Source organism: Sylvia atricapilla, chromosome 13, assembly GCF_009819655.1.
Source record: "Sylvia atricapilla isolate bSylAtr1 chromosome 13, bSylAtr1.pri, whole genome shotgun sequence".
Classification (NCBI taxonomy): Eukaryota; Metazoa; Chordata; class Aves; order Passeriformes; family Sylviidae; genus Sylvia; species Sylvia atricapilla.
In genome coordinates, this window is record NC_089152.1 from 11,587,038 (window position 1) to 11,731,216 (window position 144,179).

The following is a 144,179-nucleotide window of genomic DNA, read 5'->3' on the forward strand; positions in this document are numbered from 1 at the left end:
CCAAGGAATGCAGGAGAGGGCAGATCCGTGGTTTTCCTGGGGGTAGGGTATTGGTTTTTTAATGTTGGCACAGTCTTAATTTCTTTCACCATTGTTATTTCAGACTTGTGATCCATCCAAACACAGTCCATAGAGATGAAAAGATAAATCTTAGCAAAAAGGGAAAGCATTGATTTTCAGGCAGCAAATGAATCTCTAATGTCCATACTACCTTCGCTGTGATCTCTAGCAGATAAATTATTAATGCAAGTGTATGAACATCATTTTGTTGTGATTAGATTTCACTTAAATTTTAATTTAAAAAAAGTCACAGGGGATTGAAGAAGCAGTCACATAAGATAAGCGAGTCAGTCAAAGTTTTATTTTTCATGTTTGTGTGCTGGGATTATCTGGAATCTTATCATTCATGCAGCAAATTACCAAGAACTACATTAAAAATGTGTATAGCCATTTTCATTTTTAAAATATTCAAGACTATAAATAATTAAATGGGTGAGACATCTGTTATTTATGAGCTGAAATGACAGTTTTAATTTAGTTCTTCGTTTAGCTGAGCCTGACGTATTGAGACTAAGTAAGAGAAAACAGGAAATATTTTTAAATGACATCTCTCAGAGTTTAGAACTTCCAAGAGTGCAAATCACACACTTGGGTTTTTTGTTTGTTATGTTCTCCTTCCAGACCCATCAGAAAACACTCTTCATTTTTGACCTAACACTGCATGTCCATGAGGATTTCTGATGACAATACAGAGCAACCACAGTGGCTTCACAAAATAAATCAGCCACGTTACTTCTCTGTAAACATGCAGGAGACAAATGGTTTATTTAACACATGGATACCAGTCAGTTGCTCAAACTACAACACTTACAAAGTGGATATTTTCCATACTTTTCTCCTCAGTTTGTCTCTACTACCACACTAGTAGAACATTTATTGTTGTGAAATAAAATATTCCCTGTGAGGAAACAGAGGGCTTCAGAAAACTGTAGCAAGGTTTGCACAGAGATGTTTGTGTCAGATAAAAATAAGGCCTGCCCATGTCCCCCTTGCCAACTTTGGCTGGCTTGTTCTAAAACTATTGCTTTTCTCATCTCTCTCTTTTTTTGCTTGTTTTTGATTTTGTTTTTGTTTTAATAAAAAGTTTACATACCATGAAATTATTCTTTAGGAACAGACCTTTAATGATTCTCCTTCATCATTGATTGTTGAAACTACTATCTCTGCTAACTTTGAAAGACAAGGGAATGGGCACAAATTATAGATTTACTATTCAAAGATTTTTGCAGGCTTCAGTGGAAAAAAAAAGCCAAATGATTGGAATGTAAAAGCATTTCTTTTTAGTAAAAAAGAATTATTTTTTTGTGGTTGCAGCTATTTTTGCATACTCCAGCTTCAAACAAACCACACAGCCCCCAAAGCCAAAGGACCTAGAAATCAGAACTCTGAAAGTAAATAAACTGAAACTAGATGCAATTATTTGTATACATCTAGTATTCCAATTAACTTCAGCTCTAGTTTACCTGGGAAATGACTGTCCCCATTCTCTATCTAGGAAAAGCAGATGCACAGCTTGAGGGTGTCACAGGGGGTGGGGAGGTGAGGTGGTGTGTGAAATTCCACTGAGACAGAAGCTTTCCAATAGAGATAAATGTCATAATTCTTCTCAAACTGAGGACAATGAGCTCTGGGCTTCCAAGTGATCAGCCAGGGACAGAAGGGACAGAACTGCTTTTCAGAGGTGTTGGACATGAACAGTTTTCACTGAAATCCATGGGAGTCATCACTGCTCTCAGAGAAAGGGTTCATGACATGTGTTAAATAACGGAGGCTGATGGAAAAAAAAACCTGAAAAAAGGCCTAAGTCTAGAGACTTGTAATAACAAGCTATCTTTTATTAGATCAGTCATGAGAGGCTGGAAAGGAGAATATTCTAGCTGATCTCATAAAAGACTTTATCTGTCCCTCTGAACATTGCAATTCTAAAATCCTAGGCCATCACTGACACAACATTACCACCCTGTCTAGAACCTGCAGTAACTTTCATTTGATATCTTCTTGTTTCACAGAGGAAAAACTATATATTCAGAATCTCAGGGTAGTATAACCCTCCCAGTGTTACACAAGTGTATTGTTTATTTTTGGAGAAGCAGATAGAAAGCCTCAAGATTTTGTTTCTTCACCTGCTGCAATGCAAGGAAAAAGGCATTTCAAAAGCATGTATATTCTACATCTTATCTCTTAAACAAGAAAAGGCAAAACAAATTCTGACATTTCATTTCTGCAGAAGAAAGTAAAAGAGTCTTTCTCAGCATCTTATCTTATTTCTCATTGGTCATTTCCCATTTTACTAGGATAAAATTGAAAAGTGTGGGTTTTTTTTTTTTTTCACATACAGACAGGAGAGAAAAAGGAAAAAAACACCCAGCAAAAATGAGGTGGAGAAGGAATACATTCTTTTTCCACTGGAAGATTAGCTTGTCTATTAAAAAAGTATCACAACAAATTTTCACATAACATAAAAACAATTACCTTACTCTCTCCCCACCCATATGCAGCAGTTGAGATAGGTATTAAAAGGGAATCAGCGAGAAGGTAGCAGGTGTTGAGGAGCATTCAGGCCAAAGACACCTGCTGTAGATGTCAAGAAAATCGAGAGAAATCAGGGACATCTAAGAGGACAAACACAGGTGAAAGCTTGAAAAGTAAAAGGGTGCCAGGTGAAAAGATAAACAGTGTTAATCAGACAGGTGAAATTAAAGGCTTGCAGATAAGCACTGCTGAGATGTCTACCCCGTGAGTATAATCATTTGTAGCCACAGAAATAAACTTCAGAAGTTGCAGCCTGATGTAAGTATCATATACATCCTGTAGCATCCTAAAAAGCTGTACAAGCTCATTTCAAATCCAACTTTTTTCTTTATTTTTTGTAAGAGGAAACTAATATATGTCCTGAAAACAGTGAATAAAAGATAAGAACATAGGCAGGCCTGCACAAAGTAGCCTGTTACAAGGTACCATTTAAGAGCATCTGAAAGTCAGATGTCAAGTGGGTGGCTTTGAGTGATGAGAGACACATCTGCTCCAATGCCAGCAAGGGGCACCTATTGCAGCTGTAGAGCTGTGGACTCTGATCTGCAGGAATATACTGCACCTGGAAAACACTTTCTCTTTAGGTGTACTTGAAATAGTGATTTTTTTTTTAAGGTAATAGATTAATAAACTACAATTTTCCTTTTTACAAATTACAAAACCGTAAAAGATAGGAAAAGCAGGAATCACATATGGAACTGCAATAGCATTGCTCCTCATAGCTCTGAAGCAAAAGAAGAAACACATGCAAACTGAACCAAGAGAATTATTATTTACAGAAGCTGAAGCTCAAAGTCTGCAGTGCTGAGGGACTGGCTCTCTTTTAAACAAGGGGACCACCACCACGCTTGTTTTATGTGGGCAGGGCCCAGTGTTTGTACCATTGGGAAGGTGGAGGCACTGAGAAGATGAGCCTTGCCAGTCAGGCACCCAGTGGCCTTTGTGTCACCCAGGGCTGCAGCAGCACGGAGGGAGGAAAAGTCCTGCTCCCTCAGGAGTCTCCCAGCTGAGGCTTGGCACAGCCAGCACCAACTGCCTGGGCCACTGGCATATTCCCCCAGCTGCCTGGGAAAACACACTGCTGGCACTCGGGAAAGGACACAGAGGGAATATTTGCTGTCGTTTACCAAGCCCAAGGACAGCAACTCAGTAAAAGAGTTTTGAGAGTTTAGGGCACTGAAAATCAAATGCAGGACCATGCTCAGATTAATAAGAAAAACTGCCATCACAGAAGATACCGACTGACCATGACATAAAAGAAAGAAAGAGGCAGACAGGTGATGAGAAGGGGAAAGATCTGCTTTGCAAACAGGTCCAACATTCAGCACCTGAAGGAGGCAATCTCAGGTTATCGCTATGCAGAACAAGGTACATGGCATATGTTGCAGAGATTGACACAGGTTCCTGCACTCTCTTGAATTCCAGGCCATTTCTGCAGAAAAACTTTTGGGCACCATAGAAAACATTGCCAGATTTAAAAGTAGGTGTATTTGGTATACAGGTATACATTGTATATTAAAGCATCAAAAATGTTCAAGATGAACTAAAGGTTTTAAAGTTTACAGCAAGCTCGCTTTCTTAAAAACCTTGATACCTACAATAATGTAAAGAGCATTAATTTTAAAGCAGATAAATGGAATACCCCTCTATCATCATCAACACTGATCTCATACTATAAATGAAGCAAACGCATGTTAAAGAATCATAAAGTTAATCAACCTTTCGCTTGTTGTCTTCCTAATGTACCACTGAAAGAACTTAAATACTAGTGTGACCTTTGTAAAGTTCAAAGATTCTGTAGTTGTATTATGGGTAAAGTAATTAAAACAACCTACAGAGTACCTATTATCTACAGATTAGTGCTACAAAAAGAGTTCATCAAAACTTGCCAATTTTGCTTCCCCACCAAAAGAAGATAGAACTGAATAATTTCCCAAACTGAAGTCTGGAAAAAAATGCTACTTCCAAAATAAACTCAAAGCTTAATATGAATAATAGTCTTTTCAGGAAAATTAAGAAACCCATCAAGTTTCAAAAAAATAGACTATTATGAGCTAACACAAAGGTTTTGAAGACAGCTGTGCCTCTAGTTCAGTTTCTATTTTTTCATCAAATGTCAAAGTATCAGATTTTGTCATTACAAATACAAATGTGAGATCTTGATTTTAATTACAGAATTTTGCAGTAAGTGCTAAGATGAGGATATCAGAAAAAAAGTAAATAAAATTTTAAAATAGCTTTTCTTTTTCTTTGTCAGGAAATGTCAGCAAAAGGACATAATGTATCCCAGTGCAATATCCCACATGTATCCTCTCCCATACCAATACTACTGACATGTCAGGAAATCATAGAAAACATAACAAGATATATGATCTGTCCCAATAATACTAACTTAGTAGGATACCTTGAAAAAATACATTTATATGCACCAGACTGCCTTTCTAATCCACTCATACAATACAAAGAACACATTTCCCATTCCATAACACTGTTTCTAAAATGGAGAAAAGTAACTTGATAGGATTTTAGGTTAGTTTAGCTTTTAGTTATTGTGATAAGAAGAAAGAAAATCCAGCTATAAGCTTTGACAGGATGAACAGCTCTGCATGTGTAAATCCTACTTCACCACAGTTTAAGTACATAAGTAACTATTTCCAAGTGATTGTGCACAAAACAAAAGTAATAGAAATTTTCCATTCTCCTCCCACTTGCATAATAGCTGACTGCATTTAATTGAAACCTTCTTTAAAACTTTTGAGCTGAGACTAATGGTGGCAGTTTTGAGACAGCAGATTTTTTTTTTTAAATCTAGTTGATGGGATAAAAAGAGGGCTTTAATAAAAGACTGTTTGCAACATTAACTAGAGTGTTTACTGGTGCAGAAATACCAGAAATTATTAACATACATCTTTGCTCAGGTAGGCTGCAGATAAAACTTATGTGGCAAAAAAAAGGAAATTCTTCACTGGATTTCCACAAGTACAAAATATATTATCCCAAAATATGAGTGTGAAAGGAAAAAAAAAAACCCTTTTGTTTTTTAAAAGTCACTTGCTTCAGTTTCCTGAAGCAGAGAAAAATGCCTATGCAACAAAAAGTCAAGGGCAAATCTCAAACAAGTTAGTACTGTGTTAGCATTTCTCATGTGAGTTGTCCCAGGCATTGTTCAGGCATGAAATAAAGGGTTTGTTGAGCACAGTAACAAGAAGTGATGCTTCATTATAGGGTACCAGAAACAAAAATTTCTATATCACTTAGATATTTACAGACATATCTGGTGAAAAAAAAAAAAAAAAAAGCGCCAGATATTTGATGGAGAGGCAACTTATCTTTGAAATAATTCAGTAGTCTCTAAGTTAAGGTAAAAGGTACTGAAAATTAAGAAATTGTAACATGTCCCAATGAATATAATATACTGTTCACAGGAGATGGAGGGCAAGATGCAGTAAAGAACTTAAGCTCAGAAGCCAGATTGTAACTTAGTACATAACCCTGTAAATAGTCTTTCTGTTTTACTTAATGTTTTCAGCCCCAGTATCAGGGCACGTGGGACATGCAGCTGCTGCACCTGCTACCTGCCTGTCTGGAAGCCTTCTGAAACAGAAACTGGGCATCCCTTTGTCTTAGGAAGACAGCAAGTGAGCAGACTGAGGAAGTCAGAGCTCTTTTTCTGGAAAGTTCCATGGCACTTATCACCAGAAGCATGATCTCATTGTTCATGTTCCTCATGCACAGCACAGGCTGACACTGGCAAAACTGAGTGTGGCATCCTTGGCTGGGCACCCAAAAGGGCCCAGCGGAGTCTGAGCATGAGCTCTGCTGCCTGGTGGAAAACACAGAGAGACAAGAGGAATTTTAACACACTGGCTGGCACACTGCAGGGAATGATGTGGGTCTCAGAAACATCAAAAATGGCACCAAACAAAATATTGTCATTTTCCCCAGTTTTCCTACACCCAGCTTCTTACACTGATCCTGTTCCATTTTATATTACAGTCTTCTTGACTTTAATATATAAAGCATAAATAATTGTATAAGAAATTAATAAAAATATCCAGGCTTTCGTTATTTTTAGAAAATACTTAATAAAAATTTTAAAAGCAAAAAAAAAGAACCAAAACAAACCAACAACCCCATAAATAAAAAAGGACCCAAAACCTACAGTTGCTTCATTGTCTACAAATAAACCACACAGAGAAAATACCTGTCATTGTCAAGCTCCTTCCTTTGGATTTCTAGCACTGAGAATCCACTTTAGAGGTATATTTCTGTAGTGCAATGATGCTTATTCACCTATTAAGTTAATCAGTGGTATTTGTTCCCTCTGGATATGGTTTTGAAAAATTCTTTTAATTCAAGCTTTCTTTGCAGGATTGCAGTCAAGACTGGAGGCAAAACAAAATTAACTCTAATTGTACTTGATCTACCAAGTTGCAGGACTCAGCACTTCAGATACTAAAAATTCATCTGTAGAAGAACACAAAGTGCTCCCAAATGCCTGACAAGACCTGCTTTTCCTACTTGACAAGCTGAATCTGAAAAAACTCTTAATGGATTCGGAGCAGTGCGGACAGGGAGTTAAGGATACATTATTATGGGAGCTGGTCCAAGCAGCACTTCTACACAGTCCAACACAGTCCCAGCCTGCATGAGAACATCAGTGCAGTGCTGCACTCGGGGTAACAGGTCCTGACAGGCTCTGCAAGATACACCACCTGCCCCACTGCCCCCTGCAAGAGAAACCTGCTTCACACAGTCCAGAGACATTTATCTAGCTTGGCTAAAAAGTATACAAAAAACCATCCAGAAGTCTTGTGTCCCAGGTCCCATGGGATATGGTAAACTACTGCACCCTCTGGAATTTCGATCATGATGCCCTTTTAATTTCGGCACACATGACCACAGAAAGATCAGCTTGGTTCCTCAGGTGATGGATACTCAGAACAATGCAGGGAAAACTACCTGCAATTATCCACTACAGCTATTGATTATATAGCACTCATTATATGCAGCTGGCAACAGACTGGTTGGTGGCACTTCAGGGATGGCCCCTACAATGTCAGCCCTTCACTCTACCCAGATAATAAACTCTTTAATGCTAATCAGCTGCGGTTTGCTTTGTATTTATGCATAATTTTGCACATTTGATCCCTGACTTCATTTAAACTTTCAGTTTACTACTGCATATTATAAGGGCCAGTAATAACAAATAAAGACAGTAACTTTGAATAAAGTTTTTTTTAAAAGTATCTTGAAGACATTTAACCTTTCCTGCTTATGAAGAAAAATGAAGAAAAAACCCCCAACATAAGACTGCTGATTTCATATCTTATGACTAACCAGGGAAAGGGAGTGGAAAGGATGTGTATGCTATGATTCTTTAAAACACATGATCCAGGTCGTAAACCTGCCTAGCCACATATGGGAACATACTGCACTCCATTACTCCAGGGAGCAGCTGCCCACATTTAAAATCTTCAAGTAACAACTGAACTTCTGGAGCAAAATGCCCCCCTATGTCTGAGTGCCCATGATATGTGAAAAGAAACAGCAAAGCATTTCCACAGAGAGGTTGAACTCCAGACTGCAGAGAGCAGCCTGCTCCAGTCCGAGTTATGTGACCTTACACAGTGGCTGTGGTATGGATGACTGCAAATCATTACAGCTTAATAGAGCTCTAACGGAAGGACCAGCTCCCTGCTTTGCTCCAAGCATCTCTGCAGAGAGTGAACTGACACCCGATAGAATGGTAATCAATACACACCTGACACAAGCAATGTACATAAATTATAGATGAGGGATCATTTAAATACATTCAAACAGCACAGCCCTTCAGATGCACTTGAAATGCAGATCTTGTTATATGAAAATTGGTTTGTGATACATAATTGTACAGGGAACCTTTTTTCAACAGAGCCAGGTCACATTACAGGCTCTGGGATGAGCAAAAGACCAGCTGCTTCAGAGACACAATACCATCAGACTAAGAACCCTGCCAGGTATTTCCTGCAGTTCCAGCTCCTTTACATTAAATGCAATTTACCTTAAGGTATTGACAGCCTTTACCAAAGTGTTTCTTTCTTAGTGATTCTACCCCATTCGTTGCCTACTTCTATTTCCCCATTTCTGCTCTTTTGATCACTTGCACCCTGCTGAAAGCACAACTGAGAACATTATTCATCTGTTGTCCATCCCTTTGTTCAAGGACCCGATCTAAATAAAGGCACACATCATTTTCATCTTACTTACGCCACATATGCACCAGAATAATTCCTCCCAGAGCAGTTCCTCAGCCACATCTCTCATCTTCAGCAGCATTATGCTGATTTACACTAGTTAAGCATCCCGTCTATCAACTCTATATAAGGCCAAGAGAAAAATCAAGGCCCCAGGAGATCTGTGAGAAATGAACTGAATCAGTCCATTTGTCATAAGCAAACTTTGTTTTTCATCTTTATTCACCTCTATCACACATTTTTCCTTCACTCATCACTTGTTTCTCTTCTCTTTAGGTGCTCACACAGATGTTCCTACATGTGAAAGAGCAATCCAGTTTGATTCAGAGGTATTCTCTCCCAGATAAACAAGGAGTGGGCACTCAAAAAAATAGGAAACTACACAAGCTCATTTTGCAACAACTACCAAGGAGTAAGTTATTGCTCCAGAGACAGTTCAAGCTAAATCCCAATAGCTGCTATTTCAAACATATTAGTTTATCTTTATTTTGTCATATGCAAGGTGTGGAGAACTTTACATGGTAACTAGTGAGCTACAAAACTGATTAGCACTAATTTGGTCACTAACCAAAAGTGTTAGGTCAGTGAGGGAAATATCAAAAAAGCAGTTTCTCATATCTTTAAACTTATCTGAAATATTTTTGCTTCTATGCCATGTATATAATATAGTCACAGCTTGTACAAAGAAACTGCAGAAAGCAGCTGTTGCAGAGGTACTCCAGCACTCTAAGGAGAGAAAACTTGTAAGGGTAACTGATACAGAAAGTTTTGCACCAGCAAAGACATTTTTATCACTGAGATCACGCCTAGATTTTCTCACAAAGTTAATCCTTTTCCTGAGGAATGCAATTTGTTAGCCTGCCTCAAACATAGCTCTCGCAGTCAAAATTACTTCATTCATACTTTAGTACCTCCCAGTTTTTAATACCTATTCAGCCATACGCAAGAGTTAAAAAGATGATCAAGCAATTCTACTGAAAAAACTTATGTCGCCCTTGCTGTAAAAATCTCATCTAGCTTGAATTTAAGCTAAGAAATATTGCTCTGCTTTCAACAATGTAACAATGAGAGCCCATGAGAACAAGACTCAACTGGTTCCAAGAGTTTTACCCTGCACAAAAATGCAAAAAGCAGATAGAAATGTGCTCAACCCTGAGCATTCCTGGAGCACAGAGGGAAACCCTGGCAGGCATAGAGCTCATTCTACAACCAGCAGATGTGGTACATTGGGAGATACCTGGAGTGCAGTTTCCGCAGCTGCCAAGAGCATCAGTGCAAGGGCAGAATTAGTGCAAGAAAATGGGCTGTTTAACTGGTTACAGAGGGTGTAGCCTGCCTAGAGCTCTGTGCTGCCACAGAGTTGTAACTGAGAATTAAGATAAATGAATACACATCGCACTCACCACAGCCACACATACACAAACTGGATCTTTTTGATCCCAAGTACACACAAATGCATCAAATCAGGAGCTGTTTAATTGTTCAGAAGTCAATCTAGACTATCATACGGCATGAGCCCTTTCCAGTTCATATGCAGTCCTGTCAAGAATCACTCAGCACACAAGAGCAGAGGATGGGGTCTAAATAAAATATCAGGGACTTCATGTGGTCTTCCAGCCCAGCAAGACCTTACAGCCTTTATCCTTCATCTTTCCCAGAAGGAACAGGAGAGCATTTGTTCTAGCCAAGAACAGTCCACAAAATGCCTTTTCTCACTCCCAGCTGCCTTGGGTGGTGGTGTGGCAGCCCCTTCTGTACATCTATGTTGGCCACAACATAAATAAATAACCATTTCCCCATTCTGCAGCCCTACCCTTCACTTCCCCTCTGGGAGAGCAATGGAGACTAATAGAGGGGAAAACTGTTCCTGGGATTATTTACAGAATTACTATATAACACGTATTTTTAAAAGAAGGTGCCTGTGGGTGCGTTTTCTTTGTGCAGGATGGAAGAAGTCAGTTACGTAACAGAAACTCACGGAGCAGGGAAGGCACAAAAGCATTAATGAAGCACATTGAAGTTCACTCGAATTGAGGTGATGGGTTTGCACTGCCAGCTGGCAGTCAGACAGTCTGGCAATGTCAAAGGTCTTCATGTCTCCTGATGACAGAGACAGCAAGGGCTACATGTAACCTCTCTGGAGCAGTATTTGATGTGACTGGTGGACATTTGGCTAAATGTTCATTATGCCTTTTTAGCGAAGACTTCAAAATGCAAATGCTAGGTACTGTATCTCACAGCAGATCAAGCTGGAAATTGTATCTCTCCATGTATTAAACAGCCAAAATACAGAAAAAAATTCTAGATTAGGCTACAGTGCAGATTTTTATGTACAGATGAAGTACACAAAGCATGAAAACACATGCAGATGCTAACTAGAACAAAACTGCCAGAGTTTAATTGGTTGGCAGTCAGTATGACTCTAGGTGGATATAGCTGCAGATTGTTCTATATTGTGTAAGAAATGAAAGCAGCAAAACCAAATATGTAAAAGCAGACTTACAAAATGAAAGCACAGCAACATTCCCAGCCCAGTGTAAATCTGGATAGAGTAATTTATTACTAAGAGTAAAGAAATTAACTGGTAGATAGGAATTTTAATACCAATAATTACAATGTATTGAAAACTTAGAAGAAAGCAGACAATGCCTTACAAAGGACAACAAAACCTTACCCTGACCTCAGTATTTTTCCCTCTCACCCTAATGTGCTATTACATAGCACACTAAGGTAGGAGAGTGACAATGCAGTCACACCTTTGCACACAACTTCCTGCCATGCATGCCAACGTTTGTAGAGCAGCCAGGATTTTATTCTAGGTTTAGTGGAGCTGTGTTTAAGGAAAGGGATAGATCGTGAGATCAAATGATGAGCTCAACAAGCCCTGGCATGAGTTCCTGGGCTTAAATAAAAGCTCAGAGGTCGGAGAAGAAAAGAGACTGAGTTCAGAGAGGCAGGGCTATCCATCTTCTTCAAGTACTACCAAGGCATTCAGACCACTTCTGCTTTCTGGCAAAGCCTATCAAATATTTAAGGAAGCACTAAACATGCTAAAAAGTACATTTCCTCTTTATTTCCTTCCCTTGAATGATTGCTATTTCACTCTTTTCACCTTTTGTTTTACTTTCCCTTTAAATTTACAGTAGTGCAGACTGGTTCTAAAGGGAACTGCCTTGCCAAAGAGCATTTGGGCTAAGCCTGACTCGGCATGAGTCTATCCTCCTGATAAGAAGGCTGAGTAAAATTAGAAAAAACATCCATTGCATAAAGAAAGAGAATCACTGGTGAAGCCGGTTTCAAGTCAATTAAAACTATACATAAACAAAGCAAACATTTTTCAAATATTTTTGGCCAAAAAAAGAAAAAGATTCTGCATGGACTAAGAAAGAAAATACTATGTCAAATACTTAAATTTACTTGGTATTTTAAACAAGGTTCCAAAGTTTAATTAAATGAAACAAAACATTGTTGTCGACTAAAGCAATTTTAAATCTTTCAGTTTTATACTTGTCCAATAACAAAAACCTCCACTTCCCACAAGTGAATATTTCAGGTCACAGGAATGTAGAACGTAGAACCCAAAATGCTATCTTTAATCAATCATATGAGCTGCCCACACACTGAGGGCAATGCTTCCATTAGAATTCAATCAGCTGTTTCATTACATAAAACAATACAGGGTTTTTTCTGAAATAAACTGGCAAATACTAGCAAGAATTCAAAGAGAAAGGGATTTTGGTACTGTACACATCCTCCAGTTGAACTTTAGATATTGCTGGTCTGGTGCTACAAGTGTAATAAACTCCTGTGTTTCCCTACCTTTTCCTCATCTTATTACAAGTTTGATTTTCCTATCATTTCTACCTAGAGTTTCTTTGAGATTAATAACCAGTATTTCCTACAATTACACCTCAATATCATCTACATGGACATTTTGTTTTAATTTTGAAGATCATAGTCTGGCCAAGAGAATCCTCAAGCTAGTACCTAACAACTTCAAGTGGAAACAAATGTAACCCAAAGAATTAAAATCCTCTACTTATACCTACATTTACTCTGAGTATTTCTCCCATTTGCCAAAGGGTGTCAAAGCAGCTTTCCTGCACAAGTAGTTACAACAGTAACATATGGATGACAGGACAACGTAAAGAGGCCTTGAGAGCACAGCAAGCTCAGTGGAACCTTCTGAAAATCAAGACTGTTGTTGAAGCGTTGCACTATAGTTTCTTTCCAGTTTGGGGGGTGTGTGTAGCAAATGTTTACTCACCAGGGAAATTACTATCCAGGAAAATATTTCTGAAACACTGAGAAGCATGATGTGTTAGGTCTAATCTGAGAATGTATCTTGAAATAAGCCTCAAAGGGCCCAAATGATGGCATGCCACTAGAAGTAGGCAACAGACTGTTCTGCTTTATCAAGAACACTGAACTAAAACATGACTAAGGATGCCTGAAAAACATTACTGACAAAAATGGGTTTTGTCTGGGATTCAAGCAGACTGTTATGAGCTTGGGAAGCAAATGAGTTTTATTTTGTTTTGGTTTTTTGTTTTTTTTTTAAGGATTACAGTTTAGGACTGGACTCCTAAATCTTTTTATGTACCCAGATTTTTATTTTATTCTGCTCAATCCCAACACTCAATAAGATTTTAAGAAAGTTTTCAGTGTCCTCTAACAGACATCCAATACCTGCTCAGTGCTACTATACTCAGTATCTGTCAAAGCAGGCTATATCCCTGCAAAGGTTTGGAATTACCTAAACAGTTGTCACATGCAAATTCCCTGTAGAAGGGAGCCAGTGGGATAAATTGCCATTTTGTATGAACAGGCAGGTTCATCTTACATAAACAAGAGCCTTACTACAGAGCTACAGTCCCGCCCAGACTCGAAAAGCAAAATATCTGCCATATTCATAAATCCCAGATAGCCTATGAATCCCAAGAGCTACTCTGAAATGAGTTTCCACCTTCACAGGAGCTACATTATTCAAAGGACCTTGCACTTCTAATTTGTCATTGTAATGTGTTCTTCAATACCTTGCACTGACATTGTGTAATTTGACAGTGCTACATGAATTGCTCTCTGAGGACAAGTTATCCAGTAATATTCCCAGAGCCTTTAGTTTCACTGCTGAACATGGCCACTTGCACAAGAAGGACAGAGCATGTAGCTATTGCAGAATAATTATTTCCATATTGGTTAATTTTGTTATAGAGAGTAAAAGTGGCCTCACTGAAGCTTGAATAGCCTCCATCAGCCCCTCTCTCTCTGACAGTCTCTTAAAACAAAGCTAAAACTGCTGAGCCAGCAGTGATCAAAATTTATTGTGTTCTGCAACAGAATGTTCTATTGCTGAAAAGTCTTTGGGGATGACACTACTCTTTCTCATAAAATAGCACCTGAAATGCTTCATCCAGTTGCTCCACAGACTAAAACACGTCCTTTACATCACACACTGCCAACAAATCACCAACCACCAGTAACAGCACATGGCTCAAGTGCTTCACCGAGCAAGGAGCACGGAAAAGAACAGATCTGAGGCCACTAAAGGAAGCAGTGATGACAAAACATTTACACCAACTCTGGCACATCCAGAGCCTTGCTCTTCATCTGGAACATGCTGTACTCTTCAACCACATTTCTCTTCCAATAACACACTGTCCTAACACAGCTCTAAGTTTTGGTGGTTTGGGGTTTTTACAACTGTTATCCATAGATTACTCTGATAATGACGAGACAAACAATGTTAGCACACATATGTCCCTTAATGCATATTTTAACATAGTTTAATTAAGAATTAAGAAACAGCTATCACTGCAATCAGTGAGAAGTACAATTCATTAGACCAGACTATTATGGATGAGAAAAAAACCCTTATAAAACAGGCATGTAGCTATTCAATTATGTTTTTAAAAATACGAAAACTATGATTATAGAAAAAATACTATAACAAATTTGGCAGAAAGATATATTGAAATTTCACAATAACAGCAGTCAGAACAAATAAGTATGTCTTCTAAGCAAAGTATTAGGAATTTTCTTTTAGCTAGAGGTTTCAAAATTATACCTCAGTTCCCGATAATACAGTATACTTCTCCCTCTGCTGGAAAATCCATCCTACTACACAATACAAAACCATATAAAGATGAAGTATTATTATAACGTACTTCTCTGACTCCTCCTGCTGGAAGAAATAAAGACTTTAATATAAACACAGCTTAGTGTTTTTATAATGAATGCTGCATTGCCTCAATAATTTATTTATTTGGGTAAGTGCTTCACAAGTGAATGACTTGCAAGGGATTGTAGCTGTTACTACTCAAACTCTTACTTGATGACAACTTTAAAAATTATCATGCTCGAATTTTCATGGTTAATTGTCTCCTTCCAGACAGATTTTTTTTCAGAAAGAAGGGATGGAATATTGTATTTCAGCAAAATTCTATAAGCCCATATTTTTACTCTTAGTGGTAAAAAAATGAGTTGGTATGCAATTACTTTCTAAAAACTTCCACACAGACACATACTAGAAAAACTCATAATTTTACTTTCTATAGATGCTGAAACTAATGCTTAGGTGCCAGCTGATGTTTGGAGCAAATAACAAGTGCAGCAAGTAATGAAACTAATTCAGAGAAAACTGTTTATTAAGATGAAGGACAGGTGGAATTAGTTGCCCTGTGAAAATATTTCACAACTAGCATAACTCATGCCACTATTTATCAATGCAAAGAGGCTTCCTTAACTTATTAAGGTGTGGGTAAGCATGTGTAAGCAAACCTCTTAACAGAGGAAATGTATATGCATACATTAATTTTTTAAGATGCATCTATGCTGCTGGAAGTGTCTCCTGCCAAAATCCAGATATTGATGAATTTGAGTTCATCAGATTTCCAACCACTCCAATGCTTCCAAAAAACAACCACAATATTTCACTCAACTCATCAGAACAATCAGAGAAGGAAAAAACAACGCATCAAAAAGCAATTCCTTAAATGTGCACTTATTTTGTTTAATAGCTACATAACACACTTTCAGATGACAGTCTTCAACTTAGTTATCTAAATTGCATCATGATTGAACCCATTTTCTGAAAAGAACAAACTGCAATGAGCTTCACAAAAGAGTAGCCTACTTGCAAGTCAAAAAGATAAGATCTTATTAAATGGAAGAGTAGTCCCCCATGAAATTCTGAGAATTGCTTTCAATTAGCAAGGCTCGATTCAGACACCCTCCTGTTTTATGCCTTTGGGGGGGGTACAAAAAAAAAATAAAAAACAAAACACATAAGAGGAGAAAAAATTATCATCATTCCAGCCTCTCCAGTCTTTAAAATCCTTCAGTTATCAGCCATGGGTCACTGGTATGCAGCCAGCTGAGATAAAGCCCCCTTCTACCAGGTCACTTGTTGAGAGGTTAAAAGGGCAGGAGGACTCCATTCCTAAGACAAACATTTTCAAATATTTTCATTTTTCCCTAATCTCAGTATTGTCTGCTGTTCACAAAAAAAAAAAAAAAAAAAAAAAAAAAAAAAAAAAAAAAAAAAAAAAAAAAAGCCAGACACAAATTCAATCTGGAACAACACAAGCCTTGTGACAATCCCAAGACTCTGGTCTGGGGATTCTGGGGATAAACCTGAAAACCATTTATAAGACAAAACTGTCATACTTCAGGGGCCCAAATCTCTTTGTGTCCCCAAGCATTGCTCAGTCTGTGAAGCATCCAGCATGACGAGCATCACCTCAGATCTGCTCAAGATATGAGACCAGGAATCAAAACTCACTAAACAATGAAAGTGCTTTGGCAAAACTGCCACACGTCTTTGACCAAATAAACCCAAGAAAACAGTACCTGGAGAACAGGACTGGTCTAGCCATTGCCTACATTTCCCTGTAAGCCACCAGGCAAGGTCTGTCAGCTACACTGACCTAACAGCTGGCACAAGAAAAATCAATAAGCTACTTCTTCAAATGAACTACACTGATGATTTTCATTTCTTTGTCATTCCTCAGCTTGTTCCCCTATATTGCTTCCAAGTTTTGTCATTTTTAAAAATAAAATCAATTTTCCTTTAAACCAATCTTTTTCAGATTGATTAAACAGAACAGATGTCCACCCAGGTAATCTGAACATTTCCTGTAGACAAACCTTTTTTAAAGGGTTTTACCTTAAAGCATGGCCAGGTGACTTCCAAATTAAAAAGGGACAGTCACTTCAACCTGGGCTCTGTTTTCCAAGGATTCTTTTTTGGAGGACATAAAATAGCCATCAGTTATTAGAAGTTTAATCCATTTAACAAATCTGTATAAGCACTCTATTGCAAGTATGATTCTTCCCAAGGGAAAGTTATAGTAGCCACCCTGCAATTCAAAGAAGTAATAATTCAAATGTGCATTTCAGTTACAGCTTTTGGGAAAAAAATATTTTTAGACCTTTTAAAGATTTCTGGGGTAATGCCAAAAATTAAAGTATAAAAGAGGCCTATCAAATGCCTAATCAAGCTTTTTTATTTAAATAGTCTTTGGATCAAGGTCCAATATAAAAAAAGCTGTTGAGCTTTTTCCTAATATCATTTCAAGATGTGACAGATTATGCCATAAAAATATGTCACATTAATAGATATTGTCCTAACAATAAGTACTTTTCAATAGTTTCAGTAAATATTTTAAAATACAATACAAGACAAATTATTTGCTGAGTCTCTGATACTTAATAGCAGAATATTTATGAAAGTTACCTTAATTTTAAGTCTCATAATTTTGGTTTCTCTGTTACATTTTCAAATATGGAAATATTTTTCTCCATAAAAGTACCTGTGCATTCAGCTCCTACTCCTGGGCTGGGTAATTCTGTGACTATGCACTTGTCTAAATCTCATATATTTTCTTTTCATAATGTTCACAGAAGAAATTCAGAACAAGCAGTAGGGCTTATTGCATAATTATTAGCTCCAGTAGGAGATTGTGTTTGCATGAACAGCTTTGGAATTCTTTTTTTTAAGGACTACTTCACATCTAGGTTGATTTTTACTTTTAATTTCATCACTGCATATTTAGTTTGAAATGACTGCTGTGTTTTATAAATGCTAATATTTATTTAAAAATATTTAAACCTGTAATTTTGTAACTTAGCATGCTGATTCACTTTGAGAAATATGTATTGAATGCAAATAAATACTTCAGAAATCTCTAGCAGTGACTAATGTTGTGAAACAGTTTCTATACATCAGAAATCATGGATACTATAATTTGTAAAAAAGAAATACTTTGCTAAGTTTAAACTATTTTTTCCTGAATTGTTCCCATTAAATATTATTTGAGCAACTATTAATTGTCAGTAATGAATGAATATTTGTATGAATATATGTGAGCCTAAAGATTGATCAAGAATTGTGTACTTTTCATTCTTTTCCCTTTAATATTGTGTAATTGTTACCTAACTTGCCCCTTGACAGTATCATTTAGTCTTCTCAGTTCAGAACAATAATAAGAAAAATAGTTTCAAATAAAGGTAACCAATCCACGTACATGCACGTGTGTGTTTCTTCTTCACACAATAAAGACTAGAATCTGGTGTATTTGAAGGCAGAAATAACAAATAGAAATGTCCCATGCAAGACCAAGCAGCTATTTAGAATTCATACTGAAAAGATTCTCTTGCATTACTTCCAAACTAGCAGAACAACTCCACCCATTTGATTTACATACCACATTTCTTATGTGCATAAGTTTTTTAAGCATGGGGCTGAAATTTTTCAGACATTCTCTACATCCAAAAAATACCCCACCTCACAGCCTCAGACATTTTATCTGTCTGCTAGTGCCAAGAAATGTAAACACTTCCCTACAAAAAGATACCACTGTTTGAAAATTGGATCCTGGGTACCAACTTCATCATCTCTGACTGGCACCTATGTCTGATTTGGACTCCATAAAAAGTAACAACACTTAAAAATGATGATCTGAGTGCTCATTAATTAAGACAAAATACTGGTAGAGCCTAAAAAATTCTTGAAATTACCCACAAGTTCCTTATAAAAAGTTATTGAGACCACACCACTCAGATGTGTTTCTGTTTTAAATAGAAAGTGGTTGCTGCAGTGGTGCTGTTGAAGATGCCTGCTCCTCCTCACAGTTGCGCCTCTTCACACCCATGTTCCTGTAATTCTTACCATTGGCTTCTCTGAGTGTGGATTCAGTAGCCAAAAGTCACTTACCCACATGTCATTCTTCCAAATAGCTGAAATTAGCCAAGAATTTTAAATACATCTCCTTGGCTAGAAGGTTTTTCATGCAAACGGAGAAGAAATTCCTTTGTCAGTTTATTTAAATTTTCCTTATCAGTCATGATTTGAGAAGGAAAAGGCTCTTATTTAAAGGTATTAAAATCCAATTTAAACTTAGAAAGTGCACACACAATCAGCCAGAGCAAACATGTTACGTCATTAATGGCAATAAATCTGTGCTGCCTGAACTGAGACCTGTGTCCCTGTCCAAGCTCTGCCTTGCAGCTGATCTCTCTCAGCACAAACCTGCACTCAGCCATCAGATAAGGCAAAAACATTTAATCCCACAAAACCGGTGGGCCTCCACACATCTATACACTCTTCTGGTGACGCCAAGTGATCAACAGCAGGCAGATATTTCATTTCTATTTCATAGAAAGACCTCCCTTGAAAGATCTGGCAACCAGAGTACTGACTGTCTTTGTAACACCGGGAAACGTCACACAGAGCGACCAAGTCCTGTCGCTGTCACTGCAAAGCAGTGCCTCATCCTGCTGAGCAGCACAGCCATGTTGTTGCACTTGATCTTCCATTCCCTCATCTCTTGTCTTTAAGCCATCTCCCACACAGCACCATCCTTTTCACTTAAGTTCCTGTCGTGTGTAGGAGTCCTCACATTTGTAAGCTCCATGCTGATAGCCTAAGGCTGTGTCTATGTGAAAGAAAGACTCCATCACACCTGTGTGAATGCTGCCACCCTGGAACACAGACACATGTCACACCTTCACAAGTGCAGCTGATGCCAGCTGGATTTTGCATGATAGCAAAACAAAACACATTGTGCAAGAACTGCTAAAATACAGGCTTAAGATTGAGAAGTTTTAGAGGTTTGGAGCTGACTGACTGTGACTGTCTATCAGCTTTCATAGCCTAACTGAAGATTTGCTGTTTCAAAGTGAAAGAGGATTAAATAACTCAGTCACCTTCAGAGTATTCTTAATTCCAGTCTCCCTGACAAGGCTGGATACCACTATTGATAATATAATGCATCAGATACCACAAATAAGTTAAAATATTAATTTCATATTTCTAAATTTAATTAATAAGAACAGATGGTGTTGCTTCACTCTATTCATATCTCTGTGTTGTTTGGAAAGTATGGGCTATGTTTACTGCTTTGTAAGTAACTATGACTCTGACACCTTGTTTCCCAGCATAATTTTTCTTATTCCATGTTGACTGGCACTGTCAGAGCATTGCAATCTGCAGAGCAATCTTCATGCTCATGATTAAATAGCTCTTCATGGTATTATTCATTTCTCTGGGAAACATGATAAATATATTCTGTACTTAAGGGTATGAATCTGAAAAAGCATGATATTTGAATATTTCAGCTCAAGTCTTGATAAAGCTAGACAGATATAAGAAAAAAATCAATCCCCCACTGGTCTCATTTCAGTTTCATGGATTCTCCTCTGCAATCATAAAGCAGAGTAGTAGCCTGCCTGAATGGAAATATTACTTGTTCTAAATTGATCACTATTATACAGAAATAGACAGTAAAGGCTATAGATACAATATGCTTGAGAGACAATGTGCTTGAGAGACAAACTTTGAGATCTGAATTGCCTTCTGGTTTGTGGTCAGTGCATTTTGCTGCCCATTCCAAGACTGAAAATCAGTCCCTTCATAACAACATCACCTCTTGTGAAACACTTGCTGAAAAATACAGCCATGGTCTGTGAGATTGCCCTATGCATCTCCCAAAAAGGGACTAGCAGACTGCTAGGCAAGTCTTCCCTAACAACAGTAGGATTTTATCCCGATGAAAATCAATGAAAACATTCTCTCTCTTCCATAAAGCCACTCCTTATCCCCCATCAGTAAAAGATTTATTTTCCTTTCTCAGTGAGAGAGAAGGCACAGTTTAGGTCCACCAAATCATGCATGTGCAGACTGCACTAGCCTGGCTCCATACTGTCTCTAAGATTTAATATATTTATTCTCAAAGCCTGGGAAACACTGCTATCACCATTTTACATGTCATGACCAGATGTATTTAGAACTACACAGGTTGCATTTAAAAGTAAGAAACTGAACCCAAATTTCCCTTATAAAGCCTAAAGTTTACATAATCCCCTAGCTGTACACAGCTAGGCTCAGAAGCTAAATATCAATATTAATTAGGTTACCTTCCACCTCACACCCTCACCCCAAATCATCCTTTCCTTTCTTCTTTCAACTTTCCAAAGCCCAGAAGGGTACTAGTAAGAATGTGTCATCTTTGTGTCACTGGGGTACAAAGTCCTGCTGTCTGGCTTTTCCATATCCTCTGCTGGAGTAACTGTCCTTGTGATCATTGATCCTTGTATTTGGGAGAGTAATTTTAAGGTTTTCAGCTACAGGCTGAACAAAACAATTAATCCTAAGGAACATTGTAGGACTGGCTTCAGGAACATGTTTGCTTGTGAATAAGGCAAGAGTTGACAGAAGAAGACAAGTAATTAATGAACTGTAATTTTAAAACACCTTGCAAACATAAATCAGTTGCTAAATGTATTTGCAAAACAACTAATTAAGTCCTAGCAAACCAGTTAGGTAGGGGAATGAAAAAGGGGAATGAAAACAGACTAAAACAGTAAATGAGTATTCTGTAAAGAGCTACCTAAGCCACAGCAGACAAGAAGAATAATCATACATTAATACAGTGTACTATTTTAAAATAATGTCAGATAAACAGTAGAGGTAGCAAAGAGAAAGAAAGAAGAAGGAAAAGGAGTGTGTTCCTCACAGCACCAAATTTTTACTTTCTCAATTGTCATTAAGACCTTGATAAAATGAGAACCATTTCATGAGTTTGAAGTGCATTTTCCCCTCTTCATTCCATTATTTCAGCTTACTTAAACTTTGAAGGCTGAAGTACAGGCAGCATATATACCAGACAAAGACCCACAGACAAACAATTTTTTCATGGGTTCTTTGATCTCCAGTTTTATAAGATTTTATAAGTTTACAATGAACTTTTTCATGTCTATTAGTCCATGACCGAATATAACCACTGGGTGTCACTAATGCTCTACAAAAACCGCAGCGTGTTATGCCATTTCCCACGTATTTTCTGGTGGAATTACTGCCACATGCTTTGGCAATCCCCTATAAAATACCCACATATTTAGGACTAGCATTAAATTTAAACAGATGACTAAGTAGGAGTGCAGACTCTCAGGAGGTCTGTGTTTTCCTGAGAATCAATACTATCTCTGCCTCAACTCTGACTGAATAGGATCCAATTTAGCGAGTGACAAAATCCTGCCACGGAACAATACATGAAAGCAACTGTTTCTATGCAGTCATTCTGAGAACAGAACAACCTAATTAATTGGTGTCAAATAGAACAACAAAGCCAATGTGCTCCTAGGGTAAAAATCAAGAGATCCTTTGTTATCATTTTTTATCAACTGATACTAAAATCCAGCACTGACAAGAACTATTCACTGAGCTTTGTATGTCTGTGGGGTTGATCTGTAAGCGAGGTTTAGAGGTGAGGTTCTATAAAAGGTTCTATAAACTGCCTCTTTTTTTTTTTTTTCTGACAGTAAATTAACTTTCTACTAGCAAAGCTCTATTTTAGCCTGAATAAAGCAAATTCATTAAAAGGATTTCCTTTCATCAGATTTAGAAAAGGGCTTTTTCAAGTGTCAGGTTGTCAGCTTTCTAATCACTTAACAAACGAGAAATCACTCAGGACAAAAATCAACCTTTTAAAAGTGTTTTTACTATAAAAAAGGGTACAGTTTCTGCCAGAGGAGAACTGTATTTACATTCAGTTTTCCAAGTGCAATACTAAATGGTTCCTTTGACTCTGTATCGAAAGGATCAGCTGTAAAAACATCACTTCAAATATAAAACTACTGAGATCAAGTTTATCATTGCAGTTTAAGCATTTCCTTTTCTCATTACTAATTCTGATTTTTATTCTCTTTGATCTTTTCAGTCTGTAAAAAAGGAGAGCATCACCCATTCCCTTGGTTCTTAAAAATTGATTATTATTTAAAATGAATTGATTTTTTACTTCTTTTTCACAATCATTCTAGAGTACATTAAGCACAGGAAATAAAAAAAAGGTTATGCTCACAACAATACACCTCAGTGTAGTTTTATGCCATCACCAGCAGCTCCATTTGCTTCACACATCACTCCAAAATAATCCCATCCACCTGGAAGCTACATGCTGACTGACAGAAGACAGAATGTTTCTTTCCTTTTCTTCTCCTATTCTGTGATTTCATTTTAACAGCAGATGGCTGACATGCAACACGATTGTGTCAGAGCAACACAAATGTAAAGGATGCATACATCAACCCCTTCTGTATGTTACTGCTTCCCTGCCACACTGCCACGCCACTGAACACTCAGCACATGTCCCTCATGCCAAGAAACCTTGCAAGATGACATGAACAGAAACAGTCTGGTCAAAATAAAGCACAGATAAGCTAACCGAGTTATCCTGCAATTTCGTCCATACTTGCGTTTTTCATTAGCTATTAAAGTATGTTTGGTTATGTTTCTATCAAAAAGGAAGAGATGCATATGTATAAAGAAAATAGAGAGACATATTTGAATGGCATTTCTATGAGATGGGGAATGACCCAAAATGCTGCAAGGAGCTAGAGGTCAATCAAATACAACAAAGTGGTACTGCTGCACATCAACTAAAGTCCTAAGAATCTCTTTGGTACAGGTTCTTCCTAAATACCGTTTTCTTCATCTGTGTATGAAGAAAGATCTTCTGGGATCAGAAAAAAAGACTACATAACTGAAGGTTCTCTGGCATCAGTCCATTCCAAAAGAGCAAAAAGCACATACTTCTGGAAAGAAAGAGGGCTAAAAGTCTGACTGGTACTAATAGAGACAGCTGAAGGTCTCGTTTCTCTCTTGAGAGTAACCAGTTTTCAACATAGGAAGCTCCATTCCTAAACAGTGATTCTGGCTATTTAAGTTGCAAGACTCTTGTGTATTCTATGGGTTTTGTACTCTTTAACTTTTATGGTTGGGAGGGGAGAGAGTTTGCAGCCATCTCTGTCCCTCGATATTTCCTTCAACTTAAAAAAGCTTGTAAAATGTCTCAAAGGTTTCTGCTGTGTCTCTAGACATTCACTCTGTCAGTGTAAGACACGCATGTTTCCTTCCTGAAACATAACACATTATATGAAGCTGCCTTTGAGGATGCTTAGTCATTTTTCCAAGGCAGCTACCAAAGCATTCCTTGAGAAATTATTCTGATCTATTTTGTAAGATTGCTACTTACTAATTACTAGCAAGTAGGGACAGATAAGAATTTTGGGACACTAACCTAGAAACTGAAGAATAAATGTTTGAGAACAGAATAAGTGAAAACTAAGCATACAAAAAGGCTGCTTTGTGGGGTTTTTGGCTAGCATAGATTGTCAAAACACCGCCTTGCACATCTTGTCCCCTAAGAGCTGGTAGAGGAAAAGAATCCAGCATTTTTCCATAGCCCCTCATTTGGATTGTTCTACTAAATATTCCATTCCTGGGCTAACCTTCCTACTGTGTGTTCAAATATGAGGAGAAGAGGATTTTATGAAAGTTAAATTCTCCTTTGATCAGTTACTGTAATCACAAGATAAAGAAAACTTTAGTGAATGTTTTGATATTTTTTAGCAGACATGTTAGGTTTTTGAAATAGAAATTGTAAGGTCTGCTGAACCCTGAGATGAAAATATAAGTGAAAAGAATTTTCAATTTCATCTCACTGGGCAAAGTAACTGGTCTGAAAAGCATCATGAGACATTTCTCATGTCCAGCCTCACATCTGGTGGTTTCTACCACTGACTGGACCAATGAGTCAGAGGCTCCTCAGTTGCCATGACAAATATTTTACCAAATGAAACACAGAACTTACTCACAGCTAACACCATCTGGCAGAGCTCTGAAACTCTGGTGGTTGTACTACCCTGTGGATACAACCCTTGCTAAATACAGTAGCAAGGACTATTTCCCTTCTCTATACATCCAGGTAGCAAATGAATAGATTTCTGAAGCATGGAAAAACAATGCTCCAAACACACCTGCATATTTTTGCTCCCTCCTTGCAGTAAATGCACTGTCCTGGCAAATTAAAAAAATAAAAAAAAAAAAAAAAAAAAATCAAAAATGCCAAAACCCAACAAATTATTCACACTGTCTGCACTGGCTCGTCATATTTTCTCCCACTCCCATCTGTTCAGTTTCACTCAGCTGGAAACAAGAGAAAAAGCCAGCAACATTCAGCCACTCTGTTCCTTGGGAGTTGAAGCAGTCAAGAGACTAGAGTTTTAAAATGGACTCATATTGCACATATGTTTTCTTAAATGCATTGACAAACCACACATACGTTGGAAATACGTCTTTTATCACCAAAATAATTACATATTGTATTGCCAGGTAAACAGGACTGTAAAAGAGCTGAACAAAAATGCAGATAACATTAGGCCTTTGGGCTCTATAATGCAAAACATATAAACCTATAAACATCTTCCATAAATTAAAAAAATATTAGAGTTAATTTAGTCTCTGCAGTCAGAAATGGAAAGGATTCCTGGTGCTTTTCCAGCATCAGCTCCCAGGTTTCTTAAGTTACTCTCCTTTTTGGGTGGAAGGAAACTAACTTTCAAACAGTTCAATGTCTAGTACTCAAAATAATAAAAATAATAATTATTTCACATTTCTTTGACTTTTTGAATTCCTGTTCAATAGTTGTTCTGGTTTATTTTTCAATAAAATCTTTCAATTTTCTTCAGAACAGAGATTCTGCTCAACAGCCAGGTCTGTAAATTTGTCTGGGTTCTTTACATTAGTACAAGTGCACAGATGGAGAATTTACACTGCTGCTAGAGGTCTAAGCACCCAAGCATCAAATTAAGCTGTACAAATAGACTGCAAAGTAGATGATTTATATCTACTGCATTTCTTGGGGATGGCAAAACAATCCAGTCATTTGCAGTGCTGATCCAACTCTCCTAAGAATCTCTCCCTTCCAACATTGTATGCATTTATTTAATCAACCTTTGTGCTGGAACTGGGCCCAGTACAAGAACCAAATGAAAACCACCTTGCTGCTTTTGAGCTTGTGAGCATTTCTTTGGCTCTTCAATACAAAGCAGGCCAAATTCAAGGTTTACCTAATCCACTGCTTTCAGGAGCAGTCGAGTTGTACCCTGGTGTTGCCAGTAAAAAGCTGTTGGAACAGACAGAAGTTCATCCTGGATGTCTCCTGCTCCATGGATCCCCAAAAAGAACAGGCAGAAGGTAAGACATGCCAACTGTTCTTCTCATCACCGGCAAAATACTGACAGATTCTTTAGCTAAGTGAAAGCTGATGACGCCAAAACAATTAATGAGGCACAAAGAAGTGTTAGGAGAGAGAGAAAGCAGAGAGCATTTGAATATCAGAATATAATTCCTACAGATATAATATGCTGTGCATGAGTTCTTTTAGCACAGTTCAGTAGCCCAGCACAGCTGGTGCCCTAACAGCTCTTCACAATAGAGTGTCTGACACTCAGTAGTCTGAGACCCTCTACAAACAGACCACTCCACAGACTTACTCGGGTTGCACAGCCAGGACCCAAATAAAAATGTTTTTAAATAGGTCATTTGGCCAAGAATAATGGCAAACACCCATCACTAACAAATATGACAGTAATTATTCTATGTGATCTGCTTAACAGTAAGATCAAGATATAACTGTCTGGTAACAATGACTACAAGGTCATTCTGAAATGGTCCCTTGTGGTTATTTCATCAATAAATATAAAAATACTCTACAGTCCATACAGCAAACTACTTTGTCCTGCTGCCTTAATTACGGCAATTATGTTTGCTGGAACTGAGGAAAAAAAACATGTTGATGAGATATAGAAAAAAACCTATTATTTACTTGGCTGAGACCCCTTTACCTAAATTTGCAATATCCATAGAATTTCGAAGTATTGTGAATAAAGACACTTGACCTGAATTAAGAGATAATAAACATCCAGAGAAAAACAAAAAGAAAGTTTTTACACAAGTCTTAACATGAACAAAATGATACTATTTTCTACTTCTCTTAATGTAGCAAACCTTTGTGAACAGATGGCAGCAGATCTGTGTGATGCAGTGGGCAGCATTTCCATATCATGCTGCTGGCAAATATCAGCACTATTTAACTCATTTATTCCTGTGCACACCCTCACAACACACGGATACGTTGCTACCTGTCAGAGGTGCTCAGCACCTGCCACTCGAGAGTAATTAGTGCCCAGGTCTGGCTTCTTCCTGTATTGTACCCAATGAACACCCAGTGTTTTCATCACTCCTGCAACAACTACAAAATTAACATTGTCCTCTGCTCCTCAGGCAAAAGCAGATAACCCAAATTCAGCCATTCTAATTTAGACAAAAAAACCTGAGGTCAAAACAGCCAGCTAGTCTGTGCTTTAGGCTGGTAAAACAAGGGGAGCCCCTCCTGTGAGATGAGGTGTTACATGAGGAGTACAGTGAATAAGGCCTGCCCATGGCTGCCACCTCCTCAGTCCCCTTCTTACTGCCCTGCCACGGCCCTTGTGACATCAACCTTCTCTTTAACGGCATCACTCCCACTGACTGAACATGACATCCAGTTCTCTCCTGGGCCAGACTTTCACCACAATTTTTCCAGCAGTGGGGGCCTGATTAAAGTCTCTTCTCTATGCTGTCCAGAATTTCCACAATATGTACAAGGGACTTCAGCAGTTGTTTAAACTGACTTAGGGAATTCAGGAATTTAGGGAGATGGAGAAGGGAAAAGGGAAATCGATGGGAGGGTGAGACATAAACTAAGGAAGCACAACAAAATCTCAAGGAAATATACAGAAATTAAAGAAAACCTGCACTCTTCCCCAACAACCAATTCACTGGCATAATTATTTGCTTATTTAGGCCCAGATTTCACCCTTTATCTTGCCCTAAGGTATATGACTGGATAGCCAGAGTGCACTTTCAGTGTATTTGTTGCAGAACATAATTAACCATGGCCAGCATTACATTCATTTCTCATATCCTGTGTGCAGCTGTAGGATGAAGAGGACATCTTTATTACAATCTCAGCATTATCTGCCAGATCAGAACACACAGTTCACATCTCAAAATAACCCTAGAGATTTTCAGTACTATATGAGCACATATGCTATGAGGAGTCAAGAAAATTTCACTTTTACATGTACTGCAGCATCCTGCAAATCAGTTTGAAGACCAGAGGAAACCCCCATGTTCCTCACCAATGTTGACACAGGAACCAGCAATCCTCAATTGTCTCTGCATGGAGAAGCTCCAGTTAGAAAACTCTACAGGCCTCTCAGATTTCCTGGAGAGAAGGTACAAAGAACTGAGTTGTCGCATATATAATCCTCTTCAGAAAATATTTATTGTCAACAGTTACTTGCTTTTCATTATTTATTACAAGTAATACAAATCCCAAATAATTCGGTCCCCAGTTTGAAACCATGAAGTCCATAGAGCTTTGCATATCCCGTCAAACTTAATACTACCTCTTAGAAATCTTACAGGATTCATTATTTATTTTTGTAACTGAATACATAGATAGTCCTTTGTTCTCGAGATACCCTCTACAGATGCCTCTTTTAGAATACTGCATATACTTTAAATATTAATGTTCTTTATGTATTATTGCAAGAAACTTTCAAAGGCTTTTCTATGAAACAAATTATGAGCAGGCATTAAACCAAGATCTGCTGCAAGGCAGCCAAATTGAAGTGGGGGGGTGTATGGAATTTTAAAAAGTTTTTTTTATTTTAATTTTGCATTTACCAGATTTTTTATTTTCAACTTTTTACTCTGATTGGGAGGCAGAGGATGTGGAGGAGAATATCAGACTTTCATACGGTCCCAGTTATTATTAACTATGTGGTCTGGTTTATATCCTCAGCTTTATAAAAGTCAATCAGACATAAGAAACTCCTTCAACATCTCAAAATAAATTTCCACACTAAGCAGAGTTGAGGAGATGCCTCAGAGTTATGATAGTGAGATGGAATATTGATAACTACTTCACTTCAAGTGATTCATATCTGTCCTGACAGGCTGCCTGGAAATGCATAAAGCAAATAAAATACTTGGGGTCTCCAAACTACCCACAGCAAGCACATTCATACTGCCCAAGCCACAGCCCATAGAGATAAATTGTACTGTTGACCTCAGCACAAGAAAATACCATTGGGTTAATTAGCAATGGTTCAGCTTGAGTACTTAGGCAAGACACAGGAGTATTTAAGAGTTAATGATTAGAACCTCAAACAACCAAACTAAACTCCAGAAACCAGCACACAGTGCTTCAGTTACACCTGTGACATTGCACAGAGGGCAAATTCTTATTTTGCACACTTTTCATAACGCATTCCCCGCACAGACAGAAAACAGTGAGATATTCCAGGGGGCACTTTGGAAGGCCTCGCTAAGGACTCTGCATGAGGGGCTCCTTTCCAAAGCCTCTGCTGAGCATCTAAAGAACAAAACAACTAAACAGTGTGGATACTCTCTCCACTCTTCTTCCTCACCAAATGCAAACATACTTCTAGATTAAAAGACAGCATTTATTGGGTTTTAATATGGCAAACAGAATATAATTAGAGGTTTACAGTGACTTTCAGCAGCTAAATGCACACGATTGCACACATTACTTGCATCAGCAGTTCAAAGGAAGCAAAACTGACAGCTATAATGTTACAAGCTTAGTTGGTTTTACCTCCAACTTAAATACCCATACCACAATCTTTGGAAGCATGGATAATATTACAAGAGCCTTAAGGTAGCTAAGGTCTTACCAAAAGCAAGTCAATATTGAAAACGCTGGATTAGGATGCAGTCAGGTACCTGCAGAAAATATTAGGGAAAAGCCCACAACATGTAACATGCAGATCTGCATGTCATTTCAAAAACAGCCTACATAGGTGCCAGGAAAATTCAAGAATGGTACCATATGGAGAGCTAAAAGAAAATAGCACAAGAGAAAAATTTCTCCCTTACAGATTCTTAATAACTCATAAAGTGAGGATGTATTAGCAACAGGGCACCTTGAAGTTGAAGAAATACCCCCAGTATGAGAGCCACCAAGAAAGAAGCACAAACCTGAACTCATAAAAAGCTTTTCAAATGTCAGTCCAAAATATTTTGGCTAAAGTTTCTCAGAAGGGGTTTTAAATTCAAGCTTTTCTCAGCCTTCACTGCAGCACTGCTCCTACGGTGCTTGTAAAACTGTTGGTGCTGAAGACCTGCCTGTGCTTGAAAACAGTCAGGAAAAGTTTATAACTGGAATCTTCTTCTGAGGTCCTCCAGCTCCTGGATAGGAATTTGTTCTGTAAATTCATGCAACACCTTTCATTACCTCCTTAAGGACAGAAACACCTGCCTCTGAAATGAAGAACTGAAATCCTGAGTAGAATATGAGTCAGAATGCATCTGGGATTTGTTTTGTTTTGTTGGTTTTTTCTTTTTTTTCCCAATGAAAGGACCAGGGAAAATTCCCCAAACATCCTTTATATACACCTAGTGCCATCAGAAGACTCAGTCTGAATGCTTGTTTATGTATCAGGAAATTTATTAGTGCGTAATTGCCAATAGAATTTGTCAGTCTATTAAGTCATCTTTTAGAGTGGAGGCTAAAGAAGATGGTGCATGAACTAATGCACTTGAATGAATTGCATGTGGTCATTTGTGACTTCATTGGAGGGATTCTGTTTTCTAGTTGTTTGGAAGAGATAGAAAGACAGGATACACAAACGATCAGAACAGAAAGGGTACAGAGCACTAATTATTCTACCTGAAGAAAAACATTTTCACTAATAGTGCCTCCTACTATATATTAGGATCCTAATGCTTTAAAAATTATTCTGAGCACATCTGTTCAGTAAAAGGTCCATTAAATATCTCTACAGGATAAGTATTTAGCAGAGAGCACACTGTTAATAAGTTCAGCCAATCAAACTAGTTAACACTTACTCCTGTCATTAAAGTCCATTGTCATGCCACATATCAGAATTAAAAGTAATTTATGTTTACTCTGTTTTCTAAACATCTAAGTTGTAACAACTGAACAACTGCCAGACAACACAATCCCATTTTTTTCTTCTTTAAAATTGGATTTGGGGGTGGTTGGGGGAATTGTGGACAAGAAGGGTTCAGACAAATATTTAGACACCTATGCACTACCAAAAGTGTTCAGCATTTAGATACAAATGCGAAGTATCTTTACCTAGGGATGCAAAGCTATCAGTTACCATGAACTTTTAAAAACAGAACAAGCAAAAGCTGTGTTGTAGCAAGGTCTTTTCAGTACAGTGGAAGTGACCATCCCTCAGAGGTGAATGAATGCCTTTAAGGCCCTCTAGAGAAACACACAGAGAATGACCAACAGAAAGAAACAACAGTTTACAAATTAGGATCATTCTGGACACAATCTTGTTCAGACAGTAACAACAAAGGAAGAGGAAAAAAACCCACACATTATAGGTCAAAAATTAATAGCAGAGAACAGATGTTGCATCTTATGGATTGAAGAACGTGATTTTCTCCAGGTTAAAACCTGAATCTGAGTCCTAGAGAAAAATGGACAAGTAGCTTTTCCAGAGGGAAAAACACACTTTGTTCAAGCACATCCAGTGAAGATTTGAGACAACCATTAAGAATCATGAGGAAAATATTCACACAATCTTAAAAACATGTTGCTCAAAAGCTCTCTTTCTTGTGGAATGGTAAACGCCTTCACAGGTACAAACCCAACTAAGTGGCTGAAACAGGGGATGTTCTTCAAGTTTCAAGAAACCAAGGCAGCATTTCCCTTTTGAAGTAAAAGGCAGTCCAGCATACATATTTTCTTGGCATAATGCCTCTTATGAGTGCTTCTTTCCCTAGGCTGATCTCACTGTACAACCTTTCGAATTTTCTTCCTTCCCAATAAACACTTTTGCCAAAAGCTCTCTGGGATATGACCAAACGAGAGGATCTTTAACGGAAACAAACCAATCCGCCCTCAGAAGCACTATATATATACACAGACATATTTATATGGATGTATGTATGTCTAACTACCTGGAGGCAGAGGAGCGAGCCGGGCGGCAGAGCGCCCGCAGCCGCCGGCCTGAGGAGGACACGGCTCCCCTCAGCGGCCCGCCCGCCGCGGCCCCGGGACACGCCTCCCGGCGGCCCAACCCCGCGGCCGCGCTGCCGTCCGTCCGTCCGTCCGTGCGGCCCGAGGGGCGGCTCCCGCCCGCTCACCTCCCTGCCGGCCGCCGCCTCCATCCCCGCTCCCGGCCGGCCCTCCCTCCGCACGGAACCGACCCTCCCTCCGCACGGCCCCGGCCCTCCCTCCGCACGGCGCCGGCCCTCCCTCCTCACGGCGCCGGCCCTCCCTCCTCACGGCGCCGGCCCTCCCTCCGCACGGCGCCGGCCCTCCCTCCGCACGGCCCCGGCCCTCCCTCCGCACGGCCCCGGCCCTCCCTCCTCACGGAACCAACCCTCCCTCCTCACGGCGCCGGCCCCTGCTCCCCCCGGCCTCGGCCCCGCCCGCGGGCGCGCGCACGACCGTGCCCGCCCCCCGCACGCGCAGAGGGCGGTGCCCGCGCGCGCGCGCCTCACCTGATCCGGGCGCTGCCCCGGCGCGTGCGCCGCCGCGCGCGCCCCCTCCGCCCGCCCCTCGCGCGCGCCCGCGGAGCCATCCGGGTCCCGGCGGCGCGGCGGGGCCGGGGCCGCCATGCATCTGCACCAGGTGCTGACCGGCGCCGTGAACCCCGGCGACAACGGGTACTCCGTGGGCAGCGTGCAGGACACCCCCTTCACGGTAACGGGGGCCGCGGCCGCGGGCGGCCTGGGCACGGCGGGCGTAGGCCCGGCCACAGCGCAGGGGAGGAGGGAGGGGGAGCGTGCCGGGCCGGGGGCGCTGCGGGCGGAGCGCGGCCGGCGGGGCCGGGGCCATCCGGGCTTCGCCTGTCACCCCTGGCCAGCCCTCCGTCCTCTGGATCGGCCGGGGAAAGCCCCGCGCGTGTCCTCGGGCTTCGCCGAGCGCTTCATTTTTAATTTTTTGTTATGTATGTGTGTGTGTGTGTTTGTATCTCATCTGCAAAGCGCACACGGTCAGTTGCACTGGGGTTCTGACGAAGCCTGCCCGCTGCTGATGAGCGTCTGCCTTCCATTGCTGAGGGTGATAACACACATTTGTGAAATGCTCCTCTCAAACTGGAAAAGAAACAGAAAAAGATGATAAAGAGATACACTAAGTCAATTTCAAGAGCCCCGTAGTTTATAAAACAATCTGTTTCTCATTCACAGGCTATTTTTGTTTATTGTCAATTTCTAATGACAGTTAGAATTTCACTGTCATTCACTTAAGTTATGTATGCTTGGTATGCTTTGATTTTAGTGAGTGATCACCTTTTGCAGTGTTTTCCTGCTGCCATCTGATCAGTATCTTACTCTTTGGGAATCAATTGTCTCACTCCATTTAATATTAACAAGATTATATCCCAGGCACAAACCAGTTCCTAGCAAAATGATGCAGAGCATCTTTTTTGGTGTAAGATAAATGTCAGCAGACTCGCGAAACATTTAAAGCTTACAATGGATTATCACAGATGTCTTATTTCAGTAATGAATGCTGGAGAGCCTTAAGAAATAAAAGGTGCCATGTTTGTCTTTATTTTCCTGATTCTGCTGCTATGCAGCCATACTGCTATTAAAGGGACCTCTGTTACTTTTGATATTTATATAAGAAGTAATTTACTCATATTCACATTCTAATGTGTTTCTTTTTACTATGACAATTTGAAAAGTCAGTCAAATGGTATTATGCAACCCAACTTTATGCTAATTCTTGTCATAGTTTTGATAACATCAGTAATGAATCATAATGTATATTGTGGTTTATACAAGAATTTTCCAAGAGCAGAAGTAGCATCTTCCAAAAGGATGCAGGATTGCTTGGTAGGATATTAATTATGGAACCACATATAGCAGACCACATTGTCTTCTCTAGCTTTTATGCAATTTTTCATCATACAGTAAACAAGGAACTAAAGAGATAAGTATTTAATAAACGTATCTTCTGAACTGCCATAGCTGTAACTTTCTTCTTTGCTTTTTCTTCATTCTCTGTATTCATGTTTTTATTTCCTGCCCTTTTCAGCCTTGATCCTAGAGTAAACTGTATGGTTAAAAACTGCCTGCAAACAGTTTGAGGTCTTATATCCAGATTCTAAGGAAATTAGTTACCTGTGTGACTTAATAGAATTATAATCTACCATTGACTGCAGGTGGTTCATTAGTGCCTCACCTCAAATTCTGTCGACATCACCTGTAAGGACTTTGTGGCCCCAAACCACTGAGCTGTTTGAGCCCTAGCTGCAGCTCAGCTCCTGAGGCAGTTTTGCAGTTCAGGTGACAGAGCCTGACTCTGCAGACCTGCTCTGAAGCCTCAGCCCCTGTTGTGCCCTGGCAGACAGCACCAGCAGAGCAGGGAGAGGGCAAGGGAGATGTGCACAGCCCCCTGTGACTCCATGGGTGTCTGTGGGGATCCATGGGGCTGTGGCACAGCAGCTGCTGTTTGTGTGCACGTGTGCCCACTCACGTTTTGGTTGATGTTTGGGCGTTGAAAATGCGTGAGAATGGTTCAAAATTGCTACAACTGATTCATCACAGGCACTTGAAAATACAGCTTTTTTGTGTGCAGAAATGAATCACTCCTGTTAAAAATACTCCACTTAACAGAAGAATAATGGCTTGGGTACATATATATATGTACCCACTAGTTAATAGTTTGGAACTATTTCCCTTTTTCTTGAGGAGGAGTAGGAGAAGAAACTTCCTCTTAAGATGAATGTGCTTTAGACGCCCAAGTCCAGCAATTTTAGGATTCTGAGAGAAGAAACACATTTTCTTCTAACCTGTTTAGGGACATTGCAATTCTCAGGTTCTTCCTTCTTCCATTCCTCTGTGGCTTGTCCTTGGCTTGTTTACATGACTCCTTGCTGGGGATAAAGGTAAGCTTTTAATTTCCAAGTCGATGTAGCTGGAGGTGGGGTGATAACACAATCTGCCTCAGCTTTTTTAAAGCTCTGGTAAAAGTCATCTAATTATTCTGAGAATAAGACAGGGAAATTTTTTTTTTCTCTGCGTGCTAAAACCAGTATCAGCAACTCCATAAAACTATAGAGATCCAAAGAAATGGAGACAGGTGTCTAGGTTGGCTACAAAAGTTTTCATTATTCTGAAATGTGCAGGGTCCTTTCCTCTCTCTGCTCCCACATCTGCCTGCAGCTATCCTGACATATATCCAGCCTTTCCCCAGGAAGGGGTGAGGCACAGACATGTGTGATTTGCCAGCTGTAGCTGTGTTGTGGCCAGTCTGGTAGAGGGGTGATACACAGGAAGAAGTGTTGGAAGGGTGATTAGAAGCAAAATAGCTCCATAATGCTGTCCTGTAGCAGACAGTCTCCTCAGCCACCTTTGTCTGAGCTCTGGAAAAGACACTGCTTATGCAAAGGGTTGAAGTACTGAATGACAGAAGTTCTGGGAATAACTCTGTGCACTTTTCAGCTTGCTGTTAGTTCGTGTTCTCATTTCAGCAAACATTGTTAATTGTGTTCCACAAGTGAGTTTACAGGAGGTTGAGGGTTGAGCTTTAAGCAGAAGGGCCTTACAGCACACACCCTGCCTTGACAGAAGAGGTATTTGTACCTCACAGTCTAACTGGCAGCTAATAAGCTTTTAAAGGTAGTAAAATGCATTTTTCAAACCACAGCTGATTTCACTTGGCTTTTGTTCTGAAAGAGCTGGTTAAGCAGCTACAACAGAATGTAACTGTTTCTAAGGTTAGTCTGGGTTTAAAAATAAATAGATAAAAATAGCTATGTCATTTACCTAGAGGCTGGATTCTGTAAGTATAAAAATTTGAAGTGTCAGACAAAGAGGAACTAATATTTACTTCTGCACAAAATATAAAACTATAAACATTCTTAATGAAAAATCAGGTCAGATTTTTGAGGTATCTAAGAACTTTACTGATAAAAGTGAGAAAAAATTAATTTTTTATTTTATTTTTTAAAGGGCAAGCTTCTTAACATATTTCCTGCCAGTACTGACACTTGGCCTGGAGCTGCATGTGGTGAATTTCAGGAGCTGTTGCAGATGTGTCTCCCACACCTCTGTAAATTTTTTACCTCATTGAAATAAGCAAAATCTTCATTCACACAGATGTCCACAAGACACAGCAACTGAGAATAGGTTTTCTCTGCTGTGTAGGGTTCTCCTGCTTTTTCACTACTTCATCCTTCTTCAAACACTTATTTGCAAATCCCTCTCAGTAATTTTAAACTATTTATATATATCTATATGTTCTGCACTGTTTTTATGTAAACTGGAATAGAGATGCTAAATATCTGAATCCTTACTTTAATCTCTGTCTGTTTAAGCATGTTGTAAATTATTTAATAATGAATTTGTCTGCAGTGTCCATTTAGGAAAGCCTGTTTTCCAGCCCATGGGCTAGCAGTAGGTTAGGAGTTGTCTCTCAGTCATTTTCAAATTTGCATTAAGTGTATGCAATTCTAGTAGTACTTGGAAGGAGGACGGGGAGGAAGTGGAAGTGTTGTGTCCATTGATGCAAGTTTGGAAGTGCTTCAGAATTCAGGTGTCTTCATTGCTAAGCGGAAGGTGGAGGAATTTCTGCATCTTATGTTTACTATCCATAGCCAGAAACTTATCGATGAGTGTCATTTTACTAGAGGAGTCCTTTAAGCCCAATACAGACTTTCAGGCTTCAATAGATGTTTTAGTTTATGTAATTTTAGATGTTTCTGAATTTATTTTTTTAATACCACTCTGGGCTGATACTGTTTCTTCCACGTGATTTACCATCTTGATATGTCTCTGCATCCCTAATAGTACACACAGGAGCTTGAGGACTTGTGTTTTATTACACTTATGCCAAATTTGTAAAGAGTTGCCAGTTACAGAAAGAATTTGGTAGGCTTTTTATTACAAAGAAAAATATTTGTATCAGGAAAAACCAAGATGAGAATATGAAGGAATAATTGTTTCCTTGTCTCCTAGTTCCAGAAGCAAACTGGAAAACATGAGCAGCTGAAAAAGACAGAAACATGTGCTGCTTTCATACTACCTGAAAACTGAGGATATAGCATAAACTCTTACACTAGGACACAGTGTCCTACTTTTGTGTGGTGCTCCTGCATTCAATTAAAGCTTTGTAATTGTTCATTTCAGTGGTCCCAGATCTTGACAGATAGAGCAGACATTGGCAAACTACAGCTTATTTGTTGCTTATGGATCCTGCAAGTCATCCTTGTGTTCTGGCAGTTTTGCAACTCCATTTAATTTTCTCCTTGAAGTTATCAGTGACATTAGAAATGGAGGTTGGCAGATACTCCATGTGGGTGGTTCTTGCTGCACTTGTTTTGTTCAGTCACTGCTCATAATTCTGTTTATTTAAGAGCTCTGTGCTGCTCTCATCCATTACAGTGTCTCAGGGCCTTATTTTTCATCTTTCCTGGCTGGATGGCTTACCAATTTTCCATTCCTTTTATCAGGCTAGGCAGATTGTCAGTCAGCTACCACCAATATTGTGGCCACTGTTTCACTGGCAGGAGAGACCTGTGGTGGTACTAATGACCTCAGGAAGATGTTGTCAGCTGAATCCTTATGAAGGAACTAGTGATGTTGAATATTATGACACTTCCCTGTTCTTTGTCACTGTGGGGTGTTTCTGCTGCATTACCAGCTTAAGGACAAAAGAAAAGAGGATTTAACAGAAAAGTGCTCTCTTCAAGTATAAACATGTTAATATAATGAAGACATCAGAAAAACTGCATAAAAGAAATCAAATTAAAAACTTGTATTTGGGCATATAGCATGAAATATAAAAGTATCTTTCAGTGCATAAAATTATATGGACCTTTTTCAAAGGTGTGTTCTCATGACTTTACTTCATAAAATAATTTTAAGCTTTAATATACTTTCAAGAAATAAAGCACATTCTCAGCATAAATACCCGTACTCAGAAAATGACCCCAGAGCCAAGAGATAGCAGCACTTGCTCTAACAACCTAGAGCTGAAGGCTGGTATCCTGCTGCTGGGAATGGTTCTGCCTCCCCCCTAACCGAGGGATCTCCTCTCTTGGCACAGGACACTCACTTGCTGAGTCACTTGTTGGTGCAGCAGTAGACACAGGCAAGGACTAGGATGGCTACAAGTGACAGTAATAAGATTTCACAAAAGAAAGAGAACTCTGTATCTTGATGAATCTTTCAAGAAAAAAAAATCTACTGTAAACCACACATTAATTCACCTTTTTACTTGACTTTGTAAAAATAAGTTAAACAGTATAATTAGCTGGAAATTTAATGGTTTTTTTGGTGGAATAAGTGCAGGTAGGGAACAGGAGAGATGAGAAACTAAAATGTTTAAAGAGATAGACAATTCTTTTGCTTCACAGAATAAACAGACATAGCGAAGTATAAAATATTTTCTGTTTCATGCATTATGAGCTATACACCCACACAAAAATGGGCATGTTTAAGAACGCTATGCATAAGGAAATTGAAGTTGATAAGTCCTTTCCTTTGATAATTTCTGAGACACACATACACGTGCCGTGGTTATAAAATTACAACTAGTGATAGGTTTTGTATAATGTAGCTTGAAATTTGCAACTCAGTTATGAATACTGACAGTGAATAGGGGAGTTGAAAGATTTAAGTCCTTATTTTAAGTGGATCAGCACCTCTTTTTATTTCAATAATTTAAATCACATCTTTTAGTAGGTTTGTATTAGTAGTTATGAGGAAGACTGTTGTCTTTTCTGTTTTAATGCTCACCTTTTGAAGTTTAAGTAGGAGAATCAATTTCTTGTGAATATTAGAATTCTGAATAAATTATTGTAAGAGGTTGTGCTTTTATTTTCCTGACTACTTCTGGGCATTCACGTCCTGGTCGCAATCTTCTTCCTCCCTACTAAGGAGCTGATGCTCTTTTGTCCAGTACTCAGCACCACTGGTGAAGCATGTTTTGAAGAGACTTCCACTCTAAAAATAGAAAAGCAACAAAACAAAAAGACTTTCTGTTCAATGCCAGAACTTATTTCAGAATCTCATCTTTCATTCTCTTACATTCTAGAAATAATCCTATTCAGTTTTAATAATAACTTACTCCCTTCCAAACCAATCTAATAATCACATAGCCTAGTCATCAAGGAGCTGGGATATTCTGTTACACAGATAATCTCCCTCCAACAACCTTTTAGCAATCCTGCTTACATTGTGAATCACTCCAGTATCAGTTCCTCAGGGCTTCTCAGAACAGCAGTGTGGGTTATTATGTCTCAGACAACTCTGTGTCGCTCTATTTTTGTGAGATGACCTTGGAAATCTTTTAGACGATCTGTCTTATCTGCAATTTTCATTTTTGTGTGTGCAGTTGTATGGTGTGTTAATTTCTGGGGACTGAGTTTCTGCTTTGCTGCTTGCATTGCTGTTCCTTTCTGTTCCATGCAGTGACGTACTTTCACTAAATTAAGCTCTTTTTTTTTTTCTAGCCTTTCTCACTTGTTGCTCCTTCCAAGGAGAATGAGAAATAGACATAGAAAGTCATGAGACCTAAACTGTCCGTTCTAATTCCAGTGGTTGTCTTGCACCATTATCTTAGTGTGACCACCGAGGGGTGCTGGTTGTGTAAATCAATACAAATACAACTTTCCTACATTTAAAATAAAGTAGCCTTTCCACTGATTGATCTCAAAGGAGAGGGCAAGGGCTAACTCAGTATTTTGGAAATTATTGTGAAAAATCCAGTGGACAAGTTAAAATGATAAGTAATTTTGTACCATCTGGAATTCACTGTGGAGGACTTGAACTCTTTGCCTAACTCAGCTGTTATAAAATTTCCGCCTATTGTATTGGAATCAGTGGAAAACTTACTTTAAGGAAAGAGACTTCCAGCTCTAACTGGTTATTGTAAAAGGCTTAGTGGAGATTGATCCTAGGAGAGATTTCTGTGCCTGAATGTGGGAGCTCAGTGGGACAGATAATCTGGACTGATTAAACTTTTTAGAACAGGTGAAAGGTTGGCAGAGAGGTATATATTTATCCTGCCAATAAAAAGTGCTGCAAGCTGTCACTGTTCTATAGCTACTACGTAAACAAATTCTTGAGACTACAGAGTGTATTGCACAACAGTGCAATCCAAAAGAAATCCTTGTTGTTTTACAGTCTTAAAGTAATGTGCACTTCTTAAAACTCAGAAAAGCCCAGAAATTATGTTCTTATAGAAAAGAATCGCTTAATAATCTTGATATTAAAAAAAAAAAGATTAATAAAAAAAGGCAGACAGGGTGTACAACACACACCTGTTGGAGAAATGTACATGCAAATTTATTAAGAAATGCTCCTGGCTTGACTACCTTGTTTTAAGAGGCAAAGAATTGGAGGGGAGAAAAAAAAATCAACTGAAACCTAAAACAAGCAAACAAAAAAGTAAACACACAAGTTCTCCATTTAAGTTTGAGGGTTTGGGGTTTTTTTTACTGTTTCTGTTTGCTGCGATTTAAACCCCGGCAGAGTTATTGTCTCTGTTGCTACTTTGTTTCTACATGTTGCTCCTTGAATTAGTGAGGAACAACCTACTACATTGTAACTTCCTCTTTAACTGGGGAATTCACCGCTTCCCGAAAAACGGTCCCTTAACCTGTGTACAGTTGGCTTTTAAAATAAACATTTAATTCTTTTTCTTTTAAAAATTATTTCAGGCATATGGCTCTGGTTGTGACATTGTTATTCTGGCAAATGACTTTGAATGTGTGCAGATTATTCCCGGTGCTAAACATGGAAACATCCAGGTCAGTTGTGTGGAGTGCTCCCAGCGACAAGGCAGGGTAAGGATTTAAATAAATCTGTTTAGAAATGTTTAAAATTTGAGAACTCTAAATTGAATAATTAAATGGTGACATAATACATTAAGGGAGTGAAGAGTTAGTTTCACAACAAAGATCACAATTTACTGATCTGGGGCTTTCTGAGTAACACCTGTTGTGTTAGTCTTATTATTTTAATTTATTAGTAATTGAGGGGAGTGGGTAGGGGAAGCAGGAGACACCTTGTAACAAAGGATTTTTTGCCTTTCCTGGACCTGCAATAGGAGGTGTCACAAAACGTGAACAGATGCATTGGTTACAGTACAGTATCAGAACTGGAATGGTACTGAAATGGGGGTTACTGTCTCCATTTTGTGTGCTTCCATCTAACTAAAGAAGAAATGGATAAACCGTTTATCTGTACATATGCAGACATATATGTGCATGTGTATGTGTGTCCTGCGAAGTATTGAATTTCAAATACTTACGGTTTAGAAGGGCTTTAACATGTTTAATGTGTTTAGAACTATGAGCTGTCATGACTGCATGTCCTCTCGATTTGCTATGTGTTTCAATTTACATCCCTAAACAGTGTTTGAGAGACAGGTTAGAAAGAGGAGAGAAAAAAAATTCTAGGAGTTCCAGTAATGCACTGAGCATATATTGTTTGTTAGTTGTCACTGCTAACTAGAATTATCTGGGTAAGAATTGGTACCAGTATTGAGGAAGTTCTATTGGAATTTTGGCAGATTTAGTTGGCAGAGCCCTTGAACTTCAGCAGTGCATTCCCCATAAGAGTGGGAGAGAGATTCCAGCTTCAGAGATGGTCCCTACAAGACCACCACAAACCCCTGGGTGGTTCTGCATTCAGGGTTCTGAACTCTGTTCTTTACTTTGGGACTAACTCTGTTGTTGCAACCTTCTCTCCCTTCCCCCTAAGGAAGAAATAAGATTTCGTAATAAATGCTGTGAAACTTTTGCATCATTTCTGTTTTGAGGAAACCAGATCCTTGGTGAGAAGGACTGAAACAGTTGTTCCTTTAAAAATCTTTTAAAGAAGAAAGAGATATTTTAAAGATAGTTAAAAGTACTTAAAGGATATGAGTATTAGGAACAAGCCCAGATAAATACCTAAGAAATACTATTTTGTATTTAGAGGTTTCTGTGAAATAAGTGGGTGAAAGAAACTGAGGGGTTCAGTGGCATATGTACTAAAATTTTTCTGTTAACTATTTATTTCCTCTCAAAATGTATTTGAATTTTAAAAATAGAATTGAATTTCTTTCTGATCCTTGTAGCTACTATTTAGTGATTGAGTGATACAAAATAGAATCTAGAGACACAGACACTAATAATTAATGCATTAGTTAGCTGTGAAGTACACAGAACATGAGCAGAAGCAGTGAAGGCATCAGCTTTCTCTTATGCATTAAGAGTAGTTGCCCTAGAAGAATATACCACATCTGACTGTGTTTGTGCCACTGAACGAGATGTCTGCCCTGTTTAGAGCTAAAATCTGAATGGTGGACTTCTTTGGGAGTGTATTTTTCTCAACTGCCTTAATAAAATAAAATATAACTATAATACAGTTAATTACATTTGTATTAATTTCACTTTTCAAGAACCCTGGCACACAGAAGAGGTGCTGGAAATACTTTAGCTATTTTGGAATACAAGGAGCACTTACTCCACTTGCCTCCTAACCTTACATTTTGAGTCTACAACTTTTATTTTTCCTTTTCTTTCCCCAGATTGCAGCGTCATATGGAAATGCTGTTTGCATTTTTGAACCACTTGGTATTAATTCTCATAAAAGAAACTGTGTAAGTATGTATTTCTTAATTTTAATTCTGTTTAGGCTCATAGAAGAGGCAAAAGTCTGTCTGCCAGTTATTTTTATTATATTATGTCGGCACACAGCAGAATAATGGATAAACAGTTTCCACCATTCATAATAAAACTGGATGGGTAGACTCTTCCACTCAATGGATTGAACTGTGGACTGCTCTCCTCCTAAGTTCCCAACATCTTGTTCTTGAGTCTCATACTAGAATGACATGGTGACGAGCTGGTATTTCTTATTTGAAGAGGTCGTTAAAGGTGCAGTACAGAAATACAACACAGGCTTCTTTAGTGTACCCAGACTTGTTTTAACAGCACAGCCATGGCCTGGCACTCGAGCATTAAGGATGTTCTCAAGCAGTTTTCACAATCTTTGTGGCATCTATACTGCCACCCCCCTTATGTTCTATGGTCACAGTAGTTCAAAGTAATCTACAGATTTGTTAGTATCTGGGGCAGATCCAGATCTGGTTTGCAGGGCACCCTCAGATGCATTTACATCTTACAAATCAATTTAAAGCATATTAAAACTAGATTTAGCAATCTACCACTGAATTCTTCTGCAACAGGCTTAATAGAAATTTCATATAGAAAGAAATAACAGTGTCTATTTTTTGCTGTTGATATGAGACTTAATCTTTGTTTTTATACTACAGCAGCTGAAGTGTCAGTGGCTAAAAACTGGACAATTCTTCCTCAGTTCTATGACTTACAACTTGGCCTGGGATCCTCAAGGTAATGCACCATTTGTGAAGTATCTGGTCAACATTTGTAGTTAGGATGGCTTAAACACAAAATACTTTTAATGTAATAAAGTGAGAGCTTGAATATGCAGATTTTAAATTACCTCTTTTCAGGCAGTGTTGCATAAAATATGAGGCTACAGTTAGAATTTGTTAAGATGCCGTGCCAAGTGTTTGAGTCTCTTATGTAAGATCTTAATTTGAGAATCACAGTGTTTTTAACTGACTTAAAATATCACTAATAATAATTTAAATAGAATTTTAGCACAATTAAAGTCAACAGTGTATCTAGACATGGATCTTTACATGTCTCTGTATTTATTTGAGATGTGAATAGCTATTAAGTGTCTGCAATATTTATTAGTAAATACAATGCTATGATTCAAAGTCACCAAAAAAACCTTGCTATTCTTTCTTAAAAGATACTATAAATTCAAAATGTTTTAATAAAATCAGCTGTGTGATACAATGGAGTACCCTATCATATTTAAAATGGATTCAAGTTTAGCTTTCAACCTGTTCTGGATAATTCACAACAAAAATATGATGAAAGGCTTAATCTTTCAATATACCTTCATCATCTGGGTTCCATAGCTTTGGTATCACTCCCTTTCAGGTAACAGGTTATTGACAGCAACAGACTTTTTGCAATTGTGGGCCCCTCCATCTGATGACATTCTAGAGGAAGATGAAGATGATGATGCCAACAATCAGATCAAGGATGATAAAGTTCTCCCAGTTCTAAATGACTGGAAATGTGTCTGGCAGTGCAAGTGAGATAATTTTTGTTTTAAGACAAATTGCAATGCTACCTCACCTATATTTTAAAATGTGCTTTTAAATACCAAAAAAATTCAAACAATATAAATTATTTAAAAAAAAAAAAAAAAAAAAAAAAAAAAAAAAGAAAAAAACTTCACTCCTGTTGGATCTAACCGATTTTTTGAGCTGTCTTTTCAATAAAGCATGAAGATACTTTTATGCTCCTGCTATTCAAAAAGTATGCTTAAAGAAACAACTATTAAATACCCTATCTAATTCTTAGTTAATTTAACATTAAATTTAAATAATGAACAGTAACACTGAATCAACTGAATACTGATGGAGTAATATTTTAGAATAAACAGACCTTACTTAAGTTTCTCTTGTGTTCTATAGGACTGCAACATCAGTACATTTGATGTCATGGTCTCCTGACGGTGAATATTTTGCAACAGCTGGGAAGGTATGGGCTAAAAAGAATAATTGAATTTTTGCAGTGTTTTTCATTTGTTTGACAAAAGCCATTTATATGAATAGTCCTGGACTATACCTTCTATTGCAGGCTTAGCAAAGGTAAATTATGATCTTGTGTAATGCTGTATTTTTATGTAATTCCATGAATTTCAGCAACAACAAATTCGGTTTATCTATGTATTCTTACTGAATATATATATGACAGTGATACAGGCTTGTATGTTTATATATAAATGTGTTACATATATGTATTGTTATATATGTATTTGATTTCTTTTAGATGAAGTATACTTAGATGAATTTTCAGATATACATAAACAATTTTTTCTTCTTCTGTTGAAAGTAATGAGATCTTTATGATAGAACACATACATATTTAAACTAGTATAATATGCTTATGTCTAGATTAATTAGAGGTTTTTATTTAATGAATTCTGGATTCAGCTATCAATTCTATTTCAGTTTGCAACACTTTTTGTCAAATCACGATTCAAGCTAAGTTTTCAATTAATAAACCTCTTTAATGTCACCCTCTCATTTGAATGATTTCTTTTGGTTTACAACTTTTAATAGGTAGGCATTTTCAGCTTGCACTTACTGTTAGTTAAACAGTGAGATGAATTTTAGTTTTGAGGCAAGTTTTCAGGTATAATGCCAGAACAGCAGTTTGCTTATTACTTGAGATTTTATTTTTGTTGCATTTTTAATTATAGCTACCTAACCCCCTGTTTTTTTTATTGTTTTACTTAGGATGACTGCCTCTTAAAGGTTTGGTATCCTATGACTGGTTGGAAGTCATCTCTCCTGCCCCAAGAGAATGAAGAAAAGAAAAAATGCTCAGATGATGTGCAGTTTTCCTTTGTTTATTTGGCTCATCCCCGAGCAGTGACAGGATTTTCCTGGCGGAACATCAGCAAGTACATGCCCAGGTTTGAAAGCTGCCTTTTTTCAAAAAGCAAGCAAGCCTTTGATCAAGGTTTTTTAACATTCTGGTTAATGTTTTGCCATCAAGAGCATGATTTCTCTTCTTATACTTTCAAGAAACAAAACATACCAACGTGTTCCCAATAAACTTCTGTATCACCAAGTTTAATAACAATAGTCATGTTAACCTTCAGTTAGGGGAGAAGTAGAAATTTAGATAAACAGCAACTACTAAATTCTTGTGCACTCCCCTAATTTCTGCTGTGTCTCTGTAGCTAATTGAGTTACCCAGGCAGTAATTTTGCTGTCTGTGCCATCAGGGGGTTGGTCTGTAATGTGTTACTCACGTCATGCCTGGATGGCATCTGCCGGCTGTGGGCAGAGACGCTGTTACCCGAAGATACTCTCCTGGGGGAGCAGATCTGTGAAACCACCACTTCCAGCATCAGCAGCACCATCTCTCAGTCTGGAAAGCAAAAGGACACTATACAACATGCACTAGAGGTACACATAAATACTTCATCAAATTTTTATTTCATGATTCTTAAAACTTTAAATATTTAAGGATATAAAGCACTGAGAATGTATGTTATGTAGTCCCAATATGCAGAATAGCCTAACTGAATAGCCTGAATTATTTCATATCAGGTTTTGAAGTCTATTACTAAGCACTGAAAAAGTCAGAGACTGCAACTCTGCACCATGTTTTTAAAACTCAATGTATTTTTTCTATAGTTAACTAACAGTGATGGGAAGAGACAATGTTTAATGTGGAATAGTAGTTTTGTTCTGATTGGGTCTGAAAGTCTGCAGTTACAGAGACGATGAATAGTGAATAAACTCTTATAATTTTTAGTTATTTGATAATTCTGTTTCAATGACAGTCTGATTTTCTTAGTGAGTCTGTTAAGTTTACAGTAAGAGAAAGCTACTCCTTAGGTACTTAAGGTTGACCTTAACAAGCACCTTTTTCCCCAGGAGAAAGTGAATACCAGAGATCATCTGCAGCCATAAATACCTATGTGAGAATGTTTCAATTCAGCTGTGTGGGATGTGTGAGAGTGTCTGAGATAAAAGAGCAGGAAACATCTGTTCTGCCATTTAGCTGTGTGATTTGTCAGTCTCCTAATCAGTGGCTGCATAGTTGATCCTTCTTGTACACGGAAGAAACATAAATACTCAGGTGTGTTTAATAAAGATGATCCTGCTAGATGACAAAGTGGTGGTCCATTATCCTCAATCACTACACCATCAATATAAAACCAAGGAAAGATAAGAAGACAAAAAAACACCTCACCACTCACTTGTAGACTATTACAATCAGACCAGGTTTTTACTTCTTAAATGCCATGGCCATCAATAAATATGGAGCTTGAGACCAATTATACTTTGGGCTATTTAATCAGTTGTTCGCTTTACATGCTCTCAGAAATTTTCAGTCGTACAAAAATGATTCATTATAAAATTGTATTACAAAAGTTGATGCTTTTAGATTGTTTTGATCTTGTTCATGAATGTCATGTGAAGTGCTGTATATTTTTGTGGTGTTGTTGAGTAGATATTAGAGGAACTTTTAGAAGACTGTTAGAAGAACTTTACTTTTGGGTAGGTCTGATGTACATAAGTGTTAATAATCTATGTTGAAACCTATTTAAAATAATTGTTTTGAAATTAGTCTTCATTTCTTTGATAGAAAGAAATTATGGACTTTATATAAGTGTAACTTTTTACCTTAGAGTGGTTTTGGTATTTATTAATTTATTTTTATAACCACAACAGACAATTCATCATTTGAAAAATATGAGAAAAGGACAAAGGAGATCTTCAGTTCTTGTTACCCACACGGATGTACTGCCAGATCAGCAGGGCACTCATGAAGTTCAGCGTCACATTTCTCATCAAGCAAATGCACTTGGTCACTTCCACATAGCAGCAAGCATCAACCCTAATACAGGTGAAATACAGCCATTTATTAGACTGCAATCATGTATTTGCACAGCATGAGAAAAAGAAAGGAGCTGAGATGCTCGTTCTTTGCTTTGCCGAATCAAATGGAGGGAACTTGGAGGAAGTCTGTTATTTGGCATAGACTTATTTAAGACAAATGAAGCTGAATTTATTCTGAATACCTTCAGCACCTTTATGAGCAAATTAAATTCATCTTTGCAGATCAGAAGGCAAAGAAGCATAAATTCCCAGTCTGATTGGTGTTTGTTTTTTGGGTTTGGGTGGCCATGATATATGATGAATAGAGTAATTGGATCCTACAGAGTACAGTGATTGAAAAAGAGCTGTATCAGAGTCTTTTGGTGGGAAACCAGCTGCTTTTTGCAGAATAATGAAGAATATTTTTAAAGAAGGAAAAGATTAAAGAGCAGTGACGTGCTTTACTTTACCTAAAATCCATACACAAATGCCAACACTGCAACATATGAAACCAAGCAGTTAGAACCATTCACATAAGAATAAATTTTCATGTTAATTTATTTGCCTTAAAATATCTTTACTGTTTTCATTACAGTTGGATGTAAAATCTTGATCTTTACGTTTTCAATCTTGCAGGCACAAATTATGTTATACCTAAAATAAGTTAAATGTGTGTGTGTGTACATACATATATGAATAAAAAAATGAGTGGTTAATATATAGCTTTAATTCCTAGTTTTTTATTTGTTTAAAAATGTCCACAGATATTCCTTCGGTGTTGGCTGGAACCGCTTTTAATACAGATGAGGGAAGCAGTGGCTTCGTTGTCCACTGGCTGAATAATAAAGAATTTCATTTTACATCCTCTATTGAAGTATTCATGCAGCATCTAAGACAAATTTCAGAACAACAACTAGAGCAAGATTTTGATATTGAAGCAGAAGAGGAAGAAGAAACTGAAGAAAAAGAGAAAGGCTTACATATGAAGTTAGATCATGGTTAGTAATCTGGTTAGTTCTGATCAGCTAGTACTACTAGCAGATTAAAAACTACTGTGTTTTGAGTGGAAACTGATGGGGAAATCTTTGCATAAAATGGCACGTTTCTGTTGCAGATTTGTCTATAGACAGAGAGTCGGAGACAGGAACTGGTACAGGCTCTTCAGAACATGAAGATGGAGAAAGAGAGGGAAGCCCCAAAACATCTCTGCTAGCAGGCCCACGGCTGCCTCTTCCCACAGTTTTGTTAGACCGGAAAATCGACTTGCTCCTAACGGAATGGAACAAGAATCCAGATATGCTTTTTACTATCCATCCTGTTGATGGTACCTTTCTGGTGTGGCATGTGAAGTATTTAGATGAATACACTCCAGGCATTTTTCGACAAGTTCAGGTATGGTATATTTGGAATGGTTTTATTATTTTTATTTTAACATACATTGTCCTTTGCTTTAGAGCCGAACATCAGTATGAGTTTAATTTTAAGTACTTCCTGTAAGACAGCTAGCATTTATTCAGGCTGAAGCTGAGTTCATATAGTCTGATTTTTTTCCTTTTTTTTTTCTTTTCAGGTTTCATTTTCTTCTAGGATTCCTGTTGCATTTCCATCTGGAGATGCTAGTTCCCTTAGCAAAAATATTATGATGTATGCCTGCCCTGTCTTTGTAAAAGACAGCAGCAGTCCTGCACAGCAGAAAACAATGGGCTTTCCAGATAATACTCTAGCAAATAAAGGACCAAGCTTTACCCAGGACAGTGCAAATGTGAATATAATTTCTCCTGTGGTAATGATGATTTCCAAGCATATAGATGGCTCTCTAAACCAGTGGGCAGTTACTTTTGCTGATAAATCAGCTTTCACTACTGTGCTAACTGTATCCCATAAGTTCAGGTACTGTGGGCACCGCTTTCACCTCAATGATCTGGCCTGCCATTCTGTTTTACCATTGCTGCTGACGTCTTCTCATCACAATGCTCTGTTAACTCCTGAGTCAGACCCTTCCTGGGACTCCGACAGGATAAACAGGATGATGGATCCTCTTAAACAGAAGAGAGGTTCTTCTAAGCAGCAACTTAAAAATGCAGCAACCCGTACATTCCATGACCCCAATGCAATTTATAGTGAGCTGATTCTGTGGCGAGTGGACCCCATAGGACCTTTATCCTACACGGGAGGAGTGTCTGAGTTGGCTCGAATTAACTCCCTTCACACCTCCGCTTTCTCTAATGTAGCCTGGCTTCCAACACTAATTCCCAGCTATTGCCTTGGTGAGTATACCTGGCGTGTTTCCATGAAGAGATAACACTGTGAGTTATGGAATTAATTTGTTAAAATAAATTACTGTTTTATTTGTTGCATATTTACATTAACTTTTCGAATGTTTCCTTTTACTGTGCAAATTGAGCATTTTTATTTCGTTTGTGGCTAAGCTACTGCAGAACACTTGCTGTGGTCTGAGTGTGTCTGCAGTCGCTGTGGATCAGCTGACACTCAGGAACTCCTTTGTGTGAGTAAGCACTCCTTGCTCCCACAGAGAACAAGATGCTGCCTTTCCCCAGCGCTTCAGGCAGCTTCCTTGAGTGCTCTCTGCAGTGATGTGGTTTGCAAATGCAGGTGTGCTGATGGCTTAGGGTCCTGGCCACGTGCAGCTGCAGGGGCAGTGGGTTGGACAGAACTAGTGTTTCGACCACCTGAACATCAGAATTATTGGGGAAGATTTCCAGCCAGAACTGGCATTATCAAATTCCTTTAACATGCTGCCTAAAGACTGCTTAGGAGGTCCTGAAACAATACTGAAGCTCTTTGGATCACCAGAAGCTTACAAAAGCCCAGTTGGAACCCAGCATCCAGGATACTTATAAGTAGACTACATTAACTTTACGGAACTGCAAACATCACTTTTTCAGACATCATACTGTACATCTGATGTGTGATGCCCTTGACCAATTCTTCAGGTTTTGTTTTTTAATTTTAGGGCTTTCCATTGCATTTAAGTAAGCTAGTTATGCAAATGTTACCCTATCCAGCCACACAGATACTCATTTTCTAATTATCACAAAGATGCTGTTATAGTAGTTGTCATCTTTGTATACAGTACTAAAAGCCGTTTGTGCTGTGGGTGTAACATTAAATTTTATACTAATGCCAGGTTATAAATACATAATTATTTAATTTAAAATAAAACAAATTCATTTTCTCTGCTTACACAGAAACATTCTGGGCTGTCTGTATCCCACAAAGTGTTCTAAACACAAATAATGAGCTGCATTCTTGTAGTTTAGAGGAAAATGTATATCAGAAAAGAACATCTCACGGGAAGCCTATTGTACATACTGTTGAGAAGCAAAAAAAGACACTCTTACAAATTTTCATATTTTATTCAGAACTGTAGACAGATCTATTTCTCCCTCCACTTTTATATCTGCAGTTTTGACTGCAGGGCAGAAGGGAATATTCATAGAGGTTAATTTTATGCAAAGAGCCTAGAGTCCGTAAACAAGGAAGAAAGCTATGGCTGAATAGTTTCTCCTTAGACTCCTACCCTGAATTGTCTATGACAACCTTTGGAATCTGGAGTTGGCTCTTCCAAGCAATGCCCTGGAGGTGACAGTGAATCAAACATCACCAGAGTAAGGGATGGCAACGTTCCCTTAGGTGTACTACAGACTGGGGCTTTCTGAATAGTGTTTGTAAACATACGGGAGTTCAACTTAGATTATTGAACCTTTTCCAGGAGGTCCAGTTACATTCATGAACAGAAAGGGAATTATTTCAAAGTTCAAATGATGTTGTATTAATGCACACAATTGCTTAGGTTTTTTGCTTTAATGCTTCATGAAAATTCTGTTTGAAGCCTGTTCATATACTGAGGATTGTAAGAGACTACCTGTCTTTGTTCTCTTGTATTATTTTGTGTCTCCTATTAGGTACCTACTGCAACTCTGCTAGTGCTTGCTTTGTTGCATCAGATGGCAAAAACCTGAGGCTCTATCAAGCTGTTGTAGATGCACGAAAACTTCTGGATGAACTATCTGACCCTGAATCTTCTGTAAGTTTTATGTAGCAATGGTTTGGTTTGAAACTGTTAAAATGTAACTCACTTTTTTCCCCCTTCCAGAGCTTTGTCTTACTTTAGTTCTGTGTGATTTTTTTGGCATGGATTTTATGCATTACATCATGCATAGATGCATGTTTTGCAGCTGTCTGTAAGCATTAGCAGAAAAAATGCAGCTATTTAGTAGTAGCTATTTAGCTACTACTAAAAGTGTCTGCACTTAACCAAAATTTCCCATTCAAGTTTCCCCAACCTGTGGCAGGTGGGAAAAGAAAAACCAGGATTTTTTAGTTTGTCCTTTCAGATATGGGAAGTCCAAGAGCAAGAGGGAAGGTGAAAAGAGAAGAGCAAGGCTGAGATGTATCCACCTAAGTTACATCTTTGTATGTGGAAGGGCAGAGATGGTGGGGTAGAAGGGAATCAGCTAAGGGTCATATTAGCTTTCTTTTTTTTCAATAACCAATTATTTCATTCTTTTTCATCGTTCATTTCTGTGACTTTAGGAAAAGTAAAGCCTGACCTTGTACTGTTATTGTATGAAGGAACACATCTTTATTTTTTTTCCTTTCTTCTGTTATTTTATAAACCATCCTGCAAGACAGGGACTGTCAGTATTCAGATCAGTCTGAAGAATCTGTCCTAGGAGCAATGACTATGAACATTCCAGCAAAAATCAATCGAGCTTTCAGCTTATATATAAGCTGTACTGATGATGTTTTCTACATGTTGTAACAAAACCCGAAGCTTGAAAAAGAAGTGAAATTGTATGTTGTTTCTCATTGCACAGATACATTATGTGGTGTTATACAAGGATAAATCCTTAAATTAGCAATATTTATCTTCCATAAAACGTGGTGTTTCATCCCCGTGAAGAGCTACTGACTCACAACAGTGCACATGCTTTGATAAACATATTATTCATGAGTGTCAAAGTGACAACTGCAAGAACTCTGTTATGGTTTGTGCCAACAGGAAAAATTGAAGCATCAGTTTATCATAAGCAACTGCAATTTTCTTCTGTCTGGAGGAAAAATATACTAATTCTGCCCATTTTTCTCTGTTTCAGAAACTGATTGGGGAGGTGTTTAATATTGTGAGCCAACAATCTACTGCTCGACCAGGATGTATCATTGAGCTCGATGCAATAACTAACAAAGTAAATAAATGGTCAACTCTTTAAGGGTATAGCATAAGGATGTTTAATAACTGTTTGTTAATTAGCCAGATCTGTTGAAAAGAGGTGAAAGATATGACATCTCTCTATGGTGACAATGACTGCCTTGAATTTTTGTGAATATTGAGATACCTTGAGCATTTTATTAAGCCAACTTTGTTAGCTGCTAAGAGCTCAAAGCTTAGAGTAAAGCTATATTTTCTAAGCATAATTATTGAAGAAAACAAAACTTTGCTAAAGAAAGGCTTCCATGGTATCATAATTTAAAGGAAATAATTACAATCCCCTCAAACCCAAACAAACAAAAATAACTTTTAAAAGCCCAAACCTAAAAACTTGATTTAATGATCCAAAATATAAGAGCGATAGCCAGGTATGACTTCAAGCTTTTTGTGTTTGTATTGTAAAATAAATGTATTAATTAACACAGCTATACTTCTCAATCAATGAGCACGTAGGATAATTAAACCTTCTTACTCAGTTATTTTGATGATATATGCTCCAGTGTATATATGTTTTCTGTTAGCAGCCTGTGAAAGCAGTGAGTTTTACTAATTTTAATTAGAAAATGGTGGAGTTTTGACATGGATAAATAAGTATGTCTTCATTGTCAATAATTTCCATGTATTTTATGTGTCAATAGCGTAGAATCTTCAAATTTAAGTTCAGATTTACAAAACATTTTCTGAGAATTTTTGTAAGTGAGTGCAGGAAATATCATCTTGTTTCTCTGGGAAAAAAAGGTGTTTTGCAGCATAACTTTGCCATTACTGTATTTTGGGGATGTATTTTTTTTTACCAGCAGGGAAGGATTTACCATGAGCAGCCTTTTCTGTAGTGAAGTAGAGTTACTGCAAAGAAATATGTTGCTCTCAGAGAAGACAGATGTTAAGATATCTGAGTGAAGGAAAATGTGCAATTTGTTCCCTTTTTCAGATTTCTCAAGCAATTCACTGCAGACATTTCTTCCTGCTGAAGCGGGATGGAAGTCTGAGACTTTTTACTGCTGTTATTTATTCAAGATCAAACAAATAAAAGTGAATAAGATGCTAATTCATTTGTCAATAACTGCAGAAAAAGTATTATTACAGAATTTGTCTTTCCTGGCAGATTTCAGTGAAATTATTTCAATATACAAATGATGAGTTTTAGAACATGCTGTTCTTAATATGAAAGGAAAATATTCGAGTTCTCTGATGATCATTTTAAACTTTATAAAAGAAAGTGTTCCTCATCTAGATTGCACAGAGAATATAATTGCATTAACACCAAATTTTGCTGTACTATTCTGGAAGCATAACAATTGCTCAATGTTTCAGTGTGGCTCAAACACACAATTGCTTCATGTCTTCCAAGAAGACTTCATTTTGGGATACAAACCACATAAGGAAGATGTGGAAGGAAAGGAAACTGAGATATTTTTCCAGCCATCGCAAGGTATAGCATAAACTATAACTAATATGAATAAATTAGTACCAAAACTGTTCTTCAGGAATACTAAAATCTAGCTGGCATGTGGTAATTTACTTTTAAATGAGAACCTGTAAAATTCAGTGAAATGGTTGTTATGTATTGTTCATATTAATTGTTGCTATATAGTGTTAAACAAAGACATTCTAATTGCTTAGAGTGAAACAACTTATATGACAAAGTACATTTTTAAAAGTGCCTACATTGTATATAAAAATGTGAAGAGAACAGAAGTACATTTTCTGCATCAATAGGAAGTTGCTGGTGATGATATCAATATATCTGCCTTTCAAGTTAATACAATGGAAAGTCACTGAGCAGTTTGGTAATAGACATAAAACTTCAAAAGAAAAGTAAGAAATAGGCAGATAGAAGAGTCTTTATAATCTGGCAAAATAGTTCAAACTGAATGGGAAGGTAGATATCTAATAAATTTGCCATAAATACTCAGATTGTCTGTGTATCGGTATCTATTAAAATTAGATAGGAATTCTATTACTGTATTTTAAAGGAATTTTAATTCTTCTGTTGCCATGAGCAATCAAAATGTCAATTAATATGCTACTGTTTCAATATTTTGTTTTATAATCTAACCATTTATTTCAAAGATGAAAATGGAGGGTTTTGTTGTCAATAGTTTTTAGAGAATCTTGTGCTATGGAAAAATTATTTAGGTTGAATATCAATTTCATGACCCTATATAAATATATATGTTTATATATTATATACATAATATGTAAATTACAGGGTATCGTCCACCACCTTTCTCGGAGAAGTTCTACCTGGTAGTAATTGAAAAAGACAGCAGTGGCTGTTCTGTTCTTCAAATGTGGCATCTTCATCTCAAATCTGTGCAAGCCTGTTTAGGTGAGTGAGTAATTGTAATTTTCTTAGAGAGAGACATTTCTATCATATTACTTAAGATAAAACAAACTTTGGTGGTTTATTATAAAACAAACTTTGGTGGTTTATTATAAAACAAATTGTGTCACCATTGCCAAGCAGGAGCCTAAAAATCAAGGATTTTCAGAATAATATATCAATGTAATAGAAGTAATGAAATTCTTTACAAACATTGGTTGCATTCTATACTAATAACAATATAAAAATGTGTTGATGGGGGTGGATAATGTACTTAAGTAGTGGCTTCTTTATTTCAAGCTATCAATATTTCAGAATGTTATGGATGTCTTAAATGAATAGTCACAGCATGCAATAAAACTGACACAGCCTGCACACATCATATAATTATTTTGTGTGCAGCTTGAGCTCTTGTAAAAACAAATAAATTTGATTATCAGATATTCAGGTCTTGTCCTTACAAATGATTTTTAACACTGCTGTCATTTCTTTTATACAGCAAAACCAACTGAAGCATCCTCTGCAGATAATAAGCTAAGTGTACCTGAGCAGAAGACTGTGGATTCTTCTCCAGATGTATCACCTGGTATAAGTCCCATACCACGATCTTCATCAATTGCTAACCTTCAGACAGCCAGTAAACTCATTCTGAGCTCCAGACTTGTGTATAGCCAACCCCTGGATCTTCCTGTTGGTGTGGAAGTAGTAAGAGCAACTCCTTCAGCAGGTAACTTCAGCAATTTTTCCTATCCAGTTGGTCCACTGATATAGCTCTTAGTTTATAGAACTGTATCTCCCCAGCCTGTAAGATTGTGATTTACTGATACAGGAAACACAGGACTGAAAAGGTGTTTTCAAATCATCGGGTGGTGTCATGTTACTCTTCTGTAAATGTATCGAGTCCCCACAGGAAAGCTGTTCCTGAAACTTACTGCTCTTATAGTTGAAAATGTAATTTTTATTCTGTTAATTTCTACCCACTTGCTTATTTGTCAGCATTCCATGTTTGGTATATAGTGGATTTTTTTACCTGATTCACTTACACCTTCTTCTGTTTGTCTGTCTCTCCTGTTGTTATTTTATTCCCTTTCCCTCTTAGGTTTCCTTTTGATAGGCTATATGAGCCTAATCTTGACTTCCTTAATCTCATCTGAGTAAGGTTTTGTATTGCTCTCATTATTCTAAGAGCCCATCTCTGAATTAGTTCAGTACCAGTTTATCTTCTTCGAACAGTGACCAGAAATGCAGGTAATAGGTATTGTTCAAGCTGCAAAACTTTTACCAGCTCTGATATTATTTGCCCTTATCCAAGTCCAAATTAAAAAAAAATGGCACCAGGTTGTAAAGCTCTCTAGCAGTAGGTAGACAGTGTTATGTCTGCCTTAATCATATAGGCATTCTACTATCTATTACTAAAAGTAAATATGTTTGTTCTGATTTCAGGACACTTGAGTTCCTCATCAATATACCCCGTCTGCCTCGCACCTTATTTGATAGTAACGTCCTGTTCAGACAACAGAGTGCGGTTCTGGAGATGCACTGTAGAGACAGACATGAACAGCAAAACTGAGGAGAAGGAGACATACCACTGGAGAAAATGGCCTTTAATGAATGATGAAGGGGAAGACAACAGCAGTACAGTGAGCATAGTAGGAAGGCCAGTTGCTGTTAGCTGTTCTTACACAGGACGTCTTGCAGTAGCATACAAACAACCCATACAGCATAATGGGTTTGTTTCCAAAGAATTTTCCATGCATGTTTGTATACTTGAATGTGAGTCTACTGGAGGATCAGAGTGGGTTTTGGAACAGACAATTCATCTGGATGATTTAGTTAAGGTTGGAAGTGTACTTGACTCAAGGATCAGCGTGGATAGTAATTTATTTGTTTACAGTAAGTCAGATGCTTTTTTGAATAAGGACAAATACCTGGTGCCCAGTATCAAGCATTTGGTGCATTTGGACTGGGTTTCAAAAGAAGATGGTTCACATATACTGACAGTTGGAGTGGGTGCCAACATCTTCATGTACGGCAGGCTTTCTGGGATTGTAACAGATCAAACCAGCAGCAAAGAGGGAGTAGCTGTCATCACCCTGCCACTGGGAGGGAGCATAAAACAAGGTGTGAAGTCAAAGTGGGTGTTGCTGAGATCCATTGATTTGGTTTCATCCGTGGATGGCACTCCTTCCCTGCCTGTGTCTCTGTCCTGGGTGAGGGATGGAATACTGGTGGTGGGAATGGACTGTGAGATGCACGTCTATGCGCAGTGGAAACACGCGGTCAAGTTTGGCAATGGAGAAAGCGATGTCTTCACTTCTGAAGACGCAACCACACAAGATCCATTCAAAACAAGTGCAGTAGGGAAGAAGACCAGTGTAATTGATGGGGCAGGTATCGTGGATGATGTTTTTGGCACTCCAACTGTAATTCAGGATGGGGGCCTCTTTGAAGCTGCTCATGTTCTTTCACCTACTCTACCCCAGTATCATCCAACCCAGTTGTTAGAACTGATGGACCTGGGTAAAGTTCGCCGAGCCAAAGCCATTCTGTCGCATTTAGTTAAGTGCATTGCAGGAGAAGTTGCAATAGTCAAAGACACAGAAGCTGGAGAAGGGACTGGCCCTAAACGCCATCTTTCTCGCACCATCAGTGTGAGTGGCAGTACTGCCAAGGACACCATCACTGCTGGGAAAGATGGTACCCGAGACTACACAGAGATAGACTCAATTCCCCCACTGCCACTGTATGCACTGCTTGCTGCAGATCAGGATGCAACCTATGTTGCTGAAGAAACTTCTAAAATACCTCAGGGCTCTGAAGACCATACAAAGAGAAAAACAGAGGATCAGTACTCGGATCTGTTCCAGATTCAATCTGTTACAACTGAAGACTTTATAGATTTTGAGCCTGAAAAAAGGGAGAGTAAATCCAAAGTTATTAATCTGTCACAGTATGGGCCAACTTACTTTGGCCGAGAACACGCCAGTGTCCTTTCAAGCCACCTGATGCACTCAAGTCTGCCAGGCCTCACGCGACTGGAGCAGATGTTCCTTGTGGCCTTGGCAGACACTGTGGCCACGACAAGCACTGAACTAGATGAGAACAGAGATAAGAATTACTCAGGTTAGTAACTGACATGTTATTGAATTGATGTTCTTGTTCTTCTCAGCAAAGGTAAACATATTCCTTGGGCATTTTGGGATAACAAAGCTGAAAGCTGGCATCACTTATTCAGGTTAGATACAGTAGGAAAGAAAAACAGATATAAGTAATAAATAACTCATAGTTCAGGTTCTCAACAGCCTTAGAAACGTACATTCCTCACACACTGTTATGATAACTTGCAAATATGTCTACTGTAGTCAGCTGCATATTGAAAAGTGTGTTTTTCTGGCACAGGGAGAGATACCTTAGATGAATGTGGCCTCCGGTACCTGCTGGCCATGCGCTTGCACACCTGCCTGCTGACATCCCTGCCTCCCCTGTACCGTGTCCAGCTGCTGCACCAAGGTAACCCTCACAGGGAAGGATGGCTTCACTCACAGGACCTGCTTACCTTTGGTGTATAATGTCATATTTCTATTATCTGCTTATTAATTTTCTATTTCATGAAGGCCATTATCTTGCAAAGGCTTGGTGTAGGCTTCCTTACATGCACTGTAAATAGCAAAAAAAAGTATAGCTCTGGAGTAGAAGATTCTGGCCTGTCCAGTTTCAGGCCTGAATAAATTCCCCAACCAGATAAAACACAGATTGAATATGTAATTTATTGCTTCTGCAGGAAGAATTAAGACACTTACTGACATGAGCATGGGTTTATCTTAAAAAATATTCTATTGTTTTCATCAGAGCAGTTTTTTTTCTTTGCTCAGTCTGAGTAAATGCTATTGTGAAATACTGAAAAGAAAAGAAGTTCCACCTAAAGAGTAGAGAGAAAGTTTCTGTCCCAAAATGGGTCTGCTTCTGTGATAACAAAATATTTTTCCTTCAGTCCTTCAACATATAATTCTTGCATATTTGTGAATTGGGTATTGGGAAGTGATGAAAGAAGTGCAGAGGAGAGGACATCCCTAAGAAGGAAAAAGATATTTCAGCTGTTTCTTTAGCAGCTCTACTTCCTTTTGAGGAAATTTGTGTCTCTCAGATGTACCCAGCTCTTGGGTTGGAGACCTCATTTTGCATCCCTGACATACTCCATTTGTTTATTGGCAAGTCCTAGTCTTCTCAATTGTATTGGTTTATGTCATTGTTTAGGCCTGTCAACTTGCCATTTTGCATGGGCTTTCCATTCTGAAGCTGAGGAGGAGTTGATCAATATGATTCCTGCTATCCAGAAGGGGGACCCACAGTGGTCTGAACTGAGAGCTATGGGCATTGGCTGGTGGGTCAGGAATATCAACACTCTGCGAAGGTGCATCGAGAAGGTACCATTTACTGGTTACAGATTCTAGCTCCATGCTGTTAGATGGGCCTACTGTATGCATTTTCCAAGTCATCTAATGTAAAAATACAGTTTCAAATGTTACAGTTTAATCAAAGAATCCAGGACAAAAACAATTATCCTAGTACTACAAATCAAATCCAATTACATGAGAGTCCTATATTAAACCCCAAGTGTTCATTCAAGGAAAACTGTTATTAGCTTAAGTATTTTTAAATAATGGATTTCTAGCGGAATTTCACCTAATAGTATGAGTTACTGTACCAATTTTAAAGAAAATATTTTTATTTGCACATTCCTAATGTCGCACTGTGCTTGGGAGGGGTTGCTATCTGCAATAGTGCTGTTTTTCTGACTCTTAAAAGCATTTGCAGTGTAGAGCTCTGTTACAGAAGAATAAAACATTCTCACAGAAATTACTTTGCTGCTTTGTAGAGATAATACAGTCTACCTGGTCATCCTCTGTGACAAACACGGGTTATCTAGCTAAAAGCAGCTTTTATATTTTCATTGATAATAGTAGGCTTTGTTTGCTACAGGTTGCAAAAGCTTCGTTCCAGAGGAACAATGATGCCTTAGATGCTGCACTTTTTTACCTTGCTATGAAGAAAAAGGCAGTGGTGTGGGGTCTGTTTAGGTAAGTTCTGCTAACTTGAAGTTTGATTAAATCCTAATTGAACCAGGAATGCAAAGCAGAACTCATTCAAGAGTAGAGTTTGATTTCAAGTAATGTTGTTCAAATGATAGTATGCTAAGGTACATAATAAATAGCTCTATACATTGCATTTCTTTATACAGGTCCCAGCATGATGAAAAGATGACTGCCTTTTTCAGCCACAACTTCAATGAAGACCGATGGCGTAAAGCTGCTTTAAAAAATGCTTTTGCTTTGTTGGGAAAACAACGTTTTGAGCAGTCAGCTGCATTTTTCTTGCTAGCAGGTTCACTAAAAGATGCTATAGAGGTATCCGCTTTTGAGAAATTAAGTTTCAGTTTCTAATTTGACCTATGTGACTGCATCCTTACAAGCTGTTCTCTGTTGAAGTCTTCACAAACTGTGGCAGCACAAATGGGATGGTATGTCCACACAGGACCCCCTTGTGCCCTGCAGACATACCATTTACCTCCACACTACTGTGAAAAGCAACTGGGAAGCTGATTTGAAGGCCAGAATAATTGTTCAGATACACTATTCCTCAATGGAAGCACTCTTGGGAGTACCAGCTGTGACCCTTCTGCAAAACTTTGTTTGAGCTGCACATTTAAGTTGTAACACTCTGTTGTACCTCCAGCTATTCTCATGACCTATTGGTACAAAAAAAAGAAGTCAAGAGTTCTCTTCTGAAGCAGTTCTGGGATCCCTCTTTAGTGGAGCTATGATGCTGCTTGCCACAAGGGAGGTGGGAGCTGTGAGAAGGGTCATAAGCTAAGCAGTATCTGTCAGGAGAGGATGAGAGTTAGAGAATCTTTAGAATACCTGCCTATTTATTTACAGTATGTTTGTCTGTATTTTCCTCAGAGATGTAATTCTGCACAGGATGGTGTGAAAAATATCTTATCAGTGATGTAACATGAAAGTTGGAGTGTGCAACTATTCTACTAGATAGAATAAAAATAGACATCTTTATCTTCTGCCATATTACCTTTTAATGCTATGTACTGCTATGCATATTAAAATCCCTAAATTAGACAAAAGTGCACCACTTTCCAAACAGAAGAAAATGTTACTTGGATATATATCACTTACCATATTTTTGACCTGGAGATTAATTTATCCTTTAAAGAACAGATAAGAGGAGAAAAAAATTATTTGTTCTGCAAACATGTATTGCTATTCACTTTATTTTACAGAACTCCCTTTCCCTCATGAAACAACTTTGTCCCCACTGCTTTCTCAGGTGTGCCTTGAGAAAATGGAAGACATCCAGTTGGCCATGGTCATTGCTCGTTTGTATGAATCAGAGTTTGAAACCTCTGTCACGTACACCTCCATTCTCTATGAAAAGATTTTGGGTTGCCAGAAGGATGGAACTGGATTCAGCTGTACTAAGTTGCATTCTGATCCATTTCTGAGAAGTATTGCATACTGGATAATGAAAGATTACACACGAGCACTGGATACATTGTTGGAACAAACACCCAAAGATGATGATGAAAACCCAGGTAAGGGAAAAAATATTAATCTGATAAGGAAAACTTAATAAGAAAAAGAAGGGTGGGAGGAATGCTTTAAAACAATATAAATATCTGTTTTCAATTCTTTCCAAGGGTTGTCTTCAACCCACTGACACCAAACTTGGTTCCTGCTATCAAGTAAGCTCAGGAAAGCTGTCTTTGTTTGGCACTTCTCTAGTAATGGACGCTGGTTGGTCTTTTTTCCAGTGGACTTAAATTCTTATTCTTGCTTCCAGGAATTAGCAGTATTGTAGCAGGATTTCCTATCCCATCTCTTCAAGATTAACGTTAAGTGGCAGGTGGCTACATAGGTTTCATATTTCCTGTAGGAATTCCCTTGGGGAAATCTCTACCTGGATGGTCATCTCAGCTGCCTTTTACCTTAGCTGAGTGCAATGTAACTGCGAGGCAAATAATAGAATTTGTGTCTTTCTACTCATCCAGCTCATACCTTTATTCTTTTTGTGAGGAATAAGTAATGATTTCATTTTATTTTGGTAACTAGACCCAAAATTGTCTTTGTTTGTGTGTTTTGATAACTCTCTAATGCAGGAAATAACTGCAAAACAGAATAATACCATCTAAAAGGCATTTTCAATAAATGTTGTATCTGTTCAATTCCTCAGTTATTGTCAAATCCTGCAATCCTGTGGTGTTCAGTTTTTACAACTATCTTCGGACCCACCCCTTGCTAATCAGAAGATACTTCAGCTCACCAGAAGGAACTCTGGCCACCTTAGGTCTAAAAACTGAGAAAAGCTTTGTTGATAAAATTAATCTTATAGAAAGAAAATTATTCTTCACTACTGCAAATGCTCATTTTAAAGTAGGCTGCCCTGTGCTAGCCCTTGAAGTCCTTTCCAAAATTCCAAAGATAAGAAAAAAGTCTGCTGTAACTGGAGAAAAAGATTCATCCAGTCCTTCAATCCAAGCTGATGTTTCAGATTCCAAAGCCCTACAGGATGGTGCTGGAAGTGGTGATATAGACTGGTCAAAACCCATTTCAACTTCCTTTGCTTTGGAGAGTACTGCTGACTCTTCAGCACAATTTGACTGGAGTCAACCAGCAGTAAAATTTGATGATGAGCCACTTACTCTTGACTGGGGTGAAGACAAAAATGGGTCAGATGAAGAAGACAAGGATGTTGGGATAATGATGAAAAAATCTGATTCTAAGAGTGAAGATGAGAGGACCTCAGACACCAGCATGGCTCAAACACCACATGGAGAGGTTTCTGAGGCAGGAGACACTGAGGTTGATGTTATTGCTGAGCAACTGAAGTTCAGAGCCTGTTTGAAAATCCTTATGACTGAACTGAGGACTTTGGCTACGGGTTATGAAGTGGATGGGGGAAAGCTGAGATTTCAGCTGTACAACTGGCTGGAAAAAGAGATTGCTGCTATGCACGAAATATGCAACCACGACACAGGGGACAAAGACTACTGTAAAACATATACCAAAGTAAATGGGGATCTACTGGACCCCGAAGACATTATGGACAAGCCAGACATTGGCTCGTACGAACGGCACCAGATCGAAAGACGGAGGTTGCAGGCAAAGCGAGAACATGCTGAGAGGCGCAAGTGGTGGCTGCAGAAGAACCAAGCTCTGCTCAGAGTTTTTCTCAGTTACTGTAGTCTTCATGGGGCACAAGGTGGAGGTTTAGCATCTGTAAGGATGGAGCTGAAGTTCTTGCTGCAGGAGTCGCAGCAGGTAAAGCAAATTCAGCTCGTTTCTATTAATGAATGTGAACAGTTCTAGATTCTCAGTTATGTCAAATGCATGAGTTGGTGCCTAGAGCTGCTAATGTTCTGCAAGTTTAATGGTCGTGATCATTTTAATGTTCTTGGAGAAAGAACTTGCTATTTAAATATGCTACTTTTCCCAATATGGATTATTTGGTTCTGAAGAATCTGCTATGTGACACTGAGGATCAGGTTACTTATGATTATGGAATATAACTGTTGCTGTTTCATATTGTAGCTGCAGTGTTGTTTGTGTTACTGTGACGTAATTTTGGTCACAATTTTTAGATACCTATATAATAAATTAAATTCACAGTTACTGAAATAAAATCTCATTCCTAGACCTCTGCAGATCATGAAAAGGAGCTAAAAGGAATGGGGTCTTAGCTTCAGGGCTCTACAAATAATATAAAGTCAGACATGGTACTACTCTGGTTACTCTGTTATGGCATTTTCTACATTTCCTACAAAAGGAGATGTTTTACAGTAAATGGTAATTACTACACTGAGCTACAGCAGATAATCTGATACTGGGCAAGTCTTTTAACATGCTCTAGCCCCAGATATCTCCTGTTTCAGACAGGAGCAACAGGCAGCTGTTTTGGTGGTACTTGGCTTAGAAGGTATATTAAAGCATTTTTTACAGTTCTTTTTGTTTCCCCTTGAGAAACTCAGATGAGTACAGATTTGTCTTTATTGCTAAACTCAGAGCAATGACTATTGTATCAACTTGTGATACTGCAAGTATATTTTTAGTTAGTGGTTCTTAACAGACAATCTCCACACTTGCTAGTGAATTACATGAAAATACTCTTCCTGCATAAAATCAAAATGTGCTCCAGCAAACTTGGCTGTCAGATCTGAACTTTGTTATTACAGTAAATAATAACTTGCTTTTGACAGTAAAATCTTGTCTGTACTGAGTAGACAGCAGTGGAAGAGGATAAAAAAAAAACAGGAAATATATTTAAGACGTAAAATTTTCTCTCTTTTTAATTTTTTTTCAAAGCAATGATTTTAAATACAGTCTTTTCTTTTAAACAGGAAACTACTGTAAAGCAACTTCAGTCTCCACTTCCACTACCCACAACACTACCACTGCTTTCTGCAAGCATAGCATCCACAAAAACTGTGATAGCTAATCCTGTGCTGTACTTAAACAACCACATCCATGATATACTTTACACTATTGTGCAGATGAAGTCACCACCACATCCTAATATTGAAGATGTCAAGGTAATTCATAGCTTTAATCTAAGGCCTAATGTTTGATGAAATGGAAAGATAGTAGGAAAAGACAGGAATGAGCTCAGGGTGAGTTTAGGAAAGTTTTCTTTTTTAACAGTTGGACAGTACCATTTTCTTCACACTGTGGATTTCATTGAACTTTCCAAGAAATGCTTGCATTTCCTCTTTCTAAGAACTGGACTGGTTTTGTTGCATTGTGAGGCAGAACCAGTTATTTTGTTACTTCTGAAGACTAATGGAATTTTTAAGCACATAACTGAGGTAAAAAAGATTTTTAGATAAACTATTATATCATGACTACACAAACTTACTGTGTTTTATGTATACTGAGTAGCTATTACTACACTGAACTGCTGTGTTATACAGTACAGCTTCCAGGAACCAGTCTATAAAATTCATTGTCATAACAGGACATCTTTAATCACTGCTTCAATATGCTTGTTTACTGTGGCATTTCTGTATTAGAATCAAGTTAATTATCTTGACATAATATTAGAAGGTGTTGACTGCCATCAAATTATCTTGAACAAACAGTTGTGATTTTCTAAGCATGTACTGTAAACTTAAAGTAGCATTCAGTTGCTATTTCTTGCATTTGCTTTAAAACTTGGACAGTCCTGCAGAACACATTTCCAATAGCATTTAAAAAGAAATGTACTTTACTCATCTTTTATATAACACATATAGCTTATTGGTTCTCTTTATTTTAGGTATACACACTTCATTCTTTAGCAGCTTCGCTTTCTGCATCCATTTATCAAGCGCTATGTGACAGCCACAGTTACAGGTAAAGAGGGAAGTTTTCATACAGTCCTACTTTTGCAGTATACTTTTTGCATCCTAAATGGAAATTCTTCATGCATGTGACTTAAAAAGGGATTAAATGCTTATGTATGGGTAAAGATACTTGTCCACTTTAAACATTGCTAACTTTGATATCAACTTTACACAGATAAAATAATACCAACCATTCAGGGTTTTTCAATAAACAGTAGGAAAATATGATGGCACTCTCACTTGGGACACTCACTTTCTCATCAGAAAAAAATTTATTTGTATGTAGCAGTCAAACAGAAGCAAATCAGTTTACTGGGATGGTTTATCAAGGACTGCTTTTGAGTGATCGACGCAGACTGAGGACAGAAAGCATTGAAGAGCACGCAACTCCAAATTCATCTCCTGCTCAGTGGCCTGGTGAGACTAAAATAAGGTTATTTTTAGCTCCACTGGACCAGCTCCATGTGTCAGAATTATTTCACTGTCCTGTATGAGGGATGAAATAGTGGGTAACCAATGACAGATATTTCTAACTTAGTTCTCAAAGCAGTAACAGCCTTTCACTTTTTCACATATCAAAACAAATAAAAATGAACTTTGTATATGGCAAACATCTTGCTTGAAGAAGAGACCATGATCTTTAGGATAAACTTAATGACAATTTGTCACCCCAAAACGTTTTCCTCCAGTCTGCCTAACCCACCCCAGCAATGCTACTTCTTACTGTCTCCACAGTACTGTCTCACATGTATGCTGTACTGGGTAAAGCCATCAAAGCAGCTGATTCTGATGTACAAGTATCCGCTGTGGAAATGGTGCAGGAATTTCATAGGCACACTGAACTGCCCATAGTATTTGCAGAGAAGTGCAATGCAAAAGTCCCAGACTCAAGAAGGCTTTTTATATTTTTGATCTTTGTGATTTTAAGAAAACTGTTGATAGCATGTTTCATGTGAATAAAAGCATCATGTCGCTACTAGTGTTTACCACAAAGTGTAAAGGTAAAGAGTTTTCTTTTTCTCCATTTGTCCTCCCACTCATTTAATCCGAGAATTTCTCTTTCCTCTTTGCAGGTGTGAGTTCACTTATCAACCTCTTGAGTTCAGCTCAGGACGAAGACCAACCCAAGTTGAACATCCTGCTGTGTGAAGCTGTGGTGGCCGTGTACCTGAGTCTCCTGATCCACGCCCTGGCCACCAACTCGTGTAACGAGCTGTTCCGGCTGGCGGCGCACCCGCTCAACAGCCGCATGTGGGCCGCCGTCTTCGGAGGGGGCGTCAAGCTGCTCGTCAAACCCCGCCGGCAGTCCGAGAACATCCCAGGTATGCGTGGGATGTGCTGATAGGGGTCATCCTCACAGCCTGCGTTCCACGCCTCTGCCAGCCTGCTAGGGGAACCTTCCCTCCTTCCTTCTAAAGACCCAAGCGGAATTTAAGAAATTACTGGCAAGAAAACAGTTACGTTAACTAAAAAGCTGAAACAAATAATAGCCTTGCAGTTGTCCTTTGTAATGGCGTCCAGCACATTTTGAGTTTGCCATAAAAACTGTATAGTTATTATAGTAACAATAGTAATATTAGCTGCTTACTTACAACATTTTTCAAGACTTCCAGCCATTATTTTTAGGGGGAAAAAACCCAGATGGTATAAATCAGTGTTAATACCTATGGGTTTTTGTACGGGAGATGAGTGTTGTTATTTAATGACTGCAGTAATTAGGAAACAGTCTTTCTGAAATCAGTTTCTATTGAAATCCTAGTTGCTAGGATTTCACCTAGCACAAGACCACAGAGGAGGAATACCAGCTTCATCTGGCAGAAAAACAGCTCATGCATTTGTTAGCTCCAGCCAAACCCAGGATTTTTACAAAGACATATGATGAGCAAGTGTTAATATGCTGCATGAGGAAAAGCAAAAGTGGAGATTGAATTCAGACTCTGAAGACTAAGACAGATACAGCCACTTGTGATAAATTTCAGCAGTACTGAAATCACACAGACTTTTAAATCACCAGTAGGCTTGCAACTTATGCAAAAATTAGACATTCCCTCCACAGAATATAAAACCAAATGGTAATAAGGCATTGCACTATTACAAGTATGCACAACAGGTATTTGTCGTTCATATAATAAGTTAAACTCATTTAGGGTAGTTATATTCATAAGGTTGTAGCATGAATAACTTCTGTAAGTCATGTTCATTTGAGATGTATTCTGTTTTCCTTTAACCCTCAAGCTGCTACAGCTTCTGATGTTTCAGAGGATGGTAAAGAAGGTTTGTAAAAGACTTGCAGTGTAGATGAATGTTGGTAGTGGCTTTTTTGGACAAACAGAATAGTTTTTGAATACCTAGCTCGCTTGTAATAAAGTAAGTGTGATCTTCAATGTTGCCTGGCCAGTAACACTTTGAAAAATAAATTCCAAATTTATATTTGGTTACTATTAAGGCATTTTAAATTGTAACACTTCAAAGTAGACTTCAGTTGTCAAAAAGCCAGTCTTTCAAATTTTCTTTGCTACCCTAAGAATTCCTTGGTTTATATTTGAGTAACTGTTAATTAAGCAGCATATACTGTGTAGTGATATTTTACATATTACTTTATTTCTCAACAAAGTTTCTGAGTTTCTTTATTTCTTTCCTGAGAAATTTTTCGGCTAAAAGACTTTTTAAAAGCTACATCTCCTAAGAACTTTATCCAGTATGTAACTGTGAAGTAAAATGTATTTTTCATAATATATTCAGCATCTAAATGCCACAGTTATTGAATTTATCAAAATGAAACTTTATGATTACACTTACTTTATTTACACTGGCTTCGATTCTAAATCAGTAGAAATTAGTACCAATAACAGTGGTGTTAGTTGCTTCAGTTATAAAATACAGACATTTTGAACATGCAATACTAATACCAGCGTTTTTAATTACCTGATTTTAGCACCTCCTCTTCCATCAGAAGAAATGGATAAACACCGCCGTCGGTTTAACATGAGAATGCTGGTGCCAGGAAGACCAGTAAAAGACAGCAATGTGCCACCACCCGTACCTGCAGAAAGACCTTCTTACAAAGAAAAGTTTATTCCTCCTGAACTCAGCATGTGGGACTATTTTATGGCAAAGGTAATTGAAAATTTCTTTAAGTTTTTAAGGACAAAAAATAAAGTGAAAATTTTGAGCACTCTTAGTAGTAAGATGCAGAATATTATCCTCATAATAAAAGATAAAAAACCTACAAGTCTATTAGTTCACTTTCAAAACATGCTCTTGTCAATAATAGTGATTAACACTTTTCCCCCTCACTTATATTACTTTTATTTTTTGGGACATTAGCTTATAGGTTAAATTGCTGTCATTTAAACTCTATGAGAGTCGTAAATGAAGTCAGAGAAGAGATGAGAATATTGTTTTTATACAGACTTTTGCTTTGCATTGCAGCCCTTTCTCCCTTTGTCAGACAGTGGTGTTATATATGATTCTGATGAAAGCATTCACAGTGATGAGGAGGAGGATGATGCTTTCCTCTCCGATGTGCAGATCCAGGAGCACACAGATGCCAATTCTTACAGGTCAGCAGAAATTGTCACTGCTTTAGAATAATTATGTCATATGCTTACCTCTGCTTTCAAATTAAAAAAAAAATATGGCACCATCCAACGTAAGTCAAGCAATTTTAGTACTGTGGGCAGACTTGTCTATGGCAATAGGATTACAGAAATTAGAAATTCTCATCACAATAACAGTTCCCCATTTACTTTCCAGAAAAAAGGGATTAGGAAGTTAAAGTTGTGTGGTTTGCAGTTTTTCGGGAGGGGAAAACAACTGAGAAACACCCATTTTCATTTTTAAGACTCAACATAAGGTACCACAATGCCAGCTCTAGAATAATGGTTCAAGCATGTAGTTTTTGAATGAGGTGCAGGTTAAATAGAACCTTTATAACCTGTGTATTTGCTTGAAGAAGAAAAATACCCTGTAGATAACTCCAAATGTTTTTTTAACATGACTAAATCTATTATTTTTATACAGCTGGGCTCTTCTACATCTGACAATGGTAAAATTAGTTCTGCACAACATTAAGAACTTCTTCCCCATTGCTGGTCTGGAATTCACCGGTATGCTAAATTCTGCTTTACATTTTATTTTTCTGTATATGCGGCTTTCTGTCAGACTTCATGTTTTAATTCTAACTTTAAAATTCAGATAATTAAATACCTTATTTATTACAATTGTCAACATATAAGTTTCCTTTCAAGGAAACCTTTTAGGTGGCTGTGTTATTATGGGGATTTTATACTCACTATAACTTAGGGGTTTTTTTGTCTGAGCCTTTCTTTATTCATATTTCTGTTTAGATCTGCCTGTAACATCTCCATTGGGCATTGCTGTAATAAAAAATTTAGAACACTGGGAACAGATTCTTCAAGATAGAATGGACCAGTTTGAAGGCCCACCTCCAAACTACATCAATACTTACCCCAGTGACGTTGGTGTAGGGGCAGGACCAGCTATTCTCCGCAATAAAGCGATGATTGAACCTGAAAACACACCATTCAAGTAAGTATTTTTTCCCAGCAAAAACACACTCTCTGATTACAGAGATTCTAAAGAGCATTTTTTCCTCATGTTGTCTAAGCCAACAAAGCCAAACGAAGGTTGTTTAGCTCTTAGGTCTAATAGCCAATGTTCTGCAGAAATGATTTTCACACATCCCTTTGTTCATTCTTATGCAGCAGCCTCTCTCCTGCAGTAGCCTTTACTTTGTTGCACCTTTCACAGCTGCAAAAAGAAAGGGAAATGAGGAAAGAGCAGAGGTTGTAGGAATGGAGGGCAGTGGCTGCTGCTGGGAACACCTTATTCAACCTGTTTTACTATTCCTTCAGTAGCAGTTGTCTCTCACCCTATCCCAGCAGCAGGAGAGTTATATAATACATGAGATGTCTGGAGGAGGAGAAAGACAGTTGTACTAAGGTCCTTTTAAGGCTAATGCTCCTGTGTTTAGACAGTGTCATGCCTGGAGGTGTCTGTAAATGCAGATACTGAACTGTGTTTTCGACTCAAAAATAGCTTGCTTTTCTCAATATATTAAACTACAACTGAGTCAACAGTGCAAAATCACTTAGCGGTGCCCTGGCAGCCAGGAGAGCCAAACATATTCTGGGATGCATCAGGCACAGCATGGCCAGCCAGGCTAGGGAAGGGGCTGTCCACCTCTGCTCTGGGGTCACCCCACCTCAGGTGCTGGGGCAGTTTTGGGTACCACAATATAATAAGGATATAAAACTATTAGAGAGCATCCAAAGGAGGACAGTGACGATGGTGAAGGGTCTGGAGGTGAAGCTGTGTGAGGAGCAGCTGAGGGCACTTGGTCTGTTCAGCCTGGAGGGGACTGAGGGGAGACTCACTGCAGGTACAGCCTCCTCCTGAGGGGAAGAGGAGCAGCAGGCACTGATCTCTGCTCTCTGCTGACAGTGACAGGACACAAGGGGATGCCCTGAAGCTGTGTCAGGGGAGGTTTAGGTGTGTAATCAGAAAAAAATTCTTCACCCACGTGGTGGTTGGGCACTGGAACAGGCTCCCTGGGCTACTGGGCACAACACCACCAACAAAGTTCCAGAAGTGTCGGGTCAACACTCTCAGGCACACAGTGGAATTCTTAGACTTGAGTGATCCTCTAGAGTCCCTTCTAACTCTGGATATTCTGTGTTTCTTTCCTTCTTCTGCTTTATCCAGATCAAAGGATTACTCAGCTCTTCCAGCAAAAAGACTCTGGCATTTTCTTGTGAAGCAAGAACTTCTTCAGGAGACTTTCATAAGATATATATTCACAAAGAAAAGAAAGCAGAGTGAGGTAAACAAAGGATGTAATGTTTTTTCAAAAACAAAGCTCAATTATAACTGTTCCTCAGTCTCCTCAGTATTTAATTTTTCTTCCCATTTTTCATTGACATTTCAGTTTCTCTTATTTAACAATGTTTGGATTTTTTTCAAAACCAAAACGACCATCATGTTGTTGATTGGGATATCAACTGAACCAAATATTTTTTAACACAACATATCTCACCTTCATGTATTTGAATGCTATCTTGATAAACAGAACATTTGCAATAACAGCAATAAGCAAAGAAATTTGATTATTCTTTTTTTTTTCTTGGTGTGTCATACTGAAAAAGAAATTTAAATGTGCTATTCATTTGTGTATATGTATATATGCATGAGTAATATATACATATAAAAGTAATATTATATAGTAATATATAATATGGGGCTTTACAAATTGTACCGGTTGCAGCTGTTATGTTCTAACTAAAAATTTAAGCCAACGTGTAAATATCATGGGAAATAAGTATATTATTTAATATCTTTTAGAATTCCTGTAAGTATGGAGTTTGTGTGTGTATTACTCCTCCATTTATTTACCATATCATACATTTTGTGTTCATCTAGGAGGCATTACATTTTAAGTGAGTTTGTTTAGATTCCTGTCTTAGTTTCTGTGCCTTTTATAAAAAGTTAAAAATACATTTGTCATCATTTACTGACAGAGTGGCCTTTAAAATCTAGTTTGGAATGTTTCATTCTTTTTTTATATTTGTTTGTGCATGTGTTTTGTGTTTGTGACTATGTGATGTTATGTAGTCTGTAGAAGATCGTGTGGAGCAGGTCAAACAAAACTGCGTAGCAGAAGATCACAAAAACAAGGTAGTATCCCTTCTCCCAAACCTCTAGCACATTCTTAAAAGTTCTGTGGAACTGGCTTTTCTTTTCTAATGTGACTAACAGAAGCTGTGTGTTCTGTGTAGTCTGTGTGACAGGCTTTTAATCCATGAACTAACTTCAGATGTCCTGATAATTGGGATGAGTGAACACCTTGTAAATAGTGTTGCACACACAACTTCGTGTTTCTTACACTCAAATATCACTTTTGGCTTCTAGAACACCAAAGAGTATGAGAAGTCTAAAGTTTAGCTACTGAAACAATGCTAAGGCCACTGAACTTTTCTTGCATGAATTTTGTATAGATTTTTGCACTCTGAATGTACCACTACAAAATGGATTTTTGCACTAGTTGAGGTTTTTTATAAATGTTTTGTAGGTTGAAGCAGATCTTGGATACCCTGGGGGAAAAGCTAAAATCATTCACAAAGAATCAGATATGATAATGGCATTTGCAGTTAACAAGGTAAGCCTCAAATACTACGAGAAATGTAATAAAAGATCTTAATTATAGTTAGAATAAATTTTGTATTTGTGCTGCGTAGGCAAACAGCAATGAAATTGTTTTGGCATCTACACATGATGTTCAAGAACTTGATATTTCAGCTCTGCTGGCTGCTCAGTCATTCATATGGATTGGGGAAGAATATGACAGAGAATCTAAAAGGTAGGACTGTTTCTTTGTGGTTATATTAGTAAGAGTATTGATTTTCTGTGAGGCTGCATCTATATTACCCGTGTAAGCACAAATGGAGCATACAAAAAACATTAATTACTCTTCTCAGTAGGTTACAGATTGCTTTGCAAGTGAGGGAAAGCAAGATAATAATTACTATCTTTAGGCATGCCTGCATGGCACAGTGAAGTAAAACCCCATGTGGTGCATAAGATAATAGAGGAAGTGCTACCTTGGACACCCTGCAGTTCCCTTGCATCAGTGCAGTGTGGAGGGCAGCTGTGGTGGCTGGTGCTGGTTGTTCCCATTCCCTCCATTCCTGTGCTGAGAGCTGTGAATGCATCAGCTGCAGGGAGCACTCCTCTGTACCAGCTCCCTGCACACTGCACACACACAGGTCAGGAACAGCCCAACAATATTCTTCTCAAGGGAGCTTATATTCTTGTATTGGGATCATCTCTTGAGATTAATCATGCAAAGTTTTGGTGCACATGGAAAGAATATGTACTCCATAAGCACAGCAGTATCAATTTATTGTCTCACTATTGTCACTTCCTCTACCCACTACCATTAAGCTCTTCAGAAACAAGCAAAGATCATTAGGAGCAAATAAGCATTTGTTTAAATCAAAAGAACTGTTCTTTTACAGTTCTGATGACGTTGACTTCCGTGGTTCTACCACAACACTGGCTTCTTCAACTGCACCATCATTTGGAGTGAGTCAGATCCAGCCATCTCCATCCATGCCCTGGCTAGGCACTGGGCAAACCAGCACTGGAGCTGGTGTGGTGAGTACTCCTGTGTGTGCAGCTCAGGAGAGCAGACTGTTTATTGTCTGTTATTTAGTAGAGAGACCCAGTGTGCGTTAGTCATCATACTGTCCATCCAGTATTGACATAAAAGGCCAATAGTGACCAAGACCTGGCCAAAAAGATAGGCCAAACTAAGTATTTTCTCATATACTGTGGCACAGAATTATTGTAATATAGAAAATAATGGGACAATCTGGGTGGTTTTCTTTCTTATGGGAACTTTGATGTAGGACCACTCAAATAATGTTAAATACCTTAAGAGATTTTTTCTTTAACTAGGGGACACTCACTACATAATAGTATACTTAAAATTGAATAGTGTCTTTATGCCTTTTTCAAAATTATTTTATTTTTTCTTTGTTTCATAAAAAGCTGATTAAAAGAAATCTGAATAACGTCAAGAGAATGGCTTCACATCCAGTCCATCAGTATTGTAAGTGAATCACTAGTATAGAATTAATAATTTTCTACAAAATGCTGTACCATTAATGATGATCTTTTAATCCTAGATCTTACAGGAGCACAAGATGGAAGTGTCCGAATGTTTGAGTGGACAAGGCCACAGCAGCTGGTGTGCTTCCAGCAGGCTGGGAATGCCAGGGTGACGAGGATGTATTTCAATGCCCAGGGAAATAAGGTAAGTACAGCATGTTGGGTGAGGGGGAGTGTTGGAGTTTTTATTCATAAGGAAATGTTTGCTTGTGCTGTGACCTCTGAAGCAGTTTTAACTGCTGCCATGCAAAAACTGTTAGGGTGCCCTAGAACAATGATACTGTGTTGTGCATTTGTGGGAGCTTTGTAATAAACCCTGACCCTTATTCTCCTTCCTCTTCTCTCAGCTCCACACTGCTCTCCCATATCCTATTTGCCACATTTTCACACTATTTGTTCTCCCTCTTCAGAAATCTGTCTTCCTATATGGTGACCTTTTAAAATTAAATATTTTAAACAAACCTGCAGACATTTCTTATTTTATGGATGCACACTTGTATCAATAATAGAATCATTAAGGCTGCAAAAGACCCCCAAGGTTGTCCAGCTGTCAATCAGTATAGGCATAGATCTTCAAGCAGTGCCTCCCACTTTGCATTCTGGCCCAGATTGTTTTCACAGAATGCATTACCTATAAGAACCTGGAAGATAGGGTTAATTCAGCCCATGAGTTGAAGGCTGTGAGTGTACTCCACTAGACTAGAGAGCAGAAAGAGTACAAAAAGACACGCTTTGGCCAGAAGTGACTCTATGAAGGATATGAGATGCAAAAAGAAGAGTGGAGAAAGAAATTGGGAGGAATACCTACCTCTTCAGTTTTTCATGTTGCCCATTCTGTTATTTTAACAGGTCTTGTCTGCATTTTTACTGAGAAAATATTTAACTTCGTTATATTAAAAGATGTACATAGTTATAAAACAGCAAAGGTGAAATGTACATAGCTATAGAACAGCAAAGGTGAAATAGCTGGAAATATAAAGTATCTCTCAGCATATCTATTTTCAGGTGGCATAGAATGTAATTGAAACTTATTCTAAAAATGTGTTTTGATTGCGCTTTAAGATATTGCAATCTTACCATTATGTGGGTATCAATCTTAAATCAGAAATTAAGATGTACTTTGTTGTTGCTGTGCTTCACATGAAGGTCATTCAGGCAGGACTCAACTAAAAAGAGAAAATATAAAAAATATTTCTAAAATTATTTTGTAAAATACAGAACATGCTGCATAGAATATACAATATTAAATGTTATTCATTTTGGTTAATAAATATAGCTCAGTCATTTTACTATTCATTACTACAATCTTTCCACCATTGTTCTTACCATGCTTTTATGTCATGCTGTCATGCGTCTTACGTTTTTTAAGCATTTTCAAGGAGAGTCATGAAGTAATGATGCCTTTGTTAGCTTTAGCATCTAACATTAGGATTTGAAAGATAAGCTTCCAGGCTTTCTCCATTTCCAGAAAAGAACTGAGTATGGAGGAGAGCATCAATCATTAAATAACCATAGAACAATTAGTACTGAACTCACTTGGCTTCTAAACTAGGTTTTTTTGACTTGACGATCGTTGTTATTGATACTCAGTTTGCAGGAGAAGGTTTGGTCGTTCAGGTGGGTTTTTCCCTGAAGTCAGCAGTTTACTATCATGAAGCATCCAGTAACCACCATGTCATGCTAATAAATGCAGTTTGTTCCTTGCAGTGTGGTGTTGCTGATGGTGAAGGTTTCCTAAGTATTTGGCAAGTAAACCAAACCACCTCAAATCCTAAGCCCTACTTGGTAAGTAAACAGATTTTTTTTTATTGTTATTATTATTGTAGAGGAAAGCAAAGTCTTTGAAACTTGAGACAGGCCCAGAGCATATGACTTTAATGAAACATAGTTGATTTTGCTGCTTTTTATTTGGCACACTTCATCAAATCAACTGCAGAGTTTCAATTATACATCTTTGGAAAACCAATTGCACCAGTACTATAACCTACAGTGTAATTACAAATACTCCTTCAACATTTCCCTTGTTCAGTTAAAAATCAGACCACAACTAATGACTTTATAACCCCAAAGCTTAGTAAAAATACATTCTTCAATTTTTTTTTCAATATTTTACTGGTTCTTAACATGAAGACCATGCTTAATTTAAAACTTAGGCTGCTGTCAGACACTATACTGTGAATTTGTTCTTTATCACTTATTATTGTAGTATCTTTTCATTTTATACTGGATTTTAATCCACTGTTCCATTCTCAGTTTGAAACTGTCAGTTTTTAAGCTTTGTTTCAAAGACTCTTTGTGTTCTATTATCACTGACATCAGATTGACAGTAGTTACTTTTGATGCAAATAACAACTGGTAAGATTGCACTTTTCTTTTTGTTTTGTTTTTAATAGAGTTGGCAGTGCCACAGTAAAACCACAAGTGACTTTGCATTTATAACCTCTTCAAGTCTAGTTGCTACATCGGGACAATCCAATGATAACAGGTGTGTTTAAAGAAACTGAAGAATTTCAAAACTACTTATTCATCTCCCTTGGACATTATTGTATGGCTGACATATTAAGGCTCATTGTTCTGAGTTTTGTTACAGCTTGAACTTGGCCAGATAATTTCTTTGAACATCATTTCTTCAGTTGCTTTTTTCCAAGTTTAGTTTGTGTGAGGAGTGGTCAATATTGAACCAGTTTTTTCTCAAGTTGTATTCCAAACACAACTACTTTGACATGATGCTGTTGCTGGGGGCAGAAATCTTTTCAGCAAAGCAGGATAATTCTTCTTCTCTGAAAAGAATAACCTCTGTAATTATTTGACACAACCTTTGATCAGTACACATTTTAAGGGTAGAAGGCGTAGTTCCATTAAGAAGCATAAAAAAGCAAAGAAAATAATTAAAACTCTTAGTTCTTTGCAAATGCTCTCCAGTGACCAGAGAGGGTTCAATTCTTCCCTCTAGACTGACATAAAATGTCAACCCTTTTGTAGTGACGTCACCCCATGAATCACTTGGCAATAGGCCATAATGATTTTGGTTTTTTCTCCCTCAGAAATGTGTGCCTCTGGGACACCTTGGTTTCATCTAGTAACAGTCTTATACATGGTAAGTACTGTGGTGAAAATTAAACCTCTGCTTCTTACTGACTAAGGAAATACAGCTTGTGTGTGCATTTGGGGCAAGGGGAAAACCTTAGACTAGGGAGCAGGTCTAAGTTTGTGTTACACACTAATACATGCATCAGACTGGTTCCACATGTTTTCTAACATGATATTAATCTGCTCTATATGGAAAAGTATGAAGAAAGAACATCATTGAATGGCTTGGGTTGGAAGGGACCTTAAAAATAATATCTTTCCACTCCCCTTGCCATGGGCAGGGACACCTTTCACTAGACCAGCTTTCTAAAGATCAACTATATTTTTTTAAATCAGGAATTTACCTGAACTTCATACAGTGAATTTTATATTTTCTCAAATTTTAAATGCAGGTATGACCCTGTATTCTAAAGTAACTTAGACTGCATATCGTGCTTTCTTGTGCACTAGATCTCGCTATCTCTTATGAGAGCAATAAGCTGTCAGCTGATAAGAGATTATACATATGAAAGAATGTGTCTACAAAGTTAGAAAATATTCAGGCAGCAAGTTACAGAAGAAATGCATTTTAAGATTGAGAGCTACTTACAGTTTCAAATCTATTAAATTCTGACATCCTTCTTCTTCAGCCTTTACGTGTCATGACCATGGTGCCACAGTTCTTCAGTATGCACCTAAGCATCAATTGCTCATTTCTGGAGGTAGGAAGGGATATATCTGCATCTTTGACATCAGACAGAGGCAAATCCTTTTCACCTTCCAAGCACATGAGTCAGCTGTGAAGGCCCTTGCACTGGACCCTTCTGAGGACTATTTTGTCACGGGCTCGGCTGAAGGCAACATGAAGGTAAGGCCAGATAAAGGAACTGGGTTCTGGAGGAGGGTGTTTGGGTGCAGTAGTGTATTGTCATATGTAAACAGCCAGAAAAATGCAGTAACAAAACAAAAACAAACCCCAAAACCCCAGACCTACATTTGATGTACAGCCTGCTTCCTTGATATTTGCAACGTAAACTGAAATATAGTGATAGACTTCTAAAGCAAGTAGGTTTTGTCCTCCACTAAAGAATAGCCTTTTTAAGGTTGTGAGACTGATTTTAAGTGGTTAAACCAACTGCACGGTTCTGAGATCTTACCTTTGTTTTTCTCTCACTTAAAAATGTTCTGGCTTTGCCGTTGGACATTTCTTTGTAACACAGGGGGCACTCAGCAACTTCAACATTGTGTAAAGTTTCTGTATCACCAAGTTCTATTTTTTCTCCTGATGCTGTAGCCCCAGACAGCTACTGAGAGGTCAGAGTAGCAAGAAACAAACGAAAAAAAAAAAAAAAAAAAAAAAAAAAAAAAGGAAAGGAAGAAAAAAAACACCACAACAACAAACAAACAAAAACAAAAAAACAGCCCACCAGAAATACAGTCCCGGTTTTAAGGGGCATTTTTCCTGAATACTAAAGGAAGGTAATATGGAAATACAGCATGGTAAAGAGAAGGTGAATATGAATACAGTTTCTTTTCTTTTAGCTGGAGGACTGCTTAATAGGGGCTTTCATGGCCTGGCCTTGATGAGGCTCCTACTACTTAGGACACTACAGGCAGCTGTGCTTCTTACCACTCTGCATGCTTATTAATTGTGCAGCTTACTCTCTGCAGCATTCCTTAGCAGGAAAGCATTTCCAGCTGCTGGAAAGCTGGCAGTACTCATCTTGGATGAAAATGTAACCATTTCTGCAGCTTTCACGGGGGGAAGCTGGGAGGAGGACTCAGTTCAGGTAACACAGGGAAGCTTCACCCTGTCCAATACCAGGCTGGTCCACAGTAAGGCAGCCTTACACTGCAGCAGGAGCCTCTCAAGACTCTTGGACTTGTAGTAATTGTTGCAATGAGGCAACAAAAAAATGTCCTTTATCTTTGCTGAATAGAGTTTAGAACAGCCAGGAATCTGAAACATTGGGAGGAAAATACAAATCCTTTAATATTCATCTCCTTTTGTCATTCTTTTGATACAGGTGTGGAGACTGACTGGCTACAATTTAATTCATTCATTTAGAAACGAACATGCTAAGCAATCCCTTTTCAGAAATATTGGTGCTGGTGTCACCCAGATTGAGACTGTGCAGGGCAATCGTATCTTCTCCTGTGGAGCAGATGGCACGCTGAAAATGAGGGTTCTTCCCAATGCTTTCAATGTACCTTCAGGCATTTTTGACATTCTGTAGCGTTCTGTGAGCTAATCCTGGTTTCTATAATATCCCTATAAGTAGCTAAAAGCACAGTGATGTGCACTGTGGAAAGAAAACATTGTGTTTCCTTTCAAAGCAGTTACTGAAGCATTAAGTATTATGGGGAGAAAATGAACACTTTTACAGCAGGTGTATTTTGAATATGCCCATAAGAATCACTGGGGTGGAAATGCATGTACTGGATTGTAAAAGCAAGGAATTCAACCCAGTGTTGTTGGTCATGGGGGGGTTATTGCTCAGTAACCCACAAGCTGCATTTTGTGAGTGTTGTAAAGATCCTGACAGTTGTCAGTCACTTCACAAGCACTGTGGCTTTACAAGTCAGTAAGCATTTCTGACGTGATTCTGATTACTTTTATTCCAGTTTTTCCCACTAAATGAAGCATGTATACAACTTCTCATTGTAAAATAGTTTAGTTTTCATTAAGGGTACTCAGTGTATTTGATTTCTGCAGAAAGTGTAATGGATGCAAACGCCGTGGAACATGTGCAATCAAGGACGTACTGTGAGAGATGTATCACTTTATGCTGAGTTAGTATTATTGCACAGTTGATACTGTAACTTGCACATCAACACATTTTTAAATGCGATGGGGTTTAATTTGCACAGTATTTTCCTTTCTTTCTGAGCTATGTTTTCTATTGGACACCTGCCTTTACTTTAGGAATGTATTGTAAGCACTAAATGTTTGTAGTGAAGACATCCAGCATTCTAGTCAGCTTTTAGTTTTGAAAATCATTTGTCCAGAAAATACTTCATTAAATGAAGCTGTTAAGAGGATACCAATGGAACATATAATGCCACATTTCAGATGAATGTCAGGCTTTATGTGGCCAGCTAGTAAATAGTGGATAAAGCTGGTAATTAAATTATTACCAGAGTATATTGTATAAACTATGCAGAGTTCAATATTGTTTGCTTGTAATATAACTAGCTACTGTTGTCAGATGTATTTTTCTGTTGTAAACAAAAAACATGTTCTTCAAGGACTGGAATGGATGTCTATGTATTTAAATGTTAACAAACTGTCTTATTCCTCCAATGAAATTTTGATGTCTGTGCTGTATTGTAAGATATACTAGAATAAAAAGCACCTTTGGAGAAAGGTGATTTTAAATTGAAGCCTGTGAAGTAGGAGAAGTATGAAAAGAAGGAAGGGTAAATGTCACTGTTTAGTTTTCCCTTTGTAAGTTAAATAAATTACTTTTATTTCATGGAACAGCTCATTCTAGAACTCTTCCTTATATTTAAACAGGTTTATCTAAATCTCCAGTACACTGACTGGATGCTTCCTGAGTTAGCTTTAACTTGACCTCAGACTGTACTAAAATAAAAAAGATTAGCTGTTTACATTTTATTTTCAGCTGTTCTTGAGAAGTACAAGGTTAACAGAATTAAGTTCCACAGCTGCAAGAAGAAGAGGAAAAGAGGTAGAATTCCTTCCTTCTCCAAGAGGTTGATCCAAGTGTCTCAACAGTTTTATGCAGAAGTTTACCATGCTTTGAGATAGGTACATTATCTAGAAAATATCACATCTGACTTGAACTGTGTTTGCCCAAGTATATTGCTGACTTTGGGGGTGTTTTAGCTGAAAATGTTTGCTTTATTAGTACCACAATTCCATTCTTGAAACAACACCACAATCAAACAAACATGAAAAAAACTACCAACCAAAACCCCCACACTCCCCATAAAAGTCACAAGCATCCCACAGAACTGTAGCTCTGGACTGTGAAGTGTTACACTCTCTATACAGGTATAGATAGAATTGTTAGTCTGTGAGTTTTGATGTATATACTAGTTCAAAGTATTAATTATGATTCTTTGTTCCCTTCTGCATCTCTCTCCTTAGCATGCAGGGCCTTAGTGATAACAGCAAGTATCCTGAGAAGAGCCCAGCCATCCCTGTGTCACACACTGGAGCTTAGCTGCAGCAGAGGAATTCTTCCAGCACATATGCTAGACAAGGTTCTGCAGGCACAGACTTTCCAAATTCATAAATCCCTTTGACAGGGCCTGGATCACACAGGTATTAAGCAGCTCAGTGCAGTTCAGGATTTAAATAACCCTTTGTGTCTAAGTATTTGGGTGCATTCCATGAACTTTAGCAAAATGCACAGGCAGCTTAAAAATTCATGTAGGGATTTTCCAAGAGCATGATTTTGAATCTTGATACATAAAACAACAGTAGATATTTTTCTTCTAGTGTTAAATTTAGAAATCTGAAATACCAGAACAAAATTATAAACAAAAAGTTCCTATTCTTTCTCACCTCTGGCTCTCAAAAATTTGAATGTGAATTGGCAGTCTCTGACTTATGGTTAACAACAGATTAAGTCGCTAAGCAGTATGATGATTCTAAAAATAGTGGCAAAAATCCATATACCCTTCATTTATGATTCCATTTGTATGGATGAATGTGGGGACATTTTATTTTAGGAATATGCCTTACTGTAATTAAAAGAGTTATAAACAAGTTTTACTGGTCTAGCTGATGTGGCAGTGAGAGCCAATGAAGAGTCTGCAGCAACACAAGAAACTCAAATACTGTTAAAAATAAAATTTTAATCATAAAGGCTATGTCTTTGATTTTAAACCTTGCTACTTTTCATCCAACCCTGCACTTAAGAAACACAGTTCATGTGTATTCAGTATTTAATGTCATTATTCCTATTTTCCTTGTACTTTAGCTGGATTTTGCTTTTGATTATTAGCACTTGATTTGACTTGTGAAATTTTAAGCTTTCTGCTTTTTTTCCTATTTAAACAATTATTTCCATTCCCATTATTTTTAACAGCTTTAAACCTTTGTCCAGAAAAAATGGTCACAGAGACTCTGTGGAAATAAAATGAAAGTGACAAGGGTATTTGTACACAAAAGTTCATTATTTAGATGTTGATATTAGACCATCATCACAGACTAGAAAATGATTGCAGAGAAGGCGAGTGTAAATAAAAGTTACAAATTGTCTCTGCTGAGCACATGACCATGGAATAATCATGAATAAACATAAATAAATATTCATGATAATCATGGATAAACATGACCATGTTCATTAGACACAATTATCAATTGATTAATGGGGAAGACAAAAGTATGTCTATGCTCTGTGCCAGCTGAAATAGTGAACAACAATTTTTAAAAAGATGAGGAGAGCCTGTGTAATTGATTTGTGTTTATACAAGGGCACCTGATCTCCCTTTTATACCAAATAAATTCTCCCTTTTATACTTGCAAACCACCATCAGCAAACAGAAAATTATACCAAGTACAGAGACCTCCGTGTGTATGTCATAGAGCATTAAATAGATCCTTTAGTCAAAGGTGCCATGTGAAATTACATTCATCTGACAAAATGGACTGGGTATACCATTAAACTGCCATTCTCCCACGTGTACAAATTCTCGTCTCGCAGACTGTACGAAAGCATTGCAAGAACAGACTGTGAAGACCGTAACTCAAACCTTGCATCGATCTGCTTCCCTTTCAGTAAATCAAAAGCAAAGCTTACTGTCATGTCCTTAGTGTCAGTAACGTACAGAATGCCACATGCTATGAATGCATTACCAGCCTTGGACTTGGGATAGGTGGTATTGATGCGGCGAATGACTGAGAACTTTTCTTCATCAATGTGTGCTACCATTATATTTTCATCAGTGCTGGAGGCATATATAATCCAAAGCCCCTTCTCATCCACTGCTATCTTGAAATAGGTCTTGGAGTTAGAGAAGAGGTAGTTGCGGCCGTGGTGTAAGGCATCTTCGATGAGCAGGGTGCCCAGCGAGGCTCTATTATCCAGCCCAAATCTGCAATGAGATACAGCAAGGATTCAGTACAGGTGCTCAGAGCTCATCACACACACAGGGTGGTGAATCACTGATTGAGGTGTTGAAAATACTAGCTCAAGGAACATTCTGATGTCTTTTAAGATTAAATTCTCAAAGAACCTTCCGAAACTTGAAGAAAATTACAAAGGAATAACCAATCTGAAAGGTGCACAAGAACCTGGATTTGCTTTGGTAGGTTTCATTTTTATTCAGTCTGTGAGCTTTATTATCACTAGGATGAAAAAAGCAACTGAAAGGGATGGGTATGAAGAAGAATTGGATACCAGGTGAAAGCCCTAAGTTGGGAAATGGAATCTATACAGAAGTTTGCTTTGGACTAGGTGGGAGCTAAAAGGAGAAAGTGTGATCGACCAAAGCAGCAGGAATTCTGAGCAGCTTCACCTAGTCTTAGAGTTCCTCTGATGAAAAAAGTTCAGATAATGTGGTGATTTACTTAAGTAGACATCAAAGGAATAAAACCTACTTTTGCAGAGCCAAAATTGTGACCTTATGCTGGCCTCAATGGGACAGCCTGAATACTTCTATCTCTGATGTATAAAATCGTTTGTATTCCTTGAAATTCCTTAATGGGTTGATAATCTGAGGGCAGGAGCACTGAGCTGCTAAATCATGTTCCTCTACTGGTTTAGGAGGGTAATCAGCTCCTCCCAAGACAGATCTGCTGTCAGCATTTAATCACCCAATAACACTGGGCTTCAGCAAAGGTAGGGAGGCTCTGGCTTTATCTTTTTAAATAATGCCCTCTGCAAAGAAGCACTTTTCAGGTACTTGTCTCTCACTGTATAGCTTCATGCTTCAAATAGAGGAAGGAAAAATACTACTCAAGAAGGAAATCTGTTACACTTGCAAGTATTTTTTCTGAAAAGACAGGCTTAATCACAGGAACATACAATACTGAAAGAGTAATTTTTCTAATTAAACAGCATTGATAGCATACATTGGAAAAATCATCCTAAGAAAGGTCAGGAATCACCAACTTAGATTGTTCCCCTCAGCTTTTGTAAAACTCACATCTGCAGCAACTCCATATTCCAGCAGCATGTATGTGCAATAATAAAAACAGTTAAAGGCTGGAGGAGACTTGAGAAATACATGTGTCAACCCCATTAATCTTGTAAATTGCTTAACATCTGTAAATAACCTCATGCGAGGGCTAGACAGACAGCCCTCAACAGGACTAGTCGCTCAGAAATGCAGATCTTTTTCAAGATTCTTTTCTAGAAAAAGCCAACAAGAGAGAAAGCATCTCAAGATTCATTAGAAATACAAAAATTCTGCAGCACCCCATCTTTTCCTGTTATGTGTGAAAATCCTGAAGGGTGCAATAAAGTGAGGTTTCATTCCCAAGTACACTTTTCTGATCACTAATATCATCGAAATCAATCAAAAATAATGGCGATAATAAAGAATGTTATGAAACAAAGTAAAAATAATGAAACTATCACAGTATTGGGAGTCTGGCCATCATGAGAAAACCTGCCTAGTTTTACCATCTTTTACATGTGATGAGAAACTCCTTTTGAATGCTTTTTTCAACATTTGCAAAATGGATGAACCAGATCCTCACCTATACTTTCCATTAAAACAATACAACAACTCCCAGAAGCTTTTATGGAGCCCAAATTCAAGGACTTCACTGTCACAGAGTCCACAGTGCCTCATGCTGTCTGTGCTGAAGGTAAATAACCTCAGCAGAACAGAGCAGAAAGGCTCAGCAGCTCTTTGAGAGGATTTGAAAATTCCGGAAATAGTTTGTGTTCATCTGTACATGAAGGCATTTCCCAATTAACAATGTGCAAGCAAAGGTGAGGAATCTCTACCCTATCACTGTATTGGTCTTTTACAGACCACCAGAGAAAAAGCTGAAAGATATTTGAAGAAGGCTGCCAGAAAGTGAGCTTGGCAGAATAAATATTATAGAATCTTGCAGCTTGCTCGCATTCCTTGGCATCCACATGAATATAGGAAGGCGGCACTCACACCTGCTTGGGAACAGACATCAAAGTATGGTAAATGTTCTTGGCTCAGACATCAGAGTCATGTAAGAACTTGAAAGCACAAGCAATCTTTCACTTGCCCTTGGACTGTCTTTGGCTCTTCCCACAAGGTGAGATTTTGGGGTTGATTTGTATTGTTTGTCCTCAGTAGAAACTGAAACGAGAGATGTAATTCCCAGTTCCAGTTCAGGGAGATACAGCAGGAAAGTAGTAGAAACTTATTATGAGGAAATCAAACACTGGAGCCACCCCTCCCCAGTGGAATCTGCAATCCTCCAGGTCGCCCTGTCCTCAGCAGGTGCCTCAGTGCATCCCTCTGTGCCAGCAGCATTCCCAGCTGCTGCCAACCAGAGCAGAGCACAGGAAGGGCTCTGCAAAGCCAAGTTTCATGAGTGGGCCACGGTCACAAAACCACCCACCTACACCTCCCACACTGCAGCTGAACCACTTCTGACTCAGATGCAGGTAGCATTGATGCACAGCTTTTCTTCTAAATCTAATCCTTTCTTCTGGTACCCAAATTCCTTAGTCAGTTCTCATTTCTTTCTTGTGATTATAAGCACAGCAAAGAATCCAAGTTGAAGAACACCCACATCAATGTAATGTTCCATGGAACCTGTTAGATCCCAGGATAGCCAAGAGGAGAATCTGTTGTCCTCTCTGCACATGGCATCTTGTTCATCCTGGGACCTATTGCTCTATGACATAGTAACTGCAGAGGTGAACCCCTGAGACACAGGGCTGAACAAAGCCTAAAAATTTGTCACAGCAGAGTAGTGGTCCTGAGCTATTCTACCTGTTTTCCTCCTCCCACAACATCTGCACACAAAAATTAGAAGGCTGGTGGCCCGTATTCTAGTTACAAATTTGAAATTATGAGTTATTCTGTTCTGGAAAGAGCTCTGAACCATTCATCCATTCTTCCTATTTAGGTAGGACCAAAAAGAAACACAAAATGCTACAAAGAGAATTATCTTCTTTTCTGAGGTTCAGCTCTGGCCCTCTAACCCATTGCTACTCCTTTCACAACTTCAGTTGTCTTAGGCCAACTATCTTTGACTTACTTCACAATGTCATTGGTTCCTCCCTTCTGATAGTAGAGATAATTGTTTTGTACTGCATGACCACATCCATAGAATAATCCTGTGATGTTAATGATCCTGTAGCTGTCATTCAGCAAGGCATTGGAATTTTCATATTCTTTTATGTAGTTTCCTAAACAAAGGGGAAAACATATTGAAAAAAGACTACCATTTGATTCATCTAATTTTGAGATTTCTGTCCTAGAGTTCAGTTTTTACCGAAAGTCCATCTCAATCAACTCTCTGACAAACAATTGTATTTGTGTTTTAAATAGTGATTCAACTTGCTGGAATGTGAAAAAATAATCCAGAGACACAAAAAAACTCTATAGAAAAGATGATCAAGAGACTGCTTCCCACAGACCCAATGGGTCCTCATTCTGAAAAGTTGATGTGTATGCAGAAATATTTCCTTTTCCCACTTAGGTCCTGGACATTTTCCTGCTCTAAATGTAGCTTATGCAGCATTTGACTCATTTTCAAGCCTCACTAAATGAAAAGGCAAAACTCCGAGCTATAATTTAGGGAAGTAAAGCCATAGGAAACAGAAACTCTTGAAAGAGGAGGATAAAAAGCCACAAACAATAGCCATTTAAACTTGGATTTAGTAAAAAAAGCCCCAAACAGCAAGCTATTTTCAAAATCTAATGTTGACTCTGAAAATGTCTAAAGATACTACAAATGCCTTCAACCCTGTATATAGTCAAGTATTAAACAGGTAATATGGAAAATGTTCTGAAAAAGATGTGGGTAAAAACTCATCATTCTTTTAAGTTTAGGTTGAAGGGATTAAGGAAGCAATGTCAGGATAACAACATATTTTTGGTCAGTGACTACTACTAAAAATACCTGAAAAGTGCATGGTGAGCCAAATCCTTTCATCACTTATGTTTGCAGGTTCCCTCATCCAAGTTCCAAATGTTTGCTGTACACTGACAATGTGAACAGGACTTCCTACAGACATTATGACACGTTCTAGTGGGAAAAAAAACCACATGTCCATGATCTGTGACACTCAGAGAGAAAGTAGCACTTGAGCCACACTTTGTAGCAGGTTACCAGCTTTTTTTGAAGGGCCTGGGATTCTGTCTTCAGCCTTTCCAGCAAGGGTGTCATCGTTTGGTACAGCACATGTCTCACCTAGGGTGGAGGGAAAAAGAAGAATTACATTTTTTACCCTATTTGACATGACAGATGGGCACATCAGTGACTCCACTAAAATAAAGGAATGGCAACTGGGATTTTGCTTCATCTGGAAAAAGAAGGGCTTAGTTTGGTGTGGTCAAAAATTGACATAAGAAAATACTTGCTCTCATTTCTGCCAAGGAAATGAAGTGTTCAGGCTGACTGGTCAGTCAACTTTGAGGAGTAACTAATTAAATCAACATTTAGTTCCATAGCTGTGAATTTCTGAGTAGCCACTTAGGAAGAGAGAGTTGCCCTGTTCATGAGATAATTTCAGACAGCTGAGGTAGCTGGAAAATGGCTGATTTAGTAGTAAGATCAAAAGCATTCTCTTGGGAAGGAGTAGTTGTTAAAATCTTCATACACAGATCCTCACAGACCAGCAGAGAGGGTGGATCCTGTAGGCAGCACAGAAAGTTTTGCTCATGCTGTTAATGCCCAAGACAGCAGTAAAGCCCTAACTCATGCCCTGAGCACATAATGCCACTAAAGGTGGACATCCATGCCACTAAAGAAACAGGATGAAACACTAAGGGCAATGACACATTATATAATTTACACGGGTAGAAATGGTTCACATTAGAATCAAGCACCTGGAAATATTTTTCCCCACCCCACAACAATTTAAGGAGTAACTGGCTGGATTTTCTCTTAGCATTCACTGTTAAAACAATGCCAGAATTAAATTGTTTATGGACCCTTTTCTATGAAGCCAGGCATCTCTTGTGCCCTTAAAACAATGTGAAACATTTCAGCTTAGAATGAATAACCACAGAGAACAGTTCTCAGCTTTTTGCTGGTTTCATTGTAGCCTTGTTTTCTAATTCCATTCTTAACTTTTATCTCCAGTATTTCGCATTGCTTGACACTCTGCAAATTTTTTAGACTTGCATTTTCATGGTTGCCTTCTAATATATTTCTAGGATTTACAGGTCTGTGATGAAGTTTAAGTGACAAAATAGTTTAAAATAGGGAAAAAATAAACTGATGCTGAAGGGTACCATGACATTCAGGAAAGAAAGGACAGATAATACTGAATTGTTGTTTTCTCCTTTAGGTTGTATCCTCCTTTGTTCATGCAAAAGAAAACTACTCCAAGATGGAGCAAGAACAACATGTATTTCTCCCATCCATTATCTAGGGCATTTGGTGAGATGATACTGAAAGTTTGCAAGTGATCACAGTGTATCTCCAAGTAAGGCACAAACAGTCCACCCAGCCGCGGTAAGCTGAATGCCTACAGCTAGAATTTACCAATCCCTCAAGATCCCCTTCCAGCTTCTGATCCCAAAATACTTCCAAAACATTTCAAAAAACAAAATCACTCAGCAGAAATTATAAATTGCAATGCAGAAGTTGATTTTTCTTGGGCTGAGTCTAACTGACTGAAGGAGCAGTTCCCTGTACAGCAGTTTATCTAAAACTATGGGATAGCCAAGGGCCAAGTCAGTGTTTGTACTAGAGCTGAGTGCACTATTTGCCTTTGAGAATATTTGCAATACCTCCAGCTGCATGGATTAGAAAGCAACTAAAATTAAAGAGACAGTTTTCAATCAGAGATTCTTATGGGAAATTTTCACTCCTTTCTTTCCATCAAAAAGCAAGATTAATATCATGCTGATTCCTCTCATAAAATATTCTGGTTGAGAGTTAATGGAGTTTAAAAGTCATTAAAACTCTTCATTTGGTCTGTTGGGGGAAGGTGGGAAGGATGGAGCTGAGATGTTTCATTTCAGAATTCACTAACAGTACCAGAGAGAAAGAATTTACCTGCACTTCCAACTAATTATTCTCTTCTCTTGAAGAAATTAAGTTTTCCCAGATTCAAAATTTAATTTGAAAAAGCCAAGCTTGTATTCTTATGCAATAAGTACAGTTGTAATTCAGCAGATGTATTCTCTTTTGTTGAAAGAGAGATGAATATTGAATTACAAAATCTGGATTATTCATTGAATTTTGGTAATAAGATTTTGTGGTTTGCTGAGTCATAAAACATAAATGCTCATTCTCATCTTTGCAGAGTTATTTGAGTGTAACTCCTTTTTATCACGATGCAATTTAAAATCCATCAGAGCTTATCCTCCAAAGCATTTCAGTTTGTCTCAACACTTGAAAAGAGGCCACCTGAGCAAATGGCCTAATTATCTCATACAGCAGTTCATGCATTTCTGAATTTCAAATAGGATGAGATTTCTGCTCCAGCTCTCTCCTGCCCATTGTGAGGAGGCTCTCAGGGCTCTGTTCTGACACTTCAGTGTCTCAAATCAGGGGTTTATATTTACATCTAAAATTAAAACTTCGTTATTTAAAAGCCAAAAATTTCAATCGTATTTCTCTTACTTTCCGAATTTATCTCATCTAATAGAAAACACCATTTGTAAGTACTTTGCCTGAGCATTAGCAAAACACAATTAAAAGATTAATATGAAGGTAACCTGCTGCCTTATTCAAACCATATTTCAGCAAAGCACCTGAGATCATGTTCAGCTTTAAGCTTATGCAGATTTAGTGAGCCAGCAAAACTGAGCTAATGCTTACTGTTTTGTGAGCCTTTAAGCAATGATTTAATCTTGAACCTGTTCATAATGTGGAAAGGAATACTGGAAAACACTAACCTGTGCATTTGCTGCTGTAGATGTTCTTCTGGAGCTCTGCTTTGGCTTTAGCTTTACGTTTACCTGGAGGCCCTGGGGGTCCAGGAGGTCCAGGGGGCCCAGGTGGTCCAGGCTCACCTTTTGCACCTGTGTACAAAACACAGAGTCAGGACACAGCCCTTCCCCAGGCAGCAGGAAACCTGCAGAGAACTGTACATGTCCACAGCACATCCGCAGAACATCTCTCCTTAAGAGGTTTGAGTACAGAATATGGCGCAATAAATTCTGAAATGTTGTCTGTTAGAAGGTGAGCCAGAGAGGGCTTCACAAGGAGTAGGACAGCAATGCATTTTATCTGTCTGGATTACAGGCCCATTAAAGAGTTACAGTTTCAGATGCTACACTCCTGTAATTTTATGCAGTTTATATTTGGCTGCTTCCCGTACTCCTGAGTGGAAATCTGTCCCTCATTTTCTAATAGAAAAATAAAAATACACTGAAATAAAGAGCAGGAGGAAGTCAACTATATGAAAGCATTCTGGAAAGGGCAAAGTTCACATACACCTCAACCCAGAGGCCAAGCAGAAAGGTTTTTGGGAAGACTTGCCTTGCAAAGAGAACAATCTTCAGCATAGCATAGGTATGGGCATAGCAACACTCAGACTTCCCTGTGTATATAAACCATATTTAACAGGTTGGTCCTGCCCTTGCAGATCACACTCATGCTTTAGAAGCAGAGCATATATTTTTCTGTCAAGTATACTGTTGCAAGAGAACTCCCAAGAGCATTTTTCCTTACCTTCTAATATCACATCATTGTTTGCATCCCCCTTTTCTCCCTTGGCTCCTCTTGCACCTTTTCCTCCTGGCATACCATCCTTGCCAGGCAAACCCATTTCTCCCGGTTCTCCTTTCTGTCCTTGATCACCTTTGGGTCCTGGCAAACCTAGAAATAAAAACCATTTCAGTATCAAGGGCACTGCTCCAGTATTAAGTACCAGTTAATACATATTTTTACTACAAACCATACTCACTCTAGTTACATTTTTCACCTGTATTTAGCTGGAAAGCTGTAATTTCTTTGGATTTCAAAGCAGCATTATAACCTAATATGAAGTGAAACTGTACCTGGTTTTCCTCTTTTTCCTTTTATTCCTGGTTCTCCCTTTTGTCCTGGAGTTCCTGGGATTCCATCTGATCCATTGTAGCCGGGCAGTCCATCAAGCCCAGGAGGCCCTGATCAAACCAAGGAGCATAACTGAATTTTCACTGCTGAATGCAAATTACCCTGAAATCTACTTTATTTGCATGCAGTCTGTTTATATATATAGTTAAGCCCCAGTAAAACATAACTCATACTTTTCTGAGGGCAACTCCAAGCAGTCCCACAGGTTAAGCAGCACAGAAGGAAAACAAGTAACCACTTATAACACAGCCTTGCAACCACCTGAGTGAGAACTGAGACAGAATTAAATAAGAAAGGAGGAAAAGTTATGGGGGAGGTGGGAGGGTGTAATCAGTAACAAATATGTTTTTAAAAATTGTTTTAGTGTTAAATTATAATATCCATTTCCTTGGGAGCTTAATATATAAATTCATCTCTTCACCTAGATGCTGCTTAAACATCTTAATTTGGTTTTGATCAAATGTTCCACTTCCTCCACTAGAAAATTAAAATGTCTAAAACTTCCCATCTCTCAGAAAGGGCGTGACTTGACTTAAATACAAGCATTATAAGGGCAGGCAGTCATTCAATTGTCTCTTAATCTAATTAGCAAAGGAAGACAATTCTGTGAAAGATAAATGTCTGTATTTCAGTATTTGTACCGGCAACTGTTTCAATTACCCCTCAGATGTTACTGCAGTTGTCCAAGTGTCTTACCTGGGGGTCCTGGGGGGCCTATAAGGAGGAAAAAGAAAAAAAAAAAAAAAAAAGCCACAAGAAAGAAGAAATGGTGAGTTTAACCTAGCAAGAAAACAAAGTGATTCCAAACTGAACTGATTAGCACTAGATCAGGAAAGTGTAAAAAAAAAATCCCTCACATTTCAAAATTAACATTTAACTGTTTTGAATTATAAATAACTATCTGAACACTAGCAGTAACTCAGACTTAGCAAAAGAGTAACAACACATTTACATATACATGTTTTGCTTTTTTAAAATTTCAATTGATAAAGGTTTGGCAACAACCCCTGCAATGTAGCCTCACTGTCAGGGGCTTTGGTGCCTTCACAAAGCCATGGATGCAAGACACCTCACAGTATTTCCTTTATGTAAGTGTTCTCTAAAAACCTGTTCTAGTGTAAGAATATTGCCTTTACAACACTGATGAATGCCACAATTAAATACCCTGTTGGAAATACACGTTAAAAATACATGCCACTCCTCTCTATGTTTTACAGATATTTCATTGCAGTTCGAGACTCAGACTATTTAAATAGAAAAAAAACCCCTCTTGTCATTCCTATCAACAGTCAGGCTTTTCACATGCGATAGTTCTCCAGTCTAGATTGAGCTTCCCACAGAAACTGGTTGGTACATTTAGAAATTTGACCTTCTTCAGTCATTCAGTAACTCGTAATCCATTATAGGAATCATCCCTTTTAATCAGTACAGGCAGTAACATCAGTTAACATCTTTCTGCCAGTTTTCCAGTAAATGGCCATTCCTTCCACACTATGTTACATCCATTAGTGCATTGAATTACTTCCCCATCCCTGAAGCTGAGGCTCCTTGTACAATCCTAAGATACATGAGAAAGGTGCTTGAAAAGCAACAAATGTCATTGAGGCCCACGGCAGAGAAAGCCACTCATTTAATGGTGTTAAGAGAGAAAAAGGTGCAAAAGGCACCAGGTAACATGAATTCACAAGTCTGAAGCCCAAAAACCCCAAAACCTAAATTGTCTGTGGTTCTGCCCTGTTGCAATCAGAAGTGATGTACAACCTCAGAAATATTATTTAACATCTGTGTGTATAATTCTCTTTTATATTTAATTAGTTGAGTCAAATGGACCTTATTGCTGTATGAAAATTCAAACCAGACAGCAAGTGAAGCATTTTCTATAACTCATAAAAACTGGCTTCTTTCTAATCTTCTCTATTCCAAAAGGAACAGAACTCATTCTGTGACAGACCTCAAGGCTGGACCGTAGCTTTTAAACTGGCCACTGCCAGACTCTCTTCACCAAACCCCACAATAGTTTTCATACCTTCTCGTGGCTCAGCATTAGCAGCTCAGGTCCTCACTGGTGATATGTGATAGTTCCTGCAGCTGAGGAATGTCACTGCTCCACTGCAGTAGTGACAAAGGGAGCAATTTTCTACCCCCTGCACATTCCTCCCGTGTTAGGCCTCAGTGTGACATACACAAAAATATTATAACTAGACCTCCACGGGCATTTTAAACATCCAAGTCTAAAAGTTTATGAAAATTACATGAAAGAGAAATGGCTCCAAGTAGCATCAATTGAGCTCCTTAAATTCCAGCATTTACATTAACAGGGTACAGATAAGTTCCAAAGTGGTACACACTAATCTTTTAAAAAGTTCTGATAAATAGCAGGGGTTTGATGCAGTTATTGACCTCAGGTTCTTTGAAGACACTGTTTCTGTGTTCCTGGAGGTAACACAGGTGTAATGCTTAAGGCAACAAACATACCTGTTAAGCATATCCCTTTAGTGCTGTTACACAAATCCACCATCACTCGGACCTAATATTGCAAAGAAATTTAAGTTGAAAACAATGTATTACATAAAACTATCTGATTCACTTTACCCACAGAAATAATTGCAAAACCAAAGATACAACTGGCCCTCTGTGCTTGTTAGAATAAGATATTCAGAACACTATAACACTGTGACACCATCCAGCTCTTTGTTTCTCTCATAGGACCCTGTTCAATAGACCTCAGTTTAATCCTTATTGAAAATATGAATAAAATATTGGGCAGAAAACTCCATACATCACTTAGCCATTAAATTTCACACACTGCTGGAACACATGTGGTTGTCCGTGCATAGACTCTATCAGTAGAAGGTATTAAAATCCAACATCAGGCAATAAAAATTGCATTCAATTTTATTTTATATTTGTATGAACTGATGGAAACTTTTCTAATGTAGCATATCCAGAGAGAAAGATGACCTGTGTTCCAAGTAGGCAATTTCTTATCTTTGAATAACCAAGATGGGCAAATTTGAAATGGACCTTCATCCACTCAAAATAATTCAAGCAAAAAGACAAGGCTTTATTAAACCAAGCTGGAAGACACATTCATAAAGATATGCTTTTAATCTAGAGTAGACTAAAATTTATCAATAGAGGAGTCATCTTTACAAAATACACAGTCCTTGGCTGGGCAAACATTCACATTACATGTCCTGCATAATGAGAGTCAACACCAAAAACATTTTGCTCATTGAAACGAACAGCAGAAATAAAAAAAATATTATGACCATGAACTCTGGGAAGTCCCTCAGCTCTCTATGAGAGAGTCTAATATACCCAGAAAATAAAGGGTCACTATTTCAGGGCTGTGCATAGTGTGTTAATTTATGAACCATTTACCCAGACCTGCACATTTGTTGATCTTTGTACAATTACTGTATTTACAGTTAATGGAATGCACTAGTCTCAAAAGACAGAAGGAACAAGTGCAAGGCAATCTGAAAGGCAGATTGAAGTTTAATCCTAGCAAGTTTTTTTGCCACTGTCAATAATTGTTTTTAAAATTAATGCATCGTTAGTTTCAACTGAAAAATCTAGCAGACTCAAATAGAGTGCAATTAGTTTGGTGGAAAGTATCCTTTTGCTGCAAAACCAAAACCTATTTGACAATGAGTTCCTGTTCTGATACATACTGAAAATATGCTGATTCCAGACTACTGGAACAGCACATTTAAAATTCTAAACTCAATTTAAATTAGCTGAGAAATGCTAACTGGTTTTGAATATCAGAATATGCTTGTTTTCTTTCCCCTCACACTCCTCAAAACCACTTGGCTCCTACCCTGTAATTTGTAAAATACACATTGTCCATGTGCCCTCCAATTCTAACTGCATTTTAATTTAAATAGTTCTGTTGAGGTTGTTGAAGTGATTACAACTTGCTTAGGACCCCTCCAATTATCTCAGCAGCACTACTTTTACCAGTCAGTGCAACTCAGGTGACAATTAAAAAACATGGCACTCAAGAAGTGCAAATAGCCTGTGACAGAACCTCCAGCTTAGCTATGAAAATGAGCAGACCATTCACAGCCAGCATCATCACTAAGAAAAGCTACAGATCAGATAAAAATATCTTATTTAAATGCTAAAATCTTAGTTTTCTCATGGACAAATAATGGAAAATTTAAAAAAAAATTTAAAAAAATTTAAAAAACAAAGCACAAAAATCCCCACAAAAACCTAAACTATGAAATATTACTCAGATAATTGGTAACCACCATCTTTTGCACTGTCTTAAATCACACTTTGAATCTTAGTGGCCTGTTGCCCTCCCATCAGCCTTTCTGCAGCAGCAGATTTCCCAATTTTCTGTTTTTACTCTCGTACAAAATAAATGTATACTTGAATAAGAAGCCCTAAAAAATGTTTTTAAAGATGTTAATGTTTAAAAAGATTTTAAAGCATTTAAAATTTTTCATTAAAGCTATGATGTTTTTTGATGCCTGTGGTTATTTCCAAGATTCATGAACAGTGAGCACAACAGATGTGTCCTGAGCAGGAGCTGTGCAGAGCAGTGGGACACTGATACCTGCAGTGGCCCTGCAGAAATGTCTCCCCTGCCAGAGAGAACCTGCTCAGGCCAAGCCTCTGTTCAGGCTCACGTTCACCAGGGGCCACCAGCAGGGATCATCCCAGCAACTCTGAGGAACTTTGTCTCACACTACAAAAGTAGCCAAGTCTTCGAATTACATTAGTGGGAGTTAGATTCAAAATACAAAAATGCAGGAGTGGGAGGAGGGGGTGCTTGAATATTTTTCTAAGGACTTTTTTCCCCTTGAGCAAGTGAATCTGCACACAGTTACACACTCTCCTGAGCAGCAGCCACAATGAAAACTGTTTGATGGGAGTAAGAATAAAAAAGCATCAAACCCTCCCAAGCAGCTCCCTGCAGGATACTCAGATTTAAATGAAGTACATCACACATAGCAGTAGTTACAGTCATTTAGAGGCACAAGGGCACAGTCTGGCCACATGCTGTTCAAATACCCACAATGTGCTCAGTGCTGTTTGGAGAGAGCAATAAAATTCATGTAATGCATACATGGTACCTATTGACAGCAGAGAAGCACATTTAATGGCCACTGTCAAAACTATCCAGACACTCACTTGCAACTAATGATCCCAGTCTGAGCACCTAGCAGTAAATGGCATTGACTGTCTTCAAGCCCTGTCAGGATCAGAATCCTTTCCCAAATAATTTTGTTTGTGGATCTTTTGGATTCAAAGAAGTAATTTATATCAGATATAGCAAAACAAACTACAGCTGCCAAATTCAGGGATGACTTCCTAAAACAAGTTATTTGAAAGACAGTTTTGAGTACCAAAACCATGTGATTTTACAGATTTCCATTTCTTGCAGAAATCTTGTATTGTGAATTCTAAACTCAAAGCACAACGACTTAAAGGGCCTAGCTAAAAAAAAAAAAAAAAAAAAAGTGTCATTGTCAAGACACCATGCTTTGTACACCTGTGTTTGAGTACACCTGTGTTTGACACTCTCATTACCCCTAATATTATTGGAGATGTCATCACTGTAAAATGAGGATTGCAATAGCCTTTTAACAAAAATGCCATCAGAACATGACTGAAGAGGTATGTACTGTAAATAATTTTTAAACCACCAATATTGATACATGAGTAAGAGCCTGAGTTACACTTTTATGCACCTAGACCTACAATCCTCACTGGGATAGTTTACATTAAGTTTCCCTCAGCAGTAATATTTTTCTTGCATTTCTTCTAGCTCAAAACTCAAAAGGTTTTTCAGTCTACTCAAAATTTTTCAGCTGTACAAGCTCCGTAATTTTTCAACTACATGACATTAGTTCCTTCTGAGCAAGATCATCTTTTCACTGATGTGCAGAAGCTGTGCTGTTCTGGCAGAGAAAGGACATACAGTTCTCCTGATCCATCAAATACCATCTCAAATTTAACACTTACTAGAAGGGCATTGTCACTTTCCTAGAAACGTCAGGTGATGTCCAGTGCCTCATGCTGAGATGCTGAACAGCACAAGACACACGGGGGTTCTGTTAGTGCTGTTAGTTTTAAAAACCGGGAACATCGGGAATTTCACTAAACCCCCGATTTCCCTCCTTTGTGTAACGCTCCTTTATAAATTTAGATGGTACCCTGCAATCTCTGACACCCGGCATCCACAGAGCAGGCAGAGAGAGCGTCGTGCTCTCTCCAGGGAAAGCCGCCGCGGCAAAGGCGAGCGTCCGCCCGGCCGCCCCGACCCCCGGCCCGAGCGCGGCGGGGCCGTACCGGCACCATGGAGTAGGTGAGCATCAGCAGCATCTCGTCGCTCTCGGCGCGCACGTGTCCGCGGGCGCGCTCCCCGCGGCAGCTGCGCTTGGTGCGGGCGGCGAGAGCGGCGGGCTCGGGCGGCGGCCCCCGCACGGAGCCGTTCCCCGCCGCCTCCAGCTCCCGCAGCGCCGCGCCCAGCTCCCGCCACTGCGCCAGCAGGAACAGCGTGCCCGCCGCGCTGAGCGCCGACAGCAGCCCCACCGCGGCCAGCAGCGCCCGCCCGCCAGCAGCCTCCATCGCCCCGCAGCGCCCGCCGAGACGCGCCTTTATCGCCCGCCGCCGGGGCAGGGCAGGGGCAGGGCAGGGAAGGGATGGCGCAGGGAAGGGGCAGGGCAGGGAAGGGGCAGGGGCAGGGCAGGGATGGGGCAGGGCAGGGATGGGGCAGGGCAGGCATGGCGCAGGGGCAGGGCAGGGAAGGGGCAGGGCAGGGAAGGGGCAGGGCAGGGAAGGGGCAGGGCAGGGATGGGGCAGGAGCAGGGATGGGGCAGGAGCAGGGATGGGGCAGGAGCAGGGATGGGGCAGGAGCAGGGATGGGGCAGGAGCAGGGATGGGGCAGGAGCAGGGATGGGGCAGGAGCAGGGATGGGGCAGGAGCAGGGATGGGGCAGGAGCAGGGATGGGGCAGGAGCAGGGATGGGGCAGGGCAGCAGGGCCGCCGCCGACCCCTCCCGCACCCAGGCCGGTCGCTGTCCCCGTAAAGCCGGGCAGGACAGGGGAGCTGCTCTCGGTCACTTCCAGAGGGGATGCGCTTGGATCAGCCTGTGACCAGGCGTGCTTTAAAACGACTGGCACTGTACATGGCTTTTTTCAGGTGTCAAGCAGTGAGACTGCATAATAAAAATCCCTCCGTTGTGGCCAGTTGTATCTTTGGTTTTGGAATTATTTCTGTAGGTAAAGTGAACCAGACAGATCCTGTCATCACACAGATCCGTGGCACAGGTCCTGCAGCTCACACCATCATTTCACTCTCTTACGAATATCATATGTCATTCACTTATAAAAACTGATGCATTGCTTTAGATGTTCAAGCACAGACCCTTCCCAAATTATTACTGCTAAACCTTCTGTGACACGAGATATCCTTTATATGACAAATTTTGTTATCAGTTAATTCATAGCCAAGATAAGAAAATTATTTTCAGCATATAGCAGGATCAGACTAAATACCAAGACTTCTTGAAGGATGTAGAAGCTCTTGAACTCAAAACACTTTTCAAAAAAGTTATTTTTAAAGCTGACATTTCAAATCAAAGCTGTGCCCTTTCTTACATTGATACCACTTCAAACTGACCTCAAGAAACTTCCAGCTTTTGAATGCCAAGTTTCCTACAAGAGAGAGCCTTGATCCTTTGTCAAAGTGACAATTCTCGGCTGTAACTGATCACATACATTTTATCTCCATTCTAACTATGCCATTGACCTGTAATTCATGCTAATCCTATGGTACATTAACAGATGAACTATTAGGTCAAACCAAATTGCAGCTTAATACACTCAATTCTGTTACAGCTGTCTAAGCACAGTAGAGAAGCAGAGACAGGAAAACAACTCCATCAGATTAAATTTCTCATCTCTCTGAAATAAAAATAATACTTCAAAAAGTGCTGGTGTCCTCAGGCTTTGCAATGGAGACTCTTTCCTTCTGAAACTGCCACGACAGGTATAGGTAGAGCAAGATGAAAGAAGAGGGAACAATCATTCCATCTCATCCCGTGATGGCAGATGAGACAGAAGAATATCGATATACACCCAAAGGCATAAGACTTATCAGCACAGAAACAAAGAATAGTTTGGGCTGAAAGGCACCCTTAAAAGTCACCCAACCCAAGCCCTGTGCAGTGAGCAGACACATTTCCAAACAGACCAGGTTGCTGAGAGCTCCATCCAACCTGGCCTTGAATGTTTCCAGGGATGGAGCACCTATCACCTCTCTGGACAACCTGTGTCCAGTGGGTTTCACTACATTTACTGTAAAATATTTCTTCCTTATAGCTAGTCTAAAGCTACTGTATTCTAAGGAATCAGTACAAAGCCAAATATGCAAAAACTTGCTGAGAAATCATTTGAGGCTTTGGGCCTTGGCAAACTATTCTGAAGGTATCACAAAGCCCTCCGTATATGTGAATAGGCTTTCTGATGTCAGTGAGGGTACCAAGAGTAATTGCTTCCCCCAATACATCCACACCAAGCAGGGCATTCCTGGTGTGGAAAATCCCTTGGCCAGCTGGGGTCAGCTGTCCTGGCTCTGCTCCTTGTGCACCTGCTCACTGCCAGAGCAGGAGAACCTGCCAGGGCCCTGCCTGCAGGTGAGCACTGCTCAGCACCAGCCAAGGTGTCACTGTGGTGTCAACACTATTCTCACTACTCCAAAATGCAGCACTGCACCAGCTGCTAGGAAAATGAATAATTTTATCCCAGCCAAAACCAGGAGACTCTGCAGTTGATGTCTCTCCCAGCTTAGCATAGAGGTGCATATTTGAGTTTTGCTTATAGTATTACTCTTGCAAAGGAGAAGGAAGAGAAAGAAACAAAACCTTCTGTAGAAATTCCCAGAAGACAGAATATCTTAAGCAGGCTTAGTTTATAATTCATAGACATAACAAAATGAGTAAGAATCTATCACACCAGCAAACTAAAACTCTCTGTCCAAGAACAAACAGAACTGCACACCAGAGACCCCACAGCAGAACAAACAGCAATTCTTCATTTTTATTGTCCATTTCAAAGTGTAGTGATTGAGTAAAAAAAGAATATAATAATTATGAGCTACAATCTGGAGAATAACAAAAGCAATACAGCACTGTCAGAATTCTTGCTTTCCCATCTGCCTAATCTTGCAAGGTTTTTTCTGCATTACAATCAAAAAGCATTTGAATATTGCTCATTAAAAAAATAGGCCATTGGATCACTATGGACATCTATCCAAGGCTGCAGTCTAGAACCTGCTTGGATGGCAGAGTGGCAGCGTTCTTTCCCACACCCTGACCTATACCAGAGGTTTATGGCAGTGTGTGCAGACCTGCACTTGTCTTGCTAGGACACACACTTACACATCAGGTGAGAAACTGCCCCATTTTTGAAAGTTGGGGATCAGTTGACAGCACAGTTTTGTGGCAATGAGGTTCCCAAGACTGCACTGAAAGTCCTTTTAGCTACTCCAGTGGTAGCAGCTGGCTGACTGGCCTGTGACACTCCTGTCCCTGCTTTCTGCTGAGTGTTCCCTCATCCCATATGAACAGCAGTTCAGTCAGATGTCTCCAAGTTGCCCTCTGCTACTGCCTGATAATCATGGGTCTCCTTCTGGATCTCTTGTCCCTGTGGAACCCAGCTGAGATTTCGGTTCATCACTTGTTGGTACAGCACTTGTTACCAGCTTTAGTGACTTCATTCTCAAGGCCTCTGTTCCTTCTCCATGATAAAAACCAATGGTCCCAAAGGTGATCAGCAAAGCAGAATGGAGGCTTGGGAATGCTGTTAGTAAATTCTAGAAACATTACTGCTATTTTCTTACCAAAATACCAGAAAAACTTGCTCAGTAGCAATTTAAACCCATGTGAGAAAAGTGTTATCCCCTAGATCCATCATTTTCTCAGTTAGATAGAATGCCAGCAAGCAGCACTTCAATTATTTCCTGGAATTTCAGAGTCTGTGTCTCTAAAGCATGTCCTGACACAACTGTGCATCATAACTGACAGGGCATACAGAGGCCATGTGAATCTGTCCAAGTAATACTGGAACCAGAAAAAAGCTATGCAAATTGCAGAGGCAACACCATATTTGTGCTTTTTAGAATTCTAGCTTTGCAGAGCTAAAATGAATTTTCAGGAAACAAAACATAGTTTTACCACAGGAGGTATTTTTGTATCCAAATCACTCTCTATTGTATAATAAAAAATATTCCTTGATTATTCTCAAGCTGACAATGTATTCAGATGGTATCACACTTAACTAATGTTCCCACTCGTGTTTTACTTTGTAGAAGCTGTTATTACTAAAATCTCATCTATTTTGGCAGCTCTCCCAGTGATAAAGCACATTGGAGATTGGAATGTTATTTTCACTTGGGTAGATAATTCTGGAAGAAGGACCAAGTTTCTGAGGATGAGGCTCTTATGAGACAGTTAACCAAACACGCCATGAAAAGATTAGACACTGCATAGTCTACGATCACTACCAGAAAGAAGATAATCTCTTTTCCTGAACTAGTTAAAGTGAAACAAAGGGTCTTTTAAAGCTTTCATAACCTTCCATGATTAAGTGACAGATTTTATTGCATCTCCCTTCTTCTCAAGAAATATACCAGAGGTTTGGTATATTCATTTTACAATGCCAAAGCTACTATACATTTCAAACCTACAAAGCAGAAGGGGAAGATCATTCTTTGAACTGTCAAACTGATGGACAGTTGAGGTTTTTCAGTAAATTTCTTGTGCTTTCCGTTGCCACAGCTGACACTGGTAACTCTGCAGCCATGTGTTCAGCATGAATGCTGTAAATGCCCTTCCTCCCCCTCTCTGCTCCCATTGCTCAAACCATGGGATGCACCAGCAGCTGGGCAGCTGCAGAGTTGCTCCATCCAAATCACAGTTGCACTTCAATATTGGAACTGAAATCAACATCGTTTCTACAGCAAAGAATTAGCTTTAAGATATTAAGAGGCTTCTGACTACATGCAAAGAGAGGCTTGATTTTGAAATTCATATTAGGTCCTGGCATATTCATGTTCAGAAAAACTGGAACACGTGGGTTTGAAATGTCTTTGCAGCAGTTGTAGGTCAGGCACAATAGCAGATTTAGTGATTCAGACCACACTAAGTTGTGTGATCAACCTCACCCCACAGAATTAATTCAGGCTTCTATGAGTGACACACACCAGAATGCCTCCTACGCCATTTCTGCACATACATTCCACACAGATTATGGCATTTTGGATACTTACTTATCAAGGAAAAAGAAGATATTGGAAGAATATAAAAATAAGAATAAGATACTATAATTCTCATGATTTTATATCAGAAGAGGTGTAGAAAAGATGGAGTAATACCCCAACCCCTTGAAGCTTGTATTGTGATTTTCAGTGGCACAAATACATAATGCTCCTCAAGGAGTCAGCCACAAAGACCTTAAGAATTACTTCTGATTTCAGGAAATTCCTACTTACTAAAGAGATGCAAGAATAAGCAAATTTATGCAGAGGAAAGGATATGCCAGCTGTTACTTTGGAATATCCAGCCTTACTATAAATCATAAATTAGGACCTAGTGAAAATGTGTTTCTTACTAGGTAGGCCAAGTTGAGGTTGGAAGTTCAAAATAAGATCCATAAATATCTTCAACTGGTGCAGCACAAGGAGTACTATTCAATGGCATCAGCAGAATGTCTCATTGTCTTTAAATGAACGTTCAATAAATTGGAGGAAGATGCCTTAGAGATGCATCATCAGGGCACTGGCAGCTAAAGACTGTTTTCCCAGAAAACTGCTCAGAATTCCTCCAACACACATTAGAAAAAAAATCAAAGCTGCACCATAGACAAAGATGACTTAAGGAGCAAAGAAAGAACAATTCAGACGCCATGGCTACAAACACTCATTCATAATCTAAATTATGGGAGTAAAAGCAACTGATCAAAACACACGACAAATAGCAAGTGACTTAAAAGATCTATCACATCTTTGTGCCACCCTTGAAATCTGAAAACGATGAGAAGAACTGTAGAAATCCAGACAGGTATCGTTGAAAACAGTCCCTGCTTTTTGCAGAGGATCCTACAGCTCAGTAAGGAAGCAAAGGACAAGGACACTCCTTAACTACTCTGAATCACAGTCAGGAATTAAATATTAAATATTCAAACAACTCATCAAACTTATGTTATCTCCCTGCTGAGATACAAAACAACAAAGGACGTTTTTTTGATAAAGGTATTCCAACAACACAGAAAAAATTGGAGTTTGCATACTACGAAAACTCTCTTACACCATCCACTTTTAAGAAGCCTGTCCAAGGAGCAAGAGTGGATGTCTCTGAGTCCCAGGTATAACAGACTGGGAGAAATAAAAAGCTGGATATAAAATAGAGCAGAATTAAGATTGCCTCTGTGCTTCAAAAACCTCTCTCCACATGTTATCACTGTACATGGCCTCTGTGGCGCTACAGTTGAACAGAGCTTTAATCAGCCCTTTTTAGAATCAACTCTCTGTAGCTCCTGATAATTTTCCATCAGGAAGCATTGACTAAAGCAGTATTCTGGCTTTTTTCCCCTCAACTTTTTTGTCATTCATATTTACCACTGTGATTCACAGAGGATTAAAAATAATTTTGCCTATTTGAGCGCTTTTAACACATTAATTTGATATGTAACTAGACACACCATAAATAAACATTGTAAGATTATAAAGCTGAGAGAAGGAAGTAGGACTATGTAATAGCACTTTTTAATAGGTCATACAGAAGAAATGTCAAATAATGAATTTACTATTGGTACCTTTGACTTTCAGAAAGCTGAACACAGTCATAGCCACAAACACAGCTGAAAAATGAATGGACTAACTGCACTGGGATAGTGCATAAATGGAGAGCAGCAGTGTGATCTCAGAACACTCACAAGAAAACTGCTGGCTGCATTAGGTAGATTATTATAGGCACTATATGCCAACTCATGTCAAAACCACGGGACATATTCTTTGAGGTCCTGATAGGATAACCCCTTGCAATTTTAAAGACACAGAGATGTAACAGACAATTTAACAGTAAAACCATGCACTAGAATAACAAAAATCAGCTATATTAAAGCAATTTGAATAAATCTGCCATTTTCATCTTTAAAATCTATCTAAAATCTAGAATTGGATCTTCAGTTAAAAGAGTTAAAGTTTCCATCAGTAACCAAATAATTGCCAACTATCTATTCACCTAAAATCAGGATAAAAATCACATCACTGGATTATCTAAAGAGGAATCTTTAATGAGTTTACACCTGACATCTCAGTGCCTCTCCCAGATAGAACTGGGAACCTGGTGAGCAGATACAGACCTGAGAACAAGGGGAGTCACCCCTAGGAGTGATTGCTTTTTCTCTGCCACTAACAAAGCAGGGCCAGGAGACAGGTTTAGACTTACATGTCGAGAGTTAAGGAAAATTAATCATATTCATAGAAGAATTACCACCCCGGGAAAATCTTATACTAAAACCTTATTCAGACACATTTCCTAAAATACTCTCTATTCCAGTAACTCCATAATCTCAAGTCATAACATAACAGAAAAGGGAACCAAGGCAAGAAACAGGAGATAAACTATACATTTTTATTATTAGATTGGACTTTAAATGTGGTTTTCTAAATATAAATTATCTAGAAGCACAGCTGTCAGAAAAGCTGCACATACAATAATAGAATGTACAGACACAAAACAGTATTTTGAGTGTTTTGCCCTATTCAGGGAGAAAGTGTGGAAGGCACTTGGGTTTTTCCAGGTGAAGGAAGGTACATTCCCTTCCCCCAAGCACCCTTGTTTCAGAGCTCTGTGTGCCTTGACTTGCAGAGCAGAAAATGTGCAAGTCTGTGCAGATCTCGAAATGGCACATGGCTGTGACACAACATTCAGATTGTTCTGGGAATCCAGGATGGAGGGGGCACTCTGGCAGAATACTCAGTTCCTTTGCAGGCATTGTAGCTGCAGCCCACGTCAACCAGCACTTTGGCACATTCCATGTCTGGGAAGAAGCCTCTCAGATTGTGCTGTCTGAATTTGTGTTTCTTGTCTCCACAGTGAAAGATCGGAAGGTACCACAAAAGGACTAGAAATACCACAACCCATAACTCAAAAAAAAAAAAAAAAAAAAAAAAATCGTTTTCTAAACAAGTAGATCAAGTCAGAAAGACTTTTGAGAAAAGAATTGTTTTGTCAGGTTTTTGAACATGAATGTCTGGATGCTGGAGCACTGCATTCTCAACCCACTTTCTGTGGGTGCAGAGATCCTCCTGTAAGGAGTAGGTTGGTTGCAATAATGACATAGATAAGCACAACAGTTAGTGCATGCAATGTGTCTGTGAGCTGTGTGTAGAGTTTGAAACTAATGTTAGGACAGGTTTCATATCAATGCAATGAAACATGATAATGCAGTTCCTTCAGGTGGGAAAGCTGGAAATGAGTGTTTAAACTACTAGGCAGGGGAAGTGCAGCAGTGAGGAGGAACTGCAGCATCTCCCCAGCCAGATCAACTACTAAGGGGAAGAAAAAAAAAAAAACAAAACAAAACACAAAACCACCAAACAGAAAAACTGACCTTTCTAGAGTGATTCACCACATTATTTTGCTCCTCAGTAGAGCTGAGACACAGCCTGAATGTGGGCTAATCCTATAATTTTTTTTAATAGTCTACTTTTGATGCAATTTGGATGCTGATAAGTGTCCTTGCATAGCTAAGTGACTAAACAAAGCCAAAATTTGTCTATTTAGATACTAACTTAAAATTCATGCTCATATGCATGGGGGATTGTCTTTTATGTGTTACAGAATGAGATTGGGATTTATTACAGGTACGTGAGGGGTCTGCAATTAGAGGTGAGGATTAGGTAATACATAAATATTTATGCCAAGCAAAGCCACAGTGATGGGTTTGGTTATCCATTTAAAAAGAATAGTCCATATCTAGAACACTCCAACCTGATTTTCACTGCTTATCAATCAAGACTTAGATCAATTATTTATTTAGTTTCATGGAAGATCTACTGGACATGGCCTCTCCTGAGCCTAGAAATACAATCTAAGCCATTAAGTACAGACCAGGAGAATTCCTCTCGATTACACTCACCGGGCAGTGGTTTCAGTCACCCAAGCCCAGCAGAGAAACTTCCAGCTGAGAACATTTGCTAAGAAGCAGAGAGAATTGTCACAGGCAGGGAGTGAAGGAACACAACCATTCTGCTGCCAAGGTATTTCCTTCAGAGCTAGCTTAGCTCTTACTCAGGAGACTGCCCTGTGCAGTGCTGGTTTGAGACTATTTACAAAAGCTTAATTTAGAATTGCTAATAATTCTGAACATTTCAGGTATTAAAATTGACTGGATCCCACCAAAGACTGAAGAGGATTTTGCACTGTTTCCATTATGCTGCTGTCTTAGACATAATCTTCAGCAAATAGGTGTCTCCAAGTGAATAAATTTCAGTGTTGCCTCTTCAAACTGAGTTTATCTTGTTACAAGTCAGTTTTTAGAAAATACATTGTATTTTACTTGTGAGCACACACCAGTAACTGTGAGCAATTTTGCAATGGACAACTAAACATTTCATTGTATGACTGGCTGATAAGCATAATTACAGATAATTCTTACCTGTGCAGGTTATGATACATTCAGCTTCGTTTGCATTTCAGAGCTTATCAGAAATGACCTGGACTAAGCATATTTACATACAACTTTAAAGATCATTCTTTTACAGATCACAGCATTTGCCATGCATTTTAGGTCATGAATTCTGAGCTCACAACCAAACAGCAATTTGGGTTGTTTTGCTACACAGCCACAGGTAACTATTGGGGTTTTGCCCACAGCTTCCTCTGCAGATGGTTACAATTATCACACTGTGTTGTGTAGCATGAAAATACAATATTCCATCAAACTCTTACATGGGAGGACCTAAACATAAAATACATGTTTCTACAAAACTGACTTGCAGCTTTTGCGAGGTGGAGCCATAATAATACAGGAGGTTAAAAGAATATTTTTCAACACAGCAGGAATGATCTTAAAGGAGCATTTTCAACCTGAAATTCTACACAGCTTGAAATTGGGTATGGTATGTTTTTCCTCCACCAACCATTTCAAAACATTTGTTACTTGTATTTGCCAAAACAGCATAAATTTAAAAACCACAACACTTTATGAGAATCTGATGAGCCCCAAAATACTTCATAACTTGGTCTGATATACAGGCAAAATTACATAGTCCAGAAACACTGAAAAACTCTCTTGTACAAACCACAATCCCAGTGCACAGAAAATGCTTCTGCAGATTTGCTGTGCCCACAAGCACTACACTCTGCATGGCTCACAGCAGGTGCAGAGAGGGTTTTCTGGAGCCTCTTCACTTTAAAGATCGTGCAGCCAAAGCTGTCTTAACAGAGAAATTGATACCACTAACAGCACTTGAAGAAGCAGATTAGAGGATTCAGAACAACTAGAAGTGGTTAGCAGAATTTCACCTGATGGCCATGTACCTCCTCTCCAAGCTAAATTTTAGAATTGCATTTAGTGCTTTAATTCTGCTGAGAAAATACCTTCAGCACTGCAAATGCTCTTGTTCTGCAAGAACTTAGCAGGGCTGTTTGACTGGCTGTATTTTCATCTCAGCAAAAGTTTGACATGTTTGTTTTGAATTTTCCATGGAAAGTATCCCCACTTGTTAAAGAAATGTTGCCTGAATCATCCCCCAGTATATCCAAGTGACCATTAAAAAGAATTCTATGTGATACAATGAAAGAGCAATGCATTCACATCCCCACCATAACTGCCAAATAACAGAAATTTGCGTAGAAAAAGTGAGTAGATACTGGAGCATTTTTCTTAATGTGGCATCAGTAGATGGCAAGTGGGGGAAAAAACAGGAGAAGTCGTTTGAAAGTTTACAAGTTTATGTTGCCTTTAGGGCAGACATCACATAAAAGAATACTGCATGAGACTTGCAAAGACACCCCTGTGACAGCAAAGCTTAAAAAAACAAGGAGAGAAAGGACAGAGTATTTAACCGAAAAAGAATGCTGTAACAATCTGAAGGCTCATCCTAAACTGCTCTGAACATCTTACACATTTTTCCATGACAAGAGAACAGATTGTCTCTCAAAGCACCTTTCTCCACTCCCCAAAAGTGTTGCTGTCAAATAAGTCTCATGCCCACAGACAAAGACAGAAAATCTGAGATAGTCCTCAGTAGTTCTTGCACATCAAGGACAAAAATCTTCACACACCTCTCTTTTTCTCACCAGCTGAAATGCCAGTTCAGGAGAAGGAATAAAATGAAAACAAGTTGACCAGCTAACAAGCTGAAAGTGTAGATGCTCAGGCACTTAATAAATAGAGTTAGTTTTAGACAGTAGCTCCATGACCTGTTCCTATAATACACCATTACAGCCGCTTCTGCCTGTGACAAGAACAGGCTGTCCCCTTCTGCAAAATAGGTAGCACTTCTTGAATTAATAAGTGGGGTCCACAATTGTCTGAAGATTTGAACTTATGAAGGCAGACTAACAGGAGAAAAACACCTATACTGTTAACTCTTTCCACTTTGGCTTTCATTAGGAGTTTTTACTGCTATTCTATCAATCTGGTATGGACAAAATGAGAAAAGCGATTTTTGGGGGGAAATGTGAGAGATGCACTTGACTGCTTTGGAAAATGAGGTGTTTGGTCCCAAAGGAGAAATGCCACAGCTGGGCCAGAAACTCCTCCAGGACACCCCCAGAGGAGGAGGGTGCCCCAGTGAGCCCTGCACACCTTTTGGATGTGTGTAATTTGTGAGCCAAACACTTCACTCCATAGGTATGGGAGCCTGAGGGAGCTGCCTTTGAGCCCTCCCTGCTGGGCTGCAGGGCAGAGAGCTCCCCTTGAGCTCCCCAAGGTGGATCCTCAGGGCAGAGAGCTCCCCTTGAGCTCCCCAAGGTGGATCCTCAGGGCAGAGAGCTCCCCTTGAGCCCCCCAAGGTGGATCCTCAGGGCAGAGAGCTCCCCTTGAGCCCCCCAAGGTGGATCCTCAGGGCAGAGAGACCTTCTGCTAATGGCAGATCTTTGGATGAGTCCAACCCAAGGTTCCTCTCAGTTACCCCTGGACTGCACTCCAGCTGATTCTCCCCTTGAGCAGGGACACTTCTTCAGGTTTGAGACTCCTTACCTGAGAGTAGGAGATTCTTCCTTACAGATTTGTTGTGGAGATGACTTTCAAAAATCAACGGAACCAGCCCCCTGCTCCTGTGCACCTCCTTACACATTGGATTATTCAGGGGAAGAATGGTTGTAATAAAGCCCAGAGCACACAAACATCACATGAGACCGGTTTTTAAGAAAATTAAAACACATGGACACAGATTAAGGGGCTGCATTTGGTCATACTGAAAATTGACAGTTTTGCCTGCAATTGTTCCAAATAAAAGAAATCACTGAAGAGATCTTTTTGAGTGTTCAAGCCTACATGGAACATCTTTTATAAAGTTCCTTACATCAACAACATTTACAATCAAACAGAAAGCCACCAAAATCATAAACACCAAGCTCCAAGTACCCAAAGGTGGTGTCTGAAGACGTGTACCTGTCTCCAGGCAGTATAGGCAGAAAGATTTCAAGATGCTCTTAGGGATGATTTTGTACCTGACAATATAATTAGCTTCTCCTAAAGCTTTTCTTTCCCTCCAGAATAAGAGCTAACATTCTTTATTGAAACTTTGATGACCATGACACTCTAGATGTTGAGCACCTACACTTTCCAACACTCTCTAAAGTTTGGGGGTCTGGGCAATAAGCCAGAAAGAGAATTGTGAAGATTTTTGAAATAGAATTGCCAAGTCTGCCTGGTGTTTGAACTGCAAGCAGTATAGACCCTCTGAAGCTGAAAGAAAAAGTGTGGGCAGTAGAAATGGGTTCAAGCAACTACATTGATATGAGAGTTGTTAGGTGATCTATTTAAAATGGCTTTAGCTAGGGAAGCCAAACTCCAGTTAGCATGAAGAAAATTCTGCTGGGGAGGCCAAAAAAGTCCATCTCTACACTGAATACCATGTTAGAAAGGCCAAACAAGACAGCTCCCTACAAGACACTGCACAAGAAAAATTCACATACAAAATGTGAAATTAGTAATTTCCAAAGTTGTGCGTTTCTAACTCCCTCAAAATACACCTGCCTATGCACACAAAATACATCTGCTTGTGTACACAGTGGGCTTTGAAAGGGTGCATGTATTACAGTGAATAGAAACAGCCATGGAGGCGATATGAAAGGGTTTCAGGGTGCAGTGGATGCTGCCAAATGAAGGAGCTGTTTAGAAGAAACACCCAGGCACCCCCCAAGGCAGCACTGGAAGTGTGGCTGGAAATGAAGGCAATGGCTAAAAGCTGATTGCCTGCAAACATTCTACAGCATTTTGTGCTTTATGAGTTCTTTAGTAACAGTGGCCTTAAAAAGACTCAAAATCTGCAAGCAGTTCACTGAGACAATTTCAAGGAATTGGTAAGTTTTTACACACACAGCATACATTTTGTTGGACAATTTTGCTTGCCAGTGAGAGAACCTGACAGGCTGAACATCACCTGTTCCCTGGGCTGATACACACCAAAATTATAAAGTAGCACTGGAAGTATTTGAAGACAGGCACTTGCAGCAGCCTCAGCTCTCTCAGTACTTGATAATTGACTTGTTAAGAGTAACAGGAAAATAGCACATATGGGAAGTTAAAAGAAAGAGGAATAAAATGGCAGGTTAAATGACAACAATGTCTTTCTTTGAGTTCCTAAGAAAGACAGGCAGCCACTATTGCAGACAGGGATGTCCAAGAGTGCCACCTCAGATTCCTTTACTTTTATATAGAGAAGGAAAGGCAGAGAGAGGAAAGTATATGGATTTGTCCTGTGTTTAAACACCCCCCCCCACCCCGGGATCTGATTTTGTCCAATATCCAGGATGGAGCAACAATCTCCATGGATCTCCAGCATGACCTTGTGCTGACAGCCCATGTTCACACAGATGTCTCTGCTTCCTCTTGCCTTTGTTTGCTCACACAACGTGGAGTGTATCAGGGACAGAGTCACCAGTGGCTGTCCATCCCTGGGGTAAATCAAACACTTCCCTCATGCCCTCGAGACTGCACTGAAACCACCAGCACATAAAAAGAATTAAGATCTGAGCCTTATACCATCTTACCAGTTTCATAATACTGATTCTTATACCAGTGATTTCGTTGCCACTGATTTAAGGTGAGCAATTTTCTTTCTACATAGTTACTAGGGGAGGTTCAAGCCCTTATTACTAAAACCCAACTCCAGTCAGTGTTATCATCGGAGCCACGGGGTCCCTAGAAGGTTACATACCCTTCTGCTCTGCTATGAAGAGCATTTTGCATCCTTTTCTCTTAACAGCCTATTGTGAAATATTTAGAACAAAAAAAAAAAATCCTGCTTTAGTTTTGTTTAATGGTAAAAACCCAACTTTGTTAATTCAGTGAATGCCTACTCAGACTCTGAAGAATTTGTAGTATTCAACATAGACCTTTGTAGAGAACAACAAGTCCAATGATTCCGGTTGCATTATGCAAAGTTCCAGGCATTCTTTGGCATGAGAGAAAGATACATTTTCTCTGATATATGGAAATATTATTTGATTTAAAGTTGTATCCCACAGAAGTCAGTCTTGAAAAACCTTAGTTTAAATATAAACAACCATTTTGATGCTATTTTACCCATTTTGAGACTACTTCATGACCATCTTTACCAGCTCCTAAATACCCCTGAATTCATACACGAATTCCTTGTATCAGTAAGCAGAAACAGCACTATCAGAAGAAGGGGCTCCAACAAAAACTTTTACAGATTTCTTTCATATTTAGACATGTACTTTTGGTTAAATAAATTATCATGGAACAAGGAATAAAAATGTGCTTGTGTTAGAAACTGGTCATTCTTGGTTTCCCCTAAACTTCTAGCAACACTTGCTGACAAAGAAAAAACCTGAATTTGTTTCACATTTCTAATATTGACTTTTTATTTCACTAAACTCATCCTTCTGATAAGCTTTTAAAAATGAGTGATTAAGTAATTTATTTTGTGCATGTATAATGAAGAACATCTAAGGATTTTGGTGCTTCCAAGTAAAGCTAGTATTTGTTTTAATTTCAATTTATCACTCATGGAAGCAATGCCTCTGAAAGCTCTCACCCTAGTAGCCAAGTTTCCCTCTAACGCTGAAGCCTGACCATCACCAATAAACAAAACACCATCAGTGAGGGGTGGCTGCAGCAACACATGCACTGGGGGTGTCAGAACTTCCCTTCTCCTCCTTCCTCGACAGGACAAAAAAGGACAAAAAAATGTGTTTGCAGTGAAAACAAGGACCAAGTTTGGCTTCTGAACAAACACGTGGGGAACACAAAGGAAAAACACAAGCAGAAAACCAGCACAGAAAGTTCAACACAAGCTGTTGTTCTCAGCAGCTGAAACCAAAACAACACTAAATGCCACAAACTAGTTCCAAGTCACAGGAAAGAGCTGGAAACTTTCTATGATGGCTTTCTCATACAAGACTTTCTTAATTTGCAGTCTCTGAAACAGTTATCCATCCGCTTCAGAACTGAGCACCTATATTAGCTTGCCCACATTAACAATCTATAAGAAATACATCATGAAATGGACCAAAACCAGTCCCAAAACCCAGCTCCTCCAGAATGTGAATATCCCTAGTCTACAAGCAGTAAGATCATACAGTTGGCTTGTAAAACCAAAAAAACCCATACTAATGCACGATGGTCCAAAAGTAACAACCAGCTACCATGAGTTTTTGAACTAAAACAAAGTAATTTTAACACTTTCAGACACTATGCCACAGGTTGTAACCATTATTGTGTCCAGCTCTAAACACAGGACACAATCAATCTGAAGTTCTACCCACTTTTGCTTCTACCCACTACAAACAAGTGTCTGCATAATAAATAGATATGGAAGATCTCTGCATAATAAATAGATATGGGAGAGTGTGTGCACATGGAAAAAGAACAAGAGTTCAGTTCTCCAACTGTAATTATGTTTGTTTCTGGTTGTTTAAGCTGAGTCTCTTCCACAGGGTTGCAGTAATGCCACAAGAATTTGTGCATGAATTCAGTCCTTATTCTTCCCAAACTGTCTGCAGTTTTTATTTATTTACTTAAAGAAAGGCTTCTCAAAAGAGATTTTGCATTCAAAAAAATTCTAGGTCTCTTACATCCTTCCCTGAAAAATATTCCATTACTGTCACTATTGTACATAACCCTTAAATACCTTCTGTTCCAAGTGAGATCACAGTTCTTTAAATGTAAGACCCCTTTTCCCATTAGATGACTTTTCTTATTAAAGAAATGCTAATGCTAAAGCTTTGAATGAATTCAGAAAAAAAGAAGAATGAGAATATTTCATGAGAATCTTTTATGTTTGTGGCCTGAGAGTGGAAGACAAGGATGCACAGTGTTTACTGCCACAGGATATAACACAGCCTTGCTGGAAACAGAACTGAGTCACTGAATTTTCTAAACTAGAGAGTACTGAGCAGAAAAGATGATTTTGACCTATTTCCCAAAGGAGTCTGTTTGGACTCATGGAGTAAATTTACAGAAGAGGCAGCTGAGCCAACTCAGGATTTTCCTGGCCGATATTGATACAATTTGGACTTCTCTTGCTTCAAACCAGTAACAGACACAATTACCTTGTTCATACTTCTGTGTTAGTCTCCTCTATTAATATAATCAACACCTTTTCCTATAGATCTCTGGACATTACTTCAGTGTTTCCTGTAATCACATAATGCAGTTCTTCAAAACAATTGAAAGTTAAGTTTGTTTGAGTTGCCCTAAATTACAGCAAAAAAAAGGAGAACCACAAAGCAGAGAAACCAGCCTTAGTTTCTGTAATCATTCTGAGGAGTTATCAACTAACATAAAGAAAAGAGCACATACAAAATTATATAGGATAGCATCAGTCCTCTCCAATGTTCGTGAAGGATTGTGTCCTACAGAACGTTAGTGACAACTTCATATGCTCTTATTTTAGAATAAAACTATCAGACTCCCTTGCTGTTGGAAAGTGAAAATACCTTTAGATGCACTTGGCAAAGAGTCAATATGATTTCTGCTAGTTGTATCTCTGGTTAAATGACAAATCTGTTTCCTTGTTCAGAGCCACTAAACACAAACTATAAACTTCGTTTACTTCTCTGTTTTACTCTCCAGTCACGATTCTAATCAGCCCTAGGCATGTGTATCTCTGTCATTGGCTGTTTTGCAGCAGATACACTGAGCTGTAGAGGTAAAATTACAAAATTTTCTTTTCAAAGCAACAGCCCCTGATCTATTACAATAAACAAACTTCCATCACCAAGCAACTGATCTCTTAGCAACAAGAAGCACCTGCATAAAAGATGCTACAGAGAGTGATCACCAGAAAACCTATCCAGACCTTTGAGGGAGCACACCAGGAGCCAGGATAGCACACGGCAAAAATCCAGAAGTAACAAGAAGACACAGGTAAATTTTCAATTCATATCCTAGAATTTTTCTTCAAACAGGATGGGTAGGACATTACATAAATGGGATTTATTTTTGTTTTGAGTGGGAAGTATGCCTTCTGGAGTTGCTTTGATCTGCTACTGTAATTATCTTTGTGTAAATTATATGCTGTCACTATCTAAACAGAGGGGGTTTTTAGTAGAAAATATACAGGTCTTTGGACAAATTTTTGGTAGTAAAACAACAGCAATACACTATATATTTTGCAAGTATTCTACAAAGTTTCCTTTCTAAAAAAACAGTACGGTGTTCTTGCAGAATAGTTATCCTAAGAAAGTGTATTCACTTCGTGCAGCCTTTCAAATTATTTACATTACAGCAAAAATATTAAATAATTTCAGTTTTTATAGATATGGAGCCCCCAGATTAAAAACCAAACCTGTTCAGTGTTTCTGTGGTGTCTGATTTAATTCTTTTGACTCTCAAGCGGACTTTTTTTCACATGTACCGTGTCAGAGTTATGGCAGAATACACAGCCTGGGACAGACACTGCCAGCTGCTGCTGCATAGCAAGGCAGATTTAGTTGGGAAGTTGTGAATTTTGGACAAACTGACATTTCCAAGCATCACTGTCATGGCATGGAAAAAATGCATTGTGAGTGAGGTTTAAAAAGTGAGGTGAAGCAAAAGTGAGGATAAAAATCAGGTAGAACAAGTCTGGAAATGACCCTGGGAAGTTTTTTATTCTATCAAAGCTTGATATACATCTGTGCTTGCTGAGCTGTCTTTCTTCTAGCTGCTATATCTCAGTTAATAATAATATCTGATTAATAAAGTCATTTGCAAAAAGAATGGTTTGAGAACTGTCATGCATTCTTTCTTAGTCTTGTTTTTCCAAATATACAGATAAGCTTTTCTTCAGGATTAATTTACATACTTTGACAGAATACATGATATTTTTAACCAGAGAAAAAAAATGCTTTGCCACAGTCATAACAAGGAGTCGGATAAAAAGCACTTTGGAGAGATTTCAATTGCCATCCACAACTCATTTTCTGGTTACTTTTGAGTTCATTAGAGCTTGTGGTGTTGTAATGAAAGTTTGAGGTTGTCAGAAAGTAATTTAAAGTCCTGCCACTACTGCAGAATTTTTCACAATCCCACAGCTCTTTTTGATGCCTTACAAGCACTGGCACACCTATTCTGCTCCAGGAGATGTCTTTTTTCAGATTAAACCCTTGCACCATTTCATATGGGTGACACTTTTCATGGGCATTGTGGTGGTTCACAAGCAACAACAAGACCTTTTGTGAAGAGTCCTAAAACTGGCAAGTTATTTTTCCAAATCACATTTCAACCACATATAAAGGCACAAAAAAGAGGCACTGCCCTTACCACAATGATGCAAACAAACAGTAAGATTCAAATGGAGTCCTATATTTATGGAAGATATTTGTAACATATTTGTTTCCCTTTCAAAGGGTTTAGTGACCAGTTAATTTTCAGTCACACACCAGAACTGGGTGGTGCTAAGAAAACTGATTGACCAAACTGACCCCAGACATCAGGAATATCAACACTTATAGTGGTAATTGTAACTTTGCAATTCCAAACTTCTCTGCACCCTGGAACTCCCTGTACACCTTGAGTAGAAAGAGTGCCAAGAAATCGAGTTTTGTGGCCACTACCAGCACTGTGACAGTGTAGCAGCATTTCACAAGTGCTCTCAAAGGCAGCTGACAGAAAATCTCAGAGAAGCAGGCTCCAGGGATAGATCCTATTCAGCTGTGAAACAAGGTCACCCTGTCATAAGAGCACTCACCAAAATTAAAAATAAAATTCCAAGTAATAGGAAGAGGCATCAAACGTAACAGTCTTTCTTATCTCACAATACAGATGTTTTTCCAACACCACAAAATCGTGGCTGTGTTCTGCATTTCTCTTTCCCTTGCCCTGTGACACATTAGGCTCCTACCTCTTCATTTACTTGTCAAGAGCCCTTTAGATTGCCAGGATGATCATTACTAAATTCCCACTTCCAAGCTTCTGCTGAAAGCTGTCATCTTTTCCTTCTCTCTTCCTCCTTCTCCTCTAACCTAAACAACAGATGAAGCTGTAAGTGCTATTTAGATTAGATTTCATAGTAATCAAGAGGTACAGGATTATTCTACAAGGCTGTAATAACCATTCAACACTGGTAGAATACATTTCCATAGTAATTAGATGTGATAGACCTCTGCAGCGACACAAATTCCAGCCCCCTGACTCAAACTCTAGAAATGACTGAAAACGGGGTTCATTCCCTCCTTTTCATATTTTATTGTATTTACCTTCCTTTTGAGATGCAGAGGATTAAGTTAAAAGTAGGAAATTGTCCTAGACAAGGCAGAATGCTTCAGAAGCAGAGTAATGAAAACACCTAAATTTAAAATATCTGCTCTGCACGTTGGGACTGCAAACCCATCTGAAATAAGAGATGTCTGACAGATGCAAAGGAGCAGGTGAACACAGTGAAAAATTATAAAGTGATAAAAATAATTAAATAATAAAACAAATAAAAAGTAATGAAGAAAAAGTCATGTGGATCAAAGACAAAAAAAGTCACGAGAGGAGTGCAATATGAGACAACCAATAAATTGTGATGGAAAACTCTGAGTGACATCCCCATTGCATCCTGAGAGAATTAAAGAATTAGAAGAGACCACAGAATTCAGGGTGACACTAAATAGATGTGCAGTGTGATGCTTACAGAGTAATTTACCTCTCACCTTAAAAGGAATGGTAAGTACTCTCCAGTTTCAAAAGGCCTCCTGATGTGTTCTCAGCTTTAAACCCCAGAGCCTTTCAAGGAAACAAGACACTCCCTCTATCAAGGACGTACACCTGGTGATAAATACCCACTTCAAATCAATTAAAACCTACTATTTTATTTTTCAGAGGTACTGTGTTCCTTCAGTCTATATCAGCATCGGCAAACATTGTGGTACAATGGGAGCAGTTCTGTAAAGCAGAACAGGTTTTGTGTGAAATAAATCCGTTTATTTTTCCAAACTGTTTAAACCTAGATAAGTTGCTTCAGATGCTGCTAATATGGGCCACTAATACCTGGGAATTTATAACAAGTAGCAGATGTTTTTCTCTCCTGACAGATGAACCACTCCAAAGGAAACACCTCCAGGACACAAGAATGGCTCCTTAGGAGTTATCAGGCATTTTTAAGAACTCGTCAAAATTAAGACATTAAATACAAAGCTCTAACCAGAATAAGAGGTGTCAGTACAGCTGTCCTTTCGATATATGAGCTTCTCTCTTTACTGTGAACCTTGACATCATTCCTCACATTACCTTTAGCAGGAAAATGTTGAACAGAACCTAGAATATTCTCCTTGTGCTTTGTAGCCAAGACTGGAAAATCAGCAATCTGAAGGGCCCTCTGCTGGCAGCTGCTTTCCCCGGTGTGGAGATCCCTAATTGCTGTCAGCCACAGAGCCCGTGCACAGCCATCCATCTGTCACCAAAGTCTCTTTCCCCCCACTAAACAGTGGGATTTTAAAAGCTTTTTTGGCCCCATCCTTCCTCTGCCACATACATAACAATCAGAAGCAACAAACCCCTCTGACCTGAGATACCTCCACCAGCTGCAAGGGAAGGAAAATTACTTACAGCAGAAAAGGCAAAATGAGCAAGGCTATAGAAACCCTTCTTCATGCATGGTGGGCACTTGGTTCCATTTCTAGCGTTTTCAGCCTGCTCAGTGACTAATTACTGTCCAAATGGGTTTGGCTGAGTTTTTATGAGGAGTGACTTAACTCGTGGGCAGTTTTAAAAAGATGAAATGAATAAAAAGTAAGACAAACAATTGTGTTGAAATGTTTTTAAGGTGAATTTTTCATGGCCCAGCTGGCTTTTGCAATGAAAACAGAAGAGGTTAAAAATGCAAGCCCTGAAAGGCTGCTTCAATCACACTCATTGAAATGAAGCAAAGAACTCCTCAATACAGGAGTTCAATTCAACTGTTTAAGGTCTTGAGAAGCCACTTTGACTAAAGACTGTTTTAGATCAGGTCAAGAGTGTAAAAACTATTCAAACTTAATACTTTGCCTTTAATACTTTTATCTACATGACAGCACAATCCAGGATACTAAAACTATAAATGTAACAGCAAGGTGCACACTGATGTGTTGGACATAAAAAAAAAAAAAAAAAAAAAAAGAAAAGAAAAAAATTCTTTTACTAAGAGCAATAAAATTATGAAGCTGGAGAAATCAAGACTCTAAAACCCAGTCCATTGCTATCTGTATATTTTGAGAAAACAGAAACCTGTCTGCATTCCACTGTCAAAGCAATGATAAGCTTTAGCTGTGAGTATTTAAGAGCTGAACAAGACCAAAACTCAGGGTTGATCTTTAGAAAATAGAAGGGGGAGACTCATACTTGCAAAGTACAGTGTGCACACATAGCAGGACCTTCCACCCTACCAGGGCTCACCCTGCAGAAATAATATTCATAGATACACATTGGGAGGTATGAAATTGGTTTATTTCACAGCACCAAAATGCCCAACCAGCTCCTAACGTGTCTCCACAGGGAATATGAGGCAGTGAAACTACTGCACACACACTAGAATATCTTGGAAAAAAGAGAAAAAACAATGCACATCAAAGCCTAACTGTGGCAAGGGAGTACAAACATGAAGTTTGTGCAGATCCAGAGAGAAAGCAATATAAAAATGGAACTACATGGCCCAAGTGTGGCTATTTCCCTCTGTAATGCTGTAAACTCATATTAGTGAAAGGGACAGAACCTGATAAAATATTCACATACACATAGACATGCTTTTGTTGTGGTAAGGAATAGCACTCAAGGAAATACAAACTAAGAAATGCCATTACATGGTAAAAATGCTCGTGATTACAAAACTTTTTCACAAAACACAAGACAATCCAACAGCTGGATGTGTCCAGGATGTGACCTGTCCCTGGACACTTTCAGAAGGGGTGGGCTGCTCCTTATTGCAATAGCAGGGATGTTTCTGAAAGGTCACCGGGCAGATTGGGCATTTTGGATCATAAAAACCCCAGAAGCACCCATAAGACAGCACTACAGGCACCTGCAAGGCTTTAAACCACTGCTTACTCCCTTTCCCCATCTTCCCTTCCTACACTCCATCCATTTCCTCCTTTGACCATGAACACCAGGATTCTCATGATCTAAAAGCATGTCTCCCATTCTTGGCTTTGTTTGACATAATTGCAGCACCGATGGTCACTGCAAAGTGAGCTCTCATTTCTTCTGCAATGAGACCAAAGCACAAGACACACAAGAAAGCACTTGCTGAAAGTAAACTGTATCTAAAAGCTTCCTGCTAAGTAAATAGATCCTTCAACTTTGAAATATTGTTTTAGGAAGAAACAAGACAAATCTCTTCTTAGTTATTGCCAGAGCAGAATTAAGATGTTTTATTAATAAAATATTGTGCAGGTTCAAGCAGTACCTTTCTGTGGTTAAATGAGTTCTCACTCACATTCCTGCTCACACATATTCCTTCTCAGGTACAACAACTCCTTATATTTTATGATTTAATTCAAAAACATGCAAAAAAACTTTTAATTAATCCTTCTATTCCTTTTATGCCTAAGAGATCTGTTGGCTGCCCTTGGGTTTTCTTTTGTGTGCTGAGTGCTGGTTCAGCCTGAGTAAAAACATGGCAACAGACAATCTGTGATCCTGTTTGTTATGGCATATGTTATATTTTTCAAAGTATTTAACAGAAAAACCATAAAGAAATACATTACATTATATTAAATTATGTTACACTCAAAGGTTGGCAGTAAAAAAATACTATAAAAATGTTTCAAACAAAAAACTGTGGTGCTGGGGCACTTCATCTGTATGACTGAAAACTACCATGGTTATTTGGGATATTCAGGAACTCTGGCACTACAGGCATGCAGGAAGGAAACAGCTAAGTAAGACACACAAAAGCTGGCAAGTGAGCTCATTCAGTGCTTCCACATGTGCTGAAAGTTTAATTTCTTGTGTTTTGGTTAGAGATTTGCAAGGAGTAAACCTCAGTGTTAGCCAGCCAAGTCGGTATCAGTGATAAAAGGTCTGTCAGCCAAAATATCCAAAACTATGCCTCAACATCAAGGTCAGAAAACCTTTGTTATTCCCAAGCAAAAAAAGTGTCTGCTTCATGTCTCTTTTGGCTTGTGATGAAGCTTGTCCTGGCAAGCCCTCCAGGCAGTCACTCTCGTTATAAAGCCACATGCAGAGCTGATCTGCTCACTTGTAGGAGCCACAAAGGGGGTGAGAGGTACCAAGCACAGCTGAACACATCTGAGCTTTGACAGCCTCTCTCTCTCTCCCCTCTTCTCTCTCTCTCTCTCTCCCTCCCTCTGAAGCAAAGCAGAACCTCTCTGAAAAGATGGTCCTGGAAACCCTGAACCCAATGCACTACAACATCACCAGCCTGGTCCCGGACACGATGCCCGTGGCCACAGTGCCCATCCTCATCCTCATGTGCTTTCTCTTTCTAATATGGAACCATGAAGAGACTTCATCAATACCAGGTAAATTAACTTCACCTATTGTGCCACATAAAAGTTTTCAGAGTAGTCTTTGTTTTGTTCTCAAATTTAAGTGACAAAGTAAGGGTGAGTAATCATGGTATGACAGCAAAATTTATTATGAATCAGTTTAAATAATACAGATTTTTGAAAGTTCCTGCTAAAGGAAATCAGGCTTATTCTAACTTCAGAACTTCCATAATAATTGTGGCTTGGCCACATGAAATTTCATTTTCAGCTTTATTTTGTGTATGCTAGAAAGATATAATACTATTTTACAAACTCAGGATGTTCTCATTTTCATATGCATTATAAACTACTTTTTACATATTTTAAAGTTTAAATCTCTCTAAATTTCCTTTACTCTAAACAGTTACCTAAGAAGCTGTTCAGATTTTTAGTAGGTTGTCAATCTTTCTCTACCTTTATCACTGAGAATGCTCCAGAACAGAAAAACATCGAATTCCCTTTCCCTTCTGTAATATTCTGGGGGCTTGTTCAGACATTAACAGCTCAGATTATTTTCCACCAGATGCAATGCCCTGCTGCACGAGTGCAGAGCACGATCTCTCACAGGTGTTGAACAGAAATAGTGCTAACCCAGCACAGTGACTACTGAATGAAATTCTGGGAAAAGATTGAATTCTTGCCCAAAAGAACATTTCTTCTTTCTAGGCTGGAGCATTGTCCCTCCAAAAGCAATCAGCAGCTGAGAGTTGCACAAAGCAGCAATGAATGTCGTTTGCTGTAGGTACCACTGAAAGCACTGGGAGCTTCCTCAGGAACTGAGACTTCACCAGCTCAGCTGCAGCTTCTGAGGCAGTTTCAGACCAGGACTGTCCTTTAGATATATATGTGAACTGCCCAGCACAACTATCACTGTCCTGTTTAAAACCTCCTTTCAAAGGGAGATGCTCCGAAGTGTTTTCTTTTCTTGTCCGTGAGCACTGCTGAGACCAAACCTCTGTTCCCCTGTTTTTAGGGCCAGGATACTGTATGGGAATTGGCCCCCTCATTTCACATGGCAGATTTCTCTGGATGGGAGTAGGGAATGCCTGCAACTACTACAACAAGACGTATGGAGAATTTGTGAGAGTTTGGATCAGCGGTGAAGAAACATTTATAATTAGCAAGTAAATCCTTATTTTCTATACTTAATAACTTGAAATCCTTTCTATCTTTACAACCACTTTGCTTCTTTGTTCTGAAGTTGCATTGAAGCTATTATTTTCAAAAATTGTCCTAACTTTTTACTTTCTGCTGTTCACAGACCTCTTTCTAATCTTGTGTTTGTTTAAAGACTCTGCTATTGAAGTTTTGGTGAATTCTCCTAATATTTTTTTGTGGAAAGGACTGTGTACTGTGGCTCAAATGTAAAAATAATTTACCATCTATTTTACTATTCCATTTATTTTTAAGATAATATTCAATCTTAGGATCTAGGCTGACTGCAATGTGGGATTAAGTCAAATTTTCATTTTCTGTTTTTAAGTTTCTCCTTAAAGTAGAAGTAAATGCTTGAAGGTTATGGCTCCAATTCAACGATTTAACTAAGCAAATATAGCATTATAGTATTAGGAGTAATTCCACTCCAATTAATGGGATTATTCATAGGCTTCAATTGTGCACAGTATTAAACATAATGCTAAACTTCAGTGTATCACTGGATTATTATAAGTCACGCCTGAAAAAAAAAAGGAAAAAAAAAGTAGTAAAACGTTTACCACATGTAATTGATAAAGAATCCAAACCTCTTAGTAACAATGTCAGTCAATTCATATCTTCATTGAGTAAAAGTTTTTGAAAGACAGTGCAGCATAGAGAATAATCACAGAATTTGCCAAGTGGTGTAAGTCAGCTTCAGCTCTATTTTAACCTCTGTAAAAAGAGGTAATCATGACAAGGAAATTTTTGCACCAAGGCTGTTGCAAATATCAACTAAAGCAGTAAAATATTCTGATATTGCTCTGAACACTTTGAAAATACTCTGAACTCTTACTGTTGTTTTTCCCTCTTTGTGCTACCAATTCATCAGAAACAAACCAGGAGTGCCACTAAACAATTCCAGATTTACAGAGTCAATACATTGTTTTTCTTCAGACATTTTTGCTTTAAATCATTGACTGTACATAGAAAATAAGTATGTAACTTTTTTAAATCAAGAACGTAGAATAAAATTTTCAGTGGATACTAAATTCACTGCAAAACTAAACATAGCCTGGCTTCTGTATAAGAAAATCAATGTCATCTTTTTTTTCACCAATGCCATCTGAACTTACTGTATCAAATCCAATACTGAGGTGCTAATGCACAGAAAGAAGGACTTGTAGTCTTAATTATAAGAGCTGATGCCTTTTGGAGGACTTCATTAAATAGTTTCATTAGGAAAACCTGCTTATGCAAGGTCACTTGACAAAACCCTTCCTTGAGACATTATAATGTGTCTCCTGCAGACAGACACGTGGGATGGGAGGAAGAGGAATGAGCCTGCTGCCCCTTCTCCTTTCTGGGGACAGATGTCAGAATTCAACACCACCTTTTCCTGTTCAGGGAAATACAGATGTATTTACAGATGTGCCCTGACAGGGAGAAAAACTTTAATGTTAACTTTACCTCCAGATCATGCAAAACTATGACATCAAGAATATTTGCAGTCAATAGCAAAAGTCACATCTACATTACCTGACTGAAAAAATAAACTAAACTTACATTAGTAGTCTGGGGTTTGGCCCATAGACTATACTACACAGTAAAGGAAAAAGCATATCGTTTTGTTTCAAATCTTTGTTCTGATTTTCTTTCTTTTGCTTGGATTCTCTTTGATCAGTGTTTCATCACATTTCTGAAATGCTGGCTCCCTCTAAAGGAAATTATATCCTAAAGCAAGAATGCTGTCCACCAGCACCAGCAAATGAATCTTTCTGACTGTAAATATAATTATGCATATCATGGACTTGCTTCCCTTATGTGTCTCTTTAAGAATATTTATTATTTATCCCACACTTACCATCCTGTTATGATGATGCATATTTAAGTGATGCATGTATTTTTATGCTTTCAGGATGTGTTTGGGAATGACCAAAGAGCTACAAAAGAATACATAGCATTGACTATACAAAAGTAAAGATGTAATTTGGTACATAGCAATTATTTTACCTTATCCTCTGAAATATCTGACATTGGGCACTGCCTAAGTGTATCATATATATCTGCACATATACACTCTATTCAGTTTAAAATCCTTCATTAACCATTTGCATTTTAATTGAAAAATAGTTTAAATCTGAACAGAAGAAATTACTACTTTAATATAAATTCTGAAGGCACTGATCATCAAGATTTTTAATTATGTAAAAGGAACATACTTTCGTGCTAAGCATTGTACTTCCCGCTAAATTAAAAATGCGAGTCAGCACTTGGGAGCAACTGCAAAATGTCAGAATACAAATGCTGTATTCAGTCTATGAAACAGTTTTTTCATTTAGGGCTTTGTCCTTCTTCCTTCCCCAGATCCTCAAGTGTGTTCCATGTGATGAAGCACTGGCACTACGTGTCTCGATTTGGGAGCAAGCTTGGATTACAGTGCATTGGCATGTATGAGAATGGGATCATATTTAACAACAACCCAGCACACTGGAAAGAAATCCGACCCTTTTTCACCAAAGGTAACTGAGTGTGCACTGACACTCTGCATCCCTGTGACACACCCAGCCAATCTTTCCTGCTGGTGTGTCAGTCTGAAATCCCCACATTTTCTTCTCAAAGGATGACAAACCACTCAAGCCTCAGAAGGGTTTTACACCACCCACTGATACAATAATGTTTGCCACTTTATCAACAGTATTATCACCAATGGAGGCATTACAAAGAAGGTACAAAAATTAACAAACCTTGTGCTCATTTTGCACCAATGTTTCAGCTCTATCTGGCCCCGGGCTGGTGAGGATGATCACAATTTGTGTGGAGTCAACCATCGACCACCTGGACAAACTCCAGGAAGTTACAACGGAGTTGGGGAACATCAACGTGCTGAACCTCATGAGGAGGATCATGCTCGACACATCCAACAAGCTGTTCCTCGGGGTCCCTCTGGATGGTACTGACAGACTCCATTTTGGGCCCTAAGATGGGTCTGAAATACATATCCAAGGAAAATTCATCCATTCCACTCAGCAGTTTAGCCCCAAAAAACAGAGCAAGAACTAACTCTTGCATCACCACATAATTAACTAAAATTAATTTATTATCATGCCAGCTATAGAGGAGAGTTTTGTATGACCAAAAGTATACATTAGCTCGTCACCCACCTTAAGGAAGAGATATTTATTCACCAATTATTCTACCATTTGAAGAGATATTTATTCACCAATTTGGTAAAATTCCAATATTATATTATAATAATGCAAGAATCTGAAACCTTTCCACCAAATTAAATAATTGCTCAGAAAAGTTCACCTAAAAATTTATGTTTTCTATGATTTCTTCAGCCTATGACAGAAATAATACTATCAGGATGTCTAAATTGTCCATTTCAGTATTCTGCAGTAGTTCTACTTCTGCACTCATGTGGGGGACTCTTTGGTTTGGCTGACACACCTCTGTGTCTTTGTAGCAAGTTACCAAGAGTTTCTAAAAAGATCTAGACCTTTTTTACAGTGTGCCACAAAAGTTACCTATCAGCTGCTTATCAAATTCCCATGAACTAAGTGGAGCAGGGAACACAACCTTATTATTAATTTTTCTGAAGGATTTATCTTACTTGACTATTGACTTTTTTTTAACATTTCATTTCAGAAAATGCCATTGTGCTTAAGATTCAAAACTACTTTGATGCCTGGCAAGCACTTTTATTAAAGCCTGACATATTTTTTAAGATTTCTTGGCTGTGCAAGAAATACGAGGACGCGGTGTGAGTATCAACGTTCTACAAAGAGTTTACATAAGATCCTTTCTTTCTTTCTTTTTATGAAGGAGCATTTCCCTTGAAGCTTTTCTCTGCCTTTTAGAAATTAAATTGTGACACTTGCAAAGGTGGCTGCTGAGGTGCCCTGTCTGCAGAGCCAAGACAGAACCAGATTTGTCCCTGGTAGTTCAAGTAGCTGAATTCCTGGACCAGTTTGAAGCTTTGTCTATCCAGTCCCAATATATTCACCAAAATATTGATTCATGCACACTCAAATGTGAAACTAAACTGAGATCACTGGTTTGGTTCAGACAAGGAAAAGCCGTCCTATGGATGAAGTTGTATTTGCTGTCCAGTTGAGAACATCAGAGCAGGTTACAGCTTACCCAAACACAGAAACCCATCTGTATTCAGGGCACAGCTCCCCAAGAGTTAACCCTTGAGCAGGTACCTGTTATTATTTATTATTCCCTCAACATGCATTTTTGAGCCAACCACTCTTTATGAGTGAAAACTTGGTGCTCAGTGTGATAATCCATTTCAAGATTGGGTTTTTTCTTTCCTAAATAAGTAACAAATACATTTTGCTGTTTTCCTCTTTGCAAAACCACAAAATGCCTCTTCCAGTTTTGTGATCTTGTTCTCTGTCCTCTGTCAAAAGAGAGCTGGCTTTAAACAGAACTGGCACTCACTTTTTTTATTTTGAATTTGTTTTTCACCTAATGAGACAAATTTCTCCTTAGGAAGGATACGTAATAAATTGCTTTGATAGTGCTACATAACGTAAAGGCTTTAAGGAGAAGATCAGGTTCACCCAAACTAATAGACAGCTCTTGAGGGCTAGACACAAGATTCACCTTCTCTAATATTTGCATACTAGTTTTATTTTGGCACTGATTACTTTTCTTTCCTGAAATTTAATTGAAAATTCCCCCAAAATTTATAACAAGTTTTGAATATTGCTTTTTTCACCACTGAAATAGAAACTGTTGACACAGTATGACTATTTAAACATGAAATGTTTAAATTAACTCTACCTCCAAGGTACACATTATCTAACACTTGTACACTTTTCTAAAAATCATCCCTTATGTTTATTAAATTCATTTTACTTACTGATAAAATACACTATAAAATACAAGAAAATAAACAAATTCTTTGTAAATGGTAATAAATCTTTTAAAACTTTACTCTTTAATAGTGTATATGGGCACATTTTTCAGTCTGTTCTATAAAAAGAGATTAAGATTTCATTCCAGACTGACAAGCAATTATTTAAGAATTATAAGGAAATACTCCTTGTATAAGTATTTCTACTTTTGCACAGAACCATATAACTATTCTTAGGAATATTTAATTTCTGCCATCCTTAGATGCTTTTCTTGGTACATCTCTGTATTTTTTGTCACACCCTGGTGCAGATATTTATCAGTATGTTGGATTCATCTGTTTTCAGCAAGGATCTTAAAGGAGCAATGGAAATCTTAATAGAACAGAAACGACAAAAGCTTTCCACTGTGGAAAAGTTGGATGAACACATGGATTTTGCATCCCAGCTGATTTTTGCACAGGTATTGAGAATTTACTCAAAATATGGCAAATTTTGGTTTTTCTGACATTCTCCTGAGCACAGGCTTTGCAATTTAAACTTAATATACCTCTCTAAAAGTCACATCATCATAAAGGGGTGCTGAGTCGTTTGTGCTGTAGAGTCTCTGACAGTGACTCAAACAGGAATACTTGAATTTCAGGCTCAAGTGCTTGTCATATTTATTTCATGGCTTAAACAACATCCCTAAAACCCTTGCATCTATCACTGAGGTTCCTCCAGTCTTTCCCTAACCCCTGTGTATTATTTAATGTATTGCCTTTTGTTTGCAAAGATTTCAAATGTTATATTACTCCTATCCTGTATAATCTCTGACAGCTCACAAACTCTGTGAGGAGATGCAATAAACTAAGAACCACCTGAGCTAAGAACACACATTTCTGCTTTTCTTTAGGGAAATACACACCCATCAGAACATGAGCTTTCTGCCTTTCTCTGAAAGACAAAAGAGAGATGCTATTTAGCCCAAGACAGACTGTCAAGAAATTGGGCATTCTATAGGACCTTTGTTGGCATCAGAGATCAGTAACCAATATTTCCTCCAAAATTTCCTGTTTTTATTTTCAGAACAGAGGGGATCTGACTGCTGAGAATGTGAACCAGTGTGTGCTGGAGATGATGATTGCTGCTCCTGACACTCTCTCTGTTACTCTCTTCTTTATGCTAATCCTGATTGCAGAGCACCCCACGGTGGAAGAGGAGATGATGAGGGAAATTGAAACTGTTGTGGGTAAGCAAGAGCTGCAAAGTCAGTGATCACAGATTCAGCAGTGATCTACTTTCATTTATCTAAACCTGAAAATTTTAAGTATTTTCTCCTAACAGAAGTTTTTGCTGTAAAACATATGAACTACTATTGTATGTAAAAGACTGTGTTAGAGCAAATGAAAAAATGTGAGAAATTTGTAAAATAAAATAGGAATCCTCGTAATTGATTATCTATTAGAAATAATGTGGTATATTCTCTCCTCAGCAACCACAATGTAAAAACAGCATTCACCTCACGTTCCATTGAAATTATTTCCAGTTACCCTGAAACAACAAAAGGGGGCACTTGTTTCAAATACTTCTTATCACCAATATTTCTCTGTGATAAAATACAGAACTTCCCTAAGTTTCATTATGACTCTAGAAGGGAAAGACTAGACAAAATTTAAATTATATTCTGCTGTCAACCATTTTGATGTCAAATTGGCCTCCACTAAGTACTAATTACTAACTATTCAAAACACAATCAAGATATTCCAAATTTGTATTCTTCTCTGTCTCTAGTCTCCATTCAAAGCCTGACACTGAACCAATATAGAAACTAATTTCATCCACTCTTATTTAGGATTTACTTCTGGTCTGTTAAACACTGGAAAATGTATCACAAGTCTTTTACTCTTTTTCTCAGATACTTTTAATCATCCTTATTTTACTGTCTTCATGAGAGTACTCACTCACTCATTTTCCCCGTTTCCTTGTGAAGCCTTACCCGTAAGGTAGGAATGTGTTTTCCATGAGGAAGTGGCCAGCCAGGGTGGCAAAGTGCCTTTTGCCTGGCAAACAGCCCCAGCAGCAGTGAGCCACAGCCCTGAGCTCCTCGGGGCTGGAGAGCAGCAGTGAAGCTGCCAAGGGCAGCACATCCAGCACTGACTCTGCTGCTGGAATTTCCTCTCCCTAATGGGATGGTCAGCCCCCAGCAGGGTCTGGATGGACACCCACCCTGGATGGACACCCAGCCAAACCCAACAGCACACTGAAAATGTAAGGTCCCTGCAGAATTAGCTCCAGACTATCCCCAGGTTCTGTTTGCCTCAGCTCTTGGAAGATTTCTTTGTTGTGCCTTGTGGCTCTCTCGTGCAAAAGCCAGGGAAGGACTCCCAGAGTTTTGTTGCTGACAAGAACAAAGACTCAGAGCGTTAAGAAAATGTGAGAAGATTGTTAATTAATGAGCTGGGGTTTATGCTAATGAACAATATACCAGATTTCCTCAGTAAGTAAGGCTACACAAAATTCCTTAAAAGCTTTTGGATGCTTCCTACAACTTCAGAACCCCAGAACCTTCCCAAAATGTTCTGACATTTGTACAATGAAGTTATTAAATTCCTAACCAGCTAATCTCTTCACCATCTACTTTATTCCACAAGGTGACAGAGACATACAAAGTGATGACATGCCAAACTTAAAAATCGTGGAGAATTTCATCTACGAGAGCATGAGGTACCAGCCAGTCGTGGATTTGATCATGAGGAAAGCATTACAGGATGATGTCATTGATGGATACCCCGTGAAAAAGGGCACAAATATTATCCTCAACATCGGGCGTATGCATAAACTCGAATTCTTCCCAAAGCCAAATGAGTTCTCTCTTGAAAATTTTGAGAAAAATGTAAGTTTTCCATCTTATTCCTTGCAGAAATTTGGATGTTATTTATTGTTAATGCCTCTTCCTCTTACTTGCTCCAGAACTTTGTGACCATTAGACAGTTTTCCCTTTAAGTGCCTAGTTAGCTATATAACCTGCTGATTACTATTATTATTATCAGAGCTGGGCAGATATTTTCCTGTCAAGCTGCCTTTTAAATAAAAAAATATTATAATATAGAAAACAACTTTTCCAGACATAATAATTTTGATTAAAAATCTCTGATTAAATTTGTCAGCTACACGTGGTTGCCATTATATCCCCTGACACCAGACAAAATAAAAAGGCTTTAGGTGGCTAGAGCCATGCCAGCAGCCCACACAGAGCTGAGGCTGCCTGAGGATTCTCTGGAGAGGTGAAGCAGTGCAGTAACTTCTGAGAGACTGGGATCTATTGCCTCTGTTATTCTTTTTTTTCTTTCCTTTCTAAATTAACAATATTTTATAGACCATGATGAAAATTTTAAGTTTTAACTAACTTAATACTGCAGATGTTGAGTAAATAAGTTTCCATCCAGCACTGAATATCAAAATAAGTTACATTCTGACTACCATTATAGAAGAACTATAATCAAAAGCAACATTTCTTCTTTTTGTAATCCCCTGCTATTCAAATAATCCTTCAGATTATTTACTCAGACTTCTGCATTACTGATGAAATAATTGGTTTTGTGAAACTGCATTTGCTCAGCAATAATAACCTGGAGAGATTAAAACTGCACTGATATGTTAGCAGCTGCACACATGAACATCAACAGCATCAACTTCAGCTTTAAAGAAAGAAAAACACCTGAAGAAAGAGCTAAGGAAAAGCAAAGAGATATGAATGTTTATGCCACAAAAAACATTTAAGGTTCACTTATTTCCTATCAAGAAAGCTAAGAGTATCATATAAGCCACATGCAAAAATGAGCATTAATCCACCTGGTTAATATTTGTCAACTGCTGTTGGGTTACCCAGAGCAAACCCTGCACACAGGATTAAAAACAACAGCCCCAAACAAGTCTTTGTAGAAAATTCAGGAAGAGAGTAAGTGATAAAGTTTATCAAAATTACAATTCACTGTGAATAGATCCTGCTCTGCCACCCATTATTTACATTCCAAGTATTTCTATCAGAAATGGATATCTTGCCTAATTTATGAGGACATTTTGCTACTAAAAATATTCCCCCTTGACCAAATATTTAACCACACATTTTCTATCTGACTTGACGCATTCTGTTTGCCACATAATTATTCTGGCAGGCACAATTTTCCTCCAGTTCTCTAAGTGAATAGCAATCCCCAGCATTATTTATGGTAAGATGCCATTGTTAGAATCTAAACATTTTTCCATTTTCCCAGGCTGTGCATTTGCCATTGTGCTGTACTGCCAGCTGCTGTACTTGCTCTGTGTTATAAACACTTGTATTTATATATAATTTTTTGCAAAAGCACAGCTCAGTTGATTTTAAAAAATAATTAAATAAAGCACTCCTGTCAATCTGAAAATAAGAAAAAACAGTACACTTTTTTCCAGATGATTTGATATAAATCAACATTTTCCACTCTATTCTTGTTAAATAGGAAATCTGAACGTGGTTAATATCTGACTATTTTAAAAAGAAGTTGCATAGATGAAGAAAAATAATTTATTGATAACCAGACTTCCTTTTTAACTGATGTAATCAATGGCAATAAAAGTAGCACATGCTGGCTGTTCATTCTTCAGTAGTCCTGGGAATCCTGCATTTCATATTTCAGCTGACAGGACAGAAGGCAGTAATTTTATAAGTGTTATTTCTCTATTAGATACCAAAAATTTAACATTTAATTTTATGACAAATCAGTTCTCAGAAACATTAGCTTTTTCATAACAAATATGGACTAGGTGTATGGCTTAGTGATTATCTTTAGACAAGGCATCAGCCTGTATTTCAGATATTTATGAACTTTATAATGAGCATTTTCTGAAGAACTTTTTAATGAAGTTTAATGCATTTGAAGAGCAGAAGCTCCACTCCATTTCACAGCTTGTGGTGAAATCCCTGCAGTTCCCAGGACAAACAGACAAATACCTGGGCAGAATTCAATTGTTAACTGCACAATCCCTGCTGCCTCAGAATTTCCAAGGGCTGCTCCATATTTCTGTCAGCGTCTGTAGCTGGGCCTGACTTGGGTAGGGCTTCCAGTGTGAAATGAGTAATCGCTCCTAATAAAAGATTATTTCCACAAGTTTTTTCTGAATATATCTACTAGCAATTTCCATTGTTATTTTCACTGTATTAATGGAAAAAATCTGTGGCTGAGCTCATTCCGGGTGCTGCTCTCTGCAGGTCCCCTCGCGCTATTTCCAACCCTTCGGATTCGGGCCCCGGAGCTGTGTGGGGAAGTTCATTGCCATGGTGATGATGAAGGCAATCCTAGTGACTCTTCTGAGGAGGTGCAGAGTGCAGACTATGAAAGGAAGGGGCCTGAACAACATCCAGAAAAACAATGACTTATCCATGCACCCCATAGAACGGCAGCCCCTGCTGGAGATGGTGTTCACACCCAGAAGAAACGCAAACGAGGATCAGGGTGACAGAGAGGATCAGCACTAAAGTTACAGGGCTTTCTCATCCACTAAGAGATATTCATCATTCCTAGTTAAATGCATAAAGTAAAACATTTTGTTGGCCCGAAATGACTTCAGGTGACAACTTGTTCTGCCTGCACAGCAGAACCACAGGCCACAGTTGGAAAGATTAAAAGTACAGAATAGTTTTGTTGTAGATGATGCCATTCTGTACAATTCCTGGTTACTTTTTAAAAGCATAGAGTTCAGAAAAAGTTATGCCTTCCCTTTTGAACACTGCCAGTTCAGAGGCTTGAGGGTTAACATACCTGATGTGTGTTTAATTCTAGGACTACACAAGTCCCTTTTCCCCCACCTTCCTGAAGCTGGACGTTGCAGTATTTGACTACAGCAAAAGCTCTAATTTTTTTGTTTTCATAACACCTGAATGAATATTAGCTTATTTCAAGACTAAGAAACAATTTAAAATATTTATGACATCTATAAGTTGTAAAGAAATGTTTGAAGAAGAAGCCATTCAAGCAGTTTTCTTTACCATGTTTTGCTGTCCTGTTAAACAGATACCAAAGACTGAGTGTCCCACAGATTTTACCAATAGCAGTAATTTTCAGAGTACTGAGTAATAATGGCACTTGAGATAACTGTTCTATGTTTCTAAAACCCCATGTCCTGCTGCAGGGAGCCTGAAAGTGCTTTACTAAGATGTAAACATCTTAGTAAAGGCCAGGTGAGGATAAGATAATGAACATCAGCATAGCATGGAGGGGTAACTTTCAGCCCCACATCCTCACCTGATTGACTGTAGAAATTTCCCACCTCACCTCAGCTTGAGTGAAGAAAGTCTAATTCCCTCTAAACTGCCTAAGATGTGCCAAATCCTTTTTTGACCCGGTTTTAGTTGCTCAATTCTACTCCAGAGAGTGAGATTTGGAGCTGTTGCCCATGTTCCCACACCACAGCAGGAGACAGTGTCCCTCCCTTATGATCCAAATAACTCCTGGTGCTTCTCCTGTAAGAGCTCTGGACTGTGTCCTGCTCTCCAGCATCCTGCTCCATGCCCACTGATACAGAGAGATTCTGGAGCTTAAGAAGATAAACACTCTCACAAGAGGCAAATTTCACTGGGTAAATGCCCAGAGTTTTGTAGTGACAAAGGAGAAAAGTTCTGAAATGACAAGCAGATTTCTAGAAAACGTTTTTCAAGGTGTTTTGTATACACAGGCTTTTATTTTAACTATAAACCAGGCTGGTGTTTATACTTAATCCTTAACAAGAAAGAGTGACAACTACTCAACCTTTCTGTTCAGAAGTGACCCATCCTGAAATCTGCACAATCTGGACATTGATATCTCTATTAGCCTAATGAGGAGTTGCCAACTTGGTCAAGAAGAAAAAGATCTTCCTGGCTAAAGGACAACATTCCTTGACAGACACTTCCCATTTTCATTAAGTTTGAGTTTTCATACTGTGTGACACAAAGAAAGGGATTTTCCAGATAAAGTGCCCTGATCAAGACAACCAACCAATGTACAACAGGCTTTATATTAACTTTTTTCTTCCAAGAAATTTAAACCATAATAGAAGGCAAGAAAAGAAAAAGGGAAAAAGAGAAGAATTGTCTTTACTTTGAATATATAATTAAATTGATTAATTAATCTATTCCTTCAGACCACTGATCTCAGGCACAAGTCCAGCAGAGAAAGATTTTTCCAGTAGCACAGCAAAACTGCAGAAAGCCAACAAATAATCATGTGCCCCACCCAAAGGTAATGAATTAGACTGGGAATGCTGACAAAGAAGAGGAACTGCATATTTAGGGTAATTCTCAAAACAACCTACAAATTTTTGACAGTAATTTTAAAAAATCAAACTTTAAAACATTTCCTGAAGAATTTATTGCAGCTAAATTACTTTTAAAACTTTCTCCGTAACATTTGCATTATACCAAAAATTACAACAGTGAAGTGCAATGCTGTGCCAGCTGTACATACAGGCAAAACTGGGCAGCTGAAGACACAAAGAAATAGGATTTAATGGTAAGACTTGATGGTCTTTTCCAAATTAAAAGATTCTGTGTTTCTAGGAATTCTATTTTTTAGAGCATGATGGGACACAGTGGTATGAATCTGTGGAATATCTAATATAACTTCTGTTTCTACATTATTTGTACCCTTTAAACTAGGAAACAGATAAAGCAGTTGGGAGAAGAAAAAACAAATAACAAACAAATGCAACCATGTTTAAAACCTTTTTACTCATTCTGTATCATAAAACACTTCAGGGTACTTCAGGGGGCAAATATTTCTTATTTGCACAAGAACTCTGAAAAGAAATTCATTGAAGGCTTTTTTTCTTGGGAATAAATTACTATTATATACACAGGAAACATATATTTGCTTATTTCACACACAAAGCCAATTTTGTAGTGATAATTTACTCTCTGATTTTCCCACCTCACAATTACAGGCCTCCTCAAATAAAATTTTTCACAAGCTTGAAATCAATAAATTATCATTCAAATTTTGAAGTAATTTTAGGAAATCAAATAGAGGAAAAATGCATGCTGCTCTAATTTCTTGAATGTATCTATATTGTTGAATTTTTAGGCTGAAACTTCAGAAACATGATTACCATAATTATTCTATGGACAAAATAAAGCAGTATCATTTTTTACTTTTTGTCAGCAAGGCAACAGAGTTGTTTCCCATTGTGTTTGAAGTACATTCTTTCTGGTATGTTTTGAACATAGCGTTTCTGCTCCTCTGGTTTCTACAGAGTTTTGCCCACATTTGGACAGCAGAGCTGTAATTAATTTGAGCTGTTAGCTCATCTGAGTCCTGTTCTCCCTGACTTTATTATGGATGTTCCTCAGTGGTCTGCTTGCATGAATATTTGCACTGCCAGGTCCATTTCCCCATCCCATCATCTCACACGTGCTTGAGAGCTGCAGCTGGGGCAGCACTTTCAGCACTTGCCACGTGGGTGTGAACAGTTCCAACCTTTCCACTGTACAGAAGACAACTCTGACTTTGAACAGTGTTTTACTACCAGGTACTGTACAAATTCAAGTGGCTTTTTACACCACTGCAAGTCCACAGTCAGCAGGTGACTGTTCCATTGATGTCCACTGCATTGACACACACCAAACTTGACTGTTTTACACATCACTGTGATCATGGGCTGCTCACAGCACATGGGTGTGGATGTTGTTGGAAAATAAAATAAACATCAAATAAAAGTTGTGTGCAAAAGAGTTTAAAGTCACGTTTCATCATGTTTCCCCGTCCGAGAATCACAAAGTAGTATCAAAATGCATGAGTCTGTCTGCATGCATGAACACATTATTCATGTATTAAATACAAGGATGAAATCTACATTGTTCTAAAATCAAAATTCCCACTGATTTTAGAGGCTATATTATTGCCAAGATATTTTTCATCATAGTAAGAAAGCATAATTAAAATAATTTCAATTGATGCAAGACTACTTGCCTAGGAATGCACTTTATCAAAGCTTTAAAAGAAGGGAGAAGAGGTAGGGTTTGGTGGTTCTTAAGATAACAGGTATTTGTGAATATAACCAAAAATTTGGCTTAATGATACAAATAAAGGACTCAGCTACCAGTGGGAAAGGTATCTAAAGTAATTTTAAAAATGAAACAAAGAAAATAATTAAACTGACTGTATAGTTCAAAGTAAATTTAATCTCATTTTCTACTCATAGAAAGATGGCATGACAAATTCAATTTGCATCCAATGCCTAATTTATTTCACTGTCAAATTAAAAGCTTTCAGAAGGATAAACCTTACATCTGGCTAACTGACAAGGAACTGTTAGTAAATGGCACACTAAGAAAAAAAAAAATCCCAAGGACTCTAACATAGCTGCAAATAAATTTTTATTTGCATTGAGATGCTTCCAACGAAAATATTTATCCTAGAATTTTACAAGCTTTATTTTTAATTTTTAAAGATTAAGAAGCAATTTTCATTTTATAGATTGTTCACTTTCTGTATTCTCCAATACAATCCAATGTTGTAGCTTCAGTTAATATCCCATTAAATTCAATGCTAACCTCAGTAGAAAATTCCACTTGACAGTTTCCAGCAGAAAGGAATACTGTACTGTTTGACAGAGGAAAATTGTTCACAATTTTGGCCAAATCTGCTTGAAATAATTCTTTTATAATTGAAAACTGGAATTTACTCCTGACATACAATTTCAAACAGGCTGTTACCCAGGACTTAAGAGGCTAAGACTGTTAGGAGATGTTGTGTTCAGTCCTATCTACTGTTATTGTAAGCTCTAAAATTTATATCTATTTATAAAAGCGCTGGGTTTGCATGCTGTTACAATTGTACCTTTTTCAAGGGCAGATCTCCAATTTTACACTATAGGCAAGCCATGGATTCCCCAAATCCATCCTCCTGCAGCCCTCATTCCTTCAGATACGTGAATGCATTAAAAAGGAGCCACAGTCACACACAGAATCCCCAAAGAGAGGTGACGTTTCTCCACGTTTTTGCTGCCTCCTCCCCAGGGGCAGGTAACTTTATTTGGGTCGACAGAATTTTTCAGCAATAAATCATTTCACTTATTTATTATTCCATTTATTTGTTATTCCAATTAGCACTGGCATAGAACATTTTCCAGTATCATCTTCTGCTAAAAGCATCCTCCCAGTCTAGTCAAACCTTCATGTATCATTTGGCATCAAGATCAGCAGAACTTTACCTGGTAAGGCTCAAAATGATGTCTGAGAAACTGTTAGGCTTTGCTGGTATTTTAAGTATAATTCAACCTAACAATTAATTTGATGTATTGATACGAACACACGCTCTCAATATGATATCTTAATACAATATTTTCCCTGTTGCTGGCTTAATTTAATGTAGTGCTTCTATGGCATTATTCCATAGTCCACAGTAGAACAGCAATCACCAAGGAAACATTCTGGTCTTTGAAGTCAGATTTTTCTGAGTAATGTAGGTCCCAACACCTCATGGAGCCTGACCACACTGCTACAGAGGGTACCAACTTATCTGCCCAAGAATTGAGCAGGTTTTCATAACAACTCTTTATTCTTTAATTAATTGTTGGTCAAAATCAAGTCAGATGCAAAATAGGACATATTTGGCACAATGTGCACAGCTCTATTAAACAACCTGATTAGAGCTGAAATATCTCCCATTGGATTTCAATCATTTAATTTCTCTTTAATTTTAGAAGGGCTGATTAGCATTTCACTCAGTGCCTTATAAACTTACCCTTACCTTGAAATGATATGTAGATGGAGTTGAATTTCATTCTCCATTTAACAACCACTGAAAGATTCTTGGCAAGTAATTATAGATCAAACTAACTATATTCAGGAACTGCACCTCCTAACACCTATATGCGTATTTGTATTTATATTCATCCTTTTTCAATTCCAACAAATATTGGAAGATATTTCTCAGTGTTAAACAATAGTTCGAGAGAGACATGAGAAGAGTATAAATCAGTGTTATTACAATATTAAATATGGTGCTAACTGCATTAAGAAAATTGCCACTTACTGCCATTTCAGAGAGCACATAATTAAATTTTGCAAAAGAATTCTGTCCAGCTACCGAATGAATTCTAAGGCAGCTGCAAATGGATCTTTTTCTTTTTGATGTGAAATGTTTTCAAATGGAATATCACCAGCTCAGATGTATAAATACAAATGAAACTGTATACATTGTCTTCCTTCTAATGTTAAGGAAAGTGCAAAGAAGATAAATTCATTCCACAGAAATATTATCAATCCATTATATTACTTTACCTAAAGAACTATAAGTATGTTATGAGTATCAATTAAATCTCTGCTATGAGGCTGATCTGATAAACTCTTGCCTCAAGGAAAGGTTACAGGGAAAAAGCAATGTAACTGTGTAGCTCTGCACCTAATCACTCGTGCCCTTCACTCAGACAAGGTTTGGTCAAGACATCAGGACAATAATCCATTTTAAAAGTCTTTGCTTAGATGTCAGGGTATATTTGAGTCTGCATCTATGAGGATGGTGGGAGAAAACAAGATTATGTGCACAGCAAACATTTGCCTACACAAATCCTGCCATTAGCAGTGTAACCAAAGGTTGTAGAGCAGGAACTATCCTGGACAATACTTTGGCTCCAACCTCCAGTAAAACTCAGGGACAGCAGAAAGCTTCACACTAAAGGGATGTGGGAAGGTGAGCCAGCTCCCACTGTAAATGTGGCTCCAGAGAACCTACAGGTGAAGATGAGGGCATCACCATCAGGGGGAACACCTTGTCAGAACTGGGGACACAATGTCTTGTTGGGACACCCCACCTAGGAAGGAAGAGGATTGACCTTAATAATAATTATGTGTAATATTATGTAATGAAGGGGCAAGAACACTTCAAGAAGGATCTATGCATCTTGTTAAATGTGCCAGATGTGGTTTATTCTAGCTTCCTAATCATTATTAACTAGATTACTAGCAAATTAGTGGCCCTATATTGTGTCTTTCCCTTTGTTGCAGGCAAACATCCCACTTAAAATAACAAGTGCAAGAACCTCAAATTTTGGTTGGCTGCTTTTTTAACAGTTACTCAAAATTATGTCAAGGAATGACAGATCCCCATTTTGAGTTCCTGCTATGGAACTGAACTACAGCTCTTCATCACAATAGCACCACGTCACCTGGCAAATACAAAATTCTGCTAAAATTCTCTTAAATTAGTCTCCTATTACTAATCAGTTCTGAAAATGCCATGGAGAGTGTGACACCACTCCACAAAGGATAAATTATTTTGGAGAACTGCATCCTAGATGGTTAAAGGGTTTCATGCAGCACTCTAGGACAGAACACTGGCACAAGCTGGTGAGGTTTGTGATTCACAGAATGAGGAAGTTTTTGCAGATAACACAAAAAAGTTGTACTCCCTATGAGTACAAGGAGAATCCAAGGAGACTGGAGAAATCCAAGTACAAAAGGAGAATCAAAGTACATCTATTTGTAAAACATCCCCCAAACTCACCACTATAGCAACCAACAACCCAGCATATTTCCTGAAATAGGAGCAATGGCGCAGTATTGACATGCAGGAATAATGTCAAAATTTATAAACTATTGAAAACTCAATTTTCCCATGTCCTTTAAATTTCTCAAGTTATGGATCATAAAATTTTGAGCAGATTCAAGCACAATAATGGACCTACCTAAATTTCAAAATACTCACAAAATTTTCTGCTTAAGCCTGCTAACATGTACTGTTTCCACACTGATTTTTTATAAGTGAATTATTAAATTCCTAAATCTCCTCCAAGAATTCAAGGAGTTCTCCACAGAACAGAGAGTAGGACCAGAACATGAATAAAGCAACAAGAGATTAAACTAATCCAAAGCATCACTTCAGTGTTTGGCTTCTGAAGAGGCTGAGTAGTTAGCATGGTGTTTCAGTGACACCATATTGTTTCAAACAAAATACCACAGACAGGACTTGGGCAAGAGTAAAAACCCTTAATGAATATTACTGGAGAGGAGCCTTTGCAAATCCAATGACTATTTATATATTGGTCCACAGTTTGAAAAGTTAAAGAATAAACTGAAGTGTGACCTTTATTCACCAAGCCTTTAGAGTACTTACAATGCTTGGTTTAAACGGGTTCATTTCAGTGTTCTGAGCAAGTCTAATGAAATGTCATGTAAAGTCAGTGGGATTTAGAAGGGTAGGTGTTATGATTGCTCCTGAAAGCAAGGAAAATTTAATCTTCAACATATTTTAAAATTAATAGCAAAGACCCCGTGTTCTTCCAATTGATCAGCAATAAACAGCAGTACCCATGTACAAGATAAATCCTGGACTGTCTTCCTTCAGCCTGACCTCTGAGATACTGAATAGTTTACCTCATCTGCAGAGCCTTGACACTTTTATCTTTATAGTATTTTAATCTTGAAATATTAAGGTTGCACTTTGTCCCACAATCTGGTTTTGTGCATGCAAATGTGTTCAGATTCTGAATTGCCTTGGAGGAAAAAAAGCACTCATATCTGATATTGTCTTCAAATCCATTTCCAGTGGATAGGGGAAAAAAATCAACTCTTCAGGTTACATTCAGTAACACATGCTCACAGGACCTTATAGCAGCCAGACATTTAATTTCTGTATAAAAGTTAAAACACATATCTAGAAAAAGTAAAGATTTAATTAACACCTCTTGAGAGCCATTTCTAAAATTACCATATGACCACAAGTATTTCCTAACCCTTCAGTATAATTTTGGGGTTTGGTGTTGCAGAATATGCAGAAATGGATATGCATTACCTATGCAAGACTGTAAAGCATATGGGCTCCTGATTACTTTAAAATAAGCACTGAGAAGTTTAATGAAGAGAAATAATTGCCCTCCCCTTCCTAATGATGATTCTGCTGGGTTATTAAAAGATGTTTTATGCATCACATCTTTTGTGTGTAACCTAGTATGGAAATGGAGAAACAAGGATTGTTTCACATGCATAGATACATGCAGAAATCAAGGAATAACCTGTACACTGCTAATCCCATCCACTCAAAAATAAGGATTATACAATGGTGCATTCTTTTTGTGTGTTTTCATCCCAGAAGTTCTTGTATTTAATGTAATAAAAAGATGAAGGGAAGAAAAATTTTAAAACTATTTTCCATCCCACCAGTTTTCTAAAATATGCAGCAATATAAAAACACTGTATCTAAGGAAAAAACCCCACACTCCTAATTGATTAGATGTGATGGAGCTTTCTTACAAAGACAAAAATTTTGTGCTCACAGCTCATTAAACAAAAGTAAGCTCAATAAAGAAACTGGACTTTCCAAATCCTGGTTGCACAGAACTCTATTCCTATTCACGAAACAATCTTTTTGTCTTCTTCCCAGCTCTTGGGGAACTGTGCACCAGGGAGAGAAATGTGTTTGTAAACCACAAACCACAAAGACTGAAACAGGATCAGTGCATCTAAACCACTCAACTTCTTGAGAAAAAGAAATTGCTACTGTTGAGAACAAACTGGATGAACACTTGACTCTGATATCCCTTAAAAAATGACAGAGCACCATGTGGATGAAATATAGACATCAAGAGCCATGCTTAGACAATACACTTGCCAAACAATTTTCCGTTTAATTATCACTCAGGAGTAAAAATACCAGTTAATAAATCTGGCCTGTAGAGTCAAGTCCACTGTGCTTTCAAAATTAAATGTACAAAAGAAGCTACATCAAGACTTTTTAAAATTAATTAGGGAGTAAGTACCCTCCAATATCTCTTTGAAATTAACTATCTTTTGAAGACAAACAACAAGAATGAAACATTCATCACAAACTGGCCTAAATTCTTTTTCAGGTGTCATACAATAATTGCAACATGTTTTTGCCAAGTGGGCACATAATTTTTGGGCCTAGAGCAATGACTCACAGAAATAATTATCTTTTATTAGACTGATGCTTGTGTACAAGACAAACAACTGATAAGAGAGAGTTGTCCATCACAACTACCCTGTCAGGCTGTTATTAAAGGATGTCAAAGGACTGATTGTTACGGGGGTGATTATATCAAAGAAATGCATGTATATAATAAAAGTTGAATACTTTAAATGTATCCTTTGGCAAAACCCTATCACTGGCCAGAACATCCAACAAAAACACTGTTTTGGAAAAAAAAAATCCCACTCAATTTTACATAAAAACACCAGTAAAGAAATAAAAAGGTCTCAGAATGTATTAAAAGATGCAATATTTTTGCCACACATAAGGCAGATTACCTAAGACATCTTGGCTGTATCTAATTTTAAAAAAAGCAAAAGGCAATACGAAAGCCTGACTGAATTTTATCCTGTTCCCATTTCAACCAAAAGAGATTCTGTCAGTACCTTTATTAAGTGTATGCTACATTTTCTCTTTTGCAACAAGAAAGCCTTTTGTTCCCAATCAACTCTGCTGCAGTATTTTCTCACCATGTCCATGACAGAGAAGTATCCATGATACATCATCCTACAGACCTCTCCTTCAGACCAGTGGAGAGCCTTTTGGATATTTTCATGCCTAGAATTCAAGTCAAATGCAACTCTCTACTCATTTCTTCAAATTCTGCTGTTTTCAGCCTTCAAAAGAAGATACTGCAAAAACTACAACTGTACCTGAACCAAAGGAGGCCTTACTCATGCCAACCCCAAATCTTTAATTCAAGTATTTGATCATAATTGTGTTTTATTCAACATCAGTTTTCTAACCTTAAAATTTTGACTTGATCTCTAGAGTTATGCAAATAAGAAAGGCTGCAAACAGCATTTTTAAAAGAGCATTCAAACAAACAAAACAAAAACAAAACCAAAACCACGCTCAAAATCCAGGTTTTCATTCTTCTCTAAAAATCTAACTGAAATACAGGCCAGGTGGATACAGACAAGTCAAAGCAGGTAAAAATGTTTTCTATGAAGTTTAAAATGTTTTGATGAATAATATATGCTCGAGCGGGAACAGGAAGAAAAGAGCACAAGGCAGATTTTGCATTTCTCAAATGGGGTAATAATGCATGTGTACCTCAGGTTTTTTGATTGTTTGGTGATTTGTCTGAGGTTTGTTTCTTTCTGTGCAGAATGCATGGGACAAGATTTATTATTGTAAATAATACAGCTATACAAACTCAAACCCATAAATTTAACCACCAGGAGAACATACTTGGAGTTGTGTGTTGAGATGGATTTTGAAGCAAAAAAAAAAAGGCACATTCATTTTAAAAGAGAAGTAACATTAGTTGACAATGTTATTATTAATATTAGTTGACAAATTATATTTACCACAGACACAATGCACAAGAAAGAACATGTAGGATCCTTTTTCAGCCCGTAAGGAAGAAAAGTTAAATGAATCTCCATTTCTCTTTAAGTGCATAGTGCTTAGTATTGCTGGCTATGTTAAGTTCAATAATTTCATCCTAAATCACTGTTGCTAGTGCTTATGACCAAAAAAATCCTCAGGATTATCCAACCCT

At 38.4% G+C, this 144,179-nt stretch overlaps 3 protein-coding genes across 3 annotated transcripts; 2 read left to right on the forward strand and 1 right to left on the reverse strand.

Annotated features, from left to right (window-relative positions):
• The first annotated feature begins 32,791 nt into the window (after positions 1-32,791).
• Positions 32,792-80,861, forward strand: DMXL2 (Dmx like 2). The gene is made up of 44 exons (XM_066328433.1): positions 32,792-32,926; positions 40,899-41,024; positions 42,755-42,826; positions 43,502-43,580; positions 44,205-44,361; positions 44,747-44,813; positions 45,575-45,753; positions 46,069-46,252; positions 47,528-47,702; positions 48,439-48,672; positions 48,789-49,066; positions 49,245-49,941; positions 51,601-51,722; positions 52,795-52,884; positions 54,222-54,339; positions 55,120-55,239; positions 55,733-55,960; positions 56,677-58,356; positions 58,633-58,743; positions 59,488-59,657; positions 60,214-60,311; positions 60,473-60,638; positions 61,573-61,837; positions 62,476-63,563; positions 64,640-64,831; positions 65,554-65,630; positions 65,907-66,037; positions 66,694-66,942; positions 68,556-68,737; positions 69,053-69,183; positions 69,644-69,729; positions 69,970-70,171; positions 71,348-71,465; positions 72,254-72,316; positions 72,711-72,797; positions 72,877-72,998; positions 73,657-73,795; positions 74,192-74,252; positions 74,329-74,456; positions 76,019-76,096; positions 76,705-76,796; positions 77,356-77,408; positions 78,031-78,248; positions 79,408-80,861. The coding sequence occupies exons 1-44, from the start codon at positions 32,840-32,842 to the stop codon at positions 79,615-79,617; spliced, it is 9,210 nt and encodes a 3,069-aa protein (XP_066184530.1). The 5' UTR covers positions 32,792-32,839; the 3' UTR covers positions 79,618-80,861.
• Positions 80,862-82,746: 1,885 nt separating this feature from the next.
• GLDN (gliomedin) lies at positions 82,747-98,109 on the reverse strand. Its single transcript, XM_066328434.1, has 10 exons — positions 97,848-98,109; positions 94,011-94,062; positions 92,232-92,249; positions 91,478-91,585; positions 91,149-91,295; positions 90,371-90,496; positions 87,630-87,710; positions 87,420-87,545; positions 86,553-86,703; positions 82,747-83,449 (listed from the first exon to the last, which is right to left on the reverse strand). The coding sequence occupies exons 1-10, from the start codon at positions 97,878-97,880 to the stop codon at positions 82,987-82,989; spliced, it is 1,305 nt and encodes a 434-aa protein (XP_066184531.1). The 5' UTR covers positions 97,881-98,109; the 3' UTR covers positions 82,747-82,986.
• A 16,963-nt stretch (positions 98,110-115,072) lies between these two features.
• Positions 115,073-133,714, forward strand: CYP19A1 (cytochrome P450 family 19 subfamily A member 1). The gene is made up of 10 exons (XM_066328040.1): positions 115,073-115,132; positions 121,519-121,686; positions 122,666-122,816; positions 125,194-125,348; positions 125,603-125,779; positions 126,478-126,592; positions 128,043-128,157; positions 128,763-128,925; positions 130,328-130,569; positions 132,922-133,714. The coding sequence occupies exons 2-10, from the start codon at positions 121,542-121,544 to the stop codon at positions 133,186-133,188; spliced, it is 1,530 nt and encodes a 509-aa protein (XP_066184137.1). The 5' UTR covers positions 115,073-115,132; positions 121,519-121,541; the 3' UTR covers positions 133,189-133,714.
• Positions 133,715-144,179: the final 10,465 nt, after the last annotated feature.

Excerpts from the sequence above, each read along its gene's own strand:
- DMXL2 (XM_066328433.1), top strand. The coding sequence starts at position 32,840 with ATGCATCTGCACCAGGTGCTGACCGGCGCCGTGAACCCCGGCGACAAC. Across the intron at positions 58,744-59,487 it reads TGTCCAGCTGCTGCACCAAG|GCCTGTCAACTTGCCATTTT; the intron begins GTAACCCTCACA and ends GTCATTGTTTAG. Across the intron at positions 71,466-72,253 it reads AGAAAAGAAAGCAGAGTGAG|TCTGTAGAAGATCGTGTGGA; the intron begins GTAAACAAAGGA and ends GATGTTATGTAG.
- GLDN (XM_066328434.1), bottom strand. The coding sequence starts at position 97,880 with ATGCTGCTGATGCTCACCTACTCCATGGTGCCG. Across the intron at positions 91,296-91,477 it reads AGGAAAAAGAGGAAAACCAG|GTTTGCCAGGACCCAAAGGT; the intron begins GTACAGTTTCAC and ends TTTTATTTCTAG. Across the intron at positions 83,450-86,552 it reads GGAACCAATGACATTGTGAA|ATTTGGGCTGGATAATAGAG; the intron begins GTAAGTCAAAGA and ends ATCTCATTGCAG.
- CYP19A1 (XM_066328040.1), top strand. The coding sequence starts at position 121,542 with ATGGTCCTGGAAACCCTGAACCCAATGCACTACAACATCACCAGCCTG. Across the intron at positions 121,687-122,665 it reads AGAGACTTCATCAATACCAG|GGCCAGGATACTGTATGGGA; the intron begins GTAAATTAACTT and ends CCCTGTTTTTAG. Across the intron at positions 125,349-125,602 it reads CCGACCCTTTTTCACCAAAG|CTCTATCTGGCCCCGGGCTG; the intron begins GTAACTGAGTGT and ends CCAATGTTTCAG.